At 41.5% G+C, this 125,000-nt stretch overlaps 9 protein-coding genes across 10 annotated transcripts; 2 read left to right on the forward strand and 7 right to left on the reverse strand.

Moving 5' to 3' along the window:
- Positions 1 to 3,128: 3,128 nt before the first annotated feature.
- Positions 3,129 to 13,199, forward strand: orai1a (ORAI calcium release-activated calcium modulator 1a). The gene is made up of 2 exons (XM_026945775.3): positions 3,129 to 3,513; positions 8,934 to 13,199. Exons 1-2 carry the CDS (start codon positions 3,400 to 3,402, stop codon positions 9,522 to 9,524), a joined length of 705 nt encoding a protein of 234 aa, XP_026801576.2. The 5' UTR covers positions 3,129 to 3,399; the 3' UTR covers positions 9,525 to 13,199.
- A 5,509-nt stretch (positions 13,200 to 18,708) lies between these two features.
- Positions 18,709 to 28,690, reverse strand: LOC113545992 (class II histocompatibility antigen, B-L beta chain). The gene is made up of 6 exons (XM_026945673.3): positions 28,565 to 28,690; positions 24,484 to 24,747; positions 24,054 to 24,335; positions 23,726 to 23,839; positions 19,356 to 19,394; positions 18,709 to 19,258 (listed from the first exon to the last, which is right to left on the reverse strand). Exons 1-6 carry the CDS (start codon positions 28,623 to 28,625, stop codon positions 19,215 to 19,217), a joined length of 804 nt encoding a protein of 267 aa, XP_026801474.1. The 5' UTR covers positions 28,626 to 28,690; the 3' UTR covers positions 18,709 to 19,214.
- A 1,404-nt stretch (positions 28,691 to 30,094) lies between these two features.
- Positions 30,095 to 34,067, reverse strand: LOC113545994 (H-2 class II histocompatibility antigen, A-Q alpha chain-like). 2 transcript variants are annotated; one of them, XM_053236003.1, is made up of 7 exons: positions 33,952 to 34,067; positions 33,668 to 33,862; positions 33,215 to 33,434; positions 32,648 to 32,760; positions 32,316 to 32,567; positions 31,325 to 31,606; positions 30,095 to 31,239 (listed from the first exon to the last, which is right to left on the reverse strand). In XM_053236003.1, coding segments are annotated over exons 3-7 (771 nt in total). In that variant the 5' UTR covers positions 33,217 to 33,434; positions 33,668 to 33,862; positions 33,952 to 34,067; the 3' UTR covers positions 30,095 to 31,117. The 2 variants fall into 2 exon arrangements, with proteins under 2 accessions (XP_053091978.1, XP_053091979.1); XM_053236004.1 differs by having other exon boundaries at positions 32,648 to 33,060.
- Positions 34,068 to 42,752: 8,685 nt separating this feature from the next.
- On the reverse strand, positions 42,753 to 45,220 carry LOC113545997 (H-2 class II histocompatibility antigen, I-E alpha chain-like). The gene is made up of 4 exons (XM_026945680.3): positions 45,105 to 45,220; positions 44,764 to 45,015; positions 43,895 to 44,176; positions 42,753 to 43,793 (listed from the first exon to the last, which is right to left on the reverse strand). Exons 1-4 carry the CDS (start codon positions 45,157 to 45,159, stop codon positions 43,672 to 43,674), a joined length of 711 nt encoding a protein of 236 aa, XP_026801481.2. The 5' UTR covers positions 45,160 to 45,220; the 3' UTR covers positions 42,753 to 43,671.
- Positions 45,221 to 50,965: 5,745 nt separating this feature from the next.
- Positions 50,966 to 53,382, reverse strand: LOC113545991 (H-2 class II histocompatibility antigen, E-S beta chain). Its single transcript, XM_026945672.3, has 6 exons — positions 53,261 to 53,382; positions 52,471 to 52,734; positions 52,061 to 52,342; positions 51,770 to 51,883; positions 51,553 to 51,591; positions 50,966 to 51,451 (listed from the first exon to the last, which is right to left on the reverse strand). Exons 1-6 carry the CDS (start codon positions 53,319 to 53,321, stop codon positions 51,390 to 51,392), a joined length of 822 nt encoding a protein of 273 aa, XP_026801473.3. The 5' UTR covers positions 53,322 to 53,382; the 3' UTR covers positions 50,966 to 51,389.
- A 5,428-nt stretch (positions 53,383 to 58,810) lies between these two features.
- On the reverse strand, positions 58,811 to 62,318 carry LOC113545996 (H-2 class II histocompatibility antigen, A-U alpha chain-like). The gene is made up of 4 exons (XM_026945679.3): positions 62,207 to 62,318; positions 61,801 to 62,052; positions 60,077 to 60,358; positions 58,811 to 59,957 (listed from the first exon to the last, which is right to left on the reverse strand). The coding sequence occupies exons 1-4, from the start codon at positions 62,259 to 62,261 to the stop codon at positions 59,815 to 59,817; spliced, it is 732 nt and encodes a 243-aa protein (XP_026801480.2). The 5' UTR covers positions 62,262 to 62,318; the 3' UTR covers positions 58,811 to 59,814.
- Positions 62,319 to 64,407: 2,089 nt separating this feature from the next.
- Positions 64,408 to 85,661, reverse strand: LOC113545993 (uncharacterized). The gene is made up of 16 exons (XM_053236341.1): positions 85,573 to 85,661; positions 83,638 to 83,901; positions 83,194 to 83,475; positions 82,842 to 82,955; positions 82,435 to 82,479; positions 82,283 to 82,337; positions 77,897 to 78,081; positions 76,713 to 76,994; positions 76,551 to 76,621; positions 74,534 to 74,765; positions 71,066 to 71,131; positions 70,500 to 70,763; positions 68,956 to 69,237; positions 68,669 to 68,782; positions 64,997 to 65,035; positions 64,408 to 64,895 (listed from the first exon to the last, which is right to left on the reverse strand). Exons 1-16 carry the CDS (start codon positions 85,631 to 85,633, stop codon positions 64,852 to 64,854), a joined length of 2,400 nt encoding a protein of 799 aa, XP_053092316.1. The 5' UTR covers positions 85,634 to 85,661; the 3' UTR covers positions 64,408 to 64,851.
- Positions 75,851 to 78,849, reverse strand: LOC113545995 (H-2 class II histocompatibility antigen, A-Q alpha chain-like). Its single transcript, XM_026945678.3, has 4 exons — positions 78,786 to 78,849; positions 77,897 to 78,148; positions 76,713 to 76,994; positions 75,851 to 76,621 (listed from the first exon to the last, which is right to left on the reverse strand). Exons 1-4 carry the CDS (start codon positions 78,838 to 78,840, stop codon positions 76,476 to 76,478), a joined length of 735 nt encoding a protein of 244 aa, XP_026801479.3. The 5' UTR covers positions 78,841 to 78,849; the 3' UTR covers positions 75,851 to 76,475.
- A 23,522-nt stretch (positions 85,662 to 109,183) lies between the features above and the next one.
- LOC113523739 (NLR family CARD domain-containing protein 3-like) lies at positions 109,184 to 122,319 on the forward strand. Its single transcript, XM_034306849.2, has 9 exons — positions 109,184 to 109,299; positions 110,147 to 110,263; positions 110,672 to 110,726; positions 114,416 to 114,620; positions 114,889 to 116,668; positions 116,897 to 117,070; positions 117,884 to 118,060; positions 120,500 to 120,676; positions 121,335 to 122,319. Exons 1-9 carry the CDS (start codon positions 109,259 to 109,261, stop codon positions 121,339 to 121,341), a joined length of 2,733 nt encoding a protein of 910 aa, XP_034162740.2. The 5' UTR covers positions 109,184 to 109,258; the 3' UTR covers positions 121,342 to 122,319.
- The last annotated feature ends 2,681 nt before the right edge of the window (positions 122,320 to 125,000 follow it).

Genomic DNA, 125,000 nt, shown 5'->3' on the forward strand with positions numbered 1-125,000 from the left:
CAAATGACTCATTCCTCACTATATAGGCTCCCTACTACTTAATGTATGAAATAAAAACTATATTTTCTGAAGTGTAGTAGAGCTTTTATTATATATATACATATAACTGCAGTAATGAACTAGACTAAGAGTGTGAGACTAATATCAGGGCATTAGTGTGTGGATCAGACAGTCTGAATCATTAAAACACACACACACACACACACACACACTTCTCCTCAGACTTCAGGAGGTCAAGACCCAGGATTAAAATAACAATAGTGGAACATGTCACTTTTACAGACCCATCTGCTGCGAACATTGAAGGCATTTTCAACTGAACATAAACTGTAAAAATTATAAAAAATGTCATTTTATTCTATGTTTGTACACATATCTCCTAAATTCTTATTTTTAATAATAATAAGAGTAATGCTTATATTGCATTTTTGCATCTTTTTACTTCATCTTGTATCTTGTATTCTGTTACTCTTTTAATGCTTGTATGTAGCCTGTCGCTAGCATGTGTACGAAAAGAGCTTGATAAAAAGTTGTTATTATTATTAATATTATTATTAGTAATGTTAATATTATTATTGTTATTAGTAGTAGTAGTATTACTAGTATTATTAAACATAATAACAATGTAAAAACAATCCAAAGTGAAATTGTCAGTGATCTTTTCCTCTGAATTTTAGCTAAAACGTCTGAAAATATTTACTTTATATGACGTCAGAAATTATGTATATTTTGTTAGTTTTAAATGAAAAACATTCTTTCCGGAAATCTCATGATATATTTCCGAAAACCTGAAAAACCTTCCACTTCTTAAGCTAGCAGATTGACAGCTGCGTCTTTCACACACAGAGGCTGCTAAAGACGACAGCGACAAAAGGCCTCGGCAGCTGAGAGGCCTGCGGATGAATGAAGGAAAAACATCTGCCCCTTGCAAACACACACACACACACACACACACACACACACACACGAACACACACACGAACACACACAGGTTATTGTTGATTATTTTCCTATAACAGTACGTCCGAGTGTTTTATCTATTCCTCTTTTACCACAACAATCTGCGGATAATTCCACTCCTTCTCTGCGTTAAAGGTTTATAGTGAGAGTTGAAGGTTTTGTGGAACGTCCGGCTCCGAGTGTGAATCGGAATCAGGTTTTATTTGCCAGCACATGTGCAGGAATTTGCATTGGAATGTTGGAAGCTGTTCAGCGGATAATCGGGAACAGTAGGTGTGAACATACATCATTAGGAATGAAAACATTCAGGAGTAAAATTCAAGTGAAAATGATGGTGAAGTTTATTATTCAGAAATAAATGAGTTCATGTGTTCAGGAGAAAGAAACAAACACAAAAATATCAGCTTTCCATCTGTGAAGCTTCCTGAAGAAAGTGCAGACTAACTAACCAGATTAAGCAAGTCCCCTGTGTTGCTAGGTGGGTGCTATGGTATCTAGGTGGTTAGTAGGGTGTTGGAAGATGGTTGCTATGGTATCTAGGTGGTTGGTAAGGTGTTGCTAGGTGGTTTCTATGGTGTTCCAGGTGGTTAAATAGGTTACTGCTATGTGGTTGGCAGGATGTTGCTAGGTGGATTCTATGGTGTCTAGCTGCTTGGTAGGGTGTTGCTAGGTGGTTTCTGTGGTATCTATGTGGTTGGCAGGATGTTGCTAGGTGGTTTCTATGGTATCTAGGTGGCTGGTTGGGTGTTGTAGGTGGTTGCTATGGTATCTAAGTGGTTAGTAGTGTGTTGGAAGATGGTTGCTCTGGTATCTATGTGGCTGGTAGGATGTTGCTAGGTAGTTTCTGTGGTATCTATGTGGCTGGTAGGGTGTTGCTAGGTGGTTTCTGTGGTATCTGTGTGGTTGGCAGGATGTTGCTAGGTGGTATCTATGGTATCTATGTGGCTGTTAGGGTGTCGCTAGGTGGTTTCTTTGGTATTCCATCTGGTTGCTAGCGTGTAGCTATGTAGTTGCTATGGTGTTCCAGCTGGTTGCTAGGGTAACCCTGATACAGATCCATAGTAAGTTACAGCTCTTATGAACTACTGTACGCTCTTAAAAAATAAAAATTAGCTAGAAGCTCACAGAGAACCTCAGTGAAAGCTACTGGACTGCACAGGCGAGTTGTCATGGCGCCCCCTACTGCTCTCTGTGTGAGAATAAAACAAGAAATAACCAATTAACCAGAAAACTTTTCTGTTTCAAACATTAACTACACATCCATACAGCAAACACACAAACATCTGACAAACTGTTAAACATATGCACATCTTCATTAACAGGTTCCAAGTAGAACCTTCAGCTGCTGTATGTTTATATTAAAATAATGAAATCTGCCTTCAGCTTAAAAACATTAAACACAGACTGATAGTTTCTCATGTTAAAATCTCTCCTTTTTAAATTCTGACTAGAGAAGTGCTGATAAATTATAATAAAATCATTTATATAAAGAGGGCGGGTCAGAGTACTGAGTACAGACCGTTCTAATTCAGCTGACATCTGTCCATACACAGAACTATAGAATAAAACAGAAGTATAGAATAGTATAGAAGTATAGAATAGTACAGAAGTATAGAATAAAACAAGTATAGAATAAAACAGAAGTATAGAATAGTATAGAAGTATAGAATAAAACAGAAGTATAGAATAGTATAGAAGTATAGAATAGTACAGAAGTATAGAATAAAACAAGTATAGAATAAAACAGAAGTATAGAATAGTATAGAAGTATAGAATAGTACAGAAGTATAGAGTAATACAGAACTATAGAATAGTACAGAACTATAGAATAGTACAGAAGTAAAGAATAGTACAGAAGTATAGAATAAAACAGAAGTATAGAATAGTATAGAAGTATAGAATAAAACAGAAGTATATATAGAATAGAGGTAGAAGTTCACTAGTACTTTAAAGAGTTAATGACATTATGCATAATAAAGGCGTGTTTGAATAGAAATAAAGGAGCCGGTTTGGACACTGTCTGTCTCACACACACACACACACACACACACACACACACACACACACACACACACACACACACACACATAGGAAAAAACACAGTAACGTGCAGAACAAGAAAACAGAAGGCGCAGATCGCTAGAACTGACTGTCAAAACAGCGCTGGACTACATTACCCATAATTCCACATCGCGGACATCACGGCAGCGCGGTGCATTGTGGGTGGTCCGGTTTGTAGTTTTTGACCTGACAGCACGGCGCGGTGTCTAAAGCAAGGAAACAACTGTCAGTTAGTTTTCCAGAGAGAGAAAGAGAGAGAGAAAGAGAGAGAGACTCTCTGTTATGCCCCGACATCGACGATTTAACTGCGATTCTCGGTTAAAGGGGAAACTCTGAGTCGGAGTAAGAAGTTTGTAAGAAGCGGAAGCTGGCTGGAGAATGAGTTTAAACGAGCACTCTCTGCAGGCTCTGTCATGGAGAAAGCTGTATCTGAGCCGAGCGAAGCTGAAGGCCACCAGCAGGACCTCAGCTCTGCTCTCCGGCTTCGCCATGGTGAGCTTCACACTTCTCCATAACACCTCAGCAACCTTCTGCCACAGGAGAAGCTCCAGCCTGAGCAGCACAACAGCTCTGCTCATGCTTCACTAACCCCTTCATTATGCTCTGCCTGATCAGCCTGGCTTTCCTTCTTTCTTTCTCTTTCTTCCTTTCTTTCTGTCTGTCTGTCTTATTACTGATATTTTTGGGGGAATAAAGTAAACTTTTGAGTTTCTAACATAATTAAGTGACAGCGAGAGACTGAAAATAACAAGTGCTTTTCCTTCTTTAACTCTATTATTATTATTATTATTATTATTATTATTATTATTGTTATTATTATTATTATTATTATTATTGAAAGTAATTCATGTTCCTGTTCCACCAACATTATATCCAGAAAAAAGTGCAAAATAGTTTCAGAGGATTTTAATTTTATAGTTTGTCACAATCCAATGTTTTGATGACTCATCCTGTACTAGTGTTGTCGTTGTCCAATTAAAGGCTCCGTACAGTGTGTATGCCCCGCCCCTGGGGGCGTGTCTTGGTCTACAGTAGTGGCTCATTAGCAGTAAATGAGATTCGTCTTCATGCGCACTATTCCTTTCTCCACCTGAGAATAAATGGGTGGAGTTTATTCACGTGGAAAAGGGCGGGGTTTGTGTGAGTTGGTGGTCATGTGACTTTTCAGAAGCGTGTTTTTTCCGACTCGGAGCTGTTCAATGTCGGAACGTGGCTCATTAGACTGATGGAGAATTTCGTTTTTATTCCCGTCTCCATCTGTAAGAGTCAGTGATATCATTTTACCTCCCACTCAGACACGTCATGTCTTCCGCTGACGACCCCGCGGCTCTCCGTCACTGTCGGCAACGCTGACGCTCGACCTCGACTCAAACACACGTGGCGTCTTGTCGCCTGGGATTAAAGTCGTCCTGGTTAAAGTGGACAGGAGTGAGTGGGAAATCCTCCATAGCTGAAAAAACCCTTGCGTTATTAACTCTTCACCGTTCAACGTATTCAGCTAGCGTGCTAAGATACTCTAGGGCGGGGGCGTGGCATGGCGTATCTTGAACGCTGTTGGCTATCGAGTAAATCAGTCCAGCATTTCAACACGCTGTCAGTCTGACTTCCTGTTTCAAAAGGAAATACGTCAAAATCAAATCGGAATCAAATCAGGGCTCGTGAGACGTTTCATGGGGAGTTTAAGTCTTTCTCAGGTGAAGAGACAGGAGACATTTATTATGTTTTCAATTTTTTTAATATTGTTGTATGATACTTAATGATACTCATTATTTTTTACATTTTTAGACAGTTGAATAGTGTGGTGTGTTCATGCGTCAGTGTGTGTGTGTGTGTGTGTGTGTGTGTGTGTGTGTGTGTGTGTTTAATACAAATTTCATATTTGGTAAAATATTTATTTATCTACTTATTACACATATTTCTGTTGTGTGTGTGTGTGTGTGTGTGTGTGTGTGGGTGTGTGTGTACGTGTTCATTCCTAACATCTTGCCCTAACAAGACTTCCATACAGTCCTGGACATTATCGTTGGACATATCGTAGTTTATTCTCTCTTAATTAACATGTCTGTTTATTCACCTGCTCAGATTTCACTCCTTCACTCATAGATTTAACTGTAGAACAACATCATGCTCCTGTTCTGATGAAATCTTAAAACTTGTGGATCTGAGAACAATAATATAGTATAATATACTATTATAAACCACACTGCTGCTGAATTCTGGATTGTGATTGGTCAGAAGGTGTTGATTAGTTTTCTATAACAGCAGCTCTGACAGGAGTGCAGTCAGTACAGTCTGCATCATTAACTCTCTCACACACACACACACACACACACACACAGAGAGAGAGGAACAGGACGCCGTAGGAGGTGACACTTCGCCAACTCATCCAACTGATAAGTGACTTTCATCTGAAACCTCCTGCTTCTGTGGAAACTACGCTTCTTTCCTTACACTGCACCCAGACATAGGCAGGGTGCCAATACTTTAATGAAAATAGAGACACTGCTATAATACAAAATACAACAAACCTGCACAGAGTCGTGGTGTTTCTGCACAGAAGCAGAGAGACATCAGATTAACAGTGTACATGAGCTGAGTAATCTGATTATTCTGTATTAGACTTTATCTGATGATAGAGAGAGAGAGAGGGATAGAGAGAGAGAGAGAGAGAGAAAGGATAGAGAGAGAAAGGGACAGAGAGAGAGAGAGAGAAAGGATAGAGAGAGAAAGGGAGAGAGAGAAAGAGAGAAAGGGATAGAGAGAGGGAGAGAGAGAGAGAGAGAAAGGATAGAGAGAGAAAGGGATAGAGAGAGAGAGAGAGAGGGATAGAGAGAGAAAGGGAGAGAGAGAAAGAGAGAAAGGGATAGAGAGAGGGAGAGAGAGAGAGAGAGAGAGGATAGAGAGAGAAAGGGAGAGAGAGAAAGAGAGAAAGGGATAGAGAGAGGGAGAGAGAGAAAGGGAGGAGAGAGAGCATGAGAGAGAGAAAGGGATAGAGAGAGAGAGAAAGGGATAGAGAGAGAGAGAAAGGGAGGAGAGAGTGTTTAATGTGATTCTCGCTCAACCGTTTAACACTGAGCAAAGTGCTGGGGGGAAACTTGGCTGTGTGTATGTGTGAGTGTGTGTGTGTGTGAGTGTGTATGTGTGTGTATATGTGTGTATGTGTGTGTGTGTGTGTGTGTGTGTGTGTGTATATGCTGATGTTATGGCACTTTCAGAACTCACGCCTCGGAGCTGTCGTCCTCACGTCCATGTGAGAGTGTGTGAGCAGCGGAATCATTCCCGATGTCTCTATATACACAGCACCTTATATGGACCTCTTCCACATCTCACACACACACACACACACACACACACACACACACACACATATACAGAAATACACACACACACACATATATACACAAAAACGCGCACATACAGAAACTCACACATGCACACACACACATATATATATACAAAAACATACACACACATTTATACAGAAATGTATATACACATATGTATATATATACACACACACTTCAGTTCTCAGAAACACACACATATATACATACATATATATATATATATATATATATATACACATAAATGCACACATACACAAACTCACACATGCACACACACACATATATATATATATATATATATATATATACATACACATACAAACACTTCAGTTGTCAGAAAAACACATACTGGCACCAAGACGTTAGCAGCAGATCCTTTAAGTCCTGTAAGTTGTGAGGTGGGGCCTCCATGGATTGGTCTTGTTTGTCCAGCACAGATGCTCGATTGAGATCTGGGGAATTTGGAGGCCAAGTCAACACCTTGAACTCTTTGTCATGTTCCTTAAACCGTTCCTGAACAGTTTCTGCAGTGTGTCAGGGAGCATCATCCTGCTGAAAGAGGCCACTGACATTAGGGAACACAGTTGCCATGAAGGGGTGTAACTCGGTCTGCAGCAATGTTTAGGTAGGTGGTACGTGTCAAAGTAACATCCACATGAAGGCCAGGACCCGAGGTTTCCCAGCAGAACATTGCCCAGACCATCACACTGCCTCCACCAGCTCGCCTTCTTCCCATAGTGCATCCTGGTGCCATCTCTTCCCCAGGTAAGCGACACACACACACACACACACACACGCACCCGGCCGTCCACATGATGTAAAAGAAAATGTGCTTCATCAGACCAGGCCACCTTCTTCCATTGCTCCATGGTCCAGTTCTGATGCTCATGTGCCCATTGTAGGAGCTTTGGGTGGTGGACAGGGTCAGCATGGGCTCTCTGACCGCTCTGCAGCTACGCAGCTCCATACGCAGCAAGCTGCACTGCACTGTGTGTTCTGACTCCTTTCTATCAGAGCAGCTTTAACGTTTCAGCAGTTTGTGCTACAGTAGATCTTCTGTGGGATCGGAGCAGACGGACCTTCACTCCCCACGTGCATCAGTGAGCCTTGGGAGCCCATGATCCTGTCGCTGGGTCACCGGTTGTTCTTCTTTGGACCACTTTTGGTAGGTTCTAACCACTGCACACCGGGAACACCCCACAAGGCCTGCTGCTCTGGAGATGCTCTGACCCAGTCGTCTAGCCATCACAATCTGGCTCTTGTCAGAGTCACTCAGATCCTTACACTTGCCCATTTTTCCTGCTTCCAACACATCAACTTCAAGAACTGACTGTTCACTTGCTGCCTGATAAATCCCACCACTGTAATGAGATAATCAGTGATATTCATGTCACCTGTCAGTGGTTTATATATATATAAGTGTGTGTGTGTATCTGAGTGTATAAGTGTGGGTGTGTATCTGTGTGTGTGTGTGTGTGTGTATCAGTGTGTGTGTGTGTGTGTGTGTGTGTGTGTGTGTGTGTGTGTATCAGTGTGTGTGGGGTGTTTCCTCTCAGTGCAGTTTTAAGGCCGGAGACAGGAAGCTGGCCGTCTCTCTGTGGGTTTAACTTCCTCTACCCAATGAAGAAACAAACCCTCGTCACGAGTGACCCAGTTACTGTAGAGTCACGCTGGATTATGGAAAAAACTAATGCAAATAAGACATTTTTTATTTTATTATTTTTGGATTTTTTAAAATTCTTATAAAAAGACATTTTATATCAGATTGTGTCATACAGCCTCCTCACCGGAATGTTTCTGTAATGTCATGTTGTTGTTTATTTATGTTACTGTGGTGTTTACATCACTTTTGTGTTTATTTACTCTCACTGTCCACATTATTAGGAACACTTCATGCAGTTATCTAATCAGCCAATCAGCCACATACAGTAACTCAGTCACTCTTTACAACTGTGGTGAGCAGAAAAGCATCTCAGAACGCACAAAACAGTGTGGGTGAGTCTGTGCCCATGAGAGCCTCAGATTCCTGTTCCTGGCTGACAGGAGAGGAACCTGATGTGGTCTTCTGCTCTTGTAGCTCATCCACCTCAAGGTTCGATGTGTTGTGCATGTTGAGATGCTTTTCTGCTCACCATGTTTGTAAAGAGTGATTATTTGAGTTACTATATTCTTCCTGGCAGCTTGACGCAATCTGGCCATTTTTCTCTGACCCTCTCTCAACAACGAGATGTTTCCACCAACAGAACTTTTACTCACAGGATGTTTTTTGTTTTTCGCACCATTCTGTGTAAACTCTAGAGACTGTTGTGTGTGAAAATTCCAGGAGATCAGCAGGTTCTGAAAAACTCAAACCAGGCCTTCTGGAACCAACAATCATGCCATGACAATTAAAGTCACAGAGATCACACTTTTTCTTCATTCTGATGTTTGATGTGAACATTAACTGAAGCTCTTGACCTGCATCTGCATGAGTTTATACATTGTGCTGCTGCCACGTGATTGGCTGATTGGATAATTACCATGTTGTTGAGTTTATTCACGTTGCCGTGGTGTTGTTGTGTCCAGGTGGCGATGGTGGAGGTGCAGTTGGAGCGGGATTACGAGTACCCGCCCCTCCTCCTGATCGCGTTCAGCGCCTGCACCACCGTGTTGGTTGCGGTCCACCTCTTCGCTCTGATGATCAGCACCTGCATCCTGCCCAACATCGAGGCCGTGAGTAACGTGCACAACCTGAACTCGGTGAAGGAGTCTCCTCACGAGCGCATGCACCGCCACGTGGAGCTCGCCTGGGCCTTCTCCACCGTCATCGGCACCTTCCTGTTCCTCGCCGAGGTCCTGCTGCTCTGCTGGGTCAAGTTCCTCCCGCAGAAAATGGTGCAGACATCCAAGAACGGAGAGACCAACACGCCAGCCGCTAACTCCACCGGGATCAGCGCCGGGGAGGCCGCCGCCTACGCCTCCACCTGCATCATCGTCCCCTGCGGCCTCGTCTTCATCATCTTCGCCGTCCATTTTTACCGCTCGCTCGTCAGCCACAAAACCGACCGGCAGTTTCAGGAACTCGAGGAGCTTTCCAACATCACCAGGCTTCAGAACCAACTCGACAATCGAGCGGAGGCGCCCAACCTCCAAAACGCTCCTGCGCTCTTCCCCTGAACTCTCACCATGGCAACGGGATCGCGAATTAGCATAGCGCTAGTGTCAGCCAAGCAAATGTCACGTTAATGTTTTTATAAACGATGCCAAGTTTTTATAGAGACTCGTTACGCTAAAAGAATCGACTCTCTTCTTCTTCTTCTTCCTTGTGACATTTTTCTGTTAAAGTTTTGGTTTCAGAAGTGGGCGGGGCTCTATAAAGTAGGAGCTAGCTTACATCATCATCATCATCAAGTTAGCTATCTGTAATTACTTTGTTTAGGTAAAGTTATGTAGCTAGCAATAGTGAGGCTAGATTTTTACATCCAAGTGTAATGCTATTGTCCAAACTATGTTATAGTCGCAGTATCACAGTAACTGTTGCCATGGATGATGGATAGCTAACTTTAGCCCTAGATGCTAGCTAGCATTATCATTCTGGTATCATGTTCTTGCTGAGGTAAAGGAAATGAACGTTGATGTACAGGAGGCCAAATCAGAGTTTTGCTGATTAAAGTTGTGTAAATTTGGTCGATGTTGCTGAAAATGCTTTATATAATGCGAGTCACTAATCGCTAATGAGCTCGTTAACGCTACGCCGGAAGAGAAGAATTAGCTCAGTCGTTAAATGGAGACGTCAGACATCCACTTTTTATGTCTGCTGTTTTTCTTAAAACTTTCTTAAAGATAAGTGTGCGCGTAAAGTGAAGTTTCGATACATCATGGCATCCAGAGATGCGCCCAAATTCATGCTAATCAGCTATCGTCAAAATTTTAATCATATATATATATATATATATATATATATATATATATATATATATATATATATATCAGATACCCAAAAGCATTTTTTAAAAACTAATTAGCTATCCGAAAGATTTTTACGCATTCATGCTAATTAGCAATCCAATAAAATAAAAAAACTCATGCGAATCTGCTAAGCAAAAACTTGCTAATCATGCTAATTATCTGTTTGAATATTTTTGAAATTCATGCTAATGCGCTAACCAAAAGTAACCACAGGGTTTTTATAAAAACATTGCATTTGCTTTTTTGTGCCTTATTTTTATATATTTTATTTTATTTAGTTTTTTTGCCACAGTGCTGCTACTAATGGGTCCGAGTTTTATCGCTAAAAACCGAAACTAGCCGCTAAATTAGCCGGTGATGCTAACGAGTTCAAGATGATTACGGTAAAAAGCGACGTGGATGAAATAAACAGTAAAATGATAAAGAAACTAAAACACAGTGTTTAATGAAACAGTGTTAATTTAAACTTTTATAATAATTTCATTCTGTTCATGAACTTTAACCTTAACTGCAATTTTATAGAATGTGATTTACGATTAATTTAAAATAAGCGATTTTTATTAATCATATAAACACACATATACACACGCACTCATACACACACAAACTCTCACACACACACACACACACACACACACACACACACAAACTCACACACACACACACACACACACACACACTCTCACACACACACACACACACACACACGCTCTCTCTCACACACACACACACACACACACACACACTCTCACACACACACACACACACACGCACGCTCTCTCTCTCTCACACACACACACACACACACACACACACACACACACAAACTCACACACACACACACACACACACACACACACACTCTCACACACACACACACACACACACACACACGCTCTCTCTCACACACACACACACACACACACACACGAGCGTTTTTATTATTATTATTATTGTGTATTATTTCTGATTAATATTCGCTAATGATGAGTTTATATTTAAATATATTTTATTATATTTATCAGGATCTGAATGTAAAGTTAATGAATATTTTGACAGATTATGAGAAACTTTTTAATAAATAAATATGAAGTGGGATTAGTGCAGATTATTATAAGATTATTAGAAGCTAAAGATGAATAAATCTATAATAATTTTTTAATAATAATATAATAAATAAAGGTTTTACGTGGTGTGAAATTAGAGACGCATCAAAGCCGCGGGATTACTGACATCCGAGTTTCATTCATGAATATGTATGAGAGTGGGCGGAGCTAACAAGCTCACTTTAGTATTTTTTCTTGTAATTAAAGATAATTTCTGCATGTTGCGTTTAGACGTGTGTTTACGAAAACGTTGTAATTAAAAATAAATATATTTAAAAATAAATAAATTTCTGGAATAAAAACAATCAGAGATTAAAGTTTATAAAGTGAATTATTTAATCGTTTACACTCTTATTAAACCTCGGCCATGTTTATAACAAGAACCTGCGCCTTCTGAAGCCCTGTGTTCCAGCCCTGGTTTAGTGCACTTCTTTTAGTGCACTTCTTTTAGTGAGCTTGTTCTGTTGCCCTTGTTTTAGTGCCCTTGTTTTAGTGCCGTTGTTCTAGTGCCCTTGTTCTAGTGCCATTGTTTTACTGCCTTTGTTTTAGTGCACTTGTTTTAGTGCCCTTGTTTTAGTGTACTTGTTTTAGTGCCCTTGTTTTAGTGCCCTTGTTTTACCACTTTTGTTTTAGTGCACTTGTTTTAGTGCCCTTGTTTTAGTGTACTTGTTTTAGTGCCCTTGTTTTAGTGTACTTGTTTTAGTGCCCTTGTTTTAGCACTTTTGTTTTAGTGCACTTGTTCTAGTGCCTTTGGACATTTCGGGTGATGTTTTATTACTTTATTAGCTTCGTATTAAATCGACTCGAGTTGACATCACTGCAGACTTCAGGAGCACAAATTACCCAGAAGTCTTTGCGAGTTCATGGCGTTATTATACCGCTGTTAGCAGTGACGTCAGATTTTTGTTTTATTTTTGGTTTGATACGTTTTGTTTTTTTTTTTAGATCATGCTAACTCGCTAGCAGAATAAAGTCAGAGAGTTGTTTATTTATTTATTTTAAAAGTGAATTTGGATTTAAAGTCTCTCAGAGAACAGGAAGTGGATTTCTGCAGTTTATTTAAAGCAGCGTCACTGTGTTACAGGATCATTTTCACAAAATTATATAAAATTATTCATCAGCGAGTGCGAATGTTAACTAGCTTAGCTTGCTAAGCTGCTAGTTCTTTACAGACAAAGAGTTTTTCTGCTTTTAACCCACGATGTTTGAATCCCACGTTAAAGCCCTGAAGTGTTTTACTCGCTCCCTCTCGCTACGTGCGCGTTAACGACGTGTATAGCGTCAGAACGTGAGGTTTATGAGGCTTCTACAGTGTTTATGTGAATATATTTAACGAGCGTGTGTTTACTGTCACTGCTTTATTTTCTTCAGGAAAAAAATCCAAAAGGTTCTTAATTTTCAGCTCGTATCATTTTTACAGATTCTTTCAGAGCCTTTATTCTAACTTTACACAAATGAATGAATAAAAAGCTTCAGATGAAGCGGGTTATAAAGACGGGACACGCCTTTTCATGCCTTTCATATTTCATTTTTGTTATGTTTTCATGTTTTAAATGTTTCTATATGACAATATTATATCTAATGTGTGTATATTTTATCAAACTTTTATTCTAATAATCACACCAGAGTCTCTGTGATGAATAAACGATGATGGGATGCTGTCGGACTGCTTTTAGAATTTTTTTGATTTTTTCTTACATTTTTTGGATGTTTTTATTACAAGTTGGACTTGTGTAGAAATGTAAGAAACAAAATGAAATAAACTAAAAGTCAGAAATTGTGGTCTCTGATTGGCCAGATACAGAAACTGTCCACTAGAGGGCGTCCTGATCTAACCTCCACTGAAAGTTTCTCCATAAATCACACATTCATTTGTTTATTAATGAATGATCTGAGTTAAAGGGTATGTTGAGTTAATGTTGTTGATTATAACAGCTTTATTTTTCCCTAATTACACTTAATAAATAAACATAAAAAAAGACAATCACACACTACCCTGCTCACAGCAAGTTACAGAACCAGGTCATAACCAGCACGCAGTAAGACCCCCGTCATCCCGACACGGCCGTACGCTACTGCATTACGAGGTGGATGTGGGTTTATTCGTCTTTAATGATCCTTCATTCAGTCGTCATTATCTCCATCACTTACCGCTGTCCAGTTTCCTCTTTTCCTCTTCTTCTTGCTTTCTCCTGCACTTCTTGGCTAACAGATAAGTGCAGTACGTCCTCTTCATTTTCAGGAGTTAAAGCTCACGTGACTCGAGTGTGAAGAGGTGGCGCAGGAGCATAAACGAGTCTTCAGATGAGATAGTGCTCCTACCCCCTGAGATGTTGCTGCGCTTTATTTTAAGATTATTTAAATGATCAGCCCTCAGGGGCCTCTCAGAGTGCAGGGTCCCAAGCAATTACCTGCCCTGTAGATACACCTCTGGCAGAGAGAGAGAGAGAGAGAGAGAGAGAGGAACTTTATAATGGAGGGTCCACTGGAGCGACCATTCCAATGTTCCAATACTTAACAAATCTTTGTCTTCTATGCGTCTGCATGCAGCTCCTTCTCCAGTGACGCCACTCCGTTCTCATAGAAATAAATTAGATTTTCAGCTTTGAACTTCCTGAAGCTCCATCGATGAAGTCTGGCAGCTTCGAGTGATCGGAGCGTCGGCTGGAAACTCGCAGAGATAAAAACCGGTGATTCTCCACTGAGAGATGCACTGAGAGGAGATCTTGAGAACACCAACCTCACAGCTCAGCATTAGAAGTGTGGATTTACCAGGTGACCCGCTCCAACACACTCTACAGCCTTCTCCTGTGCTGTGAAGCCCAAGAGGCCCGTCCTCGCCAACGTATAGCTCCCTCAGCTGTTGGAGAGGTAAGTGCCGCTAAGCTAACTCGCAGCCAACAGAAGCTAACACAAAGGTAATACAAAGCTAGCACGAAGCACACACAGATAGCTTAGAACAAACTCAACGTGTGTGTGACACGGGAAGAAGGATGACTGGAGGCCATTACTGATGGAGGTTTTTTTTAATATGGCCACCATTTATGTTAAAAAAATCTCACCATGTGTGCACACACACTCAAAAAGGTATCCAGATGTTGAAATACTGCCCCTGGTGGTTCGGAGGGTGAAACAGAAATTACAGTAATCACATCTTCATATAGCAGTAAATATTGAGCTTTCATCATGTGAAGGTTTTTTCTTCCTATGCTGAAATTACAGTCTGTTTTATTCACACTCTATTTTACACTTTAAAAACTGATCATGTATTTAACTTTCTTCATCATTCTGCGCTTCTTCGTTTTTACTGAGCTCTCAGTTTCTCTAACGCTGCCTTTGATCTAATAAATGTTTTCTCTCATAAGCTATCACTGTAGGGAAAAATCATAAACCACAAATCAGCTAATGGTTATAAAAATACATGGACAGTTAAAATACAGTTAATAAATGCAGTTCAGAAGTCTGGACCAGGTGAGAATTTGCAGGACCCATGATCATATATACCTGCTTATTAGGTATTTACTGGCTATCACACTTAACAAAAAAGGTAGTCTAGTTCTACAACATTCACATAAACCGGTTCTGTTCTAAAACAGAGCAATCTCTCTCGTTTCATTAAATAAGTTTCATTACGATCAAGAAGAATGACTTCCCTCAAGAAGAGACGATAAGCCTGTTCAGTTCCTGCTGAGTTCCTGTTCAGTTCCTGCTCTGTTCCTGCTCAGTTCCTGCTCTGTTCCTGCTCAGTTCCTGCTCAGTTCCTAAACAATCAAATGATTACATTTTAATACAGGATCCAGTAATCAGACATGAAGTCCAGGCTAAGGTCCAACTAAACGCAGATACCAGTAGCTAACCAATAAATCTTGCTTCCTGAAAAAACCTTAAACCTTTAGTGAGTAAAATTGCAGTACATTGTCATCTGAACCTAAAATAAACTAATAATAACCAAATAACTGAAACGCAACTATCCTGTACAGTGTTTTCATTAAAAGATCTTCTGTACAGCGTATCCAAAAAGTCAGGGACCAAGGAGAGTAAAACTGCATGCACTTAATTTTATATTTATTACGTGTTTGTTACATACGCTCTATATATTCAGCCTTACGCTCAGCGCTTTATCTCAGCCACTGTAGCATGATTTTATTGATTTTTGCTTAACATATGAGGATGGACACATTTGCTGAACATATTCGCATCGGTTTCTGCTTTTCTGACACGCTGTTTGCTGAATATTCCCCTGTATCTCATGACTATAAACTCGGACCGTGACGATCAGAGCATTCTCTTCACAGGATCAGATTAACAGTCCGAGGCTAAGATCAGATCACTGATGTTGATATCTGATATCAGATTTTCACCAGATCTGTTTCCAGCACGCCAAGCCTCAAAATGCAAGCAGCTCAAGTGTCACTGTGTTCCAGATGAAGTGCTGAGACTGTGCTGAAACACTGATCGTGTAATTCTGTGTGTGTTTCACTGACGTTCACTGACTCCATGGAAGAAACCGCGCTACACCGCCGGCAGCTAGCAGAGGGCAGCAGCGCCCAAACCCTTCCCTTAACCTTTATTACACCAGCCTACCCTGTTTGCGCATTTATTTCTAAGCAAGCAGGGTTTTCACTCTGCGACTGGGTCCACACTGAACCATCCCATAACATTCCAGTCATATGAGAAGTTTGAATAGTTCGTCAGTCTTAAAGAACAAGGAAGTTAAAATGTGTTAATTATGGTGGTTTTACACTTGGCCTGAATACCTGAGTCCTCACCCTGGACAGCCTCTGGGCTTGTTTTGGGGCGAGGCTCAGTATCATCTCTACCAAATCTCTACCAAACTGTGGCTAGGTTCATCTGCTTATTGTTTATTATTTTCCTTTGGTAAGAACACTTAAGCAGCTCAGACTAGTACTTCCTGGATGCACAGCATGTGATCGAGCTGCAATACAAGGAGCCGTTCTCACAGATGTGTGTTTTTCACCTTGTTCTCAGTGCACTTGCGATAATTACAGCGCTCCAGTCGTATGAAAGTCTGCTCTTATATACTGGATCAGTAATCATAACATTCACAGCTGCATTGCAGAAGTAGAAAGAAGAAGTCACATGACAAGAGGAACCAATCACACCACTCAGTGTGCAACACTGAAAGTGGAGAGCTTCCACTCCTGATGTGGACCACGCCATGGTTTGGTTAAAGTGAAGCACCAGACCACAGCTTCGGACCCATGCGCTGGGGTGCTGATCTCTCGAGCTGAACACTAGCTGCAAAATGCACCACAGATTTGCAGATCTGCATCCTACACTTAACTTTAAAATCAGTAAAAGATCCAAAAACTCTACATACATCTAATTACTGTATATACAGTGGATATAAAAAGTCTACACACCCCTGTTAAAATGTCAGGTTACTGGTGATGTAAAAAAATGAGACCAAGATAAATCATTTCAGAACTTTTTCCACCTTTAATGTGACCTATAACCTGTACAACTCAACTGAAAAACAAACTGAAATCTTTTAGGGGGAGCGAGTAAAAATAAAAAAATAAAATAATGTGGTTGCATAAGTGTGCACACCCTCTTATAACTGGGGATGTGGCTGTGTTCAGAATTACGCAATCACATTCAAACTCGTTAAATAGGAGTCAGTACACACCTGCCATCATTTAAAGTGCCTCTGATTAACCCCAATTAAAGTTCAGCTTTTCTAGTAGGCTTTAGCAAAAGCCATGGTCCACAGAGAGCTTCCTCAGGATCAGAGGGACCTGATTATTAAAAGGTATCAGTCAGGAGAAGGGTACAAAAGAATTTCCAAGGCATTAGATATACCATGGAACACAGTGAAGACCATCATCATCAAGTGGAAAAAATGTGGCGCAACAGCGACATTACCAAGAACTGGACATCCCTCCAAAATTGATGAAAAGACGAGAAGAAAACTGGTCAGGGAGGCTGCTAAGAGCAACATTAAAGGAGCTGCAGGAATTTCTGGCAAGTACTGGCTGTGTAGTACATGTGACAACAATCTCCCGTATTCTTCATATGTCTGGGCTATGGGGTAGGGTGGCAAGACGGAAGCCTTTTCTTACAAAGAAAAACATCCAAGCCCGGCTAAATTTTGCAAAAACACATTTGAAGTCTCCCAAAAGCACGTGGGAAAATGTGTTATGGTCTGATGAAACCAAGGTTGAACTTTTTGGCTTTTAATTCCAAAAGGTATGTTTGGCACAAAAAGAACACTGCACATCACCAGAAGAACATCATACCCACGGTGAAGCATGGTGGTGGCAGCATCATGCTTTGGGGCTGTTTTTCTTCAGCTGGAACTGGGGCCTTAGTCAAGGTGGAGGAAATTATGAACAGTTCCAAATACCAGTCAATATTGGCACAAAACCTTCAGGCTTCTGCTAGAAAGCTGAAGATGAAGAAGAACTTCATCTTTCAGCATGACAATGACCCAAAGCATACATCCAAATCAACAAAACAATGGCTTCACCAGAAGAAGATTAAAGTTTTGGAATGGCCTAAACCAGAACCCAGACCTGAATCCGACTGAAAATCTGTGGGGTGATCTGAAGAGGCCCGTGCACAGGAGATGCTCTCGCAATCTGACAGATTTGGAGCGTTTCTGCAATGAAGAGTGGGCGAATATCGCCAAGTGAAGATGTGCCATGCTGATAGACTCATACAAGACTGAGTGCTGTAATAAAATCAAAAGGTGCTTCAACAATGTATTAGTTTAAGGGTGTGCACACTTATGCAACCACATTATTTTAGTTTTTTATTTTTACTTGCCCAACCTAAAAGATTTCAGTTTGTTTTTCAGTTGAGGTTATAGGTCACATTAAAGGTGGGAAAATTTCTGAAATGATTTATCTTGGTCTCTTTTTTTTTACATCACAGAAGCCTGGCATTTTAACAGGGGTGTGTAGACTTTTTATATCCACTGTAACTGTAAAAGTGTGTTTTGTAATTGGAGTTGGTGTGAATCAGATGCTCTAGATAAACCTGTCAGGTTCAGGAGGGAGATGCAAGTACAGGCTGGTTTTCAAAAAAATCCAAACAAAACTAAGCCAAGGCAAGAATCAAAAGGACTAACACAGAACAGGTGTGAGTGATCAGATAGTCAAGTGACAGAGTCATGTGATGTGCTGGGGCTGATGGGAAATGCAGTTCATGACATGACAAAATCTTTCAGAAACAGCTTTAATTCTCCCCCAATATGAAGAGATTTACTTAAAAGAAAATCAAACTTTTAGATTTTTCATTTTGCAAAGAAAATCATTTTTTAATTCATTAATCAAAAGATTTTTCTTATAATGTGACAGATATAATTAGCATTAGTATATTATAAGCAAATGTGATGAAATACATGATCAGAATCAGAGAGGATACACAGTAATTATTTAACATTTTATTCTTACATTATTCATACTTTTATTTCTGTTATTGTTCTCTGGTTTACATCCAGGATGCCACAATCACACGGCACAAACACACACTCCACAGACAATTTGGAAATTCAGCCAATCAGCCTACAACACGTGTCTTTGGACTTGGGGGAGGAAACCACAGTACCCCGAGGAAACCCCCAAAGCATGGGGAGAACATGCAAACTCCGTGCATAGGCAGGATTCGAACCCCAACCCCAGAGGTGCGAGGCAAACATGCTAACCCCTGTTCTCTGATTTTATTATTTGCATTAGAGTTTGGATGAACGTCACTGGAGACATTGAAAGCGTTGCTAGTTAACAATTTGAGAATTAAAAAATAATAATAATAACAACCACCATTGCAGTTATGGATTTGAAGCTTCTGAACTCGTCTCTGAAACAGTGCGTTCTGCAAAGACAAACGCAGATGTTACGTCAGTATGCTGGAGAGATGAGGATTAGCTTAAACATTACAGATGCTTTTGTGTGTATGATCTTTGTCTTACCTAAAGATATAGACTGTGACGTTTTTTCCAAAGGACATTCTTGGGGAAAAAACATATAAAAATAAAAAAAAAACATATAAAAACATACATGAACTATGCAATATTAGTTCCCCTTCAGGAACTCGAGCTGCATCGAAACGCTTTGGGAACACGCTGGCGAGACCACGTTCTGAAGCACGTGTGAAATCAGTCCAATGGAGAAGCGTGACGTCACGATCGGGGTGACATGAGCAACTAGGAAGCATAAAGGCGCACCCGGCAAATGCAGATGTTAGCTTTTGCTCTTCAGCGATCTCTCGGGTGGGGATACACACGATTTGTTTGGGAGTGGAGCATGCATGGTTAGCTCTCGAGGGGGCTAGCTGTCACGATTGTGAGTTTCTTCCGCTCCGTGTACTCCGCTCCCACCTGGCCGTCTTTGATGAAAGCGGCCAGGTTCGCGATCCTGCTGGGTCCGGTCCCGCTGTTGCCGAGGCACAGCGGAAACTGTTATTGTGGGGATCGCAAGTGGATTTAGCGGAGGATCCGAGATGGGCTTGTCCTTATCTCGGTCCTCACCCGCTAGATCCACGGCTCCCTCTCAGGGATCGGAAGCCCGCCCCGCGGTTTCTGCCCCCGGAGAGAGAGCCAGGCGTTTCACCTGCCTTCCTCCCAGCAGGTTGACGTGATGAGCGTCGACACAGAGGAGACTGTGGACTCGCTACCACAGTCCCTCACGTATGAGGAGCTCATGGAGGTTGTGACTCGTGCTGTAACCAATCTCAATATCGATTGGCCAGCCAAGAAGCAGGACGCTCATCCCAAAAGCAAGCCGGACGAGCGCTTCCTAGGAGCTAGATCACAACCTTCACAACGGGGCCTTCCGTTTTTCCCAATCTTCACGCCGAGGTGTCGAGATCGTGGGAGAAACCGTATTCATTCCGACTCTTCAGCCCTACAGTTTCGAACTATTCAAACATCACAAGGCTGAATGAGAACGGATACGGGGCGATGCCAGCGGTGGAGCAGACGCTCGCAAGCTGTCTCTCCCCATCTTCAGCATCGTCCCTGAAGGCCCCAAAGCTTCCCACCAGGCCAGTAAGACTGACATCCAGCCTGGTTGGGAAAGCTTATACGGAAGCAAGTCAGGCCGGTGCGTGTCTGCACACCATGGCGGTGTTGCAGGCGTACAAGCCCGACCTGCTAAAGGACCTGGACGAAAGGGAGGAAGGGGAATCCGACGTGGTCGCTGAACTACGTCGGGCCACAGATCTGTTGCTCCGGGCAACCAAAGAAACGACCAGAGCCATTGGCTGTTCAATGGCAGCGATGATGGCCACGGAGCGGCACCCGTGGTTGAATCTGTCCGAGCTTCAAGACAAGGACAGATTCTTCCTGCTGGATGCCCTGCTATCGCCTTCTGGCCTCTTCGGCGGCGCAGTCTCGGTCTCAGTCTTGGTCAGGGTCTTTGAAACAGGTAGCGGATCTGCGGTCCGTTATCCTGTTCAAGAGGACCTCGGCCAAGCGGCCCTGACGCCACCATCAGGGCCCTGGGAGGAGAGGTACACACCTCACTATATGGTGCCCGATCCTCCTCAGTGCCCTCAGGGAGCTACACTGACACCCCTGCCACCTTCGGTGCTTCAGGGCTCAGCGAGCTCCAACGGGCTAATTTCCCAGCTGCCGCCTGGCAACGGTACAGCGCGGGAAAGCTCGTTCCCTCAAGTGAGGGTGGTAGAATGGATAAATCAGTCGCTTCCTGCCAGTCATCTGCTTCAGGACACCGAATTAAAGTCTCTAGCAGATGCCAGTCCCGAGGGGCTGGCATCCTTAGGCCAGCTGACACCCCTGCCACCCCCAGTGCTTCAGGGCTCAGTGGGCTCCAACGAGTGAAATTCCCAACCGCCGCCCGGCAACGGTACGGCACAGGAAAGCTCGTTCTCTCAAGTGAGGGCGCTACAGCAGTCAGGTCGGTTGTTCCCTGCCGGTCATCTGCTTCAGGGCACCGAAGTGGCTCCTCTAGCTGCACCAGAGGCCAGTCTCGAGAGGCTGCTTCCCTTAGTAGACTTTCTGGCAGCGTGGAAACTTCTGCCAAATGTCTCACGATGGGTCCTGCAGACTGTAGAAGGAGGTTACAGAGTTCAGTTTGGTTCTCGTCCGCCTCGCTTCAGCGGGGACATTCCTACACTAGTGGGCCCCGAGCAGGCTCTGGTATTGGAACAAGAAGTAGACACTCTCTTGAGGAAGGAGGCCAAAGAATGTGTTCCTCCTCTCGATAGCGAATCCGGGCTCTACAGCCGCTACTTCATCGTTCCAAAGAAGGATGGGGGGGTGCGTCCATCATGGATCTGCATCTACTGAACTGCGCTATCAAACGGTTTCAGTTCATGATGCTTACTGTCAAACAGATCATGTCTCAGATCAGGTCCGAGGACTGGTTTGTTATGATAGATCTCAAGGAAGCATACTTCCACGTATCCATCCTTCCTCAACACAGGATGTTCCTTAGGTTTGCTTTTGGGGGTGAAGCATACCAGTATCGGGTTCTTCCGTTCGGCCTGTCACTTTCACCCCGCACTTTCGCCAAGTGTGTGGATGCTGCCCTGGCTCCGTTGTGACTCCAGGGCATCTGCATACTGAATTACATCGACGATTGGTTGATTCTAGCTCAGTCAGAGCAGATGGCAGCTCGGGATCGAGATGTTGTTCTCGCCCATATGAAAGAGCTGGGGTTACGACTAAATGCCAAGAAAAGTGTGCTTTCTCCACCTACAGAGGACCACTTATCTGGGCTTGGTGTGGGATTTGACAACGATGCAGGCGCAGTTGTCTCCTGCTCATATTGAAGCGATTCTCACAGCCGTGAGGAGAGTGAGAGAAGGCCAGTCACTCACTGTCAAACAGTTTCAGAGACTGTTGGGTCTGATGGCAGCTGCGTCCAACGTGATACCTTTTGGCCTGCTGTACATGAGACCCTTGCAGTTGTGGCTCAGGGCCAAGGGGTTTTCCCAGAGGGGGGAACCCGCTTTGCGTGATCAAGGTCACGCTGTGATGCTTACGTGCCTTAGACATGTGGAAGAAACCTTGGTTCCTGTCATAAGGCCCGGTGCTTGTCATCTTGTAACGCTAACGACAGACACCTCCCTCACGAGCTGGGGAGCGGTCATGAGTGGCCGCTCTGCCCAGGATCTGTGGGAAGGCCATCATCTCACGTGGCTGCAGGCCATCATCTCACGTAAACTGCAGACATCCATCGAGACAGGGGCTGAGGCCTGAGGTGTGGAGGCTTCACCCCGAGGTGGTGGAGCTCCTCTGGAGGGAGTTCGGCCAGGCGGAAGTGGATCTATTTGTGTCAAAGGAAACGACACACTGTCCGCTCTGTTTCTCCCTCACGCATCCAGCTCTGTTTGGGCTGGATGCCATGGTGCAGACATGGCCGAGGCTTTGTCTGTATGCTTTTCCCCTGATCGCTCTGCTCCCAGGAGTTCTGGAGAGAGTACGCCGGTACGGGGTCCGTCTTCTGCTAGTAGCCCCATTCTGGCTGGCCCGAGTATGGTTCTCTGACCTTTTGTCCCTCCTCTCTCAGGCGGGAGGCACCATCTTTCACCCCTGCCCGGAGTTATGGAAGCTGTGGGCGTGGCCCCTGAGGGGGCACAGCTCCTAGCATCTGGTCTCTCAACTGAGGTTGTTGAGACCATACTCCAGTCCAGAGCTCCCGCCACGAGGAAACTGTACGCCTTGAAGTGGAAACTTCTCATTTCTTGGTGCAGACAGCAAATGCAAGACCCAGTCAACTGCCCAGTTGGTACAGTTCTGGAGTTTCTGCAGGAGCGCTTCTCCGCAGGGTTATCTCCCTCCATTCTGAAGGTTTACGTTTCGGCCATAGCTGCTTACCACACCCTTCTAGGTGGTCAGTCATTGGGGAGACACCCGTTCATTACACTTTTCCTCCGTGGCACCCGGAGGCTGAGGCCAAGGGGTATGGCGGCCTCCAAGGCCTTGTCAGTGGGCATGGCCCTTCAGGACATTTGTGCTACAGCAGGCTGGTCCTCTCCGCACTCATTTGTCCGTTTCTACAATTTGGACCTGGCATCTACCCCAGGGTCCCAAGTTCTCTCGTCTTGATGTGCTCACCAGATACACACCAGAAAGGGAGCAGTGGGCATGGTGCATGGCGCAGTGGGCATTTTCGTTCCCAAAGCGTTTCAACGCAGCTCGAGTTCCTGAAGGGGAACGTCTCTAGGTTATGCATGTAACCATGGTTCCCCGAAGGGAACGATATGCTGCATCTCTCTGCCATACTCTCTGCATCCCTGCAGGACATCCCTGTGTCATGTCCATTTTATCGTGCAGAACTACTAAAACACTCGAGTTATTCTCTCTGTACTGACCTTTGGCTCTCAGCATGTAATAAAGAAATCCAGCGACAGCCAAAAAGATTCCCAGCACCAGGAGAAAAATGCCTATAATCAGCTTGTTCCTCTCAGCCACAGGAAGTGGAGGCTCTGTCAAAGCAACAAGAAATGCAAAAAACAGAACACTGGTTAGGTGGTTTTTAAATCCTTGTAATAAATAATCTCTTGTTTCCATATTGCTCATTTCATTTATTCAAACCTTGCCATGCGTTTCATTCAAACATCAATATTAATATGAATCTGTCTCTAGAACACACTGGACTCCTGATAGTAAAGAATAGCAGAACAGAAGGCAGGTTCTCACCCCAGGTGTGTATGTGTGGTTGTGTTAAGCTCTCGTGCTCCACCATGCAGGAGATGTTCTCTCCAGGTCTCGGTACGTACTCTAGATAAGTGTGGATCTGATAGTACCAGTCTCCATCTGAAAGCTCATCTGTGGAGGAAACACCTTCATTCACAACCTTGCCGTCTCTCAGCCATGACACTTTGACTCCTTTTGGGTGATAATCGTACACAGTGCACATTAACACGGCTGGGAGATTGTCAGACGCAGATCTCAGTGACCTCACTGTGACCTCGGGCTTCACTGAGAAACAAAATAAACAACAAACAATACAAGTAACTCCAAAGTCTATACTGTGTTAGTTTATTTAAAATAGAAAAAATGTAACCGTATGTAAACCTTATTAGAATAAGAGTGTGTATTTTTCTCTAACTCTCAGAAATGTCTCTACCTCTCTTCAGTATGTTTGTAGCGTATTTATCACTGCGATCTTTGCAGAATGTGTACACAGTAGAGTAGAGACTGTTTTTGGGGTCTTGATTCAATGCAGCTGCCTGTATCACTCCATAATCCGTGTATCCAGTGTATTTATCTGTCGTGCTGTTGTACCTCAGGTATTCAAACTTGTTGAAGTACCAAGAGTGAATGAATTCGATGGTGTTCAGATCACGAGTGTAGTAGCACTGGAAGTGCCTTTGTCCATAGTAACCATTTACTGGGGGAAGATAACATATTTAAACATTAAAATCAGAATATAAATAACCATGAGTAAAAAACACAGAGAGTAGAGCACCATACACACTACAGGAATGTATGTCTAGACAACAGAAAGAAAGAAAGAAAGAAAGAAAGGTAAGTAAGTAAGTAAGTAAAAAAGAAAGAAACAAATTAAAGCTGGGAAAAGGTACATGGCAATGCTGGTGTACCAGCAGCACAGATCTCCCGGAGTGGCATGCCTCTGACTACTGCACATGAGAAGGAAATGCTTCTCATGAAGTGACAAGTTATGCCAACGGGCTTAATGCTCAGACTTGTTGACAACGACTACCACCCAATGAGCTAGCTTATCAAAGAGCTGGCTAGGGAAGCACCCAGTGTCCCTTCACTGTAACATACTGTACAAACAGCTGATTGAATGTCTCATTGCTGAAGGAAACTTAACGGGAAGGTGCTAGGTCAACCAAATGGTTCACAAAAGCAGTCAACAAGACTGTAGGCCAGAACTCTGCCACAGGATTACTCCTGAATCATTTGGCCACCAGCACATACAAAGTGTACTTATTGCCAAAGTATGCAGTTCATGTACTCATTTTGTTGAAGTAATTGCCAATAGGAGTACAGTTTTCAAAGAAAACCATTCCAATTCAACATACTGTATGGGCTGCGAAAGGGAGGTCCCAAGTGTGTGGTCCCAAGTTGGAGTGTAACATGTGAATTACACGCCAAGGCGAGGTTATGTTCTCTTCACAAAGCTCATATCCAGCTTATATGCAGCCAGTGAGACACCATCTCTAGTGCTGCCACATGTAGCAATAGCTGGAGATCTCACCTTTTCTAAAAGTTCCTGCAGGAAAGTTAAACCTCTGGCACTGAGCAGGGATCTGGATCTGTCTGATGAAGTGCACACCCCTCACAGAACATTTTCCACTTGAGTGCATACAAGGTGTACTAGGGGCTTTTGAGTTTTCTGCAGTGCTGGCTGTAGCCTATGTCTCCCACTGAAGGCTGAGTGAATAGAAACCCCTGTTTTGCACAGCAGGGTCTAGTTTCTCTATTGCATCTTTGTGAAGGTGGCAATGCATCTCCTAGGACAGAGCATTGACTTTGTTTGGGTCTGTGATCGATGAGGCTATGAGCTCTGAAAACTTTGGGGGGCCACAGGCAGAATTAAAGCCTGTATCCCTGGGACCTTGTCAACAGAGCCCACTGGTCCAAGGTGGTTGCTGCCCAGTGAGCTATGTTTTCGGTTGTGAAGTGTCCCACCAGCAGACCCTGCCCATCATGGGCAAGCTCTGTGGGATTATTTAGAAATGGGGGCCACTTTCTGTAAACCTGAACACATTTGAACGATCACTTGCACATTTGTTAAAAGACCACAAATATGGTTTTGTCCATTTAATGTCTGTTTAGGACTGAGAAGACCCACATGTCTGAGCTACTTAAGAGCTGGGTTGCCATAAAATAGAGGAGCCTTGCCTCCACTCAAATCACTGCTGTATTTCTCTAGACTCTGAACATTGTACTATCCTCATTAAACTTTATAGAGTTGCCTTGCATGCTTTCGGACGTTTCAACTGAGCCAACCATAGCTGGCACCATCAAATGATTACATCGGCTGTGAGCTGCCTGTCTATTTGGCCTAAGTATTCTACTGCCAGAGGTGTGGTTTCAATCAGCCACATAATGGAGAGAGCCACTGTTGTAGACTGGAACAACCATTCCAGAGCGAGCAGCATTTACATTTATGTTTATGGTATTTGTCAGATGCCCTTATCCAGAGCGACTTACAAAAGCGCTTTGAAGTCTCTATCAGTAAATAGAGACTAAGAATACCATCAGTCTAAAAACTCTGTTGAGGAGGTAATATAGTAAGAGAAGCAAACAGACAACACATTTTTTAAGAACTAATTTAAGTGCTTCAGGAAGAGGAAGGTCTTTAGACATCATTTGAAGGCTGCCAGTGACTCAGCTGTTCGGACATCTAGGGAAAGTTCATTCCACCACCTAGGCTCCAGAACAGAGAAGAGTCTTGATGCAGATCTTCCTTGTACCCTGACAGATGGTGGGACCAGTCGAGCAGTGCTAGAGGATCGGAGGGAGTGTGGTGCCGTGCAAGGTGTGATAAGTGCTTTGAGATAAGTGGGTGCTGGTCGGTTTTTGGCTTTGTAGGCGAGCATCAGTGTTTTAAATCTAATGCGGGCAGCTACAGGAAGCCAGTGGAGGGAGCATAGCAATGGGGTGGTGTGGGAGAACTTAGGAAGGTTAAACACCAGTCGTGCAGCTGCATTCTGGATCAATTGCAGAGGATGAATGGAGCTCAGAGGCAGACCTGCCAAGAGTTGCAGTAGTCCAGTCTCGAAATGACAAGGGACTGAACAAGCACCTGTGTGGCCTGTGTGGATAGAAATGGACGAATCCATCTGATGTTATAAAGGAGAAATTGACATGAGTGTGTCAGATTAGCAATGTGAGAGGAGAAGGACAGTTGATTGTCCATGGTTACTCCAATGTTACATGCAGTAACTGAAGGTGAGATCAGAGAATTGTCCAGGGAGATCACAAGATCCTGACATGGGGATGAATCACCTGGGATGAACAGCAGTTCAGTTTTGCTGGGATTAAGTTTCAGCTGATGAGCTGCCATCCATGATGAGATGTCTGCCAGACTAGCCAGACATTTGCATGCAGCGCCTCTTCCGGTGACACCACCAAGGCAGCAATGTGGGCATCAACGGCCAGTATGCCACCCAGACTTGCTCTCTGGCCATCAAACAACAAACAAACAACAAAATATTGCATTCTCGTTCCCTTCTGATGAGAAGTATTCCCTTCTGATTAAACTATTGTTTTAACATGAAGATCCTCCATCTGTTTTGATATAGACTCCAAAATTGGCATTATTGCATATTCTGCTCATGTAATTTCTGATCTAATGAACTCTTCTTAGAGATGATCAGTGCCAAGACATGGAAAACAGAGCTGATGCCCATCTTCAGCCTCCACTGGCCACATACATTGCTCACACAAGCAATTCCCTCAATTCGCCACAAGGAACGTTATTCTGTGGGCTACCACATGGTGATTAGCGCTGTACAAAGTCACAGAATATCTGCATGCACCAGCAGGTGGCTGTGACACTTTGGGAACCCTAATATAGAAGATCCCAGCGAGAATTTGGCTCAGAATTTCCTGAGGGTCCTTTGAGGCAGTTGGTTTGCTCCACAAGATTTGAGCCACAGTTGGCAACTTACAGTTAACTCCCAGTAAGGTGCTGCTGAGAGAAGCTGAGGAGAGACCTCACTTTGTGTTTTTTTTATGAGATTTACAGAACGCCACCATTCTGACCCATATGTGCGAGGTAGTGGAGACCACTAAGCTCATGACTCAGATTTAGAAGTGTGGTCTCAGAATGTGTATATATGCAAGAAGGTCTCCACCCCTGGCAGTCAGGAGGGGTGAAATAGAAATGTAAATTTCTGAATATAACAGGAAATATTAAAATGTCACCATGTGAGACAAGGTCACAAGTTTCACATGCTCTAATTACAATCTGTTCTGTTCGCACGATTTATTTTTTAATCTTTAACACAGTTACTGATCATCTATTTCACTTTCTTCATTATTCTGATCTTATTTATTTTCACTGTGTAAATGACTGCTGAGTGAAAATTCTGATTCTGATCACAAACACATCTGTACTGAGCACTACTGAAAAAAGAATGTATGCTAAATTAAAAAACACAGATTATTAATAAATGTCAGTTATGTTCAGAGTTTACTGAATTTCTGATAGATTTATTCTCACTGCTTACCTGATTTAACTATAAATAAACCCAGCAGCATGCAGAGAAAAGACAGAGCGCACAGCCGCATTGTGTCTCGTTAAACACACACACACACACCTGAATGAGGAAAAACAACACTGCGACTCCAGATAATGAATCACACACTTTATTTTCTCCAGTCACATGTTGCCAAGTGGAATCCCATTTCAAACTCAGTGCACTTAGAACTGCTTCAGTGTCACACTTCAGAAAACAACAATAACTACAGTGTGAATTTCAGAAAAAGGGTTCATCAGTGGGTTCTGTGTGTAGAATAAGGTTCTTAGGATCCTCAAACGCTTCTAGTTTGGAGCACTAGAGTCCAAACTGAATCTGTACAGGATTCCAGCCAATGAACCCTATTCAACCTTTTTTTTCTCAGCGTGTACTCCAGAATCTTTGGAGTACAAAACAAACAAAAACAACACAATACTTAAGATTTTGTGTTTACTTTTCCTCTAACAAGGAAAAATCATTCTGATAAAAACTCCTTATTTTTTCTCTCAAAAATCTGACAAAATGATCAGTATCCATACAGACTATTTGAAATAAATAAAAATATCATCATGTTTAAATTGCCCTCAGTCTCCAGAAACTCTGTCATTGCCTTTGATTTAATGATTGTTTGCACAAATCTTTTCCATCACAATGAGGAAAGACCAAAAACCCTTCTACACAAATCAGGTAATGTATGTAAATAGTACAAAGACAATACTACAATTAAGCACAATAAAAAAATATATATATATGATGGGTGTACTTTACTAGCTGCATCTATCATGGTCCACAAGATCTGCTTAATCTCGTCCCTAAACATTCCATTCAAACCAGTTTTTGTTCCACAGAAACAAAAATAGCCGACTTCCTCATTTCATTTAGACAGTTTCCATTATACTGACACGTCAACAACACCATTCAAGATGAGATAAAAGATCAGATAGACACAGAGACTTGAACAAGTTCCTGCTCTGCTGGAAAACAATTAAAAAAAAATATAAGTTTTAATATGAGCCCAAACAGTCAGGTGGAGTTTTATTCAGTATGTGATCACAATGCAGCAGAATTACCAGGTGATGTAAAGGCTTTAGTGAAACTTATATCAGTGTGCATTCATAAAATGACTCGGCCATCTCGTTAAGAAGAAATTAAAACTTTTAATTATTGCATTTGCATTTTAGAAACAGAAATAGAAAAACTTAGGGGAAATTTGATGTGAAAAAAGGTCAAAAATTTCAGTGAGTAAAACTGCTATAAAATTATCATAAGTAATCAGTAAAATTATCATAAATTGACCAAATACCCAAATCAGTAAAATCTGACAATAACTTTTATGTATTTTTCTTAGAAAAAGGCTAAGACTAAAAGTAATTTAATTACTAATTATCTGATGAAATGAGCCCAGCCTGGAATTGAGTTGGATCGTGATGATCAGCGCTGTTTACGTGATCCTGATTAGAAACTTTTGCATGCTCCAATAAAATCAGCTTACACCACAACAAAACATTTTGTTCACAACATACTTTTTATTTACACCAATAACTGAATGAAGGACTGAAAGTTACAAATATATTATTAAAATGTAAAGTGAAAATACAGGTTTATAAAAGTGCTATTCAAATGCCTTATTCCGTATGTAGATAAGAATTTGTTTAAAATAAAAGTCAGGAATCAAAAGTTTTTCTTTATATTTCTGGTAGTAAATTATACGATAAAGCAGTGTAACATCTAATCTCCGAATTTCTTATGTATTAATTTACAATTTTTTTCCAAAATAGAGTATTTAATATTTAATTAAGAATTGCCTAAATTTAAGCAAAAAAAAAAAAAATAGATTTAAAAAAAGAAATCACCAGTTTGATTAAATGACAGTGATGTGTAATATAAATGAGATCATAATGAGACACAACACAATTACATTTAAACTATAATGTCACTATCAGTATGTAAAATATTTTGACTTGTTATCGTGTGAGGCAGAGGAAAAGCACAACACCTGAAGGATGTGTTAGTGAAGACAGTAGTGACAGTAGCGCAGCTGCAAATCACAGGTTTATATTAATGCGCTCGTTCTAATACATTATCGTTTCTATAGTAACAGTTCATTCACAGGGACGCGTACAGTGGATTCTTACAGCGTACAGATTTTTAAAAATCGTTGATATGGTGAAGTTTTCTGTAAGGAGATGTTTTATGTAACACTGATGGAAGGAGCCTCCAGTGTCAGCACTTTGCAACAGTCAGAGCTGTAATTTGAAGTTTTCAGGACAGAGGAGTTTACGCTTCTTTGTGGTTTCTCAGTAACATGCGGAACAAGCTGCGATTTTTTTGTTTATAGCTGCTATAACATAAATGATAACAGGAACTAACTCATTTCACTGATATCCCACAACATTAAATGTAACTATAAATGGGTAAAAGTATGATTTGTTGTTCTTTGATAACTACTACATTTTAATTGTTGGCAAATTGTTGTTGTATAAAAGAAATAAAACACTTGGAGGTGTGCTGTTATAGGAAAATAATCAACATCAGGCTGTTGACTTAACGGAAACACGTTGCTTTAATGACAAAGAACATTCCGGTGGCTAATCCCAATATTCCTACAGCAATTCCCACTGCAAACACCACCGTCGGAGTTACATTCGGAACTTCTATTGGTTCCTCTGTGGAACACACACACACACACACACAGAATCAGTGTTATAAAGTAAAATAAGATGAAATAGATCCAGTGAAGAGCTTTCTCACCCCATGTTCTAGTCTGAGGCGAGTCCAGAGCTTGATGCTCCACCGTGCAGCTGTATTCATCTCCTTCATTCGGAGAACTCGTCAGTGTGGAGAATAAATTGAAGGTTCCGTCGCTGTTTATTGAAAACTGGCTGATGTAAACTCCCTCTGTCACCGACACACCGTTCCTCGTCCAGTTCACTCTGATGTGTGGAGGATAGAAGTTCTTTACGAAGCAGATGAAGTTATTTTTTTCTCCAGGAACCACGTCGTGTCTTGGGTAGACGCTGATCTCTGGAGGATCTGAACAAAAAACAAGTCACAAGTCACATTTTTAGACATATACAAGTACAAGGTTATACAAGTACAAGGCTAAGTGTCCCTAATAAGGTTTAATAATTGCTTTAAAACAAGAACAGATTTTTGGCATTAACCTTCTTTTTTATAGATTCTATAATTTTTCCTAAAGCAGTAGAATAACATTAGTCATATATGAAAGTCAAGTAGCCTACAATAAAAACAGTAACTTTGGTTCAAAAGTGAATCTAAAATGAAGAGGGATAAAAACAACAAAATACAAATAAACATATATAGTAGCGTTAGTGCAAGAACTCTTGCATCTAAAGAAATGATTGCTTTAAATAGTAAAATGAAACTCTTCGTTATGTTTTTTTATATCTTAACAGTGCTCCATTATGTAAAGCGAGACACTACAGGCAGAAAGAACAATGTTCACCAATCACTTTTTAGATTGTTGGATTTTGGATAAACTAATAAATGACAATAATTATTTGTTATGTTTGCATTCAGGAGCCCCAACCTGAACAACTGGCATTCTAAAATAATAAGCATAGACTGAAAAACATGATTCCAGTTTGTTTACTGATAAAAAGGAAAATAAAAATTAAAATGATCAGACTTTACTGATTCTACTTTAAAAACATTACAGCTAACTGATTTCAATTAAATTAAAATTCCCAACAAAACACATTTCACACATTAATTTCATTACCTCTGGCCTCAGATGGACTGCCGATTGCTGCTTTCACGGATTTTATGTCCTGAACGCATGCATCTCTTTCATTAACCGCAATGTCATACAAATACCGAAAATCAATCGGCTCTGTAAACGGAGGCAGTCTGATGATTTGTTGCTTGGTCTTGAAATCTACATAGATTATTTCATCCTGATTCAGACTATAAAAGAATTCAGATTCGTCCACAGAGTCACTGCAGCCAGTCAGTCTGGTGAACTCGTACACAACTGGAGAAAAAAGTAAACACAAATCTGTTTAATGCTGAAAGCTTTGTCTGTTCTAATCTATTCTATTCTTGCCTACTTACACACATTACACACAGTGTTCTCTGGCAGAATCGTTGAAAGGACGAGGATCACACAGAGCTTCATAGTGTTAGTCTCCATTTTTTGTCCGAACTGCCACTGTAGAGTCTTAAACCTCACACACACACACACACACACACACACACACACACACACCCTGAGCAATTATAAATATACTTCCTTATGTGTGAACTACACTCTCTATTTCCTGTATTCAGGTGAATGGAGCTGATTGAAATGAACCAATCGATTGAAGTGTAGACTTTCAGCTTTAATTCAAGGTGTTTAACAAAAATATTGTGTTAAATGTTTAGGAATTACATCCATTTTTTACAGAGTCCCTCCATGTTCACAGGCCCCAAATTCCTTCCGTGCCCACCAGGACCGGGACAAAGACTATGCAGGTTTGCTGCCACTGCGGGAAATTCATTTATATCATTTATAGCTATGATCAGGAACACCATTCACAACATCTGAGATCCTTGACATGGCAAACTCAAAGGGGTGTGCAATTAGGTGGGTGGAAATATGGTTATTTTGGGCAGATGCCCATATCCAGAGCAACTTACATTTAACTCATTTGCACAACTGGGAAGGTGAAGGTTAAAGCTCAGCAGTGGCAGAGCCTCCTCAAGACCCTCAAGGGGGTGTAGCAGTTCTTGTGACTGGCTGGCTGTTGTCTTAGGTTTGTACCTAATTTATTTAAATTGGATGTGATAGAACCAGTGTCTCTCTGAATTATTTTTTTTTTCTCCAGGAACCATGTCGTGTTTTGGGTAGATGGAGGATCTGAAAAAAAAAAACAAGTCAGTGACATTAGTTACATATGACAATAATCAGGTAGACTGTAAGAACCATTTTCTGATGGGTCAAAAGTTTATTTACAAATGAAGAAAAAAAAACAAGGTGATAATGTCTAATAAAGATTAAAAGTCTTAGGCAAATGAAAAGAAATTTTGTAATGCAAAAAAATTTTTTATCTGATAAATACTCCACATAGAATGTTAATTTTTAATTAAGACCTCTTTCTCTGTAATCAGCTGCAGTCTCATACAAATCTGGAATATCGATTTGATCTACAAACGGAGGCAGTCTGTTGATTTGTTGCTTGATCTTGAAATCTTCATAGAGTATTTCATTGTGATTCAGATCGATGAAGAATTCAGATTCATCCACAGAGTCACTGCAGCCAGACAGTCCAGTGAACATGTACACAACTGGAGGAAAAAAAACACATATATTTAATGCTAAAAGCTTTGTTTATTCTATTCTGTTTTCTATTCTATTCTATTTTTCACCTACTTACACGAAGCATTTGCTGGCAGAATTGCTGAAAGGACAAGAATCACACAGAGCTTCATCGTGTTACACTCCACCTTCCAGTAATGTGTTCAACCTGTCAATGTGGAATCTTAATCCTCACACACAGGCACACACACACACACACACACACACACACACACACACACATAATAAATATACTTCCTTATAAACTACCCAATCGCATTCTCTGTTTCTTGTATCCAGGTGAGTGAAGGTTCCAGTAAAAAAAAGATTTCTCATCGCTTTTCACTCTCATATTTCAGTCTCAGTCTTTGCTGAAGAAGGCTATATATACATATATATAAAATGGAGGTACTTTGTTGAAAATGGCTGTAATTCCTAAAGGGTAAATGCCATATTTTGTGGAGCCTCTTAACATAAAGCTGAAAGTCTACACTTCGATCACATCTTGATTGTTTTAATCCATTGTGGTGGTGTATAAACTCAAAATCACAAAAACTCTCTCATTGTCCAAATACTTCCAGACCTAACTGTGTATATATATATATATATGGAAATTTTTCTTCATGGTGTGTGTTTGCTTCTAAGTTTGTATTACTGTATGAAAAGCCTATTTATGGACATGACTGAATTTTCATCAGTTGATATGAAATGGAAAATTTGCTATTTATGCTAATTTATCACTTACTGTACGTAAATTTAACTTCGATCCCAATTTTCTGGTTAAATCTGGTTTTGAGTCTTAACACTTGATAATATCTAATAATATAATAATATCTCCTGTCCATTTTCGTGAATCTTGGAAGTTGTGGCGATATCACCTGATATGGTCATATCTGCTCAATGAGGACTCTCCACTGGTGTTCCACAAGGCTCAGTCCTGTGTCCTCTTCTGTTCTCCCTCTCAGTGGGGTCATACCCTTTATACCCGCTCTCTCAGTGGGGTCATACCCTTTATACCCGCTCTCTCAGTGGGGTCATACCCTTTATACCCGCTCTCTCAGTGGGGTCATACCCTTTATACCCGCTCTCTCAGTGGAGTCATACCCTTTATACCCGCTCTCTCAGTGGGGTCATACCCTTTATACCCGCTCTCTCAGTGGGGTCATACCCTTTATACCCGCTCTCTCAGTGGAGTCATACCCTTTATACCCGCTCTCTCAGTGGAGTCATACCCTTTATACCCGCTCTCTCAGTGGGATCATACCCTTTATACCCGCTCTCTCAGTGGGGTCATACCCTTTATACCCGCTCTCTCAGTGGAGTCATACCCTTTATACCCGCTCTCTCAGTGGGGTCATACCCTTTATACCCGCTCTCTCAGTGGGGTCATATCCTTTATACCCGCTCTCTCAGTGGGGTCATACCCTTTATACCCGCTCTCTCAGTGGGGTCATATCCTTTATACCCGCTCTCTCAGTGGGGTCATACCCTTTATACCCGCTCTCTCAGTGGGGTCATACCCTTTATACCCGCTCTCTCAGTGGGGTCATACCCTTTATACCCGCTCTCTCAGTGGGGTCATACCCTTTATACCCGCTCTCTCAGTGGGGTCATACCCTTTATACCCGCTCTCTCAGTGGGGTCATACCCTTTATACCCGCTCTCTCAGTGGAGTCATACCCTTTATACCCGCTCTCTCAGTGGGATCATACCCTTTATACCCGCTCTCTCAGTGGGGTCATACCCTTTATACCCGCTCTCTCAGTGGGGTCATACCCTTTATACCCGCTCTCTCAGTGGGATCATACCCTTTATACCCGCTCTCTCAGTGGAGTCATACCCTTTATACCCGCTCTCTCAGTGGGGTCATACCCTTTATACCCGCTCTCTCAGTGGAGTCATACCCTTTATACCCGCTCTCTCAGTGGAGTCATACCCTTTATACCCGCTCTCTCAGTGGGGTCATACTCTTTATACCCACTCTCTCAGCTGAGCCCTTGTTCTGTTGCCCTTGTTTTACTGCCCTTGTTCTGTTGCCTTTGTTTTAGTGCACTTGTTCTAGTGCCCTTGTTTTAGCACTTTTGTTTTAGTGCAGTTGTTTTAGTGTACTTGTTTTAGTGCACTTGAAGTTTTATTACTTTATTAGCTTTTTATTAAATCGACTCGAGTTGACATCACTGCAGACTTCAGGAGCACAAATTACCCAGAAGTCTTTGCGAGTTCATGGCTTTATTATACCGCTGTTAGCAGTGATGTCAGATTTTTGTTTTATTTTTGGTTTGATACGTTTTGGGTTTTTTTTTAGATCATGCTAACTCGCTAGCAGAATAAAGTCAGAGAGTTGTTTATTTATTTATTTTAAAAGTGAATTTGGATTTAAAGTCTCTCAGAGAACAGGAAGTGGATTTCTGCAGTTTATTTAAAGCAGCGTCACTGTGTTACAGGATCATTTTCACAAAATTATATAAAATTATTCATCAGCGAGTGCGAATGTTAACTAGCTTAGCTTGCTAAGCTGCTAGTTCTTTACAGACAAAGAGTTTTTCTGCTTTTAACCCACGATTTTTGAATCCCACGTTAAAGCCCTGAAGTGTTTTACTCGCTCCCTCTCGCTACGTGCGCGTTAACGACGTGTATAGCGTCAGAACGTGAGGTTTATGAGGCTTCTCCAGTGTTTATGTGAATATATTTAACGAGCGTGTGTTTACTGTCACTGCTTTATTTTCTTCAGGAAGAAAATCCAAAAGGTTCTTAATTTTCAGCTCGTATCATTTTTACAGATTCTTTCAGAGCCTTTATTCTAACTTTACACAAATGAATGAATAAAAAGCTTCAGATGAAGCGGGTTATAAAGACGGGACACGCCTTTTCATGCCTTTCATATTTCATTTTTGTTATGTTTTCATGTTTTAAATGTTTCTATATGACAATATTATATCTAATGTGTGTATATTTTATCAAACTTTTATTCTAATAATCACACCAGAGTCTCTGTGATGAATAAACGATGATGGGATGCTGTCGGACTGCTTTTAGAATTTTTTAGATTTTTTCTTACATTTTTTGGATGTTTTTATTACAAGTTGGACTTGTGTAGAAATGTAAGAAACAAAATGAAATAAACTAAAAGTCAGAAATTGTGGTCTCTGATTGGCCAGATACAGAAACTGTCCACTAGAGGGCGTCCTGATCTAACCTCCACTGAAAGTTTCTCCATAAATCACACATTCATTTGTTTATTAATGAATGATCTGAGTTAAAGGGTATGTTGAGTTAATGTTGTTCATTATAACAGCTTTATTTTTCCCTAATTACACTTAATAAATAAACATAAAAAAAGACAATCACACACTACCCTGCTCACAGCAAGTTACAGAACCAGGTCATAAACAGCACGCAGTAAGACCCCCGTCGTGTCGACACGGCCGTACGCTACTGCATTACGAGGTGGATGTGGGTTTATTCGTCTTTAATGATCCTTCATTCAGTCGTCATTATCTCTATCACTTACCACTGTCCTGGTTCCTTTTATGCTCCTGCGCCACCTCTTCACACTCGAGCCACGCGAGCTTTAACTCCTGAAAATGAAGAGGACATACTGCACTTATCTGTTAGCCAAGAAGTGCAGGAGAAAGCAAGAAGAAGAGGAAAAGAGGAAACTGGACAGCGATAAGTGATGGAGATAATGATTTATCTCTGCGAGTTTCCAGCAGTCACTCCGATCACTCAAGGCTGCCAAACGTCATCAATGGATCTTCAGGAAGTTCAGAGCCGAATTCGAGCTGGGACGTTCCCGAGTTCATACTTTGCTGTGCTGCAGTGCAGAGAACATTATGTAGAGAAATGTTCGACGGGCAGCTGGGCAGCACTTCGGCTCTTCACACCTGCATCGTCACTTTAGTGGCGTCACTGGACAAGGAGCTGCATGCAGACGCATACAAGACAAAGACTCAACGTGTGTGTGACACGGGAAGAAGGATGACTGGAGGCCATTACTGATGGAGGTTTTTTTTTATATGGCCACCATTTATGTTAAAAAATCTCACCATGTGTGCACACACACTCAAAAAGGTATCCAGATGTTGAAATACTGCCCCTGGTGGTTCGGAGAGTGAAACAGAAATTACAGTAATGTTCACATCTTCATATAGCAGTAAATATTGAGCTTTCATCATGTGAAGGTTTTTTCTTCCTATGCTGAAATTACAGTCTGTTTTATTCACACTCTTTTACACTTTAAAAACTGATCATGTATTTAACTTTCTTCATCATTCTGCGCTTCTTCGTTTTTACTGAGCTCTCAGTTTCTCTAACGCTGCCTTTGATCTAATCAATGTTTTCTCTCATAAGCTATCACTGTAGGGAAAAATCATAAACCACAAATCAGCTAATGGTTATAAAAATACATGGACAGTTAAAATACAATTAATAAATGCAGTTCAGAAGTCTGGACCAGGTGAGAATTTGCAGGACCCATGATCATATATACCTGCTTATTAGGTATTTACTGGCTATCACACTTAACAAAAAAGGTAGTCTAGTTCTACAACATTCACATAAACCGGTTCTGTTCTAAAACAGAGCAATCTCTCTCGTTTCATTAAATAAGTTTCATTACGATCAAGAAGAATGTTCTGTTCCTGCTCTGTTCCTGCTCTGTTCCTGCTCTGTTCCTGCTCTGTTCCTGCTCAGTTCCTGCTCTGTTCCTGCTCAGTTCCTGCTCTGTTCCTGCTCAGTTCCTGCTCTGTTCCTAAACAATCAAATGATTACATTTTAATACAAGATCCAGTAATCAGACACGAAGTCCAGGCTAAGGTCCAACTAAACGCAGATACCAGTAGCTAACCAATAAATCTTGCTTCCTGAAAAAACCTTAAACCTTTAGTGAGTAAAATTGCAGTACATTGTCATCTGAACCTAAAATAAACTAATAATAACCAAATAACTGAAACGCAACTATCCTGTACAGTGTTTTCATTAAAAGATCTACTGTACAGCGTGTCTAAAAAGTCAGGGACCAAGGAGAGTAAAACTGCATGCACTTAATTTTATATTTATTACGTGTTTGTTACATACGCTCTATATATTCAGCCTTACGCTCAGCGCTTTATCTCAGCCACTGTAGCATGATTTTATTGATTTTTGCTTAATATATGAGGATGGACACATTTGCTGAACATATGCGCATTGGTTTCTGATTTTCTGACACGCTGTATGCTGAATATTCCCCTGTATCTCATGACTATAAACTCGGACCGTGACGATCAGAGCATTCTCTTCACAGGATCAGATTAACAGTCCGAGGCTAAGATCAGATCACTGATGTTGATATCTGATATCAGATTTTCACCAGATCTGTTTCCAGCATGCCAAGCCTCAAAATGCAAGCAGATCAAGTGTCACTGTGTTCCAGATGAAGTGCTGAGACTGTGCTGAAACACTGATCGTGTAATTCTGTGTGTGTTTCACTGACGTTCACTGACTCCATGGAAGAAACCGCGCTACACCGCCGGCAGCTAGCAGAGGGCAGCAGCGCCCAAACCCTTCCCTTAACCTTTATTACACCAGCCTACCCTGTTTGCGCATTTATTTCTAAGCAAGCAGGGTTTTCACTCTGCGACTGGGTCCACACTGAACCATCCCATAACATTCCAGTCATATGAGAAGTTTGAATAGTTCGTCAGTCTTAAAGAACAAGGAAGTTAAAATGTGTTAATTATGGTGGTTTTACACTTGGCCTGAATACCTGAGTCCTCACCCTGGACAGCCTCTGGGCTTGTTTTGGGGCGAGGCTCAGTATCATCTCTACCAAATCTCTACCAAACTGTGGCTAGGTTCATCTGCTTATTGTTTATTATTTTCCTTTGGTAAGAACACTTAAGCAGCTCAGACTAGTACTTCCTGGATGCACAGCATGTGATCGAGCTGCAATACAAGGAGCCGTTCTCATAGAAGTGTGTGAGATAATTACAGCGCTCCAGTCGTATGAAAGTCTGCTCTTATATACTGGATCAGTAATCATAACATTCACAGCTGCATTGCAGAAGTAGAAAGAAGAAATCACATGACAAGAGGAACCAATCACATCACTCAGTGTGCAACACTGAAAGAGGAGAGCTTCCACTCCTGATGTGGACCACACCATGGTTTGGTTAAAGTGAAGCACCAGACCACAGCTTCGGACCCATGCGCTGGGGTGCTGATCTCTCGAGCTGAACACTAGCTGCAAAATGCACCACAGATTTGCAGATCTGCATCCTACACTTAACTTTAAAATCAGTAAAAGATCCAAAAACTCTACATACATCTAATTACTGTATATAACTGTAAAAGTGGGTTTTGTAATTGAATCAGATGCTCTAGATAAACCTGTCAGGTTCAGGAGGGAGATGCAGGTACAGGCTGGTTTTCAATAAAATCCAAACAAAACTAAGCCAAGGCAAGAATCAAAAATAACAGCAGCTATGTGCCTACGGCTCAAAACACAGAACTTATATACAGGACTAACACAGAACAGGTGTGAGTGATCAGAGAGTCATGTGACAGTGTCACGTGATGTGCTGGGGCTGATGGGAAATGCAGTTCATGACATGACAAAATCTCTCAGAAACGGCTTTAATTCTCTCCCAGTATGAAGAGATTTATTTAAAAGAAAATCAAACTTTTAGATTTTTCATTTTGCAAAGAAAATCATTTTTTAATTCAGTAATCAAAAGATTTTTCTTATAATGTGATCAGATATAATTAGTACATATATGTTATTTTTTAAAAATAATTTTAACTTTTTTAGTGTTAAAAATAAGCAAATGTGATGAAATACATGATCAGAATCAGAGAGGATACACAGTAATTATTTAACATTTTATTCTTACATTATTCATACTTTTATTTCTGTTATTGTTCTCTGATTTACATCCAGGATGCCACAATCACACGGCACAAACACACACTCCACAGACAATTTTGAAATTCAGCCAATCAGCCTACAACACGTGTCTTTGGACTTGGGGGAGGAAACCAGAGGAAACCCCCAAAGTACGGGGAGAACATGCAAACCTTTTGTATGAAAAATACATACATTTTTTAGTTATTGCACCTCAGCACTGTTGAGTTCTGTATCCTGATTGGTCAGAAGGTGTTGATTAGTTTTCTATAACAGCAGCTCTGACAGTAGTGCAGGTTTATATTAGTGCGCTCGCTCTAATACGTTATCGTTTCTATAGTAACAGCTCATTCACAGGAAGGAGTACAGCGGACGCTCCACATGATCAAAATGTCCTTGTGTTAATCCAAGCCCTGTGTTATCTCCATTTTATCATGCAGAACTACAAAAACTCTCAAATTATTCTCTCTGTACTGACCTTTGGCTCTCAGCATGCAAAAAAGAAATCTAACGACGGCCAAAGTGATTATCAACACCAGGAGAAAAATGTATCTGAATTATTTTTACATAACCTTTACATATATATATACACTGTGTGTGTGTGTTTTAATATAAGATGCTGAATATTTGAATATTTCATATTAATACATACCTTTTTGATCATTCTCTACATGTTTTATAAAGTCAGCATCATGACTTTAAAAAGAATCACACACTTTATTTTGCTCCAGTCACATGTTGCCTGTGTAATTTTACTCTCCGTACATGTCTACTGGACTTCAGTATAAAGCGTTCATCAGCTTCACGTTCTAAATGGGTTCTAGTTCAGAACACTCTGTTGTACGGTTCTACAATGAATCTTTACGGGTTCCTCCACAGGTACAACCTCAATTTGGACTTTTTTGTGCACAATAAAAACGCTTCAGGAGTCTCAAAAAGTTGAGACTCCTGAAGCGTTTTTATTGTGCACAAAAAAGTCCAAATTGAGGTTGTACCTGTATACTGTATATACACTTGCTAATATCAAAGGGGATGAATACTTTTCCAAGGCACTGTCGGTACTTTACGTACTTATTATCTGCATCTGTCACACTTATAAAACTGGTTCATCCAGTCCTATCACCTTTAGATCGTTTTCATTATGACTGATGGATGATTTACTGCAAGAAGCGATTAAATGACAGTAGGATACAAGATAAGTCACTAAGACAGACACAGAGCTTCCTCTACGCTAAGCCTTCACATATCAGCAGCTGGTGTCAGGGTTTGCTTTGGATCTTTTTAAAAAATTTTCTTTGATATTTAAAAAAATATTCCTTTGGTACAAAAACTGAAGTGGGTAAGAACAGGGCTTTTTGGATGCATGGTTAATATGCCATGTTTAACGCACATTAAAGTGTCTTAAAATGTCCAAGGTGTCCATATAAAGGGCTATCATGGGCATACAGTAAAAATGCTTGTTTTATAACTTGTAATGTCTGGCCCTGTTGTTGCTTTGGTACTGAACAAAACAGAACTTCAGAACAGAAATTTGATCAGTACATGGGTCGGGTTTTCCTGCCTCGCTTTTCATTGAGTATATGGAAGGGTCTGACTTTGTTCTAGTGTCTATTTCAGCCCAATTCACTGGAAGATCATTAACTTTATTGCTAAAATCAAAACCTCATAGATGAATGACTCGCCTAATTAATTTTTGGTTTTGGGGTGACGGAAAAACCCGGAAAAAAAGCCTGTTTAATGTCCTCAGGTGCTCTCTTACATTCCTCCGTCAATGCCCAGGTAGCCTTTTTTATTCAGAGAGTTGCAGCTCTCTCAGAACACCAAGACCTTCTGCACATGCTTGATGAACTGATGGAGTTCAGGGAAGTTCTGCACAACTTCTACTTTGCTGGGCTATTTTTGTATGCCATCTCTGGAAACCATGTGGGTCCATGTGTTTTTGTGTTCATTCATTATTCTATTTTGAAATTAAACTGAAATGAAAAACCAAAAATGAATGGTTTTATGATTTTTAATAAATGATGTAATAAGCATCTTAATGAAAAATTGTTCTTTTATCAAAATATTTGGAAATGTATTTTAAACATGATCTCTTTGTTATTTGTTAAAATATTGTGTTGAAATCATAAAATACAAAAACTTAATGATGAAAAATATCAATTCTACTAATTTTCAAGGGAATGTCTCTGGGCTAGGGGATTGTAGCCTGGAATTAATTTAGGCACTTAGCCTTGACTAGGATTTTCCGGCAAAATTGGAATGCCTAGGATGTAATTACTGCAGAATTCCCATAATACCAATATATTATATTGTGCCACTGGCCACAACTATGTAATGCCAGAATGGTACTATTACATGATCTTGGAAAATAACTTTTGTTGTCTTGAGATCACAAAAGCAAGAACTAAAAAAAGGCCTTTCTTGACTTCCATAAATACATTATCGTTTCTATAGCAACAGCTCATTCGCAGGGACTTGTACAGCAGACGTTCCACATATACGGATTAAAGACGTGTGTAATCACTGATGTGGGGAAGATTTCTTTAAGGAGCTGTTTATTTAACATATGGAAAGTTAAGGAGTCTCCAGTGTCAGAGGTAAAGCTGTAGCCTTAGGTTTTCTGACATCTTCAGGACAGGTAACATGACGAGTTGTGTTTTTTTATTTTTGTCTTATTAATTTCAAGAGAGAGAAAAAAGAGGGGCTGTATAAGAGTTATAAACCATGTGGAGATGTGCTGTTATAAGAAAATAATCAACTTCAAAGTGGTAACAGTAACTCTCCTTCATCACACCACCCCGTCACTCAGTGTTGTACTGTAACACCACACACACACACACACACACACACACACAGTGCTTATTGCTTACATAACAAGTCCATTTGCCAGAGTTTATACAGAGCCCAATAAAACTTTTAACAGGAACCCGATGCTTTAATGACAAAGAAAATTCCGGTGGCTAATCCCAGTATTCCTACAGCAATTCCCACTGCAAACACCACCGTCGGAGTTACACTCGGAATTTCCACTGGTTCCTCTGTGGAATACAAACACACACACACACACACACATACACACACAGAATCAGTGTTATAAAGTAAAATAAGATGAAATAGATCCAGTGAAGAGCTTTCTCACCCCATGTTCTAGTCTGAGGCGAGTCCAGAGCTTGATGCTCCACCGTGCAGCTGTATTCATCTCCTTCATTCGGAGAACTCGTCAGTGTGGAGAATAAATTGAAGGTTCCGTCGCTGTTTAGTGAAAACTGGCTGATGTAAACTCCCTCTGTCACCGACACACCGTTCCTCGTCCAGTTCACTCTGATGTGTGGAGGATAGAAGTTCTTTACGAAGCAGATGAACTTATTTTTTTCTCCAGGAACCACGTCGCGTTTCGGGTAGACGCTGATCTCTGGAGGATCTGAACAAAAAAAAAAACCAAGTCAGTGACATTAGTTACATATGACAATAATCAGGTAGACTGTAAGAACCATTTTTTAATGAGTCAAAAGTTTACTCAAAAATGAAGAGGAAAAAAAAAAGGTTATAATGTCTTATAAAGATTAAAAAGTCTTAGGCAAATGAAAAGAAATTTTGTAATGCAAAAAAACCTGAACTTTAATGAAAGGAAACTCTACATTATCTTTTATCTGAAAAATACTCTAGCTAGTGTGTTAATTTCTAATTAAGATTAATGGTAATAAATTATCTACTGAAACAGTAGTGCAGAAAATAACATACTTACGTTATTTTTTAATAACATACGCAATTAACTTCATGGCTAATATACACATTTCCAAAGGAATAATGATATTTATGTTTTATATTTGCTTCAGTGGTGTCATGCTCAGTCTTAACATGAAATCATGCAGGATTAATTAGGATTAAATAATTAAGACTAAAGATAAACTGGAAAGCTTCTAGATTCATGAACAGTCATGACCTCGACTCCACTTAAAGAATATTACAGCAAACTGCTTTGAGCAATAATAAAATTAATTTCATTACCTCTGGCCTCAGGTGGACTGCCGACCAAAGATCTTGTTTTTTCGATGTTCAGAAGACATCTTTCTCTGTCATCAACTGCAGTCTCATACAAATCTGGAATATCGATTTGATCTACAAACGGAGGCAGTCTGTTGATTTGTTGCTTGATCTTGAAATCTTCATAGAGTATTTCATTGTGATTCAGATCGATGAAGAATTCAGATTCATCCACAGAGTCACTGCAGCCAGACAGTCCAGTGAACATGTACACAACTGGAGGAAAAAAAACACATATATTTAATGCTAAAAGCTTTGTTTATTCTATTCTGTTTTCTATTCTATTCTATTTTTCACCTACTTACACGAAGCATTTGCTGGCAGAATTGCTGAAAGGACAAGAATCACACAGAGCTTCATCGTGTTACACTCCACCTTCCAGTAATGTGTTCAACCTGTCAATGTGGAATCTTAATCCTCACACACAGGCACACACACACACACACACACACACACACATAATAAATATACTTCCTTATAAACTACCCAATCGCATTCTCTGTTTCTTGTATCCAGGTGAGTGAAGGTTCCAGTAAAAAAAAGATTTCTCATCGCTTTTCACTCTCATATTTCAGTCTCAGTCTTTGCTGAAGAAGGCTATATATACATATATATAAAATGGAGGTACTTTGTTGAAAATGGCTGTAATTCCTAAATGGTAAATGCCATATTTTTGTGGAGCCTCTTAACATAAAGCTGAAAGTCTACACTTCGATCACACATCTTGATTGTTTTATTTTCAAATCCATGGTGGTGTATAAAGGCAAAATCACAAAAACTCTCTCATTGTCCAAATACTTCTGGACCTGACTGTATATACATGTAAATTTTTCTTCATGGTGTGTGTTTGCTTCTAAGTTTGTATTACTGTATGAAAAGCCTATTTATGGACATGACTGAATTTTCATCAGTTGATATGAAATGGAAAATTTGCTATTTATGCTAATTTATCACTTATTGTATTTAAATTTAACTTCAGTCCCAATTTTCTGGCTAAATCTGGTTTTGAGTCTTAACACTTGATAATACATTTCAGGTTGCAATAATTCTTTGAGTCTTCTCTGTACAAAAATAAAGGCTTCTTATCTTCACAGCGCTTCAGACCATCTCACAAGCCTGCCTTCATCACTTCCATTATAAACGACTCCATAACATGTGGTCATGTACCAGCTGCCTTCAAGACAGCAAGGGTTATTTCTATCTTGAAGAAATCTACTCTAGATACAGTACCTCAATCATCAGCAATTACCGATCGGTCTCACTTCTCTCTTTTGTTTCTAAAGTTCTTGAACATGCTATGTACAATCAATTGTCTCTCTATCTTACCCAGAGCAATCTCCAAGATCCCCTAAGCAGTCTGACTTTAAAGTGCCACATTCCACAAAACTGCCCTTGTGGCCATCACTGAGAAGCTTCATACCACTAGATCACTAGATCATGCCACCAAAGTATCATCAGTCCTCATCCTCCTCAACCTTTCAGCAGCCTTTGAGACTGTCAATTACAAGACTCTCCTGTCCATCCTCATGAATCTTGGAATTTGTGGCCATATCTCCTGATACGGTCATATCAGGTGGCATGGATTGGATCCACATCTGCTCCATGAGAACTCTCCACTGGTGTTTGACAAGGCTCAGTCCTGGGTCCCCTTCTGTTCTCCCTTTCAGCTGAGTCATATCCTTTATACCCGCTCTCTCAGTGGGGTCATACCCTTTATACCTGCTCTCTCAGTGGGGTCATACCCTTTATACCTGCTCTCTCAGCTGAGTCATACCCTTTATACCCGCTCTCTCAGTGGGGTCATACTCTTTATACCCGCTCTCTCAGTGGGGTCATACCCTTTATACTCGCTCTCTCAGTGGGGTCATATCCTTTATACCCGCTCTCTCAGCTGAGTCATATCCTTTATACCCGCTCTCTCAGTGGGGTCATATCCTTTATACTCGCTCTCTCAGTGGGGTCATACCCTTTATACCCGCTCTCTCAGTGGGGTCATATCCTTTATACCCGCTCTCTCAGTGGGGTCATACCCTTTATACCCGCTCTCTCAGTGGGGTCATACTCTTTATACCCGCTCTCTCAGTGGGGTCATACCCTTTATACCCGCTCTCTCAGTGGGGTCATACCCTTTATACCCGCTCTCTCAGTGGGGTCATATCCTTTATACCCGCTCTCTCAGTGGGGTCATACCCTTTATACCCGCTCTCTCAGTGGGGTCATACTCTTTATACCCGCTCTCTCAGTGGGGTCATACCCTTTATACCTGCTCTCTCAGTGGAGTCATACTCTTTATACCTGCTCTCTCAGTGGAGTCATACCCTTTATACCTGCTCTCTCAGTGGGGTCATACTCTTTATACCCGCTCTCTCACTGGGGTCATACCCTTTATACCCGCTCTCTCAGTGGGGTCATACCCTTTATACTCGCTCTCTCAGTGGGGTCATACCCTTTATACCCGCTCTCTCAGTGGGGTCATACTCTTTATACCCGCTCTCTCAGTGGGGTCATATCCTTTATACCCACTCTCTCAGTGGAGTCATATCCTTTATACCCGCTCTCTCAGTGGGGTCATATCCTTTATACCCGCTCTCTCAGTGGGGTCATACCCTTTATACCCGCTCTCTCAGTGGGGTCATATCCTTTATACCCGCTCTCTCAGTGGGGTCATACCCTTTATACTCGCTCTCTCAGTGGGGTCATACCCTTTATACCCGCTCTCTCAGTGGGGTCATACCCTTTATACCCGCTCTCTCAGTGGGGTCATATCCTTTATACCCACTCTCTCAGTGGAGTCATATCCTTTATACCCGCTCTCTCAGTGGGGTCATACCCTTTATACCCGCTCTCTCAGTGGGGTCATACACTTTATACTCGCTCTCTCAGTGGGGTCATACCCTTTATACCCGCTCTCTCAGTGGGGTCATACACTTTATACTCGCTCTCTCAGTGGGGTCATACCCTTTATACCCGCTCTCTCAGTGGGGTCATACCCTTTATACCCGCTCTCTCAGTGGAGTCATATCCTTTATACCCGCTCTCTCAGTGGGGTCATATCCTTTATACCCGCTCTCTCAGTGGGGTCATACCCTTTATACTCGCTCTCTCAGTGGGGTCATACCCTTTATACCCGCTCTCTCAGTGGGGTCATACCCTTTATACCCGCTCTCTCAGTGGGGTCATATCCTTTATACCCACTCTCTCAGTGGAGTCATATCCTTTATACCCGCTCTCTCAGTGGGGTCATATCCTTTATACCCGCTCTCTCAGTGGGGTCATATCCTTTATACCCACTCTCTCAGTGGAGTCATATCCTTTATACCCGCTCTCTCAGTGGGGTCATATCCTTTATACCCGCTCTCTCAGTGGGGTCATACACTTTATACCCGCTCTCTCAGTGGGGTCATACCCTTTATACCCGCTCTCTCAGTGGGGTCATACCCTTTATACCCGCTCTCTCAGTGGGGTCATATCCTTTATACCCGCTCTCTCAGTGGGGTCATACCCTTTATACCCGCTCTCTCAGTGGGGTCATACCCTTTATACCCGCTCTCTCAGTGGGGTCATACCCTTTATACCCGCTCTCTCAGTGGGGTCATATCCTTTATACCCGCTCTCTCAGTGGGGTCATACTCTTTATACCCGCTCTCTCAGTGGGGTCATACCCTTTATACCCGCTCTCTCAGTGGGGTCATACCCTTTATACCCGCTCTCTCAGCTGAGTCATATCCTTTATACCCGCTCTCTCAGTGGGGTCATACACTTTATACTCGCTCTCTCAGTGGGGTCATACCCTTTATACCCGCTCTCTCAGTGGGGTCATACCCTTTATACCCGCTCTCTCAGTGGAGTCATATCCTTTATACCCGCTCTCTCAGTGGGGTCATATCCTTTATACCCGCTCTCTCAGTGGGGTCATACCCTTTATACTCGCTCTCTCAGTGGGGTCATACCCTTTATACCCGCTCTCTCAGTGGGGTCATACCCTTTATACCCGCTCTCTCAGTGGGGTCATATCCTTTATACCCACTCTCTCAGTGGAGTCATATCCTTTATACCCGCTCTCTCAGTGGGGTCATATCCTTTATACCCGCTCTCTCAGTGGGGTCATACTCTTTATACCCGCTCTCTCAGTGGGGTCATACCCTTTATACCCGCTCTCTCAGTGGGGTCATACCCTTTATACCCGCTCTCTCAGTGGGGTCATACTCTTTATACACACTCTCTCAGTGGGGTCATACCCTTTATACCCGCTCTCTCAGTGGGGTCATACCCTTTATACCCACTCTCTCAGTGGGGTCATACCCTTTATACCCGCTCTCTCAGTGGGGTCATACCCTTTATACCCACTCTCTCAGTGGGGTCATACCCTTTATACCCGCTCTCTCAGTGGGGTCATACTCTTTATACCCGCTCTCTCAGTGGGGTCATACCCTTTATACCCGCTCTCTCAGTGGGGTCATACTCTTTATACACACTCTCTCAGTGGGGTCATACCCTTTATACCCGCTCTCTCAGTGGGGTCATACCCTTTATACCCACTCTCTCAGTGGGGTCATACCCTTTATACCCGCTCTCTCAGTGGGGTCATACCCTTTATACCCACTCTCTCAGTGGGGTCATACCCTTTATACCCGCTCTCTCAGTGGGGTCATACTCTTTATACCCGCTCTCTCAGTGGGGTCATACCCTTTATACCCGCTCTCTCAGTGGGGTCATATCCTTTATACCCGCTCTCTCAGTGGGGTCATACCCTTTATACCCGCTCTCTCAGTGGGGTCATACCCTTTATACCCGCTCTCTCAGTGGGGTCATACCCTTTATACCCGCTCTCTCAGTGGGGTCATACCCTTTATACCCGCTCTCTCAGTGGGGTCATACTCTTTATACACACTCTCTCAGTGGGGTCATACCCTTTATACCCGCTCTCTCAGTGGGGTCATACCCTTTATACCCACTCTCTCAGTGGGGTCATACCCTTTATACCCGCTCTCTCAGTGGGGTCATACTCTTTATACACACTCTCTCATCCTAACACAGATTTTCATACCAATTATATGCTGATGACACTCAGCACATCCTCATCTGCTGTCCTCCCTCAAACACTCATGTTGTTGCTCTGGCAGACATCTTGACATGAATGGCAGCTCATCAGCTGAAACTAAATCCCAGCAAGACTAAGCTATTCATGTATATGTCTGGAGATGCATCCCCACCTCAGAATCTTATGATTTCCCTCGACAATATTCAAATTCAGCCAACTGTCCTTGCCTCGCACTGCTAACTGTCATGACTGTCAGACTCAGTCATGCCAGGTTCTCTTTTACAACATCAGGAGGCTCCAGCCATTTTGATCCATGGAACTCAGGTACTTGTTCAGTCCCTTGTCATCTCAAGTCTGGACTACTGCAACTTGCTCCTCTGTGTGCCATCTGACCCTCACAACTGATCTAGAATGCAGTTGCCAGAATTGTTTTGAACCTCCGCAAGTTTTCCCATACCACCCCACTGTTGTGTTCCCTCCACTGGCTTCCTGTATCTGTCTGCATCAGATTTAAAACACTGATGCTCGCCTACAAAGCAAAATTGGACCACTGCCTACCTACCTTAAAGCAGTTATTACAACCATATTCCCTTCAAGCCTCTAGCATGGCTCAACTGGACCCACCATCCCTCAAGGAAGACAGACATCAAGACTTCAAGAACTTCCCCTTCATTCTTCAAATGAAGACTAAAGACATACTTATATTTATATTTTTTAACATCTTGTTGTGTGATTTCTTTCACGTTATACTAATCTCCTTCAACAAGGTTTTAGCTCACTGGCATTCTCAGTCTCTGACCTAGTGAACCAGCATGAGGATATATTTTTATCTACAAAGCAGTTACACAAGTTGCTTATGCAATCACATTTTTTTGTTTTTCACATTTTTACTTGTAAATAATTTTGCATACTATAGCCCCCACCCCCTCCACATACAGCAATTTATTTTTTTACATTCATTACATACAATCCCAATTTATTCAATTTCATCTCCACTGTAACACTCAAAACTCTTTTTGCTCTGTCCCAGAGTTAAACCAGCTCCACTCCTCTAAGTTGAAAACAGTGTGCTCAGGAGGAAAAAATTAAACAACAAAATAACAGACTTTCAGATTTTGCAGAGAAAATAATCTTTTATTCAAACAAAAAATGCATTTTTGCTTGTGATCAGACATAATTAGTACATATATGTAGTGATTTATGATCATGTTATATATTTGAAAATAAGTAAATATTCTGAAATACATTATAAGAATCAAAACAAGTAAAGTTTACACAATAACTTTTATTATTCATACATCATACGGCCAAAAGTATGTGGACACCGGGGACCCTGGAGGTTATCCAGTGTTCACAGAATAGGGTTCACCATAAACATGTTAAAGCACAACATGATAAAGAGAGCAAATGCAAGACAACCAGTGCAGTGCAAAACGTGACTATATATATACTAGTGCTAATTCAAAAACGTGAAACAGGTGAAACCATACACGTGATCTGGTGCAGTGGCTGATGGGAATTGTAGTCTCCAGTCCTTTCCAGCCTATAACTATTTTATAACTATTTCAGAACTATTTGAAGATTCTGAACTCGTCTCTGAAACAGTGCGTTCTGTGAAGACAAAAGCAGATATTAAATGAATTTGGTGTTGTTTTTGATATTATGATTAGTTTAAGCATTACAGATGGTTTTGTGTGTAGTCTTTGTGTTACCTAAATGTATAGACTGTGAAGTTTGTTCTGCAGGACATTCTGGACAGAAAGATAAATATAAAAACATACAGCATAAACAAAAACTCAAGGAAATTCCTATGAAAGAGAATTCCTGTGAATACTTCAAAAATGTTTATGTGCAAAATTATTCAACTCCCTATGGTTGAATTGAATTGAATTCAATTTTAAATTCTCAGTTTATTCTCTCTGTACTGACCTTTGGCTCTCAGCATGTAATAAAGAAATCCAGCGACGGCCAAAACGATTCCCAGCACCAGGAGAAAAATGCCGATAATCAGCTTATTCCTCTCAGCTACAGGAAGCGGAGGATCTGTCAAAGCAACAAAACACACAAAAGACAGATCACTGTGTTCCAAATCCTTCTAAATTGTCTCAATCTCATGTTACACACCACTCACTTTATTTATTATTTATTCAAATGCTCGTGACTCCACATATTTCATGCAAACTGTTAGTAAAGAATACAGAACAGAAGGCAGGTTCTCACCCCAGGTGTGTATGTGTGGTCGTGTTAAGCTCTCGTGCTCCACCATGCAGGAGATGTTCTCTCCAGGTCTCGGTACGTACTCTAGATAAGTGTGGATCTGATAGTACCAGTCTCCATCTGAAAGCTCATCTGTGGAGGAAACGCCCTCGCTCACGATCTTGCCATCTCTCAGCCATGACACTTTGATTCCACTTGGGAAATAATCGTACGCAGTGCACATCAACACGGCCTGTTTGACATCAGACTCAGATCTCAGTGACCTCACTGTGACCTCGGGTTTCACTGAGAAACAAAACGAACAACATAAATACAATTAACTCCATAATGTAGGTGATCTGTAACTGTATGTAAACAAAACCTCTTAATAGGATAAGAGTTTCTGTATTATATAACTCTCAAAATGTCTCTACCTGTCTTCAGGAACTTGGTGAAGTATTTATCTTTGTAATTTATGCAGATTTGTCCAACAAAGAAAGAGAGACTGTTACTGGGGTCTTTATTCAACGACTCTGCCTCCATCACTCCGCTATCTGTGTATCCTGTGTATTTATCTATCGTGCTGTTGTACCTCAGATGTTCAATCTTGTTAAAGTACCAGGAGTGAATGAATTCAACGGTGTTCAGATCCTGAGAGAAACGGCACTGGTAGTACCGCTGTCCGTAGTACCCATTTACTGTAAAAACAACAGATTAAAACAATAAAATCAGAGCAACTATGAACACAGAACACAGAGAGTAGACCATGTGCATACTGTACAGAACATAAAAAAAAGAAGGAAAGAAAAATGCTTCTTTTCAGATGTTTTATCATTTAAATTTTTATCAGTGTTTCAGCATCTTTCAGTGGAATTGAAATGCAATGTTAAATGTGAATTTCCCAGAATAAAACAGTAGCACTTTCCTAGAGGTTCAGGAAAAAACCTGTAATTTTCACAAGTGAATATAACAGGAAATATTAAAATGTCACCATGTGAACGTTTTTCCTAGGTCATGCTACAATTACAATCTGTTCTGTTCATATTTTATTTTACACACAATTTTTTACACTATTTTTCACCACAGACAATGATCATGTTTGTCATTTCTTCTTCATTTTTGCTGAGTAAAATTCTGAGTCTGATCTCTGTGCACTACTGAGAAGACACTGTACTACACTATAGAAATAAATTAACACAGCATTCATTTATTCTCACCACTTACCTTCTTTAAATGTAAATAAAACCTGCAGCATGCAGAGAAGAGAAGCGGCACACAGCCACATTGTGTCTCGTTAAACACACACACACACACACACACACACACACACACCTGGATGACGAGAGACAACAATGGGACTTAAAAAACTCCAAGCAACAAATCACGTACTTTATTTTGCTCCAGTCACATGTTGCCAAGTGGAACTTGGAATGAAAACCTGCGCACACACCAGCCCTGGGCTTTACGGCTGCCTTAAGGCTTCTCAATTATGTTTTGAGAGTACTTCAGAATTTTTGTTACTTTTTAAGAAATATTACATACAATAATACAATTGATCCATTATTACAACCATCATTTTCCATTATTAAATCTGGAACTGACTCTATTATTAAAAAATGGAAAGAAATTCTCACAATGACAAAGACAAATGTCAGTGAGTGGGTAAAGAGAGGATTAGTCAGAGAAACAAAAATAAAAGAGGACAAGAGGAAAGAGCTGAGGTAGGAGAAGCTGCTCACAGGACAACCACAGCCTGGACCCTCCTCACAGCTGGCCAGCCGCATGAAATGTTTTCCTAAAAAAGATTCTCTGTCCTGATGAGACCAAAACTGTACTTTGGACCTTGTTTTGACTGCTCCTTGGTCTTTATCATGCTGTTTGTTTAGTTCTTTAGTTGTTGAGTTCATCCAGGAACAGGTGTATTTACAATGAGACTCCATTCAGCTAATTATGTGATTTTGGATGCCAGATGAACCAGTACTAATGTAGGGGTTTCACAGAAACAGGGTGAAATACTTCAATCACAATCACAACTTTTATGAATTTTGTACTATAAAACTATATTTAACCCCATATTGTGTAGATTCATGACATAAAAAGTGTATTTCGGGTCAGCACAATAAAATGAGGAAAAGGGGATGAGTACTTATGCAGTAGTTCTTAGGTACTTATTAGCTGTATCTATCACTATTGCAAAAATCTGGTTAATCTCGTCCTAAACCAAAGAGAGCCTTCTTCCTCATTTCATTTACAATACTTTCATTACAATGAGAGATCGATAACTTCCTTGAAGAAACTCTACAGTCAGATAGACACCGAGACTCGAATAACTTCCTGCTCTGTTAGAAAACAGTTTTAAAACATAAACAGGCGATGATTTGATCAATTATCGCTGTGCAGTATAAGTTACCACGCTGATGTAAAAGCATACAGCTATAACTATTATGTATTTGCTAAGAGAAATAGCTAAGATTAACTTAAAATTATCTGTTAAAATGGACGATCAGAGCGTCCGGTTCACAGGATCAGATTAACAGTTCTCAGATGCTGTGTAATATTAGCTTTCATCACGCCAAACCTCAAAGCACAAGCAGCTGAACTGGCATCAGGTTTCATTGTGTTTCAGATGAAGTGATGAAGATAAACACAGTGAAACCTGATGCGAGTTCACAGAGCTCCCACTGTGCATTTTCACAAAACAGGGGAAGTTTATGTGTTTATTAGGACATTTTTTAAATTCTGCTTGCTTGGGGCAGAGTGCATAATCTCAGGTTTACTTCCACATAGAAAAATCCCTTCAGAACTGTACCAACACTCAAGCAGCTAAGAACAGCACTCTTTAAATGCATGTCATTGTGGAGGAGTACATTTACATTTACATTTACATTTATGGCATTTGGCAGACGCCCTTATCCAGAGCGACTTACAATAGTGCTTTGAAGTACCTGCTAACAAGGAGCCGTTCTCCTATAGGAAGATTTTTAGCCATGCAGGCAGGCATGAGATGTGCATTTTTCATGATGCTCTCAGTACAGAGCTCCAGTCTTGTGAAAGTCTGGTTTTATCCTGTATATTACGCTGGTCCTGCTGATGCCGGAAAGAGCAATCAGGGTAAAGCGAGCCTCAGACCAACGCAACAGACCGTTAAGTTGGGGTGCTGAATGCTCTCTCCAGCATCAAACCCACAATGTCCACTCTTCCCCTCTCCATAGGCACCCCAATGGGAACTAATGCACGTCCTTCAGAACTGCCCCAGTAGAAACCCTGGCAGAGGCAGCAGAGAGTTTTCATGACCCTAAAAAGCTCAGACCCTACAGCTCCATGTAAAGCCTTTAAAGATGTGTCCTTCCAGGCATTAGGGTTCACCACTTGTCACCTCTGGTCAGCTGTTACTTCCACAACAGCAGCAGCAATGCTTCATTGGAGAGCATGAAACTTTGCCTGCATCCTTTAGCAGCTGTGGACAGCACCAACACCTCCTCCCAGTTGTGTCTCTACTCACCAAACCACTGGGTGTAGATCCACGTCAGCCTCCTGTTGCTGGCTCCAGTCCTGAAGCTCACAACAGACAGCAACACCCATCAGGCTCACAACGACATCGTCCAGCTCCTGTGCCTGCACTTCCATCTTCATCTCCACACAGGAGGGCCAGGAGAGGGTGCGTGGTACAGTCATGGTACACTCGAGACCAGTCAAGGCTTGCCAATAGCACAGCAGCCTGCGCTACACTGCAAAGGAGAACTGCACCTGTCAGAGTTTAGTGAAATACGGCATAGTTTACATTTTCTAGAGGAAATTTTATATATGTCAGTGTGAGGAATTATGTACATACTTCATTTATTGAATTTATTAAATTCATCTAAGCAATTGTACCATTCTAGCTGTTCAGAGTTTAATACAGAGCGAATAGAATAAGTGTAGAATCCATCATCATAATGAACAAGTATTTCTTAAATGTTGTGATTCTATCTGTTACATTAATATGAGTATTTGAACCATGTTTATGTATGTGCATCTAATGGCTTTAACTCACACTGCTATCTGCAAAGTGATGCATATTATTCATCTGAATATGATGTCATAAGTGTGTAAATGTTGTGTTTCTTCATTGTAGATTTATCTGATATAATACACACAGCTTTCAGTGTATCTATTTACCATAATTTGTTTTACCAACATGTCATTATTGGTGTATTAATATATGAGAAATTTCTATTCTATAAACCAAAGGGCAACTTGACATGAGAAGTTCATTATTACCAAGTGGCCTTCATTCCTAGGACTTAGAGCAGAGCGTGCACATCACTATCAGAAGATGAGGAGAACAAACACATTCCATCGCCTACGCAGGCTCCAGGAAGTCAGTCTAATAAATTTAGTTTTTACGCAGTTATGCAGAACACTGTTTAAGATGAGGAGAAGTAAAAACTTTATAGATTAACAGGCAGAAGTCACAGTACACGTGTAGGAGGTATGTGTGTAAAATGTTGATAAGGACGTCAGCCTGACCTGGTGCGTTCTCAGCAGCCTTGCATGCTATAGATAACATAAACTAAATGTGTAAATGGATGATTTAAAGGGATGGGGAGACAACTAGTGGCGGTAAAGAGAATTAACGTGAGTAAGACCAATTAGAATTAGCCAATTAGAGGAGGCGAATATGTCCCGCCCTTGGGGTTAATAAGATCATGCACGATGGTCAACTCTTCAGTGTTCGCTCTCGAGACCGACCTCCTTTATTGCCTGGGTTTATCTTTGTAATAAAGTTCTTGATTATTCTAAGATGTTTTGGTTTAACTGCTTATCCTCAAACCTACATGGGAGCTGGGAAAGATTCCCCACGACAGGTGTCAGTGACCCTGCTGAAATACGCCACCACCCTCTCTCCATTACGGTCCAACTGAGACAGCACTCCACCCACTCACATGTTGCTCACATCCGTGTTTAGGAGAATGGCATGGAGGAATCAACAGCACAGGGACCTCCACAAGGGCCTTCTGCGGTGCCCTGAAGGCTGTTGGACATTCTTCTGTCCACTCAAAGTCTCTGTCCTTCTGCAGCGGGTGGATAAGAGGTGCAGTAACACAGCAGAAGCCCTTCACAAATCTCTTATAATAAGAGGCCAGGCCCAAAAAGCTTTTACAGGCTGTCACAAGCGAGCTCTCTCTGCACAGCCAGAGGCGTGCTGCTGCATGATCTGCGAGAAAATATACTTCATCCCTCACTTTACATGTCTGTGATGAGAAGGAACGCAGTAAAGTTGACTTTGACTTGTGACTTTGTGAATAAGGCTCTCGATGTCGTTCACTCGCTGGCACAGTGGCTCCCCAAGTCATCTGCATCTGAGGTTAAATTCTCTGCAGAGGAGGTCTGATGTAGTGTAGGTGCTTCTCTGCAGTTCCTGCTACAGCTCCGTGATCCTTTCACTAGTGTTCAGGAGCAGCAGACAGGATAGTGCATCGTACGTGAGACACGTGACCGACTGCACGCTCTAGTTTATTCTGACCGTTGTTGAGAAATCTCGAGCAGTGTAAATAGAGCATGAAAGGCTTTCCAACTCGCCTTACCTGAATACTTCAGCATTTTCACTGTAACTGGAGCTAAGGTGACACGTTTACATTAGTGTCCAGTGGAGTTAGTGACTTCATCTCCCTGTGTGTGAGACTGGCACGTTCCTTCATGCCCAAACCTACATTCATACATAATTTCCCTGCTTTCTTCTTCCTTGAGCTCCTTCCTGTGACTGGTAGCTTGCCGGGGATTGATGAGGAGCACAAATCCCTGCAGGCTGCTACAGTCTGGACCAGATTCCTGTTTCCCTTCATCAGCCCACGTGTTTAAAAGGTTCACATGTTAGTTGAGAGGGTTTGTAAGTCATTTCTGATTTCAATTTTGAGAATTCTTTCTATTTACTGATTCCATAATTATTTACACATCCGACTGCCTCTGAGTACATGACACTTTCATTCCTCACAGTCAGAGAATTAATAATAATAATAATAATAATAATAATAATAATAATAATGCATTTACAGTGTAATTCAGTAATCATTACTAAAAGTACGAAATTTTATTTTCTTTAGTGCAGAAATATACATCAGGCATGTTTTTAAACAAATTTAAAAATGTTAGAAAATAAAATGAAATAAAATGTGAATAAAATAAAAATAAAAATCACATGGTGAGATTCTGGTACCTGATTGGTGAGATACAGAAATCGTCCACTAGAGGACAATCTCATTCATCTCATGATTCATGTACATGTTGGTTTATTAAGGAATGATTTAAGGTGAAGTTATCAGTCTATTTTCTTTCTAAAAATTATAATATTTTATTATTTATCCATTAAAATGTGAATGCTATCCCTTATTAATATTACATGTTAATGTCTCCTGATGGAAAAAAGGATAAAATCTCTGAAAATATCAACTGCACTTTAAAAAAAAAGAATTATTTCTCATTTATAGGAAACAAAAACACCTCCACAATGCCTTGTATCTGAGAAATGACAGAATTAAATACTATTTATGATTTAATGTGATATTTTCATTTGAAGTCCATAATGTTTAACTCAATAAACATTAAACACCAAAAACTCAATATAACTGATGGGATCAGTGTGATATAAAGACAAAAAATGATAAATATAATATAAAATGTATATTATATTTATCATTTTTGTCTGTATAACTAATTAAACATGCAATTTCACTGAATTATTTGATTGCTTTTTTCCTTACTTAGAAAATAACTCGTTTAAAATAACAGTAAATAGTGAAGGGCAGAAATCAAAAATGTTTATTTATATCATCGGTAATAATTTATATAATAATTTGATTTCCAAATGTCTTATTTTTAAATTTAATTTAATTTTAAAACACAGAATCTTAGCCAATATACAGTACTTAACAAAAACCAGCAATAAAAACAGGGATTTGACAGAAAAGCAGCAGTTTTATTAAATATGAGAGTTGTGTACTGTAAATGAGAAAATAATGAGGAATAATAGAAGAAAATTAAAGCTCTAATGTCGTGATAAAGATATTTTCTGAGGAGGAGGAAGAGAACAACACCTGAAGGACGAGGTGGAGAAGAGCTGGTGCTCAGTGTTAAAGAGTTAAAGAGACTAAAGGGAAACTAGAGCAAAGCATTTAAAGCAGCCATTTCCTCCTCAACATTCCAACATCAGACACATGACTGCGTACATATTTACTGCACCTGCTGGGAATTTCCCTCCACTGTGGTGATTTTGTGATGAAGGTGTTGATTAATTTTCTATAACAGCAGCTCCGACAGTAGCGCAGGTTTATATTAATGCATTATCGTTTCTATAGCAACAGCTCATTCACAGGGACGTGTACAGCGAACGCTCCACATACACAGATAAAAACAACGTGTGTATTCAGTGATGTGGTGAAGTTTTCTGTAAGGACACGTTTATGTAACATGTATGGAAGGAGTCTCCAGTGTCAGCGCTTTGTGACAGTCAGAGGTAAAGCTGGAACTGTAAGTTTTCCGACGTCTTCAGGACAGAGGAGTTTACGCTTCTTTGCAGTTTCTCACTAACATGCGGAACAAGCATGTCTTATTTTTATAGAAAAATAATTCACAACAATTTAACTGTGCTTTACCACATGACCTCAGTGTATTACAATACTGTAACAGCAACACACACACACACACACACTTTATTTACCCAACAGTTTATTACTCAAATAAATTATTTGAATTATTTTTTAATAATTAATTTTAATTACTCAAAGTCCAGTTGCCTGTGTTTATACAAATCGCAGTGTAATCTTACTGTAACATGATGCTTTAATCACAAAGAACATTCCGGTGGCTAATCCCAGTATTCCTACAACAATTCCCACTGCAAACACCACCGTCGGAGTTACACTCGGAATTTCCACTGGTTCCTCTGTGGAACACACACATACACACACACACACACACACACACACACACACACACACACACACAGAATCAGTGTTATAAAGTAAAATAAGATGAAATAGATCCAGTGAAGAGGTTTCTCACCCCATGTTCTAGTCTGAGGCGAGTCCAGAGCTTGATGCTCCACCGTGCAGCTGTATTCATCTCCTTCATTTGGAGAACTCGTCAGTGTGGAGAATAAATTGAATGTTCCGTCGCTGTTTAGTGAAAACTGGCTGATGTAAACTCCCTCTGTCACTGACACACCGTTCCTCGTCCAGTTCACTCTGATGTGTGGAGGATAGAAATTCGTTACGAAGCAGATGAAGTTATTTTCTTCTCCAGGAACCACGTCGCGTTTTGGGTAGACGCTGATCTCTGGAGGATCTGAATGAAAAAAAACATTTTTTAGGTTGTTTTCACACTTGGTCTGTTTCAGCGCTCAGAGTGGTCTCTGATTGATGACTCGGCATTTTTTTGTGCACAAGTGAACACAACGAATGAACTCATTCTTCCCTAAAGTGACCCGCAAGTGAGCTTTACTCAGACCACCTCCAGAGGTCATTCAAAATGGCTGCTTTCCATCCCACTGGTGTTCTGAGCACGCTTCGCTTCTGGTTCATTTTGTGAAAACAAAGTGATCTCAGTCCACTTCACATTTTGCTTTACAGATAAAGAATTTGCAGGTTGCTGTACGTACATAGCTCCAGCTTTATGTCACAGCACAGAAAATAAGTAAAAATAAACTGAAGTGGCTTTCCGTGGGGTCACACAGCAACGTCAGCAGTGTTGGGTAGCAACATGACAGATAATAAACGGCTAATCGAAGCACTGTGGCACCAGCGACTGATCTATAACGAGTGAACAGTTAGGCATAATAATAATAATAATAGTAATAATAGTAATAATAATAATAATAATAGTAATAATAATAATAATAATAATAATAATAGTAATAATAATAATAATAATGTTTCAGTGACAGCACAATAGTAACTATATGTAAGTATTGTAATATATGTGGTGTATGCATGTGTTTTATCTACGCCACAAACATGAGCTAAACCTACTGTAGTAGCTTTATGACATGAGCTGGGTTCGATGGCTCAGCTTCAGAAATCTTTGTTGCTTCTTTTCCCCCGGATGATTCTGGTATTTCACTTCAGTTCTGTTCTTCTCTGTCTATTTTTCATCCAAACCAAATGATAGTGTTACGTAAAGCAGCCATTTTAAACGGCACTGTTCAGAACTCAGTGTTTCCCAGCTCTTACACTATGATGGAGTTATGAGAAGTGGTCTATAAGTGGTCTGAGAGCTACTGAATGCTAAAATGGTGAACCTTTGACTCCACTTGTATTGTGAACACCAAAAGCCCTGAGGTCATTTACAGCTAGTTCAGTTTCAGGTCCATCTTAACTAGACTGAGGATGGGTCAAGACATCCTTACACACAACATATACGAGAACAGATACAAGGAGAAGTGTCCCTAATAAAGTGTCAACTATATTTATAAAAGCTTGAACAAGAGGCTTTTTGGAATGTAAGGAACTAATTTGAAACCTTAAATATACAATTTAATAGCTAGATTTATTATCTAAGAAATTACAATATTTATTTTCTTTATGTTTGCATCAAGAAGCCTCTGAACTGAACAGCTGCATTTTGAACTACAAACCAGAAATAACATGGAAGAACTGGAAAATCGAGCTGATTCGTGTTTGCTCACGGATACAGAAAAGAAAAAGAAAATCTGTTGTGTTCATGGAGCCGACTCTCCTCTCACAACATTACAGCAAACTGCTTTAGAGGATCTGAATCAGGTCGATTACCTCTGGCCTCAGGTGGACTGCCCACCGCCGCTCGCACTTTTTTGATGTCCTGAAGGCATCCGTCTCTGTTAGTCACTGCAAAATTAAACAAATCGGGAAAATCAACTGGGTCCGCAAACGGAGGCAGTCTGCTGATTTGCTGCTTGCTCTTGAAATCTTCATACAGTAATTCGTTCTGATCCAGATTGAGGAAGTATTCAGATTCATCCACAGAGTCACTGCAGCCACCCAGTTCAGTGAAGATGTGCACAGCTGGAGAAAAAAAGAAAAAAACAAACCTGGTTACTGCTAAAGACTTTAGGACGGGTCTGTTTTCACACCCCAAAGGCCATCTATTCTATTCTATTCTATTCTATTCTATTCTATTCTATTCTATTCTATTCTATTCTATTCTTTACCTACTTACAGGAAGCATTTGCTGGCAGAATCGCTGAAAGCAGGAGAATCACACAGAGCTTCATCGTGTTACACGCCACTTAACAATAATGTGTTAAACCTGTCAGAGTCTCAACCTCACACACACACACACACACACACACTGAGGAATACTAAACATACTTCCTTATACACTAACCAATCATTCTCTGTTTCCTGTGTCCACGTGAGTGTGAGTTCCAGTGAAAATGAATCCTCATCACTTTTCTTTGTGCTAATTGTCATTACAGGGTTAATTCAATGGATGGATTGATGCACTTCTACATATGAATGTATTACTGTATAAATTAAACTATGAGAATGATTTTCTTTTTGTTAGTTCTTATTGATGCAAAATGCAAAATTCCACATGGTCCTTATTAAAGCTAAAGAAAGTTTTGAGCCTTAAAGCTTCGTATTATTGTACCCAGTTCATAGCTCAACAATATGAGATATTAAAAATAATATTAGACAATTGTTATATATATCACCAAAATCACTGCGTGTTAACTAATGATGAGTTAAGGCCTGTACTAATCATGATCTAATGAAGAGCTAACTTTAACTATGACGTGAGTCTTATGAATTCAAGTACATGCTAGTACATGATTGATAGTTAATGTATTAATTAACACATAGGGCTAAATCAAACACTGATCCTCCTTATCTAACGTAGAAAGACGCACTAATAATAAACACCAATAATTTCATCTCAACACGTTTTGCGTCTTTCTCCATCCATTTCTCTTTAAATCCCGCTGTAGCACTGGTACGTGCTCTGAGTGGCTCGGACCTGAGGCACTGATCCTTTACCCACGAGGATGAAATGAATACAGTAACATTTATTCATTTAACACACGCTGTTATCTATGAACATTTAAAACTAGCGCTCTATAAGATTATTTTCCAGTGTTTTAGTCTGAGAATGATGGAGGATGAGGCAAAACGGTTTGAGATGAAAGTACTGGTGTTTATTATTAGTGCGTCTTTCTACGTTAGATAAGGAGGATCAGTGTAAATTCTCAAAGTAATCCAGCAAATGGTATAAACAATTTGAAATTATGCACGTTTAATTCATAATCTTTGTTATATGTGTTATATGTTTGATTTAGTTTAGCCCTACATTTTAATTAATACATGAACTAATAAACATATACTAACATGTAATTAAAGTGGTCGTTATTCACGCATGAATTCATAAGACTCATGTCGTAGTTAAGGTTAGCTCTTCACTAGATCGTGATTAGTACATGCCTTAACTCATCATTAGTTCATATTTAAGTAAGTATTAATTCAGGTATTAGTGCATGATTATTCATGTGCGGTTTTTATAAAGTGTTACCCATGTTGGGTCAGAATAATTCTCTGAATATTCTCTGTACAAAATTCATGCAGTGTAATGTGGATTTAACTTTATGCAGGGAAACGTATGCAGTACACAGCGCAGTAATCATTTCCAGAAGGTCAGATTCAAAGCACTGTACATCACTGCTGTTGTGCAGGAAGCTGGTCCCGGAGCTGAAGCAGTGAAACGCAGCTCAGTCTTAAGCACCAGGGCCAAAGAGTGCAGTGCAGGAGTGGTTGGTTCTGGGATCGGCCCATCAGAGGGCGGGTTCTGTCCCGGAGAACCACTGCAACGTACCTCCCATCCTCCAGAGCTCCACCTCCCCTGAACTCTAGCCAGCTTCTAAAACATGCAGCTCATCTCGTCTGCCCTATTTAGGAGAAAGATCCAGAAAGTGCGTGTAAAGTGTAAATTTAACTGAGAATGCACTGATACTGCTGACTATTCGTCTACGTGAACAGCTGGTTATTTTATTAATGATATTTTAAATGGATTTAGATGGACCACTGTGGATTTAAAATAGAAGTCTGACTAAACTCTCAGCTTTAAAAGCATTGTGTTCTTTGTGTCTGTTATCTAAAAGATCATTTATTCAGTCTGCTGTAGTTTTTTTTTTCTTTAGATAAAACAGATATAACTTGTGAACAAACACAAAAGTGGGTTGTGAGAAAAGGGACTTTTTTTGGGAAAAATCTAATGAAACTTGAAATATCAGTCTCATCCTACCTGCAGCCCGTGACCCAGAAGTCCACCATCTTTAAGGACGGCAGCAGTTTGGAAAATGTGCTCTGAATCAAGAAATCAAGAAATACGGAGAGACACGAGTCTTTTGGTTCAAGGACAGGTGCTTCCTATGAGGAAGTCTTTTTTATTTTGACGTTTGACGTAAGCCTACGATATAAACATTCCACCCCTCCTAAACACCTAATTATAACACAAAATAAAAAATATATATAACACAAAATACAATAATAAGAACCAAAACCACAAAATTAATAATCTTAATTAAATAAACACTGGGAACAAATAAAACTTGCAGATCCATTGTAGAGTTTAAACAGCTGAGAAACACATCATCAATAACTGAATTCACTGAACAACTCTACAAACATCTACATCTACATTCAGTGAAATCTGAAGGAATCAGGCGATTCAGATTCAGCTAAAACTCAGCCATATGAAGCTTTGTAGTGACTCCTGATCATATTTAATATTAAATCATAAGCAGAGATGATGAAATCATCTGACTCAAAAGTTCTGAGTCATTCCAAATGTAGATTTGAAGAAAGTGTTCATGGATTTGAAGCTTCTGAACTCGCCTCTGAAACAGTGTGTTCTGCAAAGACCAATGCAGATGTTACAGATGTCAGTGTGCTGGAGAGAGGAGAATTAGCTTAAACATTACGGATGCTTTTGTGTGTGTGATCTTTATCTTACCTAAAGATACAGACTGTGAAGTTTGTTTTGCAGGACATTCTGGAAAAAAAAACAAAGCAACATTGCTTTATTACTTCACTCTTTAAAAAATTGTCTTCTTCTTCTTATATAACAGGATAATGTTTCTTATATAACAGGATAATGTTTCTTATATAACAGGATAATGTTTCTTATATAACAGGATAATGCTAAACCCTGATGGTGTAATCTGAAGAAGGCACACTGTTACAGCTCTATGGATAAGGACATCACAAATAAAAAAGCTTTTTCTAGGTGAAGTGCAATGCAAGTTCTTAAAAGCACGTTATCACAAAGCAGTGTTGAGTTCTGGACTGTGATTGGTGAAGGTGTTGATTAGTTTTCTATAACACTCAACTCATCCTCTCCCTCCCTCAGACTCTCATGTTTCTGCTCGGATATCAGCTTGTCTTTCAGACATCTCATCATGGATGACAGCTCACCAGCTGAAACTTAATCCCACCAAAACTGAACTGCTGTTCATCCCATGTGATTCATCCCCATCTCAGGATCTTGCAATCTTGCCTTCAGTTACCGCACGCAACCTTGGGGTAACCATGGACAATCAACTGTCCTTCTCCTCTCACATTGCTAATCTAACACGCTCATGTCGATTTCTCCTTTATAACATCAGAAGAATTCGTCCATTTCTCTCCTCACAGGCCCCTCAGGTGCTTGTTCAGTCCCTTCTCATTTCAAGACTGGACTACTGCAACTCACTCCTGGCAGCTCTGCCTCTGAGCGCCATTCGTCCTCTGCAACTGATCCAGAATGCAGCTGCACGATTGGTTTTCAACCTTCCTAAATTTTCCCACACCACCCCATTGCTGCGCTCCCTCCACTGGCTTCCTGTAGCTGCTGCATCAGATTTAAAACACTGATGCTCGCCTACAAAGCCAAAAACGGACCAGCACCCACTTATCTCAAAGCTCTTATCACACCTCGAGCGCCACCACGCTCCCTCCGATCCTCTAGCACTGCTCGACTGATCCCTCCATCTCTCAGGGTACGAGGAAGACCTGCATCGAGACTCTTCTCTGTTCTGGCACCAAGGTGGTGGAATGAACTTCCCCTAGATGTCCGAACAGCCGAGTCACTGGCAGTCTTCAAACGACGGCTAAAGACTTACCTCTTCATAAAATACTTAAAGTAGCACTTTCACAAAAACAAAACAAAAAAAACAAAAAAAAAAAAAAACCTCCCCAACAGAGTTTTGGACTGATGGTATTCCTAGTTTGTGACCTAGTGAGCCAGTATCAGAATGTATTTCTGATAGACTTCAAAGCACTATTGTAAGTCACTCTGGATAAGTGCGTCTGCCAAATGCCATAAATGTAAATGTAAATGTAAATATAACAGCAGCTCTGACAGTAGTGAAGCTGTAAATCACAGGTTTATATTAATGCGCAGTAATTAATGGATTATCTGATCAGATATTAACGGATGAGGAAGTTAGCAGTCTGTCGTGTTTCCATGCGCAGTTCTCTCAGTTCTCCTGCGAACTCAGACGTGCTTGGCTCACCGTGGATCTCCACGCATATCTCACTGAGAGAATGTCACTCTACTTGCATATCTCTCTCTCGTCTCACTACACAGCTAGAAACCCCTGATGTAGAGAGCGAGGTGCAGATCCCACCTCCGTATCTGGATTTGGTAGAAGTGAAAAAAAAGCCTCTAAACTTCCTCCTCATCACTCATGAACCTGCTCTATCAAGCTTCTTCCAGGTGCCTGATCTGCTCCAGGCACGAGCTCGAGGTTACCTCCAGGCTTTAGCAATGTACTCATTACAGAGATCTGAACTCCATGACAGTCAACTGCAGGTTCCCTTTTCCTGTAGCTCCTTCTGCTCTTCAACAAGTAAGGGGTGCTAAGATTTTCATAATATCAGCATTAGCAAAGGAGAAGAATGGAAAAAATGTGCTTTTGTCACCACATTTGGACATCAGGAATATTTGGTAATGTCTTATGGTTTTCTTAATGCTCCTTTTGGCTTTCATGAATAAAGTTCTCCAAAGTGTCATGTACATGCTTCCCAGAATGCACCACAGCCTACAGACATGCGGCCAGGGACTGGACTTCCTATAGCACAGGAACAATGTCACGTTCACATTCACCTGATTACCGCTCACACACACACACACACACACACACACACACACACAGAAACCATTCACAAGGTATCATCCTGTGTTCCTTTGGGTCCAGACACACAGTGTTTTGATTTCCTGGTTATGATCTTGCTTAGTGTCCTCTGATTTGCGGATTGTAATTTTGCCTCATTAAGTCTGTTTGTTCATTTCCTGACCTTCGCATTGGTTTTGACCTCGCTACAATCCTGTGTTTTAGATTTGTTTGCCTGTGAAAATAATAAAGCCCACCTTTAAAAAGAGTTGCTTGTTTTTGTAATTGTCTTTATAGATAACATATTGATCTTCTCACCCTCAGATGAGGAACATGTACAGAAAGTGCTCCAGAAACTCACGTAAAAAAAAAAAAAATCACGTTTATATCAGGATGAGGAAGTGTGAATTCCACAAGGCCTCAAATTCATTCCTGGGCTAAATCCTAGATCATTAAATCCTAGCACTAACATCATGGACTCATGGACTAGACACATGCAAAGAAATGCTGTAGAGTAAAGACGCCTTCAAAAATAATGAAATTAAATGTTTCTACATTAAAAAATCCTATAAAGAGCAGTAAACAGTAATAAATGAAAACAAAGTCAGTATTTAATGTTCACTTTAAATAAATAAAGCAGTATCTGAGGTGCAGTGTGTGCAGGTTTATAAGGAAATGAGCTGGAAGTGTTACTGAGCATCTTGCAGAAGCAGCCACAGTTCTTCTGGAGACTTTGACTGTCGACTCGCTTCTTATTTCTGCAGCGAAACCCAGCAGCCTTCATTATGTTTTTATCTGAAAAGTGTCTCTTATGGAATCTGCTGCTTTCTTTACTGACATACAAACATTTTTCTGTAACGTTTCATTTTGTGCTGGAAAACTAATGTTTGGAATCTAAAATGTTTTTGTACTGAATCAATAATGTAGAAGTCAGAAAATAAAACTCTATAACAAAGTTTGTACTAAAAAAAATAGAGTGCCAAAACTTTTGCATAGTACTGTACTTACATCGTTTCTGCATGAAGGTGTTTGTATATCTCATAAATATCAGTGCAGTATCAGTCAGAACTGCACTTTACACTTTACAGTTTGCTTTTCTTGCATTGTGCTGCGATTTTATTTTATCATCTTCTTTTTCTGCTTTACTGTATATTTCTACCTGCTCTTAAATAATCTCAATATCATTAAAAGATCCGAACATAGATCTAGATCTAAAGTGTAAAAGTGCAGAACTATTTCATGCTGTTGGAACTGCTGTGAGTCAGACAGTCTGTATAAAGCCATCAGACACAGAGCTTTAATAAACATGTAGTGTGGCAATAGTGCATCAGTTTCATCACACCAACCCAGTTATGGTTATTTACTCTATCACAGCACCACACACAGAGTTTATAACTTCTATAAGAAGTTGTGTATATATCTCAGATTTCCATTTCCTCCTGTCCTTGTTTTAATCCAGGATCTGTGTCATGTCCATTTTATTTTTTAGTGCAGAACTACTAAAACTCTCAGTTTATTCTCTCCGTACTGACCTTTAAACCTCAGCATGTAATAAAGAAAACCAGCGACGGCCAAAACGATTCCCAGCACCAGGAGAAAAATGCCGATAATCAGCTTGTTCCTCTCATCCGCAGGAAGCGGAGGCGCTGTCAAAGCAACAAAAAAAGATAAAAACCAGATCCCTGGTTAGCTGTGTTTCAAATCCTTGTATGACACCGAAGTTTGTCTAAATGGACATAGTCATGACCCAGTTTCATGTCTTTAATCACACTGGACTGAACTGTAAAGAAGAACAGCAGAACAGAAGGCAGGTTCTCACCCCAGGTGTGTATGTGTGGTCGTGTTAAGCTCTCGTGCTCCACCATGCAGGAGATGTTCTCTCCAGGTCTCGGTACGTACTCTAGATAAGTGTGGATCTGATAGTACCAGTCTCCATCTGAAAGCTCATCTGTGGAGGAAACGCCCTCGCTCACGACCTTGCCGTCTCTCAGCCATGACACTTTGATTCCACTTGGGAAATAATCGTACGCAGCGCACATCAGCATGGCCGGGAGATTGTCAGACTCAGATCTCAGTGACCTCACTGTGACCTCGGGCTTCACTGAGAAACAAAATGTGAAACCAAACCAAAGTGAAAACTGTGGCTTTCTTTTAAATGGAAGTGATATAACTGTATAAACCTATAATAGGAAAAGAGAAGAAAGAAAGAAAGAAAGAAAGACAGAATTAAGTGAGTAATCGTTTATTGCCGTATACTGTATATAGTAAGAGTACGTGGAACTCTTACAGAGAAACGCCGATGGTACAATGCAGATGTAAACAATACAGAGCATAAAGAAGTACACATTACCTGTCTACTACAGTACAGTACACACAAAGTGCAAAAAACACTTGTATATTTCCATATATACAATACTTTATAACACAATATATTACAATCCAGTACACAACCTTTGTGTAATACGGACTGTGACATTGACGTTCTGAGCAGAATACAGCAGGTAGAATGAGGTAGAATGAGGTGCACTTTTTAGGTTCTCTGAAGTAAAGTCAGCTGCAACGTGACCGCTCACAATAGCTGGTGAGAAATCTACAGAAATGGACAAAACAATAGAGAGAATACTTTTCTGTTGCACCACTCAGAAGCCGTGGCTGTGGGGATTTGTGTTCATTCAGCTACAAGAGCATTAGTGCGTAAGGAGTCTCCAGTTCCAGTTCATCCCACAGGTGTTCAGTGGGGTTGAGGTCAGGGCTCTGTGCAGGACACTCGAGCTCTTCCACTCCAACCTTCACACACCATGTCTTCATGGAGCTGGCTTTGTGCACAGGGGCATTGTCATGCTGGAACAGGTTTGAGTCTCTTAGTTCCAGTGACACAAAGCATATAAAGACATTCTACACAATCGTGTGCTTCCTGTTTTGTGGTAACAGTTTGGGGAAGAAGCACATATGGGTGTGATGGTCAGGGGTGCACATACTTTTGGCCATATATTGTAAGATATTATCTCCTTTTGTCAGAAGGGTAAAATGCTGTCTGTACGTCTTTAGCAAGATTGCAGTGATTAAAATCTAAAATCAGCTGAAGCAGCACTGTGTTGTGATGACGTCATAGCGTGTGCTGCTTGAGAAACACCAGTAATAATGAAGGCCATGGAATTATAAGCATTAATAATAAGTAACAGCACACAAACAGTAAAACAAAGAACTTTGAGGAAGCTTTCTGTAATGTATTGCTATCTTGGCAGCGATGATCAGGAATAAAAAGGAAAGAAAAGAAAAGAAGGAAGTAATGTAAGTGTATATGAAGTTGTTAATAAGAGTAGGTGTTATTCTGTATTAAATAACAATCGGATATTTCTCTACCTGTCTTCAGGACGTTACTGAAGAGCTTATCTTTGGTAGCACTGCAGAATTCTTTGATATAGTGATAGCGGCTGTTACTGTGGTTTTGATTCAGCGAGTTTGCCTCCGTCACGCCGTAATCTGTGTATCCTGTGTATTTATCTGAAGTGCTGTTGTATCTCAGATACTCGACCTTGTTGAAGAACCAAGAATAAATGAATTCAATGGTGCTGGAATCTCTGCTGTAATAGCACTGCTTGAATCGCTGTCCATAGTAAGCATCTACTGAGAAAAACAACAACATTACAATTAGCATCTGATGGAATTCAGTAAACACTGCAGATTTTATATATCCAACACATACAGTACATCCAGTGAGGGGGAAGAAGACATGCTTGTTTTTATTTAATATACTTCCAGTGCATATATCCACTTCACATTCACACACATAATGTCTTTTGACTTTTTACTTACAAATATGAACAAAAAAGCATAAACAAAGTTATTTTTAAAAACCGAAAGTGAAGATAATCTCAGTTACAGTTAGAGTTTACTGCATTTCTGATTGATTTATTCTCACTGCTTACCTGCTTTAAAGGTAAATAAAGCCAACAGCATGCAGAGAAGAGACGGAGCGCACAGCTGCATTGTGTCTCATTAACACACACACACACACACACACACACACCTGCCTGAGGAGAAACAACACGACTTATCTCCATGTAACAAGTCACTTTATTGTGCTCCAGTCATGTGTTGGAATTTCACTTTCAGTACACGTCTAATGAGTTTGATGTCACGCCTCAGTGGGTTCCTTGTACAGAGAAGTGTTCCTGAAATGGTTCCTGAAATGGTTCTAGTCTAGAACACTCTGTTGTCAGGTTCTACACTGATCTGTATTTTTTAGGATTTCTACTGCTAACAGTTTTTATCCATAATAAATGTCAGAAATTATGGCGTGTACAGAATATTCTGCATTTTTATAGGCAACAATTATTGCATAAAGAAATTGCACAACATAATTAATACAAAAACGAAGTGGAGGAAACTATTTACTTTTTCTCAAAATAAAAAATTATTCCTTGTTCCAAAATTATTGGCACCCCTAATGAATATCTGAAATGAGTGCAAATTGTTATTCAAACTCCTCTCAGTCTCCGGAAACTCTATTCTCTATTGCTGACATTTTTCTAATATAAAAATAATATAAAGATGTAAACAATATATAGATAGTTAAAATACCATTACGCACAACTAAACACTTCAAAACACAGAAACAGCTGATTTGCCAGGAAGTGAATCCGTGATCATATATATGCACTTTTAATTTAAAGGAGGGTGAATACTTATGCAAGGCAGTGTATGTAATTGTTAGTTATTGAATAGCTGCATCTTTCACTCTTCACACCACTCCAGCTGGTTAATCGAGTCATATCCTCATTTCATTCATTACGATGACAGAGTGATGACATGGAGAGATAAGAGCTCTACAATCGGATAGACACCGAGACTCAAACAAAAGTTCCTGCTCTGTTAGAAAACCATTTTTAAAAATACGAGACCCAATAATCAGGCGATGTTTTACTCGGTACGTTATCGCTGTGCAGTTACTGGAGCCATTTACAGGCTTTAGTAAAACTTGTGCATTTGTAAAATCATCTGGTTGTTCTGTTAAGAGGAAATTAAAACTTTTAATTCTTGCTTTTTCATTTTCTAGAAAGGAAAAAAGAACATTTTGGAATTTTGATAAGAACAAAGGGAAATTTCGATAAGAAAAGTGCGGACTAAAAGCTTCAGTGAGTAAAATTTCAGTATCCGATGATAACTATTATCTATTTTCTTTAAAAAAAAAAAAAACAACTGAGGACGCAACTAAACTGAAACTGAACTGAAGTGAATTTTAAAATGAACAGAGTGTGAAATGTTCCCCTGGATTGTGTTACTGTGAGCGCAGTTGGACCGTAAAGGTCAGAGCATGCTAAAGTCAGATGATTGATATTGATATCAGAGTGCAGATCATGTGCTGGTGCTTTTCAGGTTTTGTGTAAAAATAAAAGCTTTTCACACTCCAATAAAATCAGCTTCCACCACAACAAGCCTCAACTGTACCTAACCACTTTCCTTCTCTTTCTGCCGAGCTACACTCCTGAGCTGCTGGTGATCCAGACCCCCCCTCCCTTCACTCTGGACCTGTCCACCGGCAATGCTTCACACTGCCACGAAGACGCTTCAGCTGTTTTCCATGGACTACACAAACACACATTGTACACACACGCACACTACAGTGTAAACCCATATGAGGATGGGTTCTCTGTTGAGCCTGGTTCCTCTCAAGGTTTCTTCCTATCACCATCTCAGGGAGTTTTTCCTTGCCACCGTCGCCCTGCTTGCTCATCAGAGACGTCACACACACACACACACACACTTCATTTTACTTTTGTTTGTGTAAAGCTGCTTTGAGACAATGACCTTTGGAAAAAAGCGCTATACAAATAAAAACGAATTGAATTGAATTGAACATGCAAGCAGATGAACTAACCTCAGGTTTCATCGTGTTTATAAGTGCGATAAAGTTTGAAAGATACTGTATATTATATAAAAAATGTTTATAAACAGTCACCTGTATACTGTGTCAGACCAACCATGGAAAAAAATCCCAAACAAACACCGAAATTAGCTGCACAACTGAAGAAAATAACCACATGACAAACAGCTTCCCTTTATTCTCAACTACTCAAAAACACAGACAAAACCCCCACAACCACACAAAATGGCAGCTAAGCTCTACACCCGGCCCCTGGGATAACAGACATGACAATATCTACACAAAACAAAATATATACAACAAAATATAAACAAACCCACAGGGGGACAGGTTCGTCTCGGCGTGTGGAGCATAACAGGTTCAGATGATGTGATGAGATAAAACACTGATCGTGTAACTCTGTGTGTGTGTGTGTGTGTGCGTGTGTGTGTGTGTGTGTGTGTGTGCGTGTGTTTCACCTGATTTTCACTGATTCCAGTCACATGAGAAAGAAGAATTTTCACAGAATTTAAATTGTGTTTATTAATTGTGTTTTCACAGTTAGCTGGAATACTCGAGTCCACACCCAAGCCTGGTTTGAGGGCCGAGGCTGATCGCAGTCAACTCTTCTTTCACACTGAAAAATTCCGTGCGATCCATGGATCGATTGCACAATTCCAAATTACGCATTTGTGCATGCAGGTTTGCTAAACGGTAGGCACTAGGCTCACCCATTTATTGTTTTTTTTTCCGTACCATCCCTGAAGGAGCTAAGAATAGTCATCTTCCTGAATGCATGACGTGCGCAGGAAGAGCTGCAAAGCAGGAGCTGTTCTCATATCAGAAGCTTTTTACTGTAGCTGTGCAGACTGACATGTGACATGCATTTTCATGAGGTTCTCAGTGAGAACATCACAAAGTTGAGCAAATTACAGCAGTCCAGTCCTGTGACAGTCTGTTTCTTCATATCACTAACCAACCAATCAATCAACCAACCAACCAATCACCTGATTCCACACCTGATCAGCTTCCACACCTGATCCAGACCACACCATGTTTCAATCAAAGCAAACCCCAGACCACTGTTTTCAGAAGGACCAGGGATCATCTCTCTGGACTGCTCACAGGCTCCAAAAGAGCATTCACACTTCACCAAACTTAAAGAGGCTTTAACAGCTCAGAGTCTGGGAAAAATACCAGCGTGAAAAGACCTTAAAGTAAACGCATGAAGCATGAAAAGAGCAACTAAACCATGTTAATGCTCACAGAGACACCGTCTGGAACAAAGTAAAGTGAAATCACAATCATGGAAGTTATTAACAACCTTCATCCATTCCTCTTCCTAAGGGTTCCTAAGGGTTCACCCTACAGCACAGCTCCACGAAGGATTCCAGCTGAAACAGTGCACACAGTAACCTGAGGCTGGGTGAGATGTACACCAGGGCTTATCACCACTAATGACACAGACGTCTCTAGCAGAGTGAGAGCTCTACTGCAATTTTATAAAAAGATGGCAAAGTTCTCATAGCACCGGTCCGGGATCTTCTCACGGTCTCTCTGCCCAGGAGAACGAGATCCTGCTGTCTCTGGATGATCTGCCAGACTTTGTGTTCTGCGTTAGGTGGCTGATTAAGAGTCTCTCTATGGTTCCTTTGAGGTTTCTTCCAGAGCCACCACATCAGGGGTGAAACCAGTGCCTCAGTTCCTCCAGTTCCCTGGTTGAGGATGCCCTCTGGTGGCCTGGTGGTGAAATGTTCACTGTGCTGCAAGAGAAGAATTAACTCAGTCGTTAAATGAAGACACCAAACATCCAGTTCACTTTAGAAAGGTGAATGTGAATGTATTAAAGCCGAGTGATATTCGTGCAGTATTTGGATATTGGGATGGTAGTTGTGTGTTGTTTACTGTGTGTGATGTGTGTGTTGACCAAACACCAAGAGAAATTCCTAATACATGTCCATGTAAATGTTGAAAGAAATGATTTTGATTCTGATTGTATAATCAGTGAAGAGAATTGTGATATAGCTGTCCTTTTCTGGGAGAGAGGTGGGAGAGAGACGTGTGTGTGTGGTTTATTGCATCCTCTGTGGATCTGTTTGGACATTCGTGAGGACTGGAGTGAGAGCCACTGGTCTGTAGTCGTTTACGCAGGGGAAGTGGATGTATGTGGGATGTGTGTAGAAATTTCTAATGTAAAATAAAAAAATAATTTCAAGGGGTGAAATTCTGGTCTCTGCTTGGCGATATACAGAGATTGTCCACTAGATGGCGTCCTGATCTTATTTTCACAGAAGGTTTTTCCACAAACAGCATGTTGGTTTACTAATCAATCATCTGAAGCAGATTGTCAGTATTTCAGTATTTCAAGTATTTGAATATTTCAATAATTTCCATCAGAAACCTTAGTGTTATTCCTTAATATTGCATTTTAATGTCTTTAATAGATAATTAAATTTTTTAATTCAATCATTACAATATTTCATTTTATATATATATATACATATATATATATATATATATATATATACATATATATATATATATATATATATATATATATATATATATATATATGTGTGTGTGTGTGTGTGTGTGTGTGTGTGTGTGTGTGTGTGTGTATAATCATTATTTATGATTTAATGGGAAACTCGATATAACTGATGAGATCAATGTGATACACAGACAGGAAATAATCAATGTTATATTAAAATATACAGTGTAATTACAGATTTATTAAAATAAACTGTAAAGAGAAACAGTAATGCGTGTAATTACACTGAATTATTTGAATGCTTTATTCCTTATTTAGTCATAAAATTGTTTAAATATAAACAGTGAAGTGCTTAGAATCAAAATTTTTATTTATATCATTTGTACAGTGTAAAATCTGATCTCTGAATTTCTTATTTATTCATTTACAAATGTACTCACAGAGCAGTGCATGATATAACGTACAATAAAAACATCTAACTTTAGACAAGATGCAGTATTTAACAATAACATTAAATAGTGTTATGCAAAAAAAAAAAAAAATGTTATTTGCCAGAAAAGTAATAATGTAAATAAGATGCTAATGAGAGACAAGAAGACACAGAGTGTAAAGGAGAACTGAACACAATCTCAGTTAATCTCAGCTGAGTTCAGAGATATAAATATAATTCTGCACTCTGATTGGTCAGAAGGTGTTGATTAGTTTTCTATAACAGCAGCTCTGACAGTAGTGCAGGTTTATATTAATGCGCTTGTTCTAATACGTTATCGTTTCTATAGCAACAGCTCATTCACAGGGACGTGTACAGCGCACGCTCCACGGATCACAAACACATAAAAACAGCGTGTGGAATCAGTGAAGATTTCTGTAAGGAGATGTTTAACATTTATGGAAGGAGTCTCCAGTGCCAGCACTTTAAGATTTCCGCTAGCTGTAAGAGGAAAAACACTTGGAGTGTGCTGTTATAGGAAAATAATCAACTTCAGGGTGGTGACTTAACAGAAACATGATGCTGAATGACAAAGAACATTCCGGTGGCTAATCCCAATATTCCTACAGCAATTCCCACTGCAAACACCACCGTCGGAGTTACACTCGGAGTTTCAGGTGGAGTTACCACTGATTCATCTGTGGAACACACACACACACACACACACACACAGAATCAGTGTTATAAAGTAAAATAAGATGAAATAGATCCAGTGAAGAGGTTTCTCACCCCATGTTCTAGTCTGAGGCGAGTCCAGAGCTTGATGCTCCACCGTGCAGCTGTATTCATCTCCTTCATTCGGAGAACTCGTCAGTGTGGAGAATAAATTGAAGGTTCCGTCGCTGTTTATTGAAAACTGGCTGATGTAAACTCCCTCTGTCACCGACACACCGTTCCTCGTCCAGTTCACTCTGATGTGTGGAGGATAGAAGTTCTTTACGAAGCAGATGAAGATATTTTTTTCTCCAGGAACCACGTCGTGTCTTGGGTAGACGCTGATCTCTGGAGGATCTGAACAAAAAACAAGTCACAAGTCACATTTTTAGACAAAACAAAATTGTGTCCTTAATAAAGTGTCCACTGAGTGAATATCTTTTTAACACACAGAGCACACTCAGTATAATGAGTATAATTTTTCTTAAAGTAGTGACATTAATTATATACGAATAATGTCAAGTACCCTATAACGAAACATTTGTTCTGGTTCAAACTTTGACTTTAAAATATAGAGGGAAAATAATTATGTTAATAATAATAATAATAATAATAATAATAATGCAGTGGATATATAAAGTCTACACACCCTTGTCATAACTGCAGGTTTTTTGTGATGTAAAAAAATTAACCAAGCTGAATCATATCAGATCTTTTTCCACCGTTAATGTGAAATAACGACATTCGCATGAAAAACCCACAGAAATGTTTTAGGGGAAAAAAGAAACCTCCTCTGTCCTGAAGATGTCAGAAAACTTAAAGTTCCAGCTTTACCTCTGACTGTTACAAAGCACTGACACTGGAGACTCCTTCCATACATGTTACATAAACACATTTCTCCTTACAGAAAACTTCACCACATCACTGCTTACACACATTTATTTAATCTGTTATTGGCTGTACAGGCAAAGAGCTTCTGAAGCTGTATAAGGTGAGATATATATATAAAACGTCTTAATGAGTTTGTTTTATTTCAAGTAATTAACTTTACAGCTAATAAACATGTATTTTTGGTTCTTATTACCTGTGAAGCAACAGTCTTTATGTCTTATATTTGTATCAAGAGTATTTAAGCCCTGACCTGAGCAGCTGACCTTCAGGCAGGGAACAATGTATTGCGTTCAGACTCACGAAGCCGACTCTACTTTAACACCATTACAGCAAACTGCTTTACACAATAATAAAATTAACGTCATTACCTCTGGGCTCAGATGGCCTGCCGATCGCCGCTGTCACATTTTTGATGTTCTGAATGCATTCAGTTCTTTTAGCAACGGCAAAGTCATACAAGTCCTCAAAATCAATCGGGTCTGCAAACGGAGGAAGTCGGCTGATTTGCTTCTTGGTCTTGTAATCTATCAAGACTATTTCATCCTGATCCAGACTGTATAACAATATAGCTTCATCCATAGAGTCACTGCAGCCAGACAGTATGGTGAACTTGTATACAACTGGGGGGAAAGAAAACAAATATTTTTCATGCTAAAAACCTTTGTTGGCATCACAATCCACACATCACACAGTTCTGTGCAAAAGTCTTAGACACATGTAAAGAAATGCTGTAGAGTAAAGACGCCTTCAAAAATAATGAAATTAAATGTTTCTACATTAAAAAATCCTATAAAGAGCAGTAAACAGTAATAAATGAAACAAAGTCAGTATTTAATGTGACGATCCTTCACTTTAAATAAATAAAGCAGTATCTGAGGTGCAGTGTGTGCAGTTTTATAAGGAAATGAGCTGGAAGTGTTACTGAGCATCTTGCAGAAGCAGCCACAGTTCTTCTGGAGACTTTGACTGTCGACTCGCTTCTTATTTCTGCAGCGAAACCCAGCAGCCTTCATTATGTTTTTATCTGAAAAGTGTCTCTTATGGAATCTGCTGCTTTCTTTACTGACATACAAACATTTTTCTGTAACGTTTCATTTTGTGCTGGAAAACTAATGTTTGGAATCTAAAATGTTTTTGTACTGAATCAATAATGTAGAAGTCAGAAAATAAACATCTATAACAAAGTTTGTACTAAAAAAAAATAGGGTGCCAAGACTTTTGCACAGTATTGTAGATCTATTACATTCATCTACTTACACACAGTGTTCGCTGGCAGAATTGTCAGAATGACGAGAATCACACAGAGCTTCATGATGTTAGATTCCACTGTACAGTAATGTGTTCAACCTGCCACTGTAGAGCCTTAATATTCACACCCACACACACCCACACACACCCATACACACACACACACCCATACACACACACACACACACACACACACACACACACACACACACAGGAGTAATAGATATCATTCCTTAAATGCTAACCTATCACATTCTCTGTTTCCTGTATCTGGTTTAAAGAGGATCCAGTTTTTCACTCTGACTGCTACAGCGGGGGGCGTGGTCGAGCTGTGGGCGGAGAGGAGGCGGGGTAGGTGACGCGTGATGATTCTCACCTGTGTCTTATTACCGACAGTGTACTCATTTGTGTCTCTTTGTGCTTTCAGTGACTTCCATAACCAGAGAGAGAGAGAGAGAGAGAGAGAGAGAGATACAATTTTTTTACTTTTAAGATTCCTTTAATGCATCAGTTTAATGCATCAGTTTAATGCATCAGGTCTGTTGCTAAACAGACTCCTCACCCACACCCACACCTTCCACCCAACAACCCCGACTCCCTTCAGTCTAAATTTCATTATAAGCCATAAATCTGTATGAAAAGTCCACAATCCCATTTACAGTAAAGCCGTTCTTGCAGCTGATGTCCATTTTTCTTAATTAAACCTTCTGGTTTTCATTTTTTGTTGCATGTTGTGCTGATTTTACAAATTTTGCAAGGAGTTTGTCAGTTTTCCTTTGGTCAGTTCTAAGAAACGGGTAATCTGTGAGAACTATGACACTGGCAATGGCGAGTTATTGGCAGTTAAAGTGGTGTTGGAGGAGTGGCGGTATTGATGGAGGAGGAAACACACCCATTCGTAATCTTCACAGATCACAAGAACTTGGACTACCTCTAGACAAATGACTGAACTCTTGCCAGGCAAGGTTGGCACTTGTTTTTGCACATTTTCAGTTAACGTTGTCATAAAGACCAGGTTCTAAGAACACCAAAGCTGACTCCATGTCATGCAAGTATCACACACACTGTGGACTGTCTGCCTGTGTTTAATCATATATATATATATATTATAATATATAGAATGATTTGTTAAAAAAAACAGTAATGGTGCATGCTGCTTTTTTCAGAGATCATCTTTAATTCAATAAACATCACATTTTTGCTTGTAATGCAATCAGACATAATTAGTACATACAGTATATTTAGAGACTTGGTAATTTTCAAAATTGATTAATAAGCAAATATGGTGAAACACAAAGCAAGAATCAAGACAAGTAAGACACAGTAACTGAATACTGTACTGAATGTTTATACTGTATTATAAAATTACAGATTTTATTTCTTTTACAGAAACCTGATGGGTAGCAGTGGTGGCTCGTCCATACGTAGGTGCAGGAGACGCAAAGCCTAGGGCCGTTTCTTTGCTATAAGTGGTGTAAGCAATTGCGTTCGGCCTCTGAACCACCGAGGCAGCCCCGTGAGATTTAAAACAGATAAATAAAAAAAGGCAAAAAGGTTTATGCATCAGACATTCACAGGGAGTTCAGTGGTGTGAAAAGAAACTGCAGTTTACATTAGTGAATTGGGCAACTAACGTAACTAACATTGTGCTGGTTTTGATTCTTTTTTTTTTCCCATTTCTTTTTATTAGAGTTTTCCAATATACAACACTGTCTCAATATGCAAACATTAGTTATACAAGAATTCACAAGTGTTAATAAATGAGACACGAATACAAAAAAAAAAAAAAAAAAAAAAAAACCCGAACAACAGCAACAAAAACAAAACAAAAATAAAAACCTGCACATACCATATCAAATTAAAATGTTGCCTTTTACTCTAATGTTGAAATATTCAATAAAAGGCTGCCAAATGATATTGAAAAGACCTTCTTTTTGTCTCAATGAGAATTTGATTTTCTCTAGTTTTAGATGTTGCATTGTGTCCCTTAAAACTTGTATGTGAGTTGGTGGATATTTACTCTTCCAATTTAATAGAATTAAACGCCTGGCCAATAAAGTAACATAACATAAAACATTCCTTTGTTTGAAGTTTAGACATAATCTATCATCAGGTACCCCAAACAGTGCCAACACAGGATCCATAGGAAGCTGTATCCCAAGTACTAGTGACAGAGTTTTAAATATCTCTGTCCAATAAAGGGTGATTTTGGGGCATTTCCAAAATGTATGACCTAAAGATGCAGGGGCATGTCCACAACGCTCACAAGAGGGATCCACTCCAGGGTATATCTTGAATAACTTTTCTTTCGAGAGATGTAGTCGATGTAGAATTTTAAACTGAATAAGGCCATGTCTACTACAGACTGAGGAGGAGTGAACCCAACCCTGAGCATCTTCCCATCGATTTACTGTAATATTTGTCGATAAGTCCTCATTCCACGCTTCCCTCAAATGGTTCAAAGTGGAAGTACAGTCAATCTCTGAGAGGCTGTGGTAAATTTTGGAGATAGACCCCTTTTTAAGTGGCTCTTGAAGAAAAATTTTATCCATAGCATTTTCTTGTGGTTGACTAGGAAAGGAAGGAAAGATCGTCCTCACAAGGTCACGGATTTGTAAATATTTAAAAAAATCTTTACTATCTATATTAAATTTAAGTTTCAATTGGTCGAATGTAGAAAAAATCTTGTTGGTAAACAAATTTTCAAATGAATGAACACCCTTGGAGTCCCATATTTTAAATGTGTTTTCTGAAAGTAACTTATGGGCTTGATTATTAATCAATGGTGTCTGTATTGAACAGCAGTGCTGGTTTTGATTCTTGATGTAATTGGAAAATGTTATTGACTAGCTAGCTAGTATCTAACATTGTTAGGCTAATTAAATAGCTAGCTCATTACTGCTAGCTATGACAACTTTAGCCAGGTGACTTTAAAGATAATCACCACTCGGGTGACCGAAACATCACAGAGAGTGAAGAAATTATTTTTCCTAAAGCTCTAATGATCTGATTTGTCAGGGCTATAAGCACAAGTGGAGCAAAAGTGTTAGAACCTATTGAAAGTGATGCAATACATTTTTAAATCAAACTCAACTTGACTATATATAACAGGCTCATTTCCCCCAGTCACGTCCAAATGATGTTAGCTAAGATTAACAACAAGGAAGGAAGCACAGGTATCAAGTGTTAAAGTGACTTGTAATTACTTTGATTTATTTTTTATTATTGTATTTATTTTATATTATTTTATTTGTTGTTTAAAAAGTAGTATTTGACAGATATAAGCTGATATTCTGTTGATTTGCTCCCTTTGCTGCAGCATGCTCACTGCGCAGTTTAGCTCCATAGAGTTATTATTATTGCATCTAGTGTTCAAAAAGTTTCTGATCTCACTGTGTACAGCAGGAGTATGCTAAACACCTCATTAATGTATTCATTCAACCCTTACCCCTTAGAGTTTTATACAGAAGATGTATATAAATACATTAAAGTCATTTTATGTGGACATTGTAGTATGTTCTTGATTTGAAGCTTCTGAACTCGTCTCTGAAACGGTGCTTTCTGCAAAGACAAAAGCAGATATTACATTAATTTGGTATAAAGTTTAGGATTAGTTTAAACAATTCAGATGTTTGTGTGTGTGAGATCTTTGCATTACCTAAAGATATAGACTGTGACTGTGAGGTTTGCTTTGCAATACGTTCTGTAAAAAAAAAACAAAAAAAACATACATATAAAAACATACAAATATAAAAAACTATAAACGGATAACAAGCATGACATGTTGGTTTTTAATAAATAAATAAATGTAACTGTTGATAAATTGCTGTGATATAAATGGAATAAAACACTTCAGGACACGCTGTTATAGAAGAAAATCTCAGCTTCAGGATGGTAACAGTAACTCCACTTCATCACACCACAAACACATATAGAGTTACAGTATATATGTACAGTCTTATATGTCCTGAAGTTATCTGGATAATATCTAGATTTTTGTTTATCTTGTCCATGTTTTAATCCAAAGTGCTTCTAAAATGCTTGGTTTATTCTCTCCGTACTGACCTTTAGATCTCAGCATGGAATAAAGAAATCCAGCAACAGCCAAAACGATTCCCAGCACCAGGAGAAAAATGCCAATAATCAGCTTGTTCCTCTGATCCACAGGAAGGGGACGATCTGTCAAAGCAACAAAACACACAAAATTCTGATTCTACTGCCTCTTATATCCTCAGTTAAAAACACTGACTAACATTTTTCTCGGTTAATGCACAGTTAACACCCAGATCCTTTTATGAAGCTGAAATTTGCCTGAATCTCCAGTTTACACACATAAGTACAATATATGAATATATGTCTCTAGAACACACTGGACTCCTGATAGTAAAGAACAGCAGAACAGAAGGCAGGTTCTCACCCCAGGTGTGTATGTGTGGTCGTGTTAAGCTCTCGTGCTCCACCATGCAGGAGATGTTCTCTCCAGGTCTCGGTACGTACTCTAGATAAGTGTGGATCTGATAGTACCAGTCTCCATCTGAAAGCTCATCTGTGGAGGAAACGCCCTCGCTCACGACCTTGCCGTCTCTCAGCCATGACACTTTGATTCCTTTTGGGTGATAATCGTACGCAGCGCACATCAGCATGGCCGGGAGATTGTCAGACTCAGATCTCAGTGACCTCACTGTGACCTCGGGCTTCACTGAAAATGAACAACATAAATACGACTTAATGCTGAGGTCAAACTGTGTCAGTGGGTTTAAAAGGAAGTGATGTAACTGTAATAAACAGATTAATATAGGAAGAGGAAAGGTAATAAGAGAGGGCATTATTCTGTGTTATTAACTCTTAGACAGGTTCCTACCTCTCTTCAGGACGTTTGTGGAGTATTTATCACTGTTATGTTTACAGAGTGTGTACACATAGAAATAGAGACTGTTTTTGGGGTCTAGATTTAGTGATTCTGCCATTTTCGCTCCATAAACTGTGTATCCTGTGTATCTATCCGTCGTGCTGTTGTATCTCAGATACTCAGCCTTGTTGAAGTACCAAGAGAAAATGAATTCGATGGTGACCAGATCCCGAGTGTAGTAGCACTGTGCATAGAATTGTCCATAACAACCGTCTACTGAGGTAAAAAAAAAAAAAACAGATTTAAACATTAAAATCTGAGGCAAGAAAGAAAGAAAGCTAATGTAGGATTTGTAAAAAGATATTTAATCTTTTAAAATCATATTTAATATGTATTAAATTAAATTAAAACTAAGTGAATTCCAAAAAAAAAAGTTGCTCTTAGAAAGTCAGTGGAATTAAAATGGAATCTCTAAATGCAAATTTATTATAACATTTAAAATGTTTACTTGTGATTGATATTTAAGCAGAACAGAAACTTTTCAGTTTAATAAAAAAACTCTATTTGTGAATGTGACCGTGGTTTTGTGAACCCTGGATATCCAGCAAGGGTGAAGTTTAATACCCAGATATTCTCCCGTGCATGTGTGCATATGCCGAGCCCAAAGTTACTACAAAGTCATGTTTTGACAGTGTCATAATACTCACTATAAACACCCAGTGCTGTCAGGAAGTGGTAGTGGAGGCGGATGCAAGTGCGGGTAATTTATTGTGGGAAAGTGTGAATGGATATGAGGCAAAAAACATACAGACCATAAGCAATAACGTGGCACACACAACAACAAACGACAACCACAACAACAGAACTTTGACAGTGAGATGCAGAAAAACTAGAACTTAAATAGTGGTGCTAACAAGATATAACGCCTCACAGGTGAGAGGGATTAGGGAACGTGTGACCAGATGATGTGATGTGCAGGAGCTGAAGGGTAGTGTAGCTCTGTGCCATTCGGCGCTACCATGACAGAAACTCCCCTTAATGCGTGACTCCTGAAGCATGATATACAGTTATGAGGGGTCCTGGACAACCAGGCGAAATTCTTCCTCTGTGTATCTGCCAGTGTCAAGGCCAGACATTTGCTATTTGTGGTGTGGGTGAGCACAGAATCGAAGTCTAGACCTGTCAGTCCCCGTCAGTGAGTCTGTAAAGCCCTCACATTGGGTGCTATCATCTTAGGAGATAGATGGAGTTCCCTTTGATTTTTTTTTAATGCTACTTGTTCTAGTAGGAAGGAAAGCACAGCTTTTGGTCATGTAATGAAGTCAGAGTGAGCAGCTGGCAAAATACAACAACAGCCTAGTTCTCTCAGACCCTGTGCCAGCAGTAGCAATTCTAGCTAGCAATTACAGCAATGGAGAAGGAATAAAATACACTCGTCATGTTGGGAGAAGAAGACAGAAGCAAAACTGAAGAGAAAAGAGTTTATCAGAGCTTTGTAGCTCCACAAGATAGCTCTGAATCTTACAAGCAGTCCTGGCACAGAGACAGAAAAGGAGCCAAAGTAAAGTTATGTTTGGTTCTTATATAGAGACTACTATATTACTGTCATAACGCGACTTCGCGGTAAAGGCACATGCAAGAATATCCAGATGTTATACACCACCCCTATTATGCTGTTATACACCACTCTTAGGAAGAGAGAAACAGAACTGTAATTTTCAGTGAAGGAACTCTAAGCTCTGTGCCTACTGTGACATTTACACATTACAGCTAATCCATCAAATTACAGTCTTTAAAAACTGAAAGCGTTTCTGTTCTTTAACACAGGCACTGATCATGTTCTTATCTTTAAACTTTTGATTCTGATAAAAATCAGCAAATAAATTATTGACAACTCCCAGTTATATTCAGAGTTAGCAAAATTCTGATAGATTTATTACTGCTTACCTGCTTTAAAGGTGAATAAAACCAGCAGCATGCAGAGAAGAGACGGAGTGCACAGCCGCATTGTGTCTCGTTAAACACACACACACACACACACACACACACACACACACACACACACACCTGAATGAGGAAGAACAATACAGCAACTTAAAAAAAGGCTCAAATCACTCAGGAGTCACTCGCTTTATTTTGCTCCAGTCACATGTTAGAATTTCACTTTCAGGAAACAGGGTTTGGTGTCACATCTCAGTGGATTCTTTCTATAGTTAAGGGTTTCTACAGTTCTAGTTTGGAACACTCTGTTGTCAGGTTCTACACAGAACCTTTAAGGGTTCCACCACAGGGACAACAACAGATCCCTTATGTTTAAGGCTCTTAAGGTTATATAAAGTTCTTATTACAAATATGTTACAGAGTGATTGGCAATTTTGGGGGAAAAAATTTCTGTATAAAAATTCCATACAAATGATTAGAGAAATTATTTGTTTTTCATCAAACAAATATTTTCTGAAACAATGTTTTGGTAAAAAAATATTGGCACCCCTAATGAATATCATGGCCAGCAATAAAATGACCACAAGAGGAGTGAGTTTCTAGCAGGTTGTATTTTCTATGAACCCAAAAGTTTGCATTACGCAGTCATATGATCACGCTCCACTGAAAACATGACATCCAAGCAGTCAAAGAGGTACTGGAGTAGAGAAAAGACACTGGGTCTTATTTCAGTTTGACCTGAATACGTTTCTGCTTTATTACTTTATTTACTGATGTTGATATCAGTGTCCAGAGTGAAGAAACTGAGTGCAAAAAAAAAGCTTTTCCACGCTCTATGTTTTCACAGAACAAGGAAATTAAAATGTGTTTATTGGGGGGTTTTATACTTAGCCTGAATACTTGCACCCATGCCCAGAGACAACTTTGGGCTTTTTTGGGGTGGGGCTCATAGTCTCAAATTTGCTTTCACATTTAGGCGTTTCTTCAGAACTATATACTCTTCGTGCAATTTGATACATCGTTTTTGTACATGCAGGTTTGCTAAACTGCAGGCCCTAGGTTCATCTATTTACTGTTTTTTTATTTTTTCCTTTGGTACCTACATTCAAGAGGCAAAGAACATTACTTTTTGGATACATGGCATGTAATTGTCTAAAATTCAGAAAGTTTTAGCTGTGCAGGCTGGCACAAGAAACGCATTTTTCATTATGGTTTCAGTGCAAGCACTCACACCACAAAGTCAGGTTATATATATATTAATAATCATAACAACCATTTCCCTTGAAACTCAGAAACCGAAAAGCAATCATGTTACTGAGTGTGTATATTGCTGAGAGCAGATAGCTTCCCTGGTGTGAAATGTACCAGGGATCAGTTACAAGAGGATCAGATCAGTTACCTCGTTTTCAAGAGGACCAGGGATTGGATCTTTGTCCCACTCCTGTAATTAAAAACAGCATTCACACTTCACCAGGCATCCTGAACTCTGAGCTCAAACAGCAAAGTGTCTGGGAAGAAAAATGCAAGTGTGAAAACCACCTTAAAGTAGGAGTAAAAGAATAAAGGATGAAAAGACACACATGCAAACTAAACCATGATAGTGCAGTTTTGAGAGGCAGCCTGTAAAAAACCACAACTAATCAAAGTTATAGAGAGTGGGACAATCCTGCTCCTGCTAAAACAGTACACACAATAACCTAAGTCTGTAGAGCAATGGGTGAGATGTACACTAAGGTCAGTCAAGATTAATGACACACACCTCAAGTGCAGAGTGTGAGTTCTGTTGCAATATGATTTAAAGATGGTAAAGTTGTCATAAAGTTCTTTTGATGTTGGGGTGATATCCTTTAGCAGGCATCCAAAACCACCGACTATTAAGGGTATTAAATCTCCCTCTGTTTAAACATACGACCAGGCGTGAGGTATTTAAATGATCACTAAGAGCATTAGCAGTGCATATATAGTGTTAGCTTAGCATCATCATTAGTTTAGCTCAGAATTAGAATTAGCTAAGCATTAGCTTTAGTTCAGCTCAGCACTGGCCTGGGCTCTTGCCACATTCTCTCTGACCTGATGAACTAGATCCTGCTGTGTCCAGATGAGGTGGAAGGCCTTATGTTCTGGGTTAGGATGCTGACTCAAGAATCTCTCTAGAGATCCCCTGAGTTTTCTTTCTCGATCCACCAGTTTCTTTCTGACATATGATCCATGGTTTTTAGGGTCAGACTGACTGATGCCTTCCGTCAATTTGGTTTGATGATGGTAGGCAGTAGTGAGTCATTGAACAACATCCCATTGTTGGCAGGTGGTGTGTAACAGCAGCAATGTAAATTGTGGTCCTCTGGGTTAACAGAAAGAAAAGGTCCTAAATTGTCTGAAGTATCCACTTAAAAGGCTGTAATAGGAAGACTGTAAAAATGCTTTTTGTAACCTTGTAGGTAGCAGCACTTGCAATATCTGGCCCTGTTGTTGGTTTGGTACTAAACAAAGCAGAACTTCATTCTTAATTACAAAGTAAATTTTGTCAGTGAAAGGGCTGTCTCTTGTGCAGTATCTGTTTCAGCCCAGGACACTGTAAGGTCATCAACTGGTATATCACTGCATAGTATTTTGCAAAGATAATTCTTTTTGGCTCTTTGTAATAGCCTGGAACCATAGGCAATGACATTCTTGTCCGTCAACCTCTTGTGTGAGTGTGGCCCCTAGATCTGATGACCAGCATCAACAGGAGCTGTGGTCAAAGCCTGTTTAATGTCCTCAAATGCTTTCTTACAATCCTGAGTCCAAGCCCTGATAGCCTTTTTTCTTTTGGAGAGTATTCAGGTCTGCAGCTATTTCAGAAGAGCATTGGAAAAAAACAAGTTCACAACATCTGAAGAACCTGAAGTTAGAGAACATTCCAACATGAAACTTTGACATTGTAAAGATTTACTGTACCAGCTGGAGATTTCCCTCCATTTTGGGGATTTCTTAATAGAATGGAAAACAAAAATCTCAGGTCAAATGATGATTCAAGAAGAAGATGGTAGCATGCAGTGACCACTTCAGGCCCAGAAATATGGGGCTATGTTATGTGTAGTCCATCCTACCTAGGACATTTTTTCCTGACATGCATCATAAGCACTACTATTGCCAACTCCTGCTGAATATTTGAAAACAAAGATCAGGAGAAATAATTGATGGACTGCAGGAAGAGCTACATGCTCTCAGGCTAGTATGCAAACTGGGGCTTGAGACTGTGGCATTGCCTGATGCCTGAGGACGCAATCTTGTATGCTCTTCACCTGGCACTAACCCACCTAGACAAGAAGAATACACATGTCAGAATGCTGTTCATAGACTTCAGTTCAGCATTCCACACCATCATCCCCTAGCTGCTGATTGATAAACACAACCTGCTATGCTTCAGTACCTCACTCTTTAACTGGATCCTGGACTTCCTCTCTGCGAGATCCCAGTCAGTTTTGCATGGCAGCAAGACCTCCAACACAATCTTTCTCTGAATGTTACCAAAACAAAAAAGATGACTGTTGACTTCAGGAAGTCCTGCACTGATTACTCTCCCGTGCATAAATGGCTCCACAGTGGACAGAGTGATGAGCACCGAGTTCCTTGGCATGCACATTATGGAAGACCTCACCTGGGCAACCAACACCAGCTCCCTGGCCAAGAGAACCCAGCAATGCCTGCTTTTCCTGAAGAAGGTGAACATCCCTCCACCCATCCTCACCACGTTTTACAGGGGCACCATAGACAGCATCCTAACCAGCTGCATTATTGTCTGGTTTGGGAATTGCAACATCTCTGATTGCAAGAGCCTACAGAGGATAGTGCAGACAGCTGTTACCTCAGTAACAACGATCAGCAGCATCAGCAACAATGATGAGTCAGCATACAGGGAATAGGAGAAGAAGCTCACAAAATGGTGTAGAGACAACAATCTATCTCTCAATGTCAATAAAAACTAAAAGATTATTCTTGATTTCAAAAGGGCCTGAGTAAACCATTTGCCACTGCACATCAACGGAGCAACTGTGGAAAGGTTTCTTGGTGTGCACATGACAGAGGACCTCTCCTGGACATTCAACACTACCTGCCTAGCCAAGAAAGCCCAGCATGGTCTGCATTTCCTGCAGAGCTTCCCCCTCCTATCCTCACCTCCTCCTACAGGGGGACAATAGAGAGTGTCCTGACCACCCCTCTCACTGCTTGGTATGGGAACTGAACAGTTTTGGAGCACAAGAAGCTATAAAGAGGAATGACAATAAAAAAAATACTTCGCTTGACTTGAATTCTGGACTGTGATAGGTCAGAAGTTGAGCTCTGACAGTGTCACAGCTCAGCCAGCACTAAAAGAAACAATGGGCTCATTACCACGCTCTACCTCATACAACAAGTAATTCCCACAATCAATCACAAAACACTTACACTCATTCTTCATCCCCAGATTTGTAATCATGCACATCAGTGCTCAATTTACTCACAGTATAAAGAACACACATACAGTACACTCACACACACTGCAGTTTTGCTAAATTGCTTAGTGACAATTTCAAGCTATTCTTGCTAGCGCTTATCTCCCTCTGGTTTTCGACTTTTGTTTGTTGTCTTTGTCCAGTTCAGTCCTGTTTGCTGATTGCCTGACATAGAGGACCTCTCATGTTTTTGTTTTTCATCTGTACTTTCTACCGCTGGACTGCGTTACCACAGCGTCTGTGCACTTGCATCCATCACGATTCTCATAACAGATGGTAGTGCAGCTGCAAATCACAGGTTTATATTATTGCACTTGTTCTGTTATCATTTCTATAGTAAAAACATTTTTAAAAAATTATTCACAGCTAGTCATCATCCTGCTAGCTTCTCTGTCTCTGTCCAGAATGTGTGTAAGGTATGCCGTTTGCATACTTGAGTAAAGTCCCCCCACTTCAATCTGTCCATATGATAAGTCCATTTCAGTTCAGCACAAAAAAATGAGGAAACACTGATGAAGAAAAGTGATGACTACTTTTTCAACAAGGCAATCATTAGGTACTTACTGGTTTTATTTATCACTATTACAAAAATCTGGTTAATCTAGTCCTAAAACATTCACATAAACTGCTTTTATTCTAAAGAGAGCCTTCTTCCTCATTTCATTTATAATGCTTATTACAATAACAGATAAAAATAACAGATCAACAACTTCCTTCAGGAAGAGATAAAAATTCTACAATAATAAACAATGTGCATATAACCATGCAATGTTTTACTCTATACGCAATTCTCTATGCAGCACAGTTACTAAAGGCTTAATAAAACTTATGTATCAGTATGTATTCCTAAAATGATCTGTTCATCCTGTTGAGAAGAAATTCAAACCTTGTATGACTGAACTTTTATCTTTGGAAAGAGAAAAAAAAGAACATTTTGGTGAACTCTCTCATGGAAAAAGACTAAAATCTTCAGTCTGTTAAATTGTTGTTTTTTATCAACTGAATTTAGACTAAAGCTACCAATAAGCAAATGACTAAAATACAGCTCTAAATAGTAGGAAAAATATAAAGAAAAAGAAAAACCTAAGACTGGTGTTAGGAAGGCAGGCGAGGATGCAAGTGCAGGTTGACAGGTTTTTAATAATCCAGGCAATCAAAACAAGAACAAGATTCAAAAGCAGGGTCCAGAAACCAGAACCAGAGGAAACCAGAAACAATATCAAAACCAGGATAGCAATCAGTAATCAAAGGCTTGGTAACAACTGGTGAGAATCAACACAGAGCGTATAGATAGATAAATAAACTTTATTACTTAAAAGTGCATGTGAACTAAGAGTCCTTTCATACTGTGAGTGTGTCTGAGACTGTGATTGAGTCCAGGTGTGTGCAATCAGTAATCAGGTGAACAGGAACATGAGAGTGCTTGAGATGGTGTTATAGTTCTTGGTGGTCATGTTTGTAGACCACACTGTAGTATGAGAGCTGTAGTATGAGAGCTGGAGTATGAGAACTGTAGTACGGGAGCTGGAGTACGGGAGCTGTAGTGTGAGACCTGGAGTACGGGAGCTGGAGTACGAGACCTGGAGTACGAGACCTGGAGTACGGGAGCTGTAGTGTGAGACCTGGAGTACGAGACCTGGAGTACGAGACCTGGAGTACGGGAGCTGTAGTACGAGAGCTGTGGTACGGGAGCTGTAGTGTGAGACCTGGAGTACGGGAGCTGGAGTACGAGACCTGGAGTACGAGACCTGGAGTACGGGAGCTGTAGTACAAGACCTGGAGTACGGGAGCTGTGGTACGAGAGCTGTGGTACGGGAGCTGTAGTGTGAGACCTGGAGTACGGGAGCTGGAGTACGAGACCTGGAGTACGAGACCTGGAGTACGAGACCTGGAGTACGGGAGCTGTAGTACGAGACCTGGAGTACGAGACCTGGAGTACGAGACCTGGAGTACGGGAGCTGTAGTACGAGACCTGGAGTACGAGACCTGGAGTACGAGACCTGGAGTACGGGAGCTGTAGTACGAGACCTGGGGTACGGGAGCTGTAGTGTGAGACCTGGAGTACGAGACCTGGAGTACGGGAGCTGTAGTACGAGACCTGGGGTACGAGACCTGGGGTACGGGAGCTGTAGTGTGAGACCTGGAGTACGGGAGCTGGAGTGTGAGACCTGGGGTACGGGAGCTGGAGTACGAGACCTGGGGTACGGGAGCTGTAGTACGAGAGCTGTGGTACGGGAGCTGTGGTACGGGAGCTGTAGTGTGAGACCTGGAGTACAAGACCTGGAGTACGGGAGCTGTAGTACGAGAGCTGTGGTACGGGAGCTGTAGTGTGAGACCTGGAGTACGAGACCTGGGGTACGGGAGCTGTAGTACGAGAGCTGTAGTACGAGACCTGGAGTACGGGAGCTGGAGTACGAGACCTGAAGTACGAGACCTGGAGTACGGGAGCTGTAGTACGGGAGCTGTAGTACGAGACCTGGTGTACGAGACCTTTAGTACGAGAGCTGTGGTACGGGAGCTGTGGTACGGGAGCTGTAGTGTGAGACCTGGAGTACGGGAGCTGGAGTACGAGACCTGGAGTACAGGAGCTGTAGTACGAGACCTGGTGTACGAGACCTGGAGTACGGGAGCTGTAGTACGAGAGCTGTGGTACGGGAGCTGTAGTACGAGACCTGGAGTACGGGAGCTGGAGTACGAGACCTGGAGTACGAGACCTGGAGTACGGGAGCTGTAGTACGAGACCTGGAGTACGAGACCTGGAGTACGGGAGCTGTAGTACGAGAGCTGTAGTACGAGACCTGGAGTACGAGACCTGGAGTACGGGAGCTGGAGTACGAGACCTGGAGTACGAGACCTGGAGTACGGGAGCTGTGATACGGGAGCTGTGGTACGGGAGCTGTGGTACGAGACCTGGGGTACGAGACCTGGGGTACGAGACCTGGGGTACGGGAGCTGTGGTACGGGAGCTGTAGTATGGGAGCTGTAGTATGGGAGCTGTAGTACGATCAGAATGCATAGTTTACAGAATCAGATTAAGAATTTGAGGCTAAAATAAGATTACTGATGTTGATATCAGAATGCAGAGTGACTGAATGGATGATGTGATGGTGTTTGGTGTAGTGTGGCTTTTCACACTTCCACCATGCCAAGCCTCAAAACACGAGCAGCAGAACTCCTCTCAGGTTTCACCGTGTTTCAGATCAAATGCTAACATCTAACACTGATTGTGTTTCACTGGAATTCACTGATTCCAGTCATATGAGAACAGTTTGAATAGTTTGTGTGTCCTAAGGAAGGTTTCCATAGAACAAAGAAGTTAAAGTGTGCTTATTAGGACATTTCAGACACAGCCTGAGTACTTGAGTCCACACCCAGGGCCAGTTTCATTCTTGTTTGGGGCAGGGATCATACTCTAAGGTTTGCTTTCACATAAAAAAATTCTTTGGCTAGGTTCATTCATTTTTTAAATTTTTCTCAAGCACTCAAGCAGCTAAGAACAGCACTTTTCCTGATCAACACAACTGGCCATTGAGTTAGAGTGCCTATCTCTCTGCAGGGCCAGGGTGCAGGACATGGACTCCTACACTGCGGAGCAGCTAGTCATGAGCACCAAGGGCAGATGTACATCCCATTCATTCTAGTTCTTTGAGCTGATGATGGGAAGCTGTTCTGTAAGGGTCATGTTGAATCTTTCCACTAAGCTATTGCTTTGGAGATGCAGCAGGGTGGTGTGGATCCCAAACACTCATGACTTGAAGCCCGTGATCAATGTGTGTAGCCTGAGGTGTACCAAAGTGGCTAAATGTTTCACTAATGAGGGCCTTGATCATCATCTCTGCTTACAGTAGCTGAGAACAGCACCAAAACCTTCTTACAGTTGTGTCTCCACCTACCAGAGCACTGGGTGTAGGTCCACATCAGCTTCCTGCTGCTGCTTCCAGTTGTGTGGACCTCCTGGAGCTCACAGCAGAAAGCAACACCTATTGGGGTCACAACGACATCCTGCAGCTCCTGTGCCTGCAGTTACATCTTCATCTCCACACAGGGGTGACAGGAGAGGGTGCTGGTGTTGGTGTAAAGCCTCAGGACTTCCTCAGTGTTACGCTTATTGTATTTCTTGTGTTAGGCGGTACATGTACCCCTGCATGGACCAAGCAGGACTTGCCAGACTGTGTGTGTTTAGTTTAGTGAAGCTGCACTTCCAGAACACCAGCAGAGGAGAACTGCAGTTTAGTTTAGAGGAAACTTTATATATGTTTGCATGAGAAATTATATAAGTAACTGTACCATTCTAGCTGTTCATAGTTTAACACAGAGTGAAGATAATAGTTTATCTTTTTGCATAAGAGTAGAAGCCATCATCATAATTAACAAGGATAACATAAGAGCATTTAATTTATAATTAGCCAAGTATTTCTTAAATGTTGTCAAGCTTCCTGTTACGTTTATATGGGTGTTTATGCACATTCACACTCAGACTCATTCATTCCCTGTATCAGTACTCCATCAACTGGCCTTAACTCGCATTGTTAACTGCAAACTGACGTGCGTTATTCACCTAGAGATGATATAATACCTGTGTGTAGACGACATTGTGTTTCTCCACTGTAGATTTGTCCATTAATAATACGCATAGTGAATCTAATTACCATAATCGCCATAATGTTTTTATTGGTGTATTAATATATGGGAAATTTCTATTCTATAAACTAAACATATATTGAACATTGTGACAAGAAGCAAGTGTGTGAGTGTGTGTGTGTGTGATCCCATGGTCATGACCAGTAAAAAGGAGTTTTCTTTTGTTTGTAACCGGAGACCCTGTGGTAGGTTTGTATTATCCAAAGCAGTGCTGACAGTCACGGGTGTGGATGTGACTTTGTCCTTTCTTTCAGTTGAAGCAGCGCATCTCCTTCCTGTGCAGCACTTCAGAATCATAGGTACTGGATTCCTCTATCCAGCGTGTCACCTGGACCTCTATCTCTTTAAACAACATGACCATGGGAGCTGAGAGCCACTGGTCCTGGCAGCGAAGGGCAGGATGCAGAGGCATCTGTAACGGTGTAATGATTCTCTGCAGGTGACACAGTAGTGAAGTTCCTGTTTACTGAATGTCTCCACCCTCTCACCCTCTCATTTATAAAAGAAAAGAAAAGAATTATTACAAAATAAAATAAATAAAATATGTGAGGAAATTCTGTTTTCTAACCGGCGAGTCCAGTAGAATTGTCCATGAGAGGGCGTCCTGATCTAATTTTCACAGAAGGGTTTTCTACAGAGTACATGTTGGTTTATTAATGAATGATTAAAGACAAAGCTGCCAGTGTATTTCTTCTAAAAATGGTATTTTAATATTTCTCTGCCTTGTTTTGGTTAGAAATGTGATACTGCAAGAAGCCAAATTATTTAGAACGACTAAGTGTTTGTGTGCTTCAGGACGATGTCTATCATCCTCTGTGCTGAAGAAATCATCTGTGTCCTGCCTGAATGACCACCTGCCTGTTTCACTCACACCCTTCATCCTGAAGTGCTTCAAGCTGCAAGTCATGAAACACATAAAGACCACACTGACCCATTTCAGTAAACCTACCGTTAGTACAGCTACCATCAGTACACCAACCGTCAGTACACCTACCATCAGTACACCAACCGTCAGTACAGCTACCGTCAGTACACCAACCGTCAGTGCACCTACTTTCAGTACACCTACCGTCAGTACTCCAACCGTCAGTGCACCTACTTTCAGTACACCTACCATCAGTACACCAACCGTCAGTACACCTACCATCAGTACACCAACCGTCAGTACACCAACCGTCAGTACACCTACCATCAGTACACCTACCGTCAATACACCTACCATCAGTACACCAACCGTCAGTGCACCTACCATCAGTACACCAACCGTCAGTACAGCTACCGTCAGTACACCTACTTTCAGTACACCTACCGTCAGTACTCCAACCGTCAGTACACCTACCGTCAGTACACCAACCGTCAGTACACCTACCGTCAGTACACCTACCGTCAGCACACCAACCGTCAGTACACCTACCTTCAGTACACCTACCGTCAGTACACCTACCGTCAGTACACCAACCGTCAGTACACCTACCGTCAGTACACCTACCGTCAGCACACCAACCGTCAGTACACCTACCGTCAGTACACCTACCGTCAGTACACCTACCATCAGTATACCAACCGTCAGTACTCCAACCGTCAGTACACCTACCGTCAGTACACCTACCATCAGTATACCAACCGTCAGTACACCAACCGTCAGTACACCAACCGTCAGTACAGCTACCGTCAGTACACCTACTTTCAGTACACCTACCATCAGTACACCTACTTTCAGTACACCTACCATCAGTACACCAACCTTCAGCACACCAACCTTCAGCACACCTACCGTCAGCACACCTACCGTCAGTACACCAACCGTCGGTACAGCTACCATCGGTACACCTACCGTCAGTACACCTACTTTCAGTACACCTACTGTCAGCACACCTACCGTCAGCACACCTACCGTCAGTACAGCTACCGTAAGTACACCTACCGTCAGTACACCTACCCTCAGCACACCAACCGTCAGTACACCAACCGTCAGTACAGCTACCTTCAGCACACCAACCGTCAGTACACCTACCGTCAGTACACCTACCGTCAGCACACCTACCGTCAGCACACCAACCGTCAGTACACCAACCGTCAGTACAGCTACCTTCAGCACACCAACCATCAGTACACCTACTGTCAGTACACCAACCGTCAGTACACCAACCGTCAGTACACCTACCTTCAGTACACCAACCGTAAGTACACCTACCGTCAGTACAGCTACCTTCAGCACACCTACCTTCAGCACACCAACCGTCAGCACACCTACCGTCAGCACACCAACCGTCAGTACACCTACCGTCAGTACAGCTACCTTCAGCACACCAACCGTCAGTACACCTACCGTCAGTACACCTACTGTCAGCACACCTACCGTCAGCACACCAACCGTCAGTACACCAACCGTCAGTACAGCTACCTTCAGCACACCAACCGTCAGTACACCTACCTTCAGTACACCTACTGTCAGTACACCAACCGTCAGTACACCAACCGTCAGCACACCTACCGTCAGCACACCAACCGTCAGTACACCTACCTTCAGTACACCTACTGTCAGTACACCAACCGTCAGTACACCAACCGTCAGCACACCTACCTTCAGTACACCAACCGTAAGTACACCTACCGTCAGTACACCAACCTTCAGCACACCAACCGTCAGCACACCTACCGTCAGCACACCAACCGTCTGTTTCACTCACACCCTTCATCCTGAAGTGCTTCAAGCTGCAAGTCATGAAACACATAAAGACCACACTGACCCATTTCAGTAAACCTACCGTCAGTGCACCTACCATCAGTACACCAACCGTCAGTACACCTACCGTCAGTACACCTACCATCAGTACACCAACCGTCAGTACACCAACCGTCAGTACACCTACCATCAGTACACCTACCATCAGTACACCAACCGTCAGTGCACCTACCGTCAGTACACCAACCGTCAGTACACCTACCGTCAGTACAGCTACCATCAGTACACCAACCGTCAGTACACCAACCGTCAGTACACCTACCATCAGTACACCTACCGTCAGTACAGCTACCTTCACCACACCTACCGTCAGCACACCTACTTTCAGTACACCTACCGTCAGCACACCTACTTTCAGTACACCTACCGTCAGTACACCAACCGTCAGTACACCAACCGTCAGTACACCTACCATCAGTACACCTACCATCAGTACACCAACCGTCAGTACACCTACCATCAGTACACCTACCATCAGTACACCAACCGTCAGTGCACCTACCGTCAGTACACCAACCGTCAGTACACCTACCGTCAGTACAGCTACCATCAGTACACCAACTGTCAGTACACCAACCGTCAGTACACCTACCGTCAGTACACCTACCGTCAGTACACCTACCGTCAGTACAGCTACCTTCACCACAGCTACCGTCAGCACACCTACTTTCAGTACACCTACCGTCAGCACACCTACTTTCAGTACACCTACCGTCAGTACACCTACCGTCAGTACACCTACATTCAGTACACCAACCGTAAGTACACCAACCGTCAGTACACCAACCGTCAGCACACCTACTGTCAGCACACCAACCGTCAGTACACCTACCTTCAGTACACCTACTGTCAGTACACCAACCGTCAGTACACCAACCGTCAGCACACCTACCTTCAGTACACCAACCGTAAGTACACCTACCGTCAGTACACCAACCTTCAGCACACCAACCGTCAGCACACCTACCGTCAGCACACCAACCGTCTGTTTCACTCACACCCTTCATCCTGAAGTGCTTCAAGCTGCAAGTCATGAAACACATAAAGACCACACTGACCCATTTCAGTAAACCTACCGTCAGTGCACCTACCATCAGTACACCAACCGTCAGTACACCTACCGTCAGTACACCTACCATCAGTACACCAACCGTCAGTACACCAACCGTCAGTACACCTACCATCAGTACACCTACCATCAGTACACCAACCGTCAGTGCACCTACCGTCAGTACACCAACCGTCAGTACACCTACCGTCAGTACAGCTACCATCAGTACACCAACCGTCAGTACACCAACCGTCAGTACACCTACCATCAGTACACCTACCGTCAGTACACCTACCGTCAGTACAGCTACCTTCACCACACCTACCGTCAGCACACCTACTTTCAGTACACCTACCGTCAGCACACCTACTTTCAGTACACCTACCGTCAGTACACCAACCGTCAGTACACCAACCGTCAGTACACCTACCATCAGTACACCTACCATCAGTACACCAACCGTCAGTACACCTACCGTCAGTACACCAACCGTCAGTACACCTACCGTCAGTACAGCTACCATCAGTACACCAACTGTCAGTACACCAACCGTCAGTACACCTACCGTCAGTACACCTACCGTCAGTACACCTACCGTCAGTACAGCTACCTTCACCACACCTACCGTCAGCACACCTACTTTCAGTACACCTACCGTCAGCACACCTACTTTCAGTACACCTACCGTCAGTACACCTACCGTCAGTACACCTACATTCAGTACACCAACCGTAAGTACACCTACCGTCAGTACACCTACCGTCAGCACACCTACCTTCAGCACACCAACCGTCAGTACACCAACCGTCAGTACAGCTACCTTCAGTACACCAACCGTCAGCACACCTACCTTCAGCACACCAACCGTCAGTACAGCTACCTTCAGTACACCAACCGTCAGCACACCAACCGTCAGTACACCAACCGTCAGTACACCTACTGTCAGTACACCAACCGTCAGTACACCTACCATCAGTACACCTACCGTCAGTACACCAACCGTCAGTGCACCTACCGTCAGTGCACCTACCGTCAGTACACCAACCGTCAGTACACCTACCGTCAGTACAGCTACCATCAGTACACCAACCGTCAGTACACCAACCGTCAGTACACCTACCATCAGTACACCTACCGTCAGTACACCTACCGTCAGTACAGCTACCTTCACCACACCTACCGTCAGCACACCTACTTTCAGTACACCTACCGTCAGCACACCTACTTTCAGTACACCTACCGTCAGTACACCAACCGTCAGTACACCAACCGTCAGTACACCTACCATCAGTACACCTACCATCAGTACACCAACCGTCAGTACACCTACCATCAGTACACCTACCATCAGTACACCAACCGTCAGTGCACCTACCGTCAGTACACCTACCGTCAGTACACCTACCGTCAGTACAGCTACCTTCACCACACCTACCGTCAGCACACCTACTTTCAGTACACCTACCGTCAGCACACCTACCGTCAGTACACCTACCGTCAGTACACCTACATTCAGTACACCAACCGTAAGTACACCTACCGTCAGTACACCTACCGTCAGCACACCTACCTTCAGCACACCAACCGTCAGTACACCAACCGTCAGTACAGCTACCTTCAGTACACCAACCGTCAGTACACCTACCGTCAGTACACCTACCGTCAGCAGAGGGACTGATGGAAACCCAACCAGAATTCATTTAGGGGTTTCACAAAAAAAAAAAAAAAAAAAAAAAAAACCCAGGGATAAATATTTATGCAATCAATCACTTTTACATTTTTATTTGTAAATAAATTTGGAAACTATATTGATCCCCCCTCCTTAAATCTGTCCATCTTCTGTGTTCAGCATGAAATAAATGAGGACACGAGGACACGGGGGTGAATACTTATGCAGAGCTGTGTATTACTAGCTGTATCTGGCTAATCTAGTCCTAAAACATTTACATAAACTGTTTTTATTCTAAAGAGACCCTTGTTCCTTATCCCTTATTTAGACTGTTTTCAGTACGATGAGATGAGATGAAAAAATCTGCTCGATCAGATAGACATGAATAACTTCCTGCTCTGTTAGAAAACGGGATTTTGCTGTGTGTGAACTCGAGTGAAGTAGCTGAGGAAGCTGTAGTTCAGGAGCTGAATAAAATCTGCAAACTGCTGTTTGTCCTTATGGGTTTTTTTAAATTATATACACAGTTTTGTGAATGACAAATGATTTTTTTCTGCAGCACTGTTTTTTTTTTCAGTATTTCCAGGTCCACATAAAAACTCCTGCTGTAGACCACGCCCACTTCAGGGTTTAATCAGAACACACATAGAGATATGAATATTTGGCGCAGATACAGAGAGTGTTATACCTTTATTATTCATACGTACAGTATCTATGCATATCTATGTATATATACATAAATATGAAATAATATGTGTGTATATGTATATGTATAAATTATTTCATATTTGTGCATGCTCAGTTTCTCTTTGAGTTTCCTGCAGAAAATGATGCAGTGGGATGTGAGTGATGCTCGTTGCCGGGAAACAGGATGATGTCACTTCCTGTGATAAATAGAGGCTGCTGGGAAAGTGTGTGAGTGTCCGAACGCTGCGATGTTCCTTCAGCTCGGAAACACAGCCATCACTTCCCATCACTTCCCATCCTCCTCCTCCTCATCTTCATCATCATCTTCTTCATCATCATCATCATCATCTTCATGTTCACTCACACTGCGCTCTTACAGGAAGTTCTTTAATCAGAGTCTTCCAGGAAAAAATCTTCTCATCTTCCTTTGCTGTGGTTTTGGGTTTACAGTAACAACAACATCATCATGAAAAATAACAACAACAACAACAACAACAACATCAACAACAATGTTGTTATTTTGTATAATAAAATAATAAAAACAATAATAATATAAATATCTATTTCTGTTGCATGTCTTATATAGGTAAGTTAAAGTGTGTAAACCAAAACATAATACTTTTAAATAATAAATAAAATAGCTATGATTAAATATAATGTAAATAGTTTTATATATATATATATATATATATATGGAGATTATATAATTCTAATATAATTCTGTAACAGCTAATCCGATCTAAACCAATGTCCTGTAGTTTTCTCTCTCAGTTATACATTTTATAGGTAAAAGGCTAAATAAATAAACAAATAAATAAAATGTAACATAAATGCTAGCTAGCCTGCTAATGCTAACAGCTACCATGCTATGCTATTAGCTAACAGTAAATGGGAATGAGTTTAAACAGTTTAACTGTGTAAATGCAGTGATGTTGATGTCAGGCAGCGTCTCATCTTCAGTTGCTTCTTTTTAGAAAGCTCTTACACAGCACTCTGAATATTTACACTTACATTTATATTTAATTCCTATAGAGAAAATGAGACTTTATTATATTTTATGAAGTGAGTAAAGATACTTCTGATGAAGAACAAGGCTTTAGCTCATACAGGAGACAAATTCTTCTTTCTCAAGGCCTTTTATTTCACACTGTGCTGAGATTTTAGTCCCAAAATGTTTGAAGCCTTTAATCACTGCTCTGAAAACTGACTCAAATCCAAATTAGATATCTTACCCAAAATAATAATTATAATAATAATAATAAAGATTTAGAACATTCCGGTTCATGCTAACAACAAAAACAAATGTATAAACTCTGTATAAAATACAGTGATTTGTTCCAGATCTAGACTCAAGCATTCTGATGTAGTTTTTCCCTCCACATGGTTTTATAAAGACTGTGTTGTATCTGTAATCATCACTGCGAATTTTAATAAAAATACAATTTCCGCCTCGATGTCGATGTTATGAGATTTAACTTGCTAAGCTGTAGAGCTAACATGGTGGAAAAGCTAACATGGAGATGTAAAACTTGGTTCCATGTTTCCCTGATTAAATATTAGTGTATATGTCTGTAATGTACTGTAGAGACTTTATAATGCATCACTGGGCAACTTTTTATCCCACAATAGCATTAGCAGTTATGTTTAGCTGCAGCTCAGAGCTAGCTTAGCTAGCAAGCTACTCTGCTACATCGTGCTAACTGATTTCATCTTTCAGTTTACACTGTTATTAAATGGGTGTTATTTGTAATTAGCTGAAGAATAAATGCTTCTTTGTCACTGTAAGCTCTGGGATTGCTGTTCAGAGTAATAAATTGTGTATAAAGACAACAAATATCTTTTCTATTATTGAATTTAGCAAATAAACTTTAAAAAGAGCAGCACTTCTTCAGGAGGGATCAATGACTTTTCATGTGAGATTGAGATTTAAAATAGGTTAGTTATGTCATTTTTGGTAATAAATATGATCTATAGTACGTTTTAGGCCAGGTGTAATTCTGAGCTCTGGCCACTAGAGGGCACTAAAGTCAATGAAATAGTGCTGAACAGTGACCTTGTTTGTAAATTTCCTGTCAATTTGCTCCATAAACTTTTCATTTTAAAGCTTAAAACCAAACTACTGCTACAAGATGAATCATAACCTCAAGAAAATTATTACAAAGAAAAAAATGTGAATAAAGGAAAAAAATAAGGATGCATAACTGCAATTTGGTGAAAGAACCCTTATAGAGAAAGAACTACTGTTCCCATAATGCATTGCAGTATTGACTTTCACATCATTTAATCCTTTTCCTGCACATGTAGCCCTTTTTCTATCTTAGTATATTATTATATTATTAATACATCCGAGTATTTCTACATGATTACAGAGATATAATGGTCCACAATCTTCTCAATAAAAAATGGTTTCCATGGTTACTGCAACTTTTCTGATTCTGGGTAATGTAGTACTGAAATAAAACTTATTAAATTTTAAAAAATAATCAGCATGCTTACTCCCAGATCCCTTTTATAGATCTATAGATGAATCATCTAGTAATAATGTGTATGAAATGAGTTAAATTCTAATCATTCTCACACCTCACACATGTACACAAATATACACACAGCTGATTTTAGCTCGCTGCCTCAGCAACACCTGGAGGAGAAGCTACAGGAATGAAGTGCTGAAGCTAATCATCAACTGTTTAAAGGTCACAATAACGAATAAATGAATAAATAAACGAATAAAACACTCGCACTGTGATTCAACGCTGAAGATAATCACAGCAACAACTGAGTCACTGCTAATGTTCAAATGTTTCAAAAATGTGTTTTATTTCAAAACAGGGAATGAGAGAGAGAGAGAGAGAGAGAGAGAAACACAGAGAGAGAGAGAGAGAGACAGAGAGACAGAGAGAGGGAGACAGGAGACCGGGGGAGAGAGAGAGAGAGAGAGAGAAACAGAGAGAGAGACAGAGACAGAGACAGAGAGAGAGAGACAGGAGACCAGGGGAGAAAGACAGAGAGAGAGAAACAGAGAGAGAGAGAGAGAAACAGAGAGAGAGACAGAGAGAGAGAGACAGGAGACCGGGGGAGAGAGAGAGAGAGAGAGAAACAGAGAGAGAGACAGAGACAGAGACAGAGAGACAGAGAGAGAGAGAGACAGGAGACCGGGGGAGAAAGAGAGAGAGAGAGAAACAGAGAGAGAGAGAGAGAGAGAGAGAGAAACAGAGACAGAGAGAGAGACAGAGAGAGAGAGACAGGAGACCAGGGGAGAGAGAGAGAGAGAGAGAGAGAGGAGTGTGTGTGTGTGTGTGAGTGTGGGTGTGTGTGTGTGTGTGTGAGTGTGTGAGTCAGGTGTGAGTCAGGAGCTGTAAGTGTGTGATGAGTATATCCGAGTATCTCCACGTGTCTGAACTCGTCTCTCGTCTGTGTGCTGATGTTATGAGCTGCTCCTCACATTAACACTCTGTTCCAGCTCTGTTTGGGAAAAGCTGCACATGAAATAAAGAGTTTTATGAAATAAAGAGTTTATTTAAAGAGTTTCAAAGATTTAAAACGCAGAATGTGTGTGTGTGTGTGTGTGTGTGTGTGTGTGTGTGTGTGTCCCTGTAACAACGAAATAAAGAGGCAACTGTGTGCAAGAAATCCCCTTTACCATCATTCCAATGGCACATCAGCGACTGCGGCCTGCTCTCAGCCAATCAGAGGCCATTAATAATAATAATAATAATAATAATAATAATAATAACAGTTGTGCAGTAACTGGTGGAGTATAAACAGTTCTTGGTAGAGTCCTCACACTGTCCTGCCTGGCATCTAATAAACAGCCAGAGAATGCGAATGGCATGACTGGAATCATTTCACTGCTGCACACACACACACACACACACACACTCACACACACACACACACACACTCACACACTCTGTAAGGGAAGTGGATCAGCGTTTTGTAACAGTATTGATTGCTTCTCGCTTTAGAGAGATGATGTTTCTCATCACAGTGTGTGGAGCTCGGGGATTTCCTGGAAAACACACACACACACACACAGAAGCTAGATATTGCCTCCATTTTTATCATGATTGATTTAATTAAATTCAGTATTTCCTTAAAAACCTTTTAAAAACAGACAGTGATTAAGGACTCGACTCAGACTCGGAAGTCTAAACAACTGAATTTGACTTAGACTCTAAAGCCTGGCACTCTGGCCTCAACTCAGACTCTGGTGATCCAGACTCAAGACTCAACTTTGACTCTAAATGTAGAGAATTATTATTCATCATGGACTGTACAGATAGAGCCTCTGGATTTAACTCAGAACCTGCTATGATAGCTTTAGGACTACAATTCCCACGAACAGTTTTACACTCAAGTCTCCATCAGTGAACAGCTGATAACTTCAACAAAACAGACTTCATGTGTAAACTGTAATGAATTTCCTGGTTACACAACTGCACTATTTGTCCATGTAGTACACAGTTATAGAAGGGAATGATTTATAATCGCACTATCGGGTGTCACCCAGATGAGGATGGGTTCCTTCTGAGTCTGGTTCCTCTCAAGGTTTCTTCCTCATATCGTCTCAGGGAGTTTTTCCTCACCAGCGTCACCTCTGACTCGCTCATTAGGGATAAATTCATACATTTAAAATTTATATCCCGAATTTATATATTTCTGTAAAGCTGCTTTGTGATGATGTCCACTGTTAAAAGCGCTATACAAATAAAACTGAATTGAACTTGAGGCTTGGAACAAAGGACTCAGCTTGGACTCTGAACCTAAGCACACTGACCTTTAATGACCTCTGGACTCTGCACTCTAGAGTTTGCGACTTGAGACTGTGGGCTCGAACCTGAAACTCAGACTCCAGTGCTAATGACTCTGGACTCTGCATGTGACTCAGAACTTTAGGTTAGACAGCAACTGATGATGTTATAACTAATTTGGGACACAGCCTTCAGTGAGAGGGAGCTGGATGAAGGTGTTAAAGTCAGTAAGAGCTTTAAAGCCCAATAACAAGATTTAGAGATCAGGTCCAAATAAAACACACTAACATTAAGAACACATTAAGAGACTTTTTGCAGTAAACTTTCGACCGTGTTTGCTTTTCCCTTCTCTGCCAGTAAAGACAATCACACACACACACACACACACACACACACACACACGCTCACACACACGAACACACACAAACAGGAACACACACACATAAACACACACACGAACACACACACACGCTCACACACAATCAGGAACACACATACACATAAACACACACACAAACACACACACGTGCATACACACACACACACACACACTCTGCAAACAATGACAGATGTTTGTTACCCCTCAGACTCACACACATCAGTTGTGTAAGTGAAGTGAGAGAGATCAGGGTGTGAGATTAACGTTCTCATCTGCTTTATAACTTTATCACTGCTGACTTTAGCAGAGTGTCTGCACACACACACACACACACACACACCCACACACACACACACACCAGAAATAACCCTCATGGGCAAATCTAAAATAATATCTACCCAATAAACACAACAGGAAAAACTATCTATACATACTGTTCTATAAAGCAACTGGTGGAGCAGTAGCTAGCAAATAGCAGTAGCTAATTCATGTTAAGCTAACTATTGTGTGTATATATATATATATATATATATATATATATATATATATATATATATATGTATATATATATATATATATATATATATAGCTATTAAGAAAAAAGTACAGTTTGTTAGCAGCCTAGCTAACATTATGGTAATATTGTGCTCTTTTAGTCAGGGGAGTTACCTCTCTAGCTAATGTTTAATGTTGTGTTACTAAAATCAGTAGGAAAGGCAACTGCATGTGTCAGGAAATGTTTTAAACAAAACAAAAACAACACAAACAACGTGAATATTCGAATCCTAAACATGAACCATGACATGCTGGGACTGATGGGTAGTGTAGTTCTGCGCCATTCACATAAGCTAACTAATAACTGAAGATAATAATTTATTTAGCTAGCATGTGCCTCTTAAATCTAATATACAGACAGTGTGAAGATGCAGTGACCTCAGAAATGAGACAGAATTATATGGAACATTAACATTTACCTCAGAAGTGTTGGAAAATTACTGAAAAAACACTCAGAATAATTTAAATTTACACTGTAGTTACATCTCTAACACGCATTCCATGAGCTCTGCCAGATAACTACTACGTACATTTAGTTCTAAACTACATTCCTGAAGTCTGTAGGTGAGAATTAATGGTCAAATAATCACACTATCATTGTTCACATGGATACAGCATGAGTCTACTGTTGCTAGGCAACTGGGAAATGTGGACACTGAGCACAAATTAGCTAATGTCTGAGGCTAGCAGTTTATCTAGACAGAATACTGTCTTTAAATCGTTTATACAGACAGTGTGGAAACACAATCACGGTGGAAATGAGACAGAATTATCCAGAACATCAACATTTACCTCAGAAGTGTTGGAAAATTACTGAAAAAAACTAAGATTGACTTAAAATTATGCTGTAATTATGATTAGCACCGACTGCTAACACAACTTGTATGCAGTCTGCCATATTGCGAGTCTCGGCTCTTCTAGAATGTTCTGAATCGGCATTATGTTATTTTACCTTTACGTTCTAGATTCTTAACTACATTCTAGAACCCTGTAGGTCAGAATTAATGGACTACAGTACAATTACACCGTAATTACAGTTAGCATCAACTGCTAACACGACTAATAGGAGTTTCGGCATATTGAGGAGCAGTGACGAAATATCTCAAAACGTACACTTCCTGTAGAATATTCTTGTAAACTGAAGTGAAGACAGAAATGTTGTATCATTTAAAAACATTAAACAGTTTTGCTAGCAACTTAGCTAACATAACGCTATCATAAATACCGTTGTATGTAATTTAAACTAGCACTTAAAGTATGCTCGCTAACCTTAGTTTACTGTTAAACCTGCAATCATGTAAAAAAACTTGCTAAATTTAGACTGTTTGCTAGTTTGCAAGCTAGCCAGCAATTGGATATCAGTTATACTGCGTATTTAACACCGGTTTTATATAAAATAATTATTTCAAAGGTTACTGCGAATTTCATTTAGTCAAACCACATTTAAATAAAGTGCGCATGTGCTTATTTTGTGTAGTTATTTTCCCACTATCCTGACACGCTGCGATAGCCATCCCTCCATACCACTGTTGTGTGTTAGTTATGTACTACTCCACACTGTTATTGTGTACTAACTATAACAGGTTTTCCTATTGAATTGAATTGAATTGAATATTACAGTACGATTTGGAAACCTGATGGACGCCGATGTTTTGGCTCTGACATTCGAACTGTACTGGATGTGTCCTTTCATTCCTCGGATATACGTAAGATATGCAGCGAGTGTGTGAATAATGCTGCTCAGAACAGGTGATCATGAAACGTAAAGTAAAATTGTGTAAAGGACACGTCTAAAGATTGATCGTGATGAAGCTTTTCTTAAAGATTTGGCACATCCATCTTTGTGCAAGGAAAGTTCTTAATGCTTAATGCAGAAATCTCTCAGCTGTGATAAATCAGGTCTGTACTAAAGTCCCCATAAAGCCACTGTGTGATCTGTGTCCCTATAATGTTATATTTACAGTGTGTTTGTCATGGCTCTCCTAGACTGCTACTAGTGGTAATGTGTCTTGTTACAACAATTAAATTTTAAAACCTCTCTTAATACAGGAAGAATACATAAAAAAGCTGGTGTGTCCACGACCCCAAACCATAATGTAACCGAGTTCAGAGTAACCGTGGTCAACCTTTATCTCAAACATACTGGATCACATTTCAAAATGAAGAGCATTTAAAAGAAATACAAAAATGTTTGAAGAGCAACAACACTTCGTCTTCACCGGGAAACGATGGCAAAAATGTCCACTGAGAGTGAACACTTATTCCCCTGCACCATGTGTCTTAGACATGCCATGCTGGAAACATCTATACATATTTGGATTTTAAATGCAATTGCTTTTTCTCTAAACCCAAATAAATACATTGTGTGTGTGTGTGTGTGTGTGTGTGTGTGTGTGTGCCCTTTACCCTCTGCAGAATAAAACAGTTCTTGTAAGTGAAAGTGAATCTCAGCGCCGCCATTTTGTGTTGATGGAAAAATAAAACTTTCAGCAGTAAAACACAGTGAGTATCAAACCCTAAAGCTATAATATATAATCTCTCTGAATTTACTCTGGATGAAGAACAAGTTGGTTTTTTTTTTAACAATATTTTATCAAACACAGCTTGTTTTATGACTTGATAACGTGTCCCTGTAAGTGAACTCTGTGCTGATACAGGGTTTGATTTAACACTCAGATGTTGGATTGAAGTAAAGGTGTGTCCTGCTGTAATCTGGAGAAGGAGACGTGAGCTCCAACATGAGTGTGTCTGGAAAACAGGACTTAAAGAAAGACGAGAGGTGAGTTACTTTTCCATTCACCAGCAATAAATACACACCATCTCATGGGAACAGATCTGCATCTCTAAACACTCACTAGTTAACAGAGGAACTAAACTTTGGTTTCCAGGATTTTAGTAGCAGTTGATCTGATCTACAGACACTTTAGAGACATTATTCCCTGAGAGAGGAGTAAAGAGGACTGTGTAGTGTGGAGCATATGAGTACCATATCTTTAAGATCATAGTGAACTGTACAGACTTTAAGACTCAGGTGAGTCAGTTACCTGTGATTTGGACGTGACATAAATAATCAGAATGCAGCCAAATGGAAAAGAGGAAATTTTTGGTGTTAATGATGCACGCTTTATTATAGTTACAGTTGAGTGCAAATGTTTTCATCCTCTTTAAAAAGACAAATAAATGTATATATAACAACCAGACATTTAGTGTGATTTTTCACATAAAAATATTATTTACTAACATGTAGCATGTCAGCACTTTAGCTTTATAACTGCCCCAAATATCAATCATATCCTCTGAACAGCTTTTTGATGCTTGCTGTCATTTTTCCTGACATTTCATTTTTCCTGATAAATGTTTTAATGTTTACCTTTTTAATGTTTATGGGACATACCTATATTTTTTATATGCTGGAATTAATTTTTTGTGTATGAATCTGACCAATCACTGCTTTTTGCACAGTGCTTTTATCTTGGCTTTATTTATTTTTAGTATTTGTTTGCCTTATGTGATTTGCTGATAATTTGTTAAAAGGTTGTGTGCAACATTCATTCAGATTTGCATTTACAGTCATCCAAACAATCTCTATTCCCTTAATTTTGGCTCTAATAATATGTGTGTTGTAGAATGATGGAGGGAAAGAGATCAGACTCACCAGAACCCAGCTGTGTGTCCATGAAGAGTGACGTGTCAATAGACCATCCAATTACCTTCAGAGACAGAGACAGTTCTACTGATCTGAGGTCAGTATAGTGAGGTGTTTTACAGCAGTGTTCCACCTGATCAGTTTCACTCGTCTCATTCTGAAGCCCTTCATGAGCTTTATCAGGTGTTGAAGCAGTAAAACAGTAAACTGTGCAGTGCTGCAGCTCTCAGACTGGCAGTGAGGAAACTGCTTTAAGAGTTCAGTTCAGCCTGCAGTCCCTGAGCTGGAAGCTCTGTGCTGCTGCTGAAGAACTTTTACACCTGGAACATTAATGACTATAGAACTATTTTATTCATAAATATGTTAGTATCAGTGAGGAAATCCTGAAATCAGTGTATTGTGTTAAGAGGAGAGTGTTAATTATCTGTCTCTGTGTTTATTAGTGTGTTGTGCAGCTATGAATACATATAGTCCATATTACAGGATGTGTTTTATTTGTTCACAGACCACAAAAGAAGAAATCAAACATCAGCAAACATCAGTTAGAGTCCATATTCAAGGTGTGTGTGTGTGTGTGTTTACTGTGTGTGAGTTGTGTCTGAGTTTCAGGTTCCCCTTCAGGAACTCGAGCTGCGTCGAAACGCTATGGGAACGTCTTCAGCGTGACCGCGCTCTGAATCACGTGTGTAATCAGTCCATGAATGGGCAAGACGTCACAGGCGGGGTGACGTAGCGACCCGGAAGCTTAAAAGCATGAGCGGTGGGCGCCGCGCCAGCTTTCTGTCATTCAGCAAGCGCTCTGTGTGTATTGTCTGTCTATTTTGTATTGTCTGTCTATTTTGTATTGTCTGTCTATTTTGTATTGTCTGTCTATTTTGTATTGTTTGTCCTGAGAGATAACAATGCCCAAGTCAAAAGATAAGACTAAGCATAAGGGCGAGAGCGGACAGCGTTTTAGCCTGTGTGTTCCTCCCTGCCCGCGCTACATTACGGGAGGGGATACACACAGCCTATGCGTTGTCTGCTTGGGAGCAGAGCATGCAGAGTCGGCTCTCGAGGGAGCCGGCTGCTCGCACTGCGAGCGTTTGCCGCTGTGTGCGCTTCGCTCCCGGAAGGCTCTCTTCGAGGAGGGAGCCTTCACTCGCATTCCTCGCGGTGCTGGCCCCGCTTCTGCCGAGGCAGAGCGGCGGTTACGCTCGTGGGGTTCGCAGATGGATTTGGCGGAGGGAATGGAGACGGGCGAGTCCCTTTCTCCTTCCTTGCCCACCAGATCCATTGTCCACTCTCTGGGATCGGAAGCCCGCTCTGCGGTTTCTTCCCCCCCGCGGAGTGGGCTCGGCGCTCCGCCTGTCTTCCTCCGAGGAGGTTAACGTGGAGGGTGCCGATTATGATTCGCCCCTGCAGTCTCCCCAGTATGAGGAACTGCTGGAGGTGGTTTCGCGGGCCGTTGCTAAGCTTAATATTGACTGGCCCGCCGAGACACGGGTTGAGCCACAGAAGAGTAAATTAGATGAACGTTTTCTGCGGAGTAAACCGCCACCTCCACGCCGGAGCCTGCCTTTTTTCCCCGACGTGGGGGAGGCCTTTTTCGGCCCGTTTATTCAGTCCCGCCTCTTCCTATTATGCCAATGTGGCGGGGCTGGATGATTTTGGCTACAGGGCTATCCCCCAGGTGGAACAGACGCTGGCTAGCTATCTATCCCCTGGCGCGGCATCGTCCCTGAAGGCTCCGGCGCTGCCCTCCAGGCCGCTGCGGACCACCTCAGCGCTGGTCGGCAAAGGGTACGCGGCAGCAGGTCAGGCTGGTGCGTGCTTGCACACCATGGCAGTTCTGCAGGCGTACCAGGCTGACCTGCTTAAAGAGCTAGATGAGGACGTGGAGATGACGTCTGAGCATGTCACTGAGCTCAGACGGGCCGCTGATCTGTCTCTCCGCGCCACCAAGGAGACCGCCCGTGTTATCGGCAGGTCTATGGCAGCACTGGTGGCAGCGGAGAGACATCTTTGGATGACCCTGTCCGACATAAAAGAGAAGGACAGGGTCTTCCTTATGGGCGCCCCGCTTGCGCCTTCTGACCTGTTCAGCGACGCCGTTAGTTCCGTCGTCGACAGGTACCAGGAGGCTCGTACTCAAGTGGCGGCGTTCCAGCAGTTTCTCCCTCGTCGCTCTCTAGCTCTTGGGGCTGCTGGGCGGGAGCATCACCCTCCGTGTGCCGCCTCCTCGTACTGGGAGGCACAGAAACGGAGCGTCGCCTCCCGTGTCCCAATGGGTCATGCATACTGTAGAGAGAGGCTACCGAATTCAATTCGGTTCTCCTCCGCCTCGTTTTTGCGGGATTCTTCCCACTCTGGTGGGTCCCGAGCAGGCTCTGGTAATGGAACAAGAAGTAAACACTCTCCTGAGGAAGGAGGCCATCGAGGTGGTCCCTCCTCGCAACAGAGAGTCCGGGTTCTACAGCCGGTACTTCATCGTTCCCAAGAAGGGTGGGGGGCTGCGTCCCATCTTGGATCTGCGGCATTTGAACCGCTCAGTCGCACGACTGAAGTTCAAGATGCTCACGATCAAACAGGTTGTGTCTCAGATCAGCTTCGAGGACTGGATTGTCACGATCGATCTAAAAGACGCATATTTCCATATCTCCATCCTTCCCCAACACAGGAAGTTCCTGAGGTTTGCTTTCGGGGGCGAAGCTTACCAATATTGGGTTCTTCCGTTCGGCCTGGCACTCTCACCCCGCACTTTCACGAAGTGTGTGGATGCTGCTCTGGCTCCTATGCGACTCCAGGGCATCCGCATACTGAACTATATCGACGATTGGTTGATATTAGCTCGATCGGAGCAGGTGGCGGTTCGGCATCGAGATGTCGTTCTCGCCCACATGAAAGAGCTGGGGTTAAGACTGAACGCCGAGAAAAGTGTGCTTTCTCCAGTGCAGAGAATCACTTATCTGGGCGTGGTGTGGGATTCGACCACGATGCAGTAGCGTCTGTCTCCTGCTCGGATCGAGTCGATCCTCACAGCAGTCGCGAGAGTGAGAGAAGGCCGGTCACTCACTGTAAAGCAGTTCCAGAAACTGCTGGGTCTGATGGCAGCTGCGTCCAACGTGATACCTTTTGGCCTGCTGTACATGAGACCCCTACAGTCGTGGCTCAAGACCAGGGGGTTCTCCCTGAGGGGAAACCCTCTCCACATGATCAAGGTCACGCGGCGGTGCCTACGTGCCTTGGACATGTGGAGGGAACCTTGGTTCTTGTCCCAGGGCCCGGTGCTGGGAGCTCCTTGTCGCCGCGTAACGCTAGCGACGCATCTCTCACCGGATGGGGAGCGGTCACGAGTGGCCGCTCTGCCGTGGTCTGTGGAGCAGCCGCCATCTCACTTGGCACATCAACTGCCTGGAGATGCTGGCTGTGTTTCTAGCATTGAAACACTTTCTCCCAGACCTGAGAGATCACCACGTGTTGGTGCGCACCGACAACACGGCAGTGGTCTCTTATATCAACCACCAGGGAGGTCTGCGTTCGCACCCCATTTACAGGCTGGCGCTCCAGATCCTTGTGTGGTCCCAGGGGAAACTCCTCTCTCTGAGAGCGGTTTACATACCCGGCCGTCTCAATATGGGAGCAGACGCCCTGTCGAGGCAGGGACCGGTGCCCGGGGAATGGAGGCTTCACCCCGAGGTGGTGGAGCAGATATGGAGAGTGTTCGGCCAGGCTCAGGTGGATCTGTTTGCGACTCAAGAGACATCGCACTGTCCCCTCTGGTTCTCTCTGACTCATCCAGCTCCTCTCGGACTGGAGGGAACGAGACGCTGCGTCTCAGTGCCACACTTCCGGCATCCCTGCAGCGCTTGCCTCATTTCTGAGAAGCTGGCGCGGCGCCCACCGCTCGTGCTTTTAAGCTTCCGGGTCGCTACGTCACCCCGCCTGTGACATCTCGCCCATTCATGGACTGATTACACACATGATTCAGAGCGCAGTCACGCTGAAGGCGTTCCCATAGCGTTTCGACGCAGCGTCTCGTTCCCTCGGGGAACCATGGTTACATGCGTAACCTAGAGACGTTTTCTTTATTTAGAATAATGTCAGTGTACAGTTGTATCCATGTGCAGCAGCATTATGGGTAATCAGACAGAATATCAGCTGTAACTATGGTAAAAGAAATAAACATTTCTAGTTTTAATAAAATAAAAGCGTCTCTCACTGTGTAACATTATAATATTTAGATCTGTTACTATGTGTATCTAACAAGGAGCTGGAACACAAAGTCATCACTCTGATAAAGAATGAGCTGAAGAGGTTTAGGAAGCTCCTGAGTCCAGATTACCCAGCATGCACTGAGAGGGAGGTGGAGGATGAGGAGGATCTGCACAGTGTGAGAGAGGGAGCGCTGAAGATCACACTGCACGTCCTGAAGAACATGAACCACACGGATCTCGCTAACACACTGCACAACAGTAAGAGCTCTGAGTCATGACTTTATTTAATCTGTTTGACTTTATTTCATACTTTTTACTTTTCTCATCTGAATGAGTACGTTTATATTAGCATTAATCACATTAATACTGAAATTAAATATATCAGTGTTTTATGTTGCAAGAGGTAAGTTTTTTTTTCTAAGTTTACACATGAACCAGGAATGTACAGCAGCTTTTAAAAGAATATTAAATTTTATGTTAATTTGTTTAGTGGTCATGATTAATGTGTTATTCCTTTGTTTATTAGAGTCTGTGGCCTCTGTGTATCAGCAAGAGCTCAAATCCAACCTGAGAGAGAAGTTTAACAGAATTAATGAAGGAATCTCTCAGCATGGAAGCTCAGTTCTTCTGAATGAGATCTACGCAGAGCTCTACATCACAGAGGGTTGGAGTGGAGACGTCAATAATGAACATGAGGTGAGACAGATTGAGACAGCGTCCAGGAGACCAGCAACACAGGAGACACCCATCAAATGTAATGACCTCTTTAAAGACAAGTCTATAAGAAGTGTGCTGACTAAAGGAGTTGCTGGAATTGGAAAAACAGTCTCCGTGCAGAAGTTCATTCTGGACTGGGCTGAAGGAAAAGCAAATCAGGACATCTTCTTCGTGTTTCCACTTCCCTTTAGAGAGCTGAATTTGATGAAGCAGAAAAAACTCACTCTGATGAGTCTTCTTCATCACTTTTTCCCAGAAATGAGAAAACTAGAATTAATAGACTGTGAGTCCTACAAAGTGGTGTTGATCTTTGATGGTCTGGATGAGTGTCGACTTCCTCTAAATTTCCAGAACAATGAGAGATTGTGTGATGTGACAGAGTCAGCCTCAGTGGATGTTCTGCTGACAAACCTCATCAAGGGGAACCTGCTTCCCTCTGCTCTCCTCTGGATAACCTCTCGACCAGGAGCAGCCAATCAGATCCCTCCTGAGTGTGTAGACCAGGTAACAGAGGTACGAGGCTTCAGTGATCCTCAGAAAGAGGAGTATTTCAGGAAGAGGATCAGTGATCAGAGCCTGGCCAATAAAATCATCAGACACATGGAGTCTTCACGAAGCCTCTACATCATGTGCCACATCCCAGTCTTCTGCTGGATCTCAGCCACTGTTCTAGAGAGAATGTTGGGTGAAGCAGAGAGTGGAGAGATCCCCAAGACTCTGACTCAAATGTTCACACACTTCCTGATCTTTCAGATCAAACACAAGGACCAAAAGTACCATCAGAAATGTGACCGTGATCCTCAGCAGACCAGAGAGAGTATCCTGGCACTGGGAAAACTGGCTTTCCAACAGCTGGAGAAAGGAAACCTGATCTTCTATGAGGAAGACCTGAGAGAGTGTGTCATTGATGTCAGAGAAGCTTCAGTGTACTCAGGAGTGTGTACCCAAATCTTCAGAGAGGAGTTTGGGCTTCACCTGGGGAAGGTGTTCAGCTTTGTACACCTGAGTGTTCAGGAGTTTCTGGCTGCTTTATACGCATTTCTCTCATTTATCTTTAAAAAGAGAAATGTTTTTGTGGAGCAAAACACTAGCATTTTTCATGTCTTCAGAAAGTCCAACATGTGTGATTTCCTCAGGAGTGCAGTGGACAAGGCCTTACAGAGTGAGAATGGACACCTGGACCTGTTCCTCCGCTTCCTTCTGGGTCTCTCACTGGAGTCCAATCAGACTCTCTTACGAGGCTTAATGCCACAGACAGGAAGCAGCTCTCACAGCAAACAGGAAACAGTCGAGTACATCAAGAAGAAGATCAGGAAGAATCCATCTCCAGAGAAATCCATCAGTCTGTTCCACTGTCTGAATGAACTGAATGATCATTCTCTAGTGCAGGAAGTACAAACTTACCTGAATAAAACCTGGTGCCCCCGTCTCAGTGGATTCAGACTCTCTCCTGCTCAGTGGTCAGCTCTGGTGTTTATGTTACTGAACTCAGAACAGCAGCTGGAGGAGTTTAAATTGAGGAAATATGACCAATCAGAGGAATGTTTTGTGAAGCTGCTGCCAGTGGTCAAAGCCTCCAGAAAAGCTGTGTGAGTATTTTTATTTATAAATGTGTTACTGCATGGTTTGTTATTTTAATGTAACACTGAACTGCACTGTTTGGATTAAAGCTTGTTAATAGTTTCTCTAATCATCTTTAAACAAACCTCTGGTACTTTTACAGAAAATTATTTCACTTTTTACACTAACACGTGATGTCATGGCCGTATGTGTGTGTTTGAGATCAGAGTTCTGATATTTCATCATTTCTCTTCCAGTGTGACTGGGTTTAAACTCTCAGAGGAAAGCTGTAGAGCTCTGTCCTCAGTACTTAGCTCAAACTCCTCCAATCTGAGAGAACTGGACCTGTGTAACAGTTCCCTCTGCGATTCAGGAGTGAAGCTGCTCTCTGCTGGACTGGAGAATCCACACTGTACACTGGAGAAACTGGGGTGAGATCATCACTTTATTACTAAAGATTACAAACAGAATTGATTCTGTGATTCTGTGTCTTTATATGTAAGTTTTATCACAGACAAATAATATCCAGCCCTCAGTCTTAGTTCCTCTCTGATGCACACACACAGACATGCATCATGTCCTTGACATTTAAACCGCTTTTTATGTAGCTGTAAAAATTACATGTTGGAATTCTTGGTGATTCTTCTACATCATAAGCTAAGATGTTTGTTGGTTAAACTGAAATGTCTAATTATTTGAGAAACTGAAATGTGTATGTGTGAATCAAATCGAATTTTTACATTAATGATATATCATGTATATATGACATGTATATATAACAACTGTACTTATGAATTGTAATTATAGCTGTTTAGATCTTGTGTAACTAGCTCCATCTTTCCATCTTTCCCTATCTTGCTTTCTCTGTCTCTTCTGTCTTCTCATCCTCTCCTCCTCCTCCTCCCTGAGATTAAACACACTGTAATGAAGCAGTAAAGGACAGTGTGTAAATGTGTAAATGTTCTCCAGCAGAATTTTCCCCAGAGCTGCTGAACACACTGTATGAAAAAGTCTCTGCTAGAAATAGAGATGTGTTTGTTCAGCGTGGCCTCTCTGGTGTTTTGTTTAAAAAGATAAATACATCGTCTCATGTGAGCTGTGACGCCTGGATCTGTCCAAGAGTCTTCCAAGTACAAATACGCAGACTCTTTATTTTGTAGTTTTATGCTGAAATTATGCTGAAACTTTGTTCACTTAAACACATCTAATTCCACAGTCCATGTATTTCATCATGTCACTTCCAGGTTGCGTGCGTGTGATCTGACAGAGGAAAGCTGTAGAGCTCTGTCCTCAGTTCTCACCTCAAACTCCTCCAGTCTGAGAGAACTGAACCTGAGTGTCAATACACTGCTGCAGGATTCAGGAGTGAAGCTGCTCTCTGCTGCACTGAAGAATCCACACTGTAAACTGGAGAAACTGGAGTAAGATCATCACACACACACACACACACACACACGACTGAAACATTTTTGTGTATGAATGATACACAATACACAAATTTGTAGCAGAATAATAAAAGAAAAAGCAGCAACATCCAGTTTTCATATTAATTGATCTGATATACAGCGGCCCCAAAAAGTATTTGGACTCTTAATGCACATTTACAAATGTACGAATTTCACTGTATTAGAAAACAACATTTCACACACCATACCCTAACCCCTACAGCCCCGCCCTAACCCCTACAGCCCCGCCCTAACCATACAGCCCCGCCCTAACCCCTACAGCCCCGCCCTAACCCCTACAGCCCCGCCCTAACCATACAGCCCCGCCCTAACCCCTACAGCCCCGCCCTAACCATACAGCCCCGCCCTAACCCCTACAGCCCCTCCCTAACCATACAGCCCCACCCTAACCCCTACAGACCCGCCCTAACCCCTACAGCCCCGCCCTAACCCCTACAGCCCCGCCCTAACCATACAGCCCCACCCTAACCCCTACAGCCCCACCCTAACCATACAGCCCCGCCCTAACCATACAGCCCCGCCCTAACCCCTAAAGCCCCACCCTAACCATACAGCCCCGCCCTAACCCCTACAGCCCCACCCTAAACCAAACAGCCCCGCCCTAACCATACAGCCCCACCCTAACCATACAGCCCCGCCGTAACCCCTACAGCCCCTCCCTAACCATACAGCCCCACCCTAACCATACAACCCCACCCTAACCCCTACAGCCTCGCCCTAACCCCTACAGCCCCTCCCTAACCCCTACAGCCTCGCCCTAACCCCTACAGCCCCTCCCTAACCCCTACAGCCCCTCCCTAACCATACAGCCCCACCCTAAACCATACAGCCCCACCCTAACCATACAGCCCCACCCTAAACCATACAGCCCCACCCTAACCATACAGCCCCACCCTAACCATACAGCCCCGCCCTAACCATACAGCCCCACCCTAACCATACAGCCCCACCCTAAACCATACAGCCCCTCCCTAACCATACAGCCCCGCCCTAACCCCTACAGCCCCGCCCTAACCCCTACAGCCCCTCCCTAACCATACAGCCCCACCCTAACCATACAGCCCCGCCGTAACCCCTACAGCCTCACCCTAACCCCTACAGCCCCTCCCTAACCATACAGCCCTGCCCTAACCATACAGCCCCTCCCTAACCATACAGCCCCGCCCTAACCCCTACAGCCCCACCCTAAATCATACAGCCCCGCCCTAACCCCTACAGCCCCTCCCTAACCATACAGCCCCGCCCTAACCCCTACAGCCCCACCCTAACCCCTACAGCCCCACCCTAAACCATACAACCCCGCCCTAACTCCTACAGCCCCACCCTAAACCATACAGCCCCGCCCTAACCATACAGCCCCGCCCTAGCCCCTACAGCCCCTCCCTAACCATAAAGCCCCACCCTAACCATACAGCCCCACCCTGACCCCTACAGCCCCACCCTAAACCCTACAGCCCCGCCCTGACCCCTACAGCCCCACCCTAACCATAAAGCCTCGCCCTGACCTCTACAGCCCCACCCTAACCCTACAGCCCCGCCCAAACCCCTACAGCCCCATCCTAAACCCTACAGCCCCGCCCCAAGCCCTACTGCCCTGCCCTAAACCCTACAGCCCCGCCCTAAACCCTACAGCCCTGCCCCGAGCCCTACTGCCCTGCCCTGCCCTGCCCTGCCCTAAACCCTACAGCCCCACCCTAAACCCTACAGCCCTGCCCTAAATCCTACAGCCCCCCCTAACCCCTACAGTCCTGCCCTAAACCCTACTGCCCCACCCTAAATCCTACAGCCCCGCCCCGAGCCCTACTGCCCTGCCCTAAACCATACAGCCCCGCCCCGAGCCCTACAGCCCTGCCCTAAACCCTACAGCCCTGCCCTAAACCCTACAGCCCCGCCCTAAACCCTACAGCCCCGCCCCGAGCCCTACAGCAACAAATGAGCAGATTGTAATGCTCTAGTGTGGATGAACTGAAAGGTTTGTTTTTTGAAACTTTTAGGAAACGTCCATCAGAGCTGTTACAGAAACTGGCTGATTTCAGGCCCATGTTCTGTCAGGAAGTTCTGCTAAAGCAAGGATGGCAAAGTAAAACCCTGATCTTTAATGAAGCCACTATTGGGTGACTGTTGTCTGATTATGACAGTATAGCTATCATTTATATATTTTTAAACATAATCTATTTTTTGGGAAATGTTTTGGTTAAAATGTGTGCTTGTGCTGTCTTTCTTTAAAATAAATAACGCTTGGTTTGACATGTTTTCTAATGTGGTGCAAATTATACATTTCTAAGTGTGGATTAAGTGTCGCTGTGTTTTAACTGTTGTGTGCTTGATGGAGAGTAAATGTAGTGTGTATAAAGATTTTGTGCATGTTTTCAGTGCAAGTTTTTCTCTCTGTAGGATGTCTCACTGCAGAATTACAGATGAAGGTTGTGCTGCTTTGGCTTCAGCTCTGAGGTCAAACTCCTCATCACACCTGAGAGAACTGAACCTGGAATACAATGAAGCAGGAGAATCAGGAGTGAAGCTGCTCTCTGATCTACTGAAGGATCCACACTGTACACTGGAGACACTGCAGTGAGTATCTGTCTTACAGAATGTACGATTTACTAAATGACTGTCCTCACCTGGTGGAAACAGACATCCACAATTACACTATATGGTCAAAAGTATGTGCACCCCTGATCATCACACCCATATGTGCTTCTTCCCCAAACTGTTACCACAAACTCTGAAGCACACAGTTGTACAGAACGTCTCTGTGTGCTGTAGCACTGCAGTTTCCCTTCACTGGAACTAAGAGACTGAAACCTGTTCCAGCATGACAATGCCCCTGTGCACAAAGCGAGCTCCATGAAGACATGGTGTGTGAAGGTTGGAGTGGAAGAACTCGAGTGTCCTGCACAGAGCCCTGACCTCAACCCCACTGAACACCTTTGGGATGAACTGGAACTGGAGACTCCTTACCCACCATCAGTGCCTGACCTCACTAATGCTCTTGTAGCTGAATGAACACAAATCCCCACAGCCACGCTCCAACATCTAGTGGAAAGCTTCCCGGAAGAGTGGAGCTTATTATAACAGCAAACACACGGGAATAAATCTGGAATGAGATGTTCAAAAAGCACATATGGCTGTGATTGGATACTTTTGGCCATATAATGTATATTACCTTCTCTTCGGTTGTATTAATATGAACATTTGTCATTGCTTTGTCCTGTTTTGTGTCTTACAGCATCTAGATGTATTTCATCACCAGGACTAACAGAAGAGTCATCTCAAACGTCTCGTCCAGGCAAAAGCAGATTTGGTGAAGCGTTTAAAACAGTTTGGGAGCTGAATCATTCATACTGTTCCACAACAATAACTACACAACAATTACTCACAACAGAGAGATATCTGTCAGGTGGGGTGTGGCGAAGTGGACCCACATGCAGAGTGAGGAGGCAAGTTAAAGTTTAAATGTTTAATGAAGCTTAATGACTAATCACAGTCACATAAAACTCAGAACACTTGGTAGTAAACATCTCCCAAGAAAACACTAGGTCTTAGTCTATGGGTTGGTGTCCACAGATTAGTCAATGACAAAAATCCAGTGAACACAGTCTCGTTACCAGCAGCACAATGACGTCAGGAACCAGGAAGTCCGTAAAATCCGAAGGACAGAGCAAGATCAAAGCCAAAACACAAACCAAGTCTGAGCTGGGAGACGTGAAAGGTGAACGTTATCATCACATCACAAAGATTACAGGAAGACAGATCCATTTAATTTATTCTAAACCCAGCTCCAGCACTGACACCTTATTGGTGGAAATGTGTTAATAATATGAACAAATGAAAAATATGATTCTACATGAAACAGTGTATTTGGATTTTTATTGATCAAATCTCACATCTTAACCACTGTATTTAAAAGTATAATTTTAAAAGATATAACTGCATCAAGCTTTGACTGTTAAAGATATTTAAACATTTTATAAACTGTAACTAATAAAACATCTTGTACATATACTGTATGTAAACCTGTCTAATGAAATTTTCGATATTTTGATATATTCGTCTGTGGTGTGTGCAGTACAAAATAAACGCCTGTGACTGAAACAGAACAGTGTAGATGCTGGAGGTGTGTTTGATTACAAACCTCTCTGAAGCAGTAACTTATGTCTCAATAACATGATCACTTCCTGACTCTCAGGAGCAAATCTTTAATAATGTCCAAAGTGTAATAAAATCCCCAAAAGTCAGTGTGTCGTGTTTTTCCCCCTGATGCCACTGTAACAGGTCATGGAGCAGGAGTGAGAACACAGGAGACACAGGTACGAGTTTAGCCTCTTCTCAGGTTATTTTAAACCAAATAACTTGCCACTGGTGGTTTAAACTGAACTCAGAGACACATAAATAATGAAACAAATATCGTGTTCCAGTTTCTCATGCTCCTAATGCACATCAGTAGACACACAGAGGGAAGGAAGGACACAGGTTATACAGGATCGTCATTAGCATCACCACCTTTAGCATTTAGCAGACACACTTATCCAGAGTGACTTACACACATCCTCATGCTAGCTCACTAGGACAAGGACTACGAGTTCCATCAGTCTAAGCACCCTGTCGAGGAGGTTAGTACAGTACAAAAACACAGAACAAGATTTTTAAAAATAAATAACAAAGTGCTAAATTAATTTCTTGGTGAAGAGCTAGGACTTTAGTTTTCAGCCTTTAAAGACTTACTGTCTTGTAACTCATCTTTTAAAAAAAAGTCCTTGCTACTGGCTCTAATTGTATTTCTAGAGAACTACAGGTAGCACTTGGTCCTTTAGGATATAATGTAAACTTTTATCCTGAGATTTAGGTGTTATCTTTGACCCTTCTTTGAATTTTGTCATTCAGATCTGCTTTCTGCTTCTAGAAACGCTGCTAATATTAGACGTGTTGTCCTTTCAGGATATGGAGAACCTGATCCACGTATTCGTACCATCACGTCTGGACTACTGTAACTCTTTGTTTACTTGCCTTAGTCAAGGATCTTCTTCTTTTTTTATGTCTAATAAAAGAATGGAAACTGGGGAATGTGTACAGGGAGAAATCACTCCCTTTAAAAGAGAATCAATAATGCTTCATCATCAGGCTACAGAGGTCGTGTCCCAATCCACACACACGCCAATGACTATATAGGCCACATAAACACCATGGGTATGTGGTTTGGGACACGTCCACAAACTGATCATTATTGTGTATGAATAGTTGTGGTGTGATGTGGGCCATCTAACACACACACACACACACACACGCAGACTTTATCATGACCCAGTTTCAATACAAAAGACAAGCAGGTTGTCCATTAAAGCAGAGAGACAGAGACAGTGTGTTAGTGCTTCACCTCAAACACCCCTAAACCCTAAAGACTCCTGCATGCTCCCTACTCCGAGCGTTCCTCCTCCCTCTGACCCCTGACCCCTGACCCCGAGTGTGTTCTCCCTCAGGGTGTGTTTAAAGTGAGACAGCTGAATCACACACTGCTTTGATGTTGAACACTACAGAGTGCATGAAAGGAGTCTTACTCACACAAAAGGAACAAGCGGAACTCGGGAAGCTCCCTACTTCCCTCACTGACTCACAGGTACAGAGCACAGCTGCTTCCACACTACAGCAGCTGAAGCCGGGATCAGGACACGCCCGGACTCGCCACAGCTGTCTGCCACACCCTCGGCCTGAGGCAATCCACGCCAAGTGCACTACTGAGTGCATTACTGAGTGCACTACTGAGTACACTACTGATTGCACTACTGATTGCACTACTGAGTGCACTACTGAGTACACTACTGATTGCACTACTGAGTGCACTACTGAGTACACTACTGATTGCACTACTGAGTGCACTACTGAGTACACTACTGATTGCACTACTGAGTGCACTACTAAGTACACTACTGAGTGCACTACTGAGTGCACTACTGAGTACACTACTGAGTACACTACTGATTGCACTACTGATTGCACTACTGAGTGCACTACTGATTGCACTACTGAGTGCACTACTGAGTACACTACTGATTGCACTACTGAGTGCACTACTGAGTACACTACTGAGTACACTACTGATTGCACTACTGAGTGCACTACTGAGTACACTACTGAGTACACTACTGATTGCACTACTGATTGCACTACTGAGTGCACTACTGAGTGCACTACTGAGTACACTACTGATTGCACTACTGAGTGCACTACTGAGTACACTACTGAGTGCACTACTGAGTACACTACTGATTGCACTACTGAGTGCACTACGAGCACGAGTGAACTGGTATTAGTTTAGCAGTGATTTGTCGTGTGTTTGTAAATCACACCGTGGTTTGGGACACGCCCACAGTGGAGTGATGATGGTGTTTGTGTGCACTGTATAGTGAATAGGGCGTGTGGTTAAAATCGAAGCGTAAGCATTTTTCTTTTCTTCTACTGAAATGATTGACAGGGCTTCACTCCTCCACTCAGAAAGAACAGATCCTCTGAAAGAGGTGATCAAACACACCTTCGTTCCTAAGATCCATTTTTTTCTTTGTCGATCACTTCAAAGGGAACTACAGAGAAGTTTCACTCCGAAACAAGATGAAGAGGGATTAACCATAACCACACACCTCTCTTTATCTCTCTCTCTACCTCTCTCTCTCTCTCTCTCTCTCTCTCCCTCTCTCTCCCCGTCTCTCTCTCTCTCTCTCTCTCTCTCAGTTCAGTTCATCAGTGCTTTATTGGCATGAATGTTATAAATCACATTGTTGCCAAAGCAAATAGTGCAAGTAGATTAAACCAAAATTTATACAAACATATATACACATATTTAAACATTACAGACATCATAAACAGGAACAGTAAAATATATATATACATAAAGCAAACAACA

The sequence above is a fragment of the Pangasianodon hypophthalmus genome, chromosome 8 (genome assembly GCF_027358585.1).
Source record: "Pangasianodon hypophthalmus isolate fPanHyp1 chromosome 8, fPanHyp1.pri, whole genome shotgun sequence".
Classification (NCBI taxonomy): domain Eukaryota; kingdom Metazoa; phylum Chordata; class Actinopteri; order Siluriformes; family Pangasiidae; genus Pangasianodon; species Pangasianodon hypophthalmus.

Excerpts from the sequence above, each read along its gene's own strand:
- orai1a (XM_026945775.3), top strand. The coding sequence starts at position 3,400 with ATGAGTTTAAACGAGCACTCTCTGCAGGCTCTGTCATGGAGAAAGCTG. Across the intron at positions 3,514-8,933 it reads TGCTCTCCGGCTTCGCCATG|GTGGCGATGGTGGAGGTGCA; the intron begins GTGAGCTTCACA and ends TGTTGTGTCCAG.
- LOC113545992 (XM_026945673.3), bottom strand. The coding sequence starts at position 28,625 with ATGCGGCTGTGCGCTCTGTCTTTTCTCTGCATGCTGCTGGGTTTATTT. Across the intron at positions 24,336-24,483 it reads TACAAACATACTGAAGAGAG|TGAAGCCCGAGGTCACAGTG; the intron begins GTAGAGACATTT and ends TTTGTTTCTCAG. Across the intron at positions 23,840-24,053 it reads ACCACACATACACACCTGGG|AGCCTCCACTTCCTGTGGCT; the intron begins GTGAGAACCTGC and ends TTGCTTTGACAG.
- LOC113545994 (XM_053236003.1), bottom strand. Across the intron at positions 31,607-32,315 it reads CAGTCCATCTGAGGCCAGAG|ATCCTCCAGAGATCAGCGTC; the intron begins GTAATGAAATTA and ends TTTTTTGTTCAG. Across the intron at positions 31,240-31,324 it reads GCCTCAGACTAGAACATGGG|AGGAACCAATAGAAGTTCCG; the intron begins GTGAGAAAGCTC and ends TGTGTTCCACAG.
- LOC113545997 (XM_026945680.3), bottom strand. The coding sequence starts at position 45,159 with ATGAAGCTCTGTGTGATTCTTGTCCTTTCAGCAATTCTGCCAGCAAAT. Across the intron at positions 44,177-44,763 it reads CAGTCCACCTGAGGCCAGAG|ATCCTCCAGAGATCAGCGTC; the intron begins GTAATGAAATTA and ends TTTTTTGTTCAG. Across the intron at positions 43,794-43,894 it reads GCCTCAGACTAGAACATGGG|AGGAACCAGTGGAAATTCCG; the intron begins GTGAGAAAGCTC and ends TGTATTCCACAG.
- LOC113545991 (XM_026945672.3), bottom strand. The coding sequence starts at position 53,321 with ATGTGGCTGTGTGCCGCTTCTCTTCTCTGCATGCTGCAGGTTTTATTT. Across the intron at positions 51,592-51,769 it reads TTACATGCTGAGAGCCAAAG|AATGTCCTGCAGAACAAACT; the intron begins GTCAGTACAGAG and ends CTTTCTGTCCAG. Across the intron at positions 51,452-51,552 it reads TTCACAGTCTATACATTTAG|AACGCACTGTTTCAGAGACG; the intron begins GTAACACAAAGA and ends TTGTCTTCACAG.
- LOC113545996 (XM_026945679.3), bottom strand. The coding sequence starts at position 62,261 with ATGAAGCTCTGTGTGATTCTCCTGCTTTCAGCGATTCTGCCAGCAAAT. Across the intron at positions 62,053-62,206 it reads TCTGCCAGCAAATGCTTCCT|CTGTGCACATCTTCACTGAA; the intron begins GTAAGTAGGTAA and ends TTTTTTCTCCAG. Across the intron at positions 60,359-61,800 it reads CAGTCCACCTGAGGCCAGAG|ATCCTCCAGAGATCAGCGTC; the intron begins GTAATCGACCTG and ends TTTTTCATTCAG.
- LOC113545995 (XM_026945678.3), bottom strand. The coding sequence starts at position 78,840 with ATGAAGCTCTGTGTGATTCTCGTCATTCTGACAATTCTGCCAGCGAAC. Across the intron at positions 78,149-78,785 it reads TCTGCCAGCGAACACTGTGT|TTGTATACAAGTTCACCATA; the intron begins GTAAGTAGATGA and ends CTTTCCCCCCAG. Across the intron at positions 76,622-76,712 it reads GCCTCAGACTAGAACATGGG|ATGAATCAGTGGTAACTCCA; the intron begins GTGAGAAACCTC and ends TGTGTTCCACAG.
- LOC113545993 (XM_053236341.1), bottom strand. The coding sequence starts at position 85,633 with ATGCGGCTGTGCACTCCGTCTCTTCTCTGCATGCTGCTGGTTTTATTC. Across the intron at positions 82,956-83,193 it reads ACCACACATACACACCTGGG|ATCGTCCCCTTCCTGTGGAT; the intron begins GTGAGAACCTGC and ends TTGCTTTGACAG. Across the intron at positions 69,238-70,499 it reads CAGTAACGTCCTGAAGACAG|TGAAGCCCGAGGTCACAGTG; the intron begins GTAGAGAAATAT and ends TTTGTTTCTCAG.
- LOC113523739 (XM_034306849.2), top strand. The coding sequence starts at position 109,259 with ATGAGTGTGTCTGGAAAACAGGACTTAAAGAAAGACGAGAG. Across the intron at positions 114,621-114,888 it reads CGCTAACACACTGCACAACA|AGTCTGTGGCCTCTGTGTAT; the intron begins GTAAGAGCTCTG and ends TTTGTTTATTAG. Across the intron at positions 117,071-117,883 it reads TGTACACTGGAGAAACTGGG|GTTGCGTGCGTGTGATCTGA; the intron begins GTGAGATCATCA and ends TGTCACTTCCAG.